Source organism: Schistosoma haematobium, chromosome 4 (assembly GCF_000699445.3).
Source record: "Schistosoma haematobium chromosome 4, whole genome shotgun sequence".
Taxonomy (NCBI): Eukaryota; Metazoa; Platyhelminthes; class Trematoda; order Strigeidida; family Schistosomatidae; genus Schistosoma; species Schistosoma haematobium.
In genome coordinates this window covers 12,401,553-12,526,212 of record NC_067199.1, presented here as the reverse complement: position 1 = coordinate 12,526,212, position 124,660 = coordinate 12,401,553, and the positions used below count along the sequence as shown (strand labels likewise).

Sequence of the window (124,660 nt, the reverse complement as noted above, 5' to 3'; positions counted from 1 at the left end):
ATGTTATGCACCCACCAATGATAGCGACGACGACATTAAAGATCAGTTCTACGAGCGGCTGCAGTCAATCATTGAGAAATGCCCAAGGAAGGACCTAACTATTCTGATGGGAGATCTAAATGCCAAAGTCGGAATAGACAACACTGGATATAAAGATATTATGGGACGACATGGACTCGGAGAAAGAAACGAAAATGGAGAAAGATTTGCAAATCTATGTGCATTCAACAAATTGGTCATAGGAGGCACAATATTTCCACACAAGCATATACACAAGGCTACATGGATCTCACCGGACCACACTACAGAGAACCAAATAGATCATATTTGCATCAACAAAAATTCCGAAGGACAATGGAAGATGTGAGAACCAGGAGAGGTGCTGACGTAGCTTCAGATCACCACCTAATTGTAGCCAATTTAAAACTGAAGCTAAAAAGAACTGGACAAGTGGACAAACAGCAATAAAAAGGTTCAATACAGCCTTCCTTCGAGATACTGACAAACTCAATGAATTCAAGATAGCTCTCAACAACAGGTTCCAAGCCTTACAAGATCTACTGAAAGAAGAAGAAACTACTATGGAGGACAACTGGAAAGGCATCAAGGAAGCATTAACTTCAACGTGTCAAGAGGTTCTCGGTCTAAAGAAATACCATCATAAGGAATGGATCTCTACAGAAACACTGGACAAGATCAAAGAAAGGAAGAACAAGAAGGCAGCGATAAACAACAGCCGAACACGAGCAGAGAAAGTCCAAGCACAAGCTGAATACATAGAAGCAAACAAGCAAGTGAAGAGGAGCATTAGAGCCGACAAGAAGAAATACGTGGAAGAACTAGCAACGACGGCAGAAAAAGCTGCTAGAGAAGGAAATATGAAACAGCTTTACGATACAACGAAGAAACTATCAGGGAAATACAGTAAACCAGAGAGGCCGGTCAAAAACAAAGAAGGCAAGCCAATCACCGAAATTCAACAACAGCGTAACAGATGAGTAGAATACTTCGAAGAGCTCCTGAATAGGCCGGCTCCAATGAATCCACCGAACATCGAAGCAGCACACATAGATCTTCCTATAGATGTCAATCCACCAACTACGGAAGAAATTAGAATGGCCGTCAGACAAATCAAGAACGGGAAAGCAGCAGGACCCGACAACATACCAGCTGAAGCACTGAAATCAGACATCGAAGCAACCACAAGCATGCTTTATCTTCTATTCAAAAAGATTTGGGAGGAGGAACAAGTGCCGATGGACTGGAAAGAAGGACACCTCGTCAAGATTCCAAAGAAAGGAGATCTGAGCAAATGTGAAAACTACAGAGGCATTACACTACTGTCAATACCAGGGAAAGTCTTCAACAGAGTGTTGCTGAACCGGATGAAGGATGCAGTAGACGCCCAACTTCGAGGTCAACAAGCTGGATTCTGTAAGGATCGGTCGTGCACAGACCAAATTGCAACACTACGGATCATCGTCGAACAATCAGTTGAGTGGACCTCATCACTATACATCAACTTCATTGATTATGAAAAGGCATTCGATAGTGTAGATAGGAGGACATTATGGAAACTTCTTCGACACTACGGAGCTCCTGAGAAGATTGTCAATATTATCCGGAACTCATACGACGGACTACAGTGCAAAGTAGTGCATGGAGGACACCTGACAGATGCATTCCAAGTAAGGACCGGAGTCAGACAAGGCTGTTTACTCTCTCCCTTCCTCTTTCTTCTGGTGGTCGACTGGATTATGAAGACCTCAACATCTGAAGGAAAACACGGAATACAATGGACAGCTCAGAATCAATTAGACGATTTGGACTTCGCAGATGACCTAGCCCTCCTATCACGTACACACGAACAGATGCAGATGAAGACAGCCAGTGTAGCAGCAGTCTCTGCATCAGTAGGCCTCAGCATACACAAAGAGAAAACTAAGGTCCTCAAATTCAAAGCGGAAAACAGCAATCCAATCACACTTGATGGTGAAACTCTGGAAGATGTACAGTCCTTCACATACCTGGGAAGCATCATCGATGAACAAGGAGGTTCAGATGCAGACGTAAAGGCGAGGATCGGCAAAGCAAGGGTCGCATTCCGACAATTGAAGAACATATGGAACTCAAAACAACTTTCAATCAATATCAAAGTGAGAATCTTCAATACGAACGTCAAGGCAGTTCTACTGTATGGAGCTGAAACTTGGAGAACTACAACAACCACAATCAAGAAAGTACAAGTATTTATAAATAACTGTCTACGCAAGATACTCAACATCCATTGGCCGGATACCATCAGCAATAGCCTTCTGTGGGAGAGAACAAACCAACTTCCAGCTGAAGAAGAAATTAGGAAAAGACGATGGAAATGGATAGGACATACATTACGCAAATCGTCAAACTGCATCACGAGGCAAGCCCTAACTTGTAATCCTGAAGGGAAGCGAAAAAGAGGAAGGCCAAAGAACACATTGCGTCGGATAATAGAAGCAGATATGAAAACGATGAATTACAACTGGACGGAGCTAGAAAGGATTGCCCAGGACAGGGTTGGATGGAGAATGCTGGTGAGCGGCCTATGCTCCTTCATGAGGAGTTACAGGCGTAGTTAATTAAGTAAGTACGTAAGATTAAGACTAGTTTGTTTTAACGATTTAACCCATTGGTTGTTTGGGTAGAAATTTACTTCAATATGGCTCCTAAAAGGCCGAGTATCCTTTAGCATATTTTTTCCCAAACCAACAAGAAGCGTGCTCCAACACATTTTGCTCAAAATCATTTTCAATTACTTCTTACTAGTAACAAATTCTAACGCTAGATAATGATGGAAATTAACAGTAACAAGATTTATATTATTGAAGTGTTCAACAAACTTATTTAATTTTTTCTACTCTCAAATTCTTTTACACGTTCTACTTTAAAAAATATTTAACTGAAACTAACCTTTCAGCCGAAAATTAACATTACTTAGTAGAAGTAAAAACCATTTCCTCTCTAAATCACAAAAAACATGCAATCCACCGTGACCGGTGGAGCTAATCCGTGTAGAGTGTGAGGTAGTTACCCACCGAAGACAGTGGAAGATGATCGTCAAGAATCGTGATTTGGTTGGAGTTAGAAATTAACACTGTTGGATGTCGGCTCTGTGGTTTAGAGTTTGAGCATTCGCGTGTGAGACCGAAGGTTTTGGGTTCCAGTCCCATATGCGGGATCGTGGGTGTGCACTGTTGAGGAGTCTCATGTTAAGACGAAAAGGCCGTTCATTGCTTCAAGGTCTTCATTGGTGGTCTTACATCGATCGATTCATGATCTTAATAATCATTTGAAACTTGAATTTGATAATAATTAATCAACCTGTGACAAATATACATACAGAATGCTAACCAAACACATATTAATAATGGTTTCTTTCAGATCTGATTTTAAAAATCGGAAATACAATGATAACTTACTAATAATGCACAATTAGAAATAAATTTTAATCAAAAACAATCCAGGAAATCTATTCATTGGCATTATCAACTTGAAAATTAACCAGTTTTCACTAATTATTGGTCTCCTGGAGTGTAAAGTAATATTTTTACGTATTAATATATATAGTATACCGAAAAGCTGACCATAGTTACACAAACTAAGTAATTGAAACATACATCACAGTTTACATTAAAATAACGGCATTCATTGTAAATATTAGTAAGTGAAATCAAATTCAACCCAAAAATCTTTGAACTGTGATTTTATCTTTTTTACGATTTCATTCTGTATGTATCTAAAGTTGTATGTAGGTTTATTTTACATGATAGATATAAGGGACAGTTAAAGAAAAAAACTGGTTACAGTGACTCTGAAAATATCATACTGACTGAAGTAGAAAAACTTTAGTGTTGGCTTACCACCTAATGTCTCAATGATAAGGTCATTGTATTACATGAAAGAAAATCTATATATTCGAGAATTGAACTCAGGACCTTTAGTCTTGCGCGTGAACGCTTATGTTTAGACCACTGAGTCGGTATTCAGATCTTCAATGGTGGCCGAAATTAGTTTGGTTCATGATTTCAATAAAATTCAACAATCTCCACAACCCCTTACTGACGATCATCATGTGCTCACTAATGACTAGCTTCAGTAGGAACTCTCTGAAGTACTAGTGAGAAACTGTAACTAATGGAGCTAATCCATGTCGGAAGTGAGGATGTTACCCTCTGAAGACAACAGAAAATACTAGCGCAACGTCGCGGACTGATTCATTTCCGCTTGTAGGGTTGTGGATGTGCACTGTTGAAAAGTCCCATACTAGGATGAAATAGTCGTCCAGCGCTTTTGAAATAAATCCGTTTATGATATCAACGAAATGTATTGCATGTTTAACTTGTCTCCACATGCTTTACAATACAATGAATATCTTCGTTGCTACGTTTGTATCCATTGTGAATCAAATGTTCATTCTTATATTTCAGGATATCGTAACTTTTCTAAGTACTTGTTATTCTACGGAAAGAAAATTCAAAGATGACAGATTGTTTAACCAATGGTCGTATATCTATCATACCAGGACTAAGATGAGCAAAGTGAAGTAAACAAAATAGCAAGTATCAATTTATTTTATACAATGTAAAATGAGTCACAAAACACGAGAATTTGGGATAATTATTAAACTGTAGGCAAACGTTAATACACACACAAACATTTACATGTGATACTGAAGACAAAAAAATAACGACAATTTCAAAGTGAATCATTCAATACGAAACACTGAGTTAAATGAACAGGCTAATTATGGTAGACATAAATTGGCCTATGAAGATTTAGTTCTGTAACAATAAAAATGAGAGAGACCAATTTAGTTTTGAACCAATTAATTGTAACAATAAATAACCATAACCCAAGTAATTGGATGCCAAAGTTTTGACAAAAATATTGAATTTCCAGGAGTAAATGGTACGTTTGAACTGACTGACTGACAAAAATCAGAAAATTTTGCTTTATTCTAGTTTTCAGAATAATGAAGTCTTGATAATCGTTTACATACAAAACAGGATGAAACGGACCTTCTGAATTCTGATGTTAACTAGTGTAAGATATCGTTTCTATATATATATTATTCATTTTGCTTCTATTATTCTGTTTCGTTGATAAGTAGAATGAAATTACTTTTGAACTCAAATATATATGATTCTAGAGGTTAAACATTCGTGCGTGAGACCGAAGGTTCTGAGTTCGCGTCCCATGTGCAGGATCGTGGGTGCGCACTGCTGAAAAGTCTCATGCTAGGATGAAACGGCCGTGCATTGCTTCTATATGTATTCATAATTCTTAATCAGGACTGAACCTAACCAATCTCTGTTAGGATATATGTTCCCTGAATAGATACCTCGATATTGTCTGTATTTTATAAGTTGATTTTGAGTAGTAAATATATAAGAAATTCAGAACTCATGTTTCGTCCTAATTTAAATTCGTTAGCTAGATTTACCTACATTTTGTTTCTTAAATTCTTCAAATAACATGATAGGTAACGTCTGAAATAATAATTACCATTTTAGGTCAATGGTCATTGAGTTAGAAATATTTCTACGGTCGATTTTCGTTCATGTTTTTACGTAATTGGCATAACTTTATTGAAAAGTCTGTTCTGTTATTGAAAAAATCAAGACGAATCATCGAATTATTACTATTTTTATTAGAATTTTATATTTCTTGAAAATATATGCAAAGAGTGATATATTTGGTAATTCCTAATTCCTTTATTTCGTTACAGTTACAATCCATGTTTTGTTTTATAATATTCGATGTCTTAGTGAGATCTATGGTTTTGAAGATGAAAATTATATTTTATTTTCGATTTATGTAATATCAATGTAAATTCATTTCGATTGTTGTACTAAATCAGAAAAAAAAACAAGACGACGGGACTATAATTTATGGACGAACCAATCAGGTCTAAGATAACAGGTCTCGGATTTTGGCACGAAATTCACTCATCCATTTGGCTAAATAGAGTTTTGGCATTATAGCTGATGTCAGTTCATGATGAAAACTCTAAATGTAATTCCTAACCCTTACCACCAAATGTCAATCATAGTTCTAATTCCTCACGCTGGTTTGTAGCCCTCATTTGGTCCTAGTTATTAGGTGAACACTCTCAAGGTCACTTTAGCGTCGCTCAAAGGTCGTCCATAAATTATAGTCTCACCGACAAGAAAAATCAGTTCTGTCCTATCTTAACCCCTATCTAAAATCTATATCCAGACCAAGTAATGTAAACCATTTTGGTTATCACGCTAATTAAATAAACAATTACTTGGTTAATTTTATTAGTATTTAGTATATTTGTGCCATTTAACTAATAATTTTTAAATTAGAGTATACAATATTTTATACATGACCTCAGAGATAGGCATTTTATATCAACTGATCGCGTGATAGTGACTCATATTACGTTGCAATTGGATTCGGTTAATTGATTTACTACGTTGCCACTAGTCTAATCGACTTGACATTACAATGTATTTTGTCTGACATTTGGTTGCTGAAGTCACTAGGTGATATGAGTTTGATGCTCAATAGTCCAAATACACCATCCTGATACGATTGCATGCAACGTAAATGTATATATTCTAGTTAATGTGTTCATTCATCCAAAGTGAGGGACCTACTTTGGTAAAAAATAATATACTTTCTCATGTAAGGTGGTAAAGGTGGTCTGGAGGAAGCCCTGGATCTAGGTTGGCACTCGTCAGCAAAGAGTAGTGGCAATCTCTTGGTAACTAACACTCCCTATATTGTTGGAACCCTCACAACTTAGAATCACTGAAGGATTAGGTAAATATTATCTTGATCACCACTCAGTGATTAATTAATTGTATACTTCAATGTTTATTTTAACTCAATTTAATCATTTATTATTTGATGAATAGCAAGAGAGTGCAATTAATAAACCGAAAAAAGTGTACACAAATCATGGGTATCTGTCCCTGTAATCTAGACGGGGGCCCGAGTACTAGGACCTTGACTAGATGCATAATTCAGATTCTCCAGTCGTGTACTTTATTTACAATCTCTCACCAATTGTTTAACCTTCAGACACTATTTGAACACAAGGATGTGATATGTATGGACCATTCAGTCTATCAATTACCCAGAATCCAGTGATATACATTTCCATTTTCAGTCAATTCACAAAATAACACAATTACTATCTAATTTTATCGGTGGTACCTACCTGACTGCCTACATAGTTGGAATTTTTCAGTCAAGACTTCTGTAGTAAAATTATGAACAGATGAAGAGAATCTAAAGATACGATAAATTCACATTATTCTGTTGTTATTCTTCATTTATTCAAATTCATAAGTAGCACTGATTACATGAAAAGATTAGGTTGTATCGATTTTAGTGAATATTCCACTGTAATCTTGACTTACACCAATGAATATTAAATAATCCCATTGAACTTGAAAATGTAAAAGTTAATTCATTAATAAAAATGGATCCTATATTTAATAACTGTCAAATTGATGTTAAGAATACCTGAGTAGTCTCAAATAACTTCTACGATTATAAACAATAATAAGCTTAGAAGCATTTTGATATTAAATTCTACTGCATTCAACAGATAAGGTCTTACTGTTTAATCAAATTAAAGATTCTTGTCAAACTATAACATATAACCTGTTTATAGTCATGCAACACAATAAACACGAATAAAAAGTAAGCCACTGAAATTATCTCAATTACACATGAATACGCTTAAGGCAAGCTTCAAATATAATCACCTTTGACCTAAATAACATGATAGTAGCATGCTTAAACTTGTTAATATTTCAATGTACCAACTTATTTTATTTATTCCTTTCATTATTTAAACTTTAAAAAAATGTTTATTTTTTCTATGAAGAAGTGATCTATACTATGATGAGAATAGTCAACAATCCAAGATCTTGAAGATTAAAATACTATGACTGTATCATGTTTCATGATCCACAATTTATTCAGTATTCAGTTTATCTGAAATTATCAAGTCAAATGCTGATAGTAATATTTGTAATTTATTGAATTGTTTAAAGTTGATCCAGAGAGTCAAAAGTTTCGTAAAACAACCTTAGATTACAGCAGTTTTCGTGAACTAAATAACCACTGAAACATCAGCGAACACTTGGGGAATTATTTTGCTTTCTCAATTTTAAAAATGCCTTGTTTTTTACTGTCATTCTTTAATTTTTTGATGATTATGCAAATTAAGTAATGAACCACAATTTGGGCGACACTATAATATACGAGATAATACTGATAGGACAACGAATACATTAGATTGGATAATAGACTGGGTACTTGATCAATAAGCTAGATAATTAAGTCACTATTATCAGATCACGAGGTAAAGACATACATAAAATCCTACCAACGTTAGTGAACCAGATAATTTGAGCCGGAACAATCGTTTATTAACACAGTGTGAAATCCACAGTAGAATACGGTAAAATCAGTCTTTCACATAAAACTAATCTATATGTTATAGAATGGGGTTGTCTACGCTTACAGTCCAGTCACGTTTTGTCTTACATCATAGATAGATAATGAATAGAAACCAGGCGAGCATCGAAATTTTGCATTGTTTATATTTCGATCTCCTCAAAAGAGTGCACCTACCACTTTGTAGGGAGTCGGACCAAAAACTTACATAGGTTACACTATAGTTTTAAATCACTTTTAAACTTCTTCCTATTCGTAATATAGTACATAGATAATCGAACTCTTTCCGTAATATCATTTTCATTTCAGACATAAGTATACTCTACTGGTCACGAATTTCCACTGAGAAAATCAATTAGAAGTTAACCTTTTCGTTTTCTTAATAGTATGATTAATTATTTAATGTAATGTTTGCATTTAACTTTAGTTCAGTGTAAAGATAGTCATAAGTCTAGGCTGATATTATTTGAAATAATTCAAAATGTGAATGAAATAGTTTTCCAACATTTCATGGTTTTTATTGATTCCATAGATGGACTTCAGTCAGTGATAAAAACAAATCAAAATTGAATGTATCATTAAAAAAATACCTAAATAAATAAATTTCATATCAATGTTTGTACTACTTACAAACCATATTCAGAATGAACTTTGCAATTTACGATTCATTGATCACTGTAAGGTGATCAATGTCATGTACGTCAGGTCCTTCCTAGTACAAATAGAATCCTATCGACCAGTCTAAGTGACTTGACATTGCGTGCACTATGTTGAGATAACATGGTGGTTGGAGGTAGTATTCACTATCTACTATTCACTACCTCCAACCACCATCTGAACTTTGCAATTAGATTTTTTTTTCGCCCTTAATTCCAATTCTATCTCTGCTTAAAAATACTTATGACTGATGATCATATCCAAACAATCCATTTAGGGTGCATATCGGTCAATTGTAGACCTGAACACTAACAATTGGAAGATTCAAACCTTTACAATTGGATTATTATTTATTTTCCTGTCTTAAGTGCTCTTGTATTTCATTATTGATTTATTTTCTTGAATCTACTTAAGAAATTCCGTTTTATTTTAGAACATGTAATGAGCTTTTTAGTAAATATCTGTTTTGTACATAGATTTAACAAATTGGGACAAATTGATGTATAATTTGTTTCAACATCAATGTTATTCATCACAAGGTCAAGAGAAATGTTTGGGCAAACAGATGAAAAACTTTCTTCTTTTTATAGAATAAACTGAGTTTGACCTTAAATTGTTCTCCTTTTTTTTGAGACGACTTTCTTTGAATACCGTTGAAATTTATCAAGACTGATATTGATTATTCGAATTATTGATTTCTGATTACGAAAGTTATTTGTGCTGATACAATTGTGTGCTCAGTTAAAAATGAGTCATTCTCGTAATTGATTCAGAAAAAAAAGAACCTTTAAAAATTATCTGGTAGGCTTTTTTGTTTTACAATACTGCGCAATACAAGTTTACATTTCGAAGTATGTATAAATTTTCCTTATTGTCTTTGCAGCGTAATGATATGTTTCAAGAAAGATAAATTCATTTAACATCATATATTAATGTAAAGAGATTGTGGCAATCGTTTAGCTCCATAAACGACATCACAACTGATTTTAGTTAGACATTCATTGAAAACTAGAAGGCACAAAATAGTTATCTCGTCCTAGTATGAGAATCCTCAGAAGTCCACATCTACTATCTCACTTCAGATCGAGCTCAGGTTATAAGATGAATTGTGTAATATGTCAAATTTATTAAAGTTAGAAATGTAAATTGATACCAACTCAGCATTTCTAATGGTTAACGGCTTTCTGAAGATACTGGGTTTGATCCCCACTGGAATCGTGGATATTCACTTTTAAATAGGGCTATACTAAAATGAAAGAGCCGTTTAATGCTTCCAGGTTTTAAGTGGCTATTGACACAAACCATGTAGCACCATGTATTCTAGTTAACATTTTGTGTAGGTTGTGTAACTCGGATGAAAGTCACTTGAATATCAGTTAGTTCAACCATAACTTTATGATTGTGACAGACTTAAATCTTCAAAGATGAACATGTATCGTTAGACTTTATCAATAAGTCTTTTTTAACTAATCTCTAATTATTTGGATTATGAGGCTTCAACTTGTTTGCATCTAATGTAAAATGGATTTTTGTTAGAATTTAAGAGTGAAGACATAATATTACTTACATATCGACCTATTTGTTTCAAGCGATTTTTCATTTTCAGTTCGGGGATTTGTGGAAATTGTAGCATTTTAACAGTTGAATTCACAGGTCGATCGAAGCTAGACAACCATTGGAAACCTGATAACACAAGACAGCCGTCTCGTCCTAGTATGGGACTCTTCAGTAGTGCGCATCCACCATCCTTTACACAGAACTCGAACCCAGGACTTTCAGTTTCACGAGTGAACACTTAATTTCTAGACCACTGAGCTGGCATCCAACGCTGTTAACGTTCAACTTCAGTCGACCCATGATCTTGCGCAAGTTGGACATTAACATTAATGGTTCAGAGGTTAAGCGTTCGCGCGCGAGACAGAGGGTTCAAGGCTCGAGTTCTGTGTGTGGGATCGTCGATATGCACTGCTGAGGAATCCCATACTAAGACGAGACGGACGTTCAGTCCTTCTAGATTACAAATCCAACTTGTTGTTTAAATGAAATATTAATTATTTAGACGTTCGTTCACTAATGTCTAGTTGAAAAATATACAGGTTAGGTAGACAGACAGTCATATGATTATGTAACTTTTGGATAAATTTTATTCTTCTTCCTTTCGAACAGAATGGGGATTGATAGAAAACACACAGCCATCTTCAACAGTATATCAAATCAAATTTCTCATGCCTGGTTCTCAGCGAATCAACTTATGAATGTAAAATATAGATTACTTTTAAGTAATCTAAATACTATTAAAATATTAGAGATTAGGATTTCAGTGAATAGTTGACTGACTAAAAAGTAACAAAAATGTGTCTTCCCATCTTGAAGAGCTTGTTCAATTAAATCCAATGCAATATCACATGGTAATTCGTAAGTTGAAAATAATGTATTCTGTAGTGGCTGTCACTATGTCAACCCACGTAGGTTATTTTGGCTTCTGGACAGGTCAATTTATTTATTCTACTCAAGCTACATTTTGACCTTGTCACTTATTCGCTTATTAAACCTGACTGTTTTTTTTTATATGATTGTATGTTTGTTAATCGCTTACCCTATTTATCATGTCTATAACTTATTTTTGTTTGTCTGTAAATATCGATTCACTTTTGATTAAATGGAGTTGGTTCAAATGCTTTCTCCGATCTGTTTCGCTTACCTCTCTCCTTTTAGCTTCCTTCTCATCGCTTCCTTGACTGTCTGTCCCGATCAACAATTGTATGGAGTATACGTATTCGAGATCCATTCTCCTACTAAACTTATTTAGTTCTGTTATTCACTAACGCGATTTAAGTCAATAATAATATACGAGGATTGGCGGTATGTATATTTCGATGACAATCATAATACGATCTAAATGGAGTCAGAAATTGGGTCACTAAAATTGCACTATACCATTCAATCCTTGAGAAGTAAGTCCTTCGGGACATTGACGACGTTAAATTTTAGGTTTAGGGGAAATTATAAAATATACAGTTGTGTTTTAGAGTATGTTATATTGTGGATATTAAACACAACTGTTTCCAAAAAGATGATTTGCTATATTGAGTCTGTCAAGTGAGAGTGAAGAGTCAGTAAGTTATTCAAAACAGTTATATTACTTAGTGTTCCAGCTGTGACGAATGATAGCTTATTAGTTTTTGGTATATTATCGTCGGGGTTTACTTCCATCGTTTATTTTAAATCCTACAAAACTATATGAGCTTCAATGAATTTGTTGTAGAAGATAAGGCAACCTATGAAGATACGTATATTTTAAAACTTATTCACCCATGTTATGAGATTCGATTGGTTGTTGGCTACTCAAAGCTTAAGCAGTAAGAAGTTACTTGAATCTTCTTTTATCAGAAATGTATGTTTTCTGATTAATAACAGTCTTCAGTTTGTCACATAATTATTCTTTTTAGAGAAGATGGCTCTATTTTGATGACTACTTCTATCGGTATCTTAACTACTACTTATGCATATCTTGTAGCCTAGGAAGTATCTTACACATGACGAACATTAATTCTTTTCGGAAAAAGAGAATCTGAAGGTTATTAGGACTATCACTGGGTATTTTTAACTGAGTGGTAGGATTGAAACTGCATCAGATAATAAGTCGATATAACAAATAAGAACAATAAATGCAAAAGACAAAACAAAGGTTTACAATAAATTCTGTGTGTAGCCATTATCAAACTACAATGATTCATTTCCACATCAAGCTTGTGAATCTTATCATCTCAGTTCTGATTTATCAAAAAGAGATTGACAATTATCATATTACTTCTGATTCACAAAAAAGATGGATACCAGACCTGATGTTTATTGATAATCAAAATTTAACACGAAGAGAAAGGACAGAATTCAATAATCAACTGAAGTAAGCAGTTTTGTGGTCAGAAGTGAACAATCAACAAAGTAAGCAGAAACAGAACAAGACTAGAATGAGCTGAAGCCTGATAAGATCACTCAGAAGCTATACATTCAAAACTCAAATAGTTAAATAACTGACTTGAAGAAGTTCCATTCTATATCCTATTCTAAAAAAACATTATCATCAGAGAGAGTGAATATGAGGATAGTATTAGAATTTACATAGGCGCTCAAGGAACCACATAGTAAGAGCCACTGTGACCTCAGAGCACATATTCATGTTGCACGTTACATTCGTCGCTTGAGGAGAACTAACTCTGAGAGACCTTAGATTCGTGCAGAAGAAAATGTACGATTAAGATGTTATTCAGTCAGGGGATACAAGTAGAATAACAGGGTGATTAGGAGGCTATTCACTGCGTATCACAGGGAGGGAAATAAGGTACTAAATCATTCACGGATGTGTTTACAGTATAGAAAATAAAACCTTTAAGGTACGGAGATAAAAAGGATACGAAATTTATGTGTATTTAGTTTTTAAAATGTCAAGTATCAGATACAAAAAGTTTTTTGATAATGTGCATTTTGGGAGCTCAAAGAGAGATTATAACTACTTCAAAGGCTAGAAGTTTATGATGAGGCTAATGGAGGCAAATACAAAAAAACATTGTAATGTTAAGAAACAGAACAGTACATTAAGATCATACACTTAAGAATACAATATAATGTTTTGATTTGGTTGACAAGAATTAAGCCTGATTGTCAGGTCTTAATCCCACTACCTAAGAAACCCCTACTGTTCAAATCAATTTTGCTTGAAATAACTTTCAATCACGTCTCTTTTGTGTTTAATATTTTGTACGTAATGTGTCATTTTGCTAGATGGGAATAATTCAGCTTGTCCTTTGAAAGGATTGATGTTGTGACTAAGAGGCAATTGTATACATCTCAAATGAAGTCAAGATATAAATCAAAACACATCTACGTAAAAATTTGCAAAATTCTTATACTATAACTTGATCATAGGTAGTGAAACTCATTCTCATTAATACTAGATAACTAAACTATGAGATGTGCAAGTTTGCAGACTTTTAAGTACCAAATGCCTGGTCATCAGAGTATGACAGACAACTTCATGATATAAGTTTATTAAAAAAGTGATTATGTACGTGATGGAAATTGAAAAGGACACTTACAAACTTTAGTAACTGTTTAGTATAATTTAAAATATCTTATGAACTGATAAGTTATAAGGATAGCCAATCTTGTTTAGTGTTCAGTAAGTATGATGTCTATCATTTTTGAGAAAATTTCTATCCATTTGATGTGTCAGAACTAGATATAAAAGTGTAATATTAACTGGGGATTTCATTTCAATAATTTAAAGCTATTTACAATGTATTCTATGAACACGACATTGTAATGGAACCCACCTGGCGAGATTAAAAGAAGCAAATAAGACTAAAGTTACAGCTTGAAATCAAATCCCCTTGTGCTCAGAATTCATTCACTAAATGAATAGAAGAAAATGCTAGATATTGCATACATAGTGCATACCTCCTGCAGATTATCATCTTTTACACCATAATTGGTCAGTATCTACTAGAGTATATGGATAATAAGCAAATTGCTTCGATATTGCTATTTATTCAGAACTTATAGCGCAGTTGGATTTTGGTTATCATTGGAAGCCAATAGACGCGTTTTGTCCTATTTGGGACCTCCATCTCAGCAATGTTCACACTGAGATTTTAACTCAATAACTATCATTACAAATACGGACGCATTATATACTAAGCTAGTAGATCCAAACGGTCACTAATTTGTTTAACGACTGTGCATTTGTTTATGAGGATTTGTATTTTCTCATTGTTGATACTGATGAATTATACTGTGAAAATCCGCTCTAGAATCCAGATACATCTAGTTGACTAGTCCCACATGAAGTGAAGAGAATTTCCTGACATCCACTGATAACTATAATCAGACTTTATAAAAACTTGCGCCATCTGTTTAAATGATTATTTTATACATTTACTCTCAGTTAACCAAGAATAGAACTGGTAAACTAAAGTATAATGACACTGAAGAATGACTTAGCTGCCGGTTTAAATTATTCTTACCTTAGATACCCTATTCTGGTATTTATAAACATAAAAGTTATATTCTAAACGAAAATTACATGTTCATTAGTAGATTAGATTTATTTGAGATTACTGTATCCCCACACGGTGACTATTGTGTTCAGTAGTAGCTTATTACAGTAAGTGGTTGATATATTTGGGCAAAGTCAAAAGGAAATTTCACTAACATATTAAACAATTTAGAAATTAGGTAAAAATGTTTGAAATATACCTGATTGTTATAACTTGTGAACCTGTGTGCCCTGTTTATTGGATAACGCAACGATACCGCCAATCAGAGAGCAGGGAACTATCGACCGAACCAGTGACGCATAAAACACGTGCGAGCAGTCTAGAGTTCTAATTGGTCCTGTTTCCAGCCAGTTAAGTCCAGAACACCAATCTCAGCCTCTGCAATATGAATCATTTATTTCAAACATACGGGGTTTATATACCAATCAACCGACCACAACGTACCATAAAATAGAAAATAACATTTGTATAATATTTAGCCAAAAGTGGCTGTGAATGAGGGAGGTAGTGGTTAACAGACAGTGAACAATTCAAGAATGGTAAATCGTTTAATAATAGTTCATAGGTCAAAATAAAACTCATAATAACAGGGACATGGATATGAACAGTTTAGTTACATAACAATTACACGATAAAAATATACTCACAGTATTGGTCCATAAATGGATCCCAAAAATTACCATTCATTATTCTTATCGGGATATAACACCTATTTTATCGATTTAGATTTATGACTTGATTTCATGATCACGTGATTAAAAATAAATGTGAACGAAATAAAGGATGAAGTTGTATACATTTTAATCCATTTAGAGACTGGGTACTTGATCAAAAATTACGTATTTTGTAGATGATTTGTTACAGTTTTAAAGCACAAACTGATCATAGCAAAACTACAAATACTGTACGACCGTTTCATCCCTAGCCATGAATATATAGGACCCTGGCTCAGTGGTCTAGAGCGTAAGGATTCGCGTTGAAGACTGAAAGTCCTGGGTTCAGTTCCGACGTGCAGGGTCGGGGACGTAAATTGCTGGGTAGTCCCATACTAGGACGAAACGGCCATCCAGTGCCCCTTGGTTTTCACTTATGATCTGGCTAAGATCAGTTCATGATTTAATACTGTGACAATTTTAAAAGCGCCACAAATCTCACGTATTAACGATTTATTAGTCTTTAATGCTTACTTGACTCGCCACATTGTAACTGAAGTTTTATGCGTAAGAATAACTAAACTTTTATTTAGCTAATTAGTAATAACCATTTTAAAGTGAGTAATTATCATGAACTGATGTCACTTGGGACACCATTGAAAATTATGGAACATGGGTGATCTGTAGTACCTTGCTCTTAGATTAGTAAGCTGAACTTTACTGGTTATAATTTTCCGACTTCAGTAAGCTTGTCAAATAGGTTAACTTTACGGAATCAACCTTCGTCATTGAGCTGTTGTAGTAGTGTGTTGTCAAAACTACAGTGAAATTAGTAATTTTTCTAAAAAAAACATAATTTTATATTTATCTAACAATCAATGTTATAAACACCTACTTTCTCCAGCTGTAGCTTTTCTAGCGTTACTGGCGGTCCCAAGCCAACACAAAGGAGGAGAGTTGGGTATGGTGTCAGCAACCCCATCCCTTAGAAGACAACCTTGCTAGAAAATTGCTAACCAGAAAAAACGATTCAAATTCTGACCTGGGAGTTGAATGATCTTCGTTTAGGAAAATTATGATGCTTTATGGTGAAAGCCTATATTTTTGGAAGTCACGAGGATGATGCTCCTTCTAACAAACAGAGAAACAATTAATATAAATACAAGGAATGTTCGGACAATGTGGAAGACTGGTAGGACCAAGTAAATAGCTATGGAAATTGAGAGAACCATTAGACCCAAACTGGACGGAAAAGAGATAAATTTGGGAGAGATACTGTTGTACTTTGGTCACAAATAAGAAGATTCTCCGCACACTCAGAGATCTGCTCTGATGCTGTCCAATAAAGCACGAAGATCACTAATATGACGGGAATTTCATGGGTCCAGAATCACCAAAGCGTCCTTCGAAACGAAGGAGGGAATCACAATGAATTTTATTGATATGACGAGAAGAAAAGTCAAGTGCTATACATCCACCAATGGTAGCAATAAAGATGATAAAGATCAGTTTTATGAGAGGCTGAAATAGATTGTAGAGAAGTGTCCAGGAAAGGACTTGACCATCTTGTTAGGAGGCCTAAGTGCCAAAGTTGGAATGGACAACATCGGGTATGAACATATCATGGGACGACATGGATTAGAAGAAAGAAACAAATGGAGAGAGATATGCAAATCTATGTGCACTCAACAAATTGATCATAAGTGTCACAATATTCCTACACAAACGCATACACGGAGCAACATGTTTCTCACCAGACCACACCACGGAGAATCAGATAGATCATATTCGCATGGGTAAAAAAATCGACAAGGTCAATGGAAGATGTGAGAACCAGGAGAAGAGCTGACATAGCTTCAGATCATCATCTGGTTGTGGCCAAAATGAAACTGAAGCTAAAGAAGCGCTGGAAAACTGGGCAGACAGCAGTACAAAGGTTTAATACAACCTTCCTTCGAAACACTGACAAATTCAACGAATTCAAGATAACTCTCAACAACAGGTTCTAAACCCTAAAAGATCTACTCTCAGAAGAAGAAACTTCTATAAAGGACAACTGAAACGGAGTCAAAGAAACATTGATTTCAACGTTTCAGGTGGTTTTGGGTTGCAAGAAGTATCATCATAAGGAATGGATCTCTATGGAGACCCTGGACAAGATTCAACAAAGGAAACACAAGAAGACAGTAATTAACAACAACCGAATAAGAGCTCCATTAGAAAACGACAAATGCATACGATAGATCACTTGAAATGATTTCATTTAGACTAATGTAACCTAAGATGAATGAGCAAGAACTTAATTAATTGCAATCAGAGTAATGCAACCAGACTGATTTTTTTCCAGCCGTCTATCATAGGCATATTTTAGGAAGGAATCTGTTAGTTTTATGATAATGTAAAATCTTGTTCAAACATTAAGTTAGTGACAAACTGAATAAAAATTTATGTAAATCTGACTGGTAGTCAGTGTAAATCACTTAAAAATTATGGTATCCAGATATTATTTTGATTTATTTTGGATGTTAGGTAAAACCTTACATATCGTCTTCGTGTTTTTTACTTGCGTCGTGTTTTCGGTAGGCAATACCGGTTTTCAGAGTATTCTACAGGGTAAAGTAAACTTTCATCTGTACCGGTTTCCATATTCTTATTTACATTATGAAAGTTACAGTAGTTTCCATTTCCAGGTAATTTAGTTACTGTTGAGGCTACAATATGAGCGAGTTTAGACCATTTCATCTAAAGTCTATAAATATAAATTATGGTCAATCCGGAGGTCTACATCTTGAGATACTGCTTTCACTGACACTTAATCACTTCATATTATAATGTCTCTATCAAAACAATTTTAACCAACAATTATGTTAACACGTGGATGGTGGTTGGTAAGCATGAGTCCTACCGGACCGAGTGAATTAAGAGAGGGTTTCATAAATTCATCAATAGATTTAACATTCTTACTCTGTTTAATTAAACTATTAGTTGCTTATGGGTTCTGTTAAAGATGACCAATGCTTCGAAGATACCTAATATTAATGAGTACTTATCTATGCATTTTCAAGGGGTATATACCACAGTCATAAAAAGTACAAGGTGATCTACTGAATAGTATTGTCATGTATAAAAGACGTGCTTCTTTGTTTGATTCTCTTGTGAGTGAACTGAAAGTATCTTTATTTGGATATCTATCCCGAACTGCAAACACCAGGAAAGATAAGCAAAATTAAGCTGTTGATCATCTGTTCTACTAACTAAATTAAACTCCTGAAGTGTCTCATAACAATTAAACTATAATCTTAAGTACTAGGTCACTGATTAGCCAACTTAAACTACACTTTTATATCTCTGTTATATTCATTAATATTGATTAGAATAATCAATCCATGTTAAACATTTTAACCATTTGTTTTTGGAAAGAAAAACATACTGTCCTGATATAAACGTTTTTTATTATGAAAATAGACAATCATTTACACAATTGCCAGTGAATTATTGTACAGTGTTTTCCAAGTAAATGGTACAATAAAAATTCTTCATGACTTGATGTATCATAATGATTTAGTGTTTACATATGTATATGACCAGACAGATAATTTTAAATCAATCCTAAATATATTTTTAAAAAAAAATTGAAATCGAAGCTGCTTTTAATGATACAAATATTGTTACTATGATTACTAACTTATTTACGCCTGTTACCTCTCATGGAAGAGCATAGGCCGCCAACCAGTATTCTTCATCCAACTCTGTCCTGAACAATCCTTTTCAGTTGCCATTCATTATTTTGATGTCTGCTTCCAATTCCCTACACAGTGTGTTCTTTTGCCTGACTATTTTCCGTTTCCCTTTAGGATTTCAAGTTAGCACTTGCATCGTGATGCAGTTTGATGATTTCTCTAATGTATGTCCTATCCACTTCCATCGTGTTTTCTTAATTTCCTCTTCATTTGGAAGTTGGTTTGCTTTCTCCCATAGTAGGCTGTTGCTAATGATATCCGATCGACGGACATTGAGTATCTTACGTAGACAATTATTTATAAATACTTGTAAACAATTAGTAATGTTTAAAATATTGTTACTGAATAACACCTAAAAGAGTATTTCACAGAAAAAAAACAAAGAAATATATGAATTATTCTGTAATTTCTTTGTTTCTTTGTGCAATTATGTATGTGTATAACTCTATTAAACAAAATTCACAATTAAAATGGGATAAATAGAATTTAATGGAAAAAGTATGTTGAAGAAAGAAAGATGAACACAAAATAGTATGTTCAATTAAAACAAGCGTTTCGCTACATAAGAATGATAATGATAACAATGATGATTCAGTGTTAAACAAATGTTTGAGTTATATCAATATTTGAATCAGTCGTTCATTGAGCGATCCATTACTTCCAGCAATTAAATAAATACAACCTTAATGAAATGTCCCCATTGGTTAAAAAAAATATGTGAACAAACTAACAGATGACTTTCAACATTTCAACTATTGATAGTCCCTTGTTTTAATTATGTAATAGATGAAAGTAAATGGCAGGGTGCGTAAATGATGCTAGCTGTTAAAACTTGATCAACTTATCAGTAATCAATGAAAGTTGGTTATAAATATTTAGACTTTAATCTCTCATTTTTTTCTCAGGACAAATTCAATTCTCAGTTGTTGTTTTTTTTAACATCCTTGAAAATAACAATTGAAAATTTACGATAGACTTTTTAGAAAAAGTCAATTATCTAGTTCAAGTGTAAAAATAAAGAAAACACACCGAATAAATAATAAGTCATAAAAAAATTGAATCAGAGCACATAAATTTAGGATTATATACAAAGATAGATAGTGGCTAGTAGTGGAATCCAGGATGAGCGTTTCGTTCTACCTGGGACTCGTCAGCTGGATATAACTGCATCCCGGAGTTGATGTTCACTCTGGGACTCGAACTCAATACCGTTCACTTCGAACGCCATCGCGTTATCCACCTAGCTACTGAGTTCTGATAACCATCTGCTTGTGAAATGGGGTGAAGTTTAAATATCAATGGGAAGATTCAAACAAACAATACCAAGAGAATTTAAACTTCACTCGATTGCACAAGAAAGTGGCTATCAGGTCTCAGTAGCTAGGTAGATAACACGATGGCGTTTAAAGTGAACTGTAAGTGACTCGAGTCCTGCAGTGAACATTAACTCTGGGATTCAGTTACATCCATCTGACGAGTCCCAAATAGAACGAAACGCGCCTCCTGGATTCCATTGCTAGCCACTATTGATTTTTGCATATAATGCTTGTGAATTAAGGTTGTATCGAAGCAATACGCATAGTATGCACATGGGCCATTAAGAAACTGATCAATTGCAGTCCTAAACATCAATGGAAACATTCAAACAAATAATACCAAGTGGATTTAGATTTAGGATTGTTTGTGTGGTTAAACTATTGATTTTAAAATAACTAATAGGGAATGTTAACATAAATAAGCTTAAATAGAGCAAGGACAACAAGGTTTGTAGAATAAAATGAATTCATCAATCGTTTTGACAGTTTCTCATCAGTAGTAAACAATCTAAAATTACAATTACTGATATAAATATAATTACTAACAAATGTTTAGCATAATTTAATTTGTGAAATTTAGATGAATTATCGTAACATCACCAAAAATCATACTAATCAGAAAAATAGAGATTGAAAGTCAAGATCGATGTGTATATATTGGGATGTAATAATTAAGAGGTTATGTAAAGGTAATGAAATTAATAGGTGATTGGGTAATCACACAACATGATAAAATATGCAAACATGTGAATATCAATCGGATTATGTAAGAGGTGAATATCAGAAGACTAAAGTATAATAAAATAACCGAAGGTTGGGAGGAGGGTTAACAAATGTTATTAAACAAATGTCCGATCACCATGACAAGGAAAGGCTTATCAAACTTTCTTTCTGTGTATATAAGTCATATCGAAAACGTTTGATAGTGATCGCCTATGCAAAACGGAGTAAGATTGGTGTTTTTTGTGTGTTGATTATTTTGAATGCATCCCTTACATTCATTTCATGTCCACTAACGAGATGTCTGGCGAATGCACTTGTAAAGACTTTACTCCCTCTCAATTGTAGGTTCTTAGGAATGTGTTCAGAAGACCTTGTAGAGGTCCTTCTCTCTATCTTTCCCTCACAAAGTAAAGTATGCTAAACATTTGTTAATAATTATATTTATATCAGTAATTGTAATTTTAGGTTGTATGGAGCTGATAAAAAACCGTGAAATAGACTGATAAATTCATTTTATTCTGTAAACCTTGTTGTTTTCGCTCTGTTTAAATTTATCGAGAGATCCGATTGTATGTAACTAACTTATGTGTTAAACACGAAGTTGTAAGATTACTAATCACAATAAATGTAGATAAAGAGGAAATTTTTTTTAACTAGTGTAGAGGTGTTATGGAGATTGTTAAACTGTCATTATGGGTTGACATTAATTAGTCAAACATTTAAAATTAGGAAGCATTGGATAGCTGTTTCATTTTAGCCAGAACTCCAACGGAGATCAAACCTAGGATCTTCACCTCGCAATGTGAACACCTAGCGTTTAGACCACTGAGTTGGCAACCAGAGGGTCACATTTAAGTGATATTTTAGATGGTGGTCTAGCTTCAATTGACTCATAAATTCAATTGTTGAATTACTACAATTTTCACGAAACCCCTCTAAACATACATATCTATCAACATAGATTATCGAAATGAAACAACTCGTAACACCGATCACTAAGTCCCATTGAAATTATGATAAGAAAATTTCAAAAATAATATTGTCTAGACAGATATACAAAAATTGCCACATCGTTACATAAGTTCTCATTATGAATGATGGTTTTCTTATTTGTTTTCTGTTAAAATAATGTAGTGTCTGAATAAACAGGTTTTTATTATAAGGATTGCATCGATTAGTTGTTCAATGACGACTGTTTTGTTTTTAAGTACACTTCACTGATGATGAAAGTCAGTAATAATTAAAAGGAAGTGTTTTTTCAGTCATTAGGATATAAATTTTATATTATACAAATTGAAGGTTTTGGAATGTGATTATTTAAAGGCTGTTCTAACGCCAATCGATGATTAAGTGAAGAATTAATCAAAATCTAGAAAATTCTGTGTTAGAGATTCAAACTTATTACACAATCTTTAACAATGGCACACTTACAACTATGTATGAGGTTGGAATTCAGAATGTTATAGTTTTTAGCAGAGAAATAAAATGTTTTAAATAATAATTCATTATAATCAGAAAGGGGTTTTCGTGGATATTATAGTAATTTAATAGTTGCGATGATGAGTCAATTGAAGCTAGACCACCATGGAAAACCTGGAAGCAATAAACGGCCGTTTCGTCTTAGAATGAAACTCCTCAACAGTGAGCACCCACGATCTCACCCCGCGGTATTCGAACCGAAGACCTATAGGTTCACAAAACCCTCTTCTGACAATAATCATCATGTGCTTACTGGTGACTGACCTCAAGAGGTGTTTCCTGGAATTCTAGCGGAAAGCCGTGACCAGTGGATTTCAATCGGGTTTGTTGTGAGATAGTAACTCACTGAAGACAATGGTAGACGGTGGTGCGATTTTGTGAATTGGTTGAAGTTAGACATTAACACCGTTGGATGCCGGTTAAGCGTTCGTGCGCGAGACCGATGGGTCCTAGGTTCAAATCCGGCGGGGCATGATCGTGGATGAGCACTGTTGAGGAGTCCCACAATAGGATGAAACGGCCGTCCAGTGCCTCCAGGTTTTTATGGTGGTCTAGCTTCAATTGACTCAAGAAATCAACTGCTAAATATCCTTAATAAATTGTTCGACAATTTGTACAAAAAAATCGTTCAAAATAAGTTGTTTTGGTGGGAGTGAATTCATAATTTATTTCCATTTAACATTGAATATACCATTATTCCTCACTTTACGTAACTGATTTGTTTACTTTTTGAATCCACTTCTTGAAATAGGCTTATTTTGTTATGTTGAACATTCTGTTAACTGTACATATTGCTGATATAAGCTAATTCTATTGAAAATCTTATTTACATAAGAAAAAAATATATTCTCCCTAAGTATCATGGTAATATTTTATACACAGAGAAAGCATGACTCACAATTTAGTAAGACATTATTTTCTCAAGCAAAGTTGACAGTAACTCATGTAAGAGATCAGATCAATCTTTCTCGTAAATTATAAATTGGTGATTGTCATATTTTCTAATGTGCTATAGTTTATTCCGAAATAAGAATGGTATTTTTCTTAATATCGCGAATACATCACTTGGTTACTTACTCCTGTTATCCAGCGTAGAGAAGCATAGACCGCCCATCGACATTCTCCATCCAACTCTGTCCTGGACGATCCTTCCCAATTGTTTCCGGTTGCTATTCATTATTTTGATGTCTGCTTCCAATTCCCTAAACAGTGTGTTCTTTTGCCTGACTATTTTCCGTTTCCCTTTAGGATTTCAAGTTAGCACTTGCATCGTGATGCAGTTTGATGATTTCTCTAATGTATGTCCTATCCACTTCCATCGTGTTTTCTTAATTTCCTCTTCATTTGGAAGTTGGTTTGCTTTCTCCCATAGTAGGCTGTTGCTAATGATATCCGATCGACGGACATTGAGTATCTTACGTAGACAATTGTTTGTAAATGCTTGTACCTTTTTGATGATGGTTGCAGTAATTTTCGTAGTTTCAGCTCCATACGGTCGAAATGTCATGATGTTCGTATTGAAGATTCTGACCTTGGTGTTGGTTGACAGTATGAATTTATTCGTGATATTAGGGCTACAAAATAGAAAGCTGTCTACTAAATAACATTTTCAATTACTTTATTTAAATGAGTAAGTAAGGAAGTTTTCATGTGAAATCATTTGCTTTTTCTGATTACTGTTTGTAAATTCATGCATTATTTTTATGTCTCAAAATATTCTAAACGATGCGTATTGTATAAGTTTCCAGTTGATCAAGCTTGCATTGATTTGATGTATGATTTACTTAACGACATAAAACTGATATTATTTCGGTTAGAATATCATTCCAAATTATGCACATTCATGCGCAATGATATTTATTTTATTTTTGTCTGATTCATGATTCATAAATCTTTTAAAATAACGTTTTGATTGGGAAGCATTCATCTTAATATAAGAGAGAGGGAGAGAGAATTATTTGAGAAGTGACTGCTTTTCAAATATCTCATTTTTGGAATTATATAATCTTTTGGGACGGCTCCCAGAAAGTACGACACAGCCTCCAGAGGATCTAAAGGAGCCTAAGAGATTCAATCCAATCACAGCGTGATGGAATTTTCTAGAATATCGACATGGTATGCCATATTTGAACAATTGTTCAAATTAGATGAAGATGAACAAATGTGCTATTCCTTATAAGAAAAAAGGTGAACACGGAGTTGTTACAGAGCTTAAAATAGGCTATAGAATGCGACTTAAACCATCCAAATGATTATTAATTGTGAAGTCAAGTCGATTATCACAAGAATCAAGGATATTAGTTTAAAAAAATTGATACTAACGAACGTAGTAGAATATGTTAAACAAATCACTTTTGTTAAGTTAACCGAGGTAAGAAACCGGAAATACAAATCGTAGTTACAGTATCCTAAGTGATCACTTATTCATTGACCAATGTTATACTGTCTAGTCATTAATGTAGTCATTTCTTTTCTGATGTCTTATACCGGTTACTTATATTTCTTTCTAACCTTTCAAAAATAATTGTCAGAAAAACTGTCAGACTGAAATTTAATTGGAAATATTACATGTATAATATAAAATAAATATTTATTCGAAAAGTTCTTAAATGACATTTATATGAAATCTGTCTAGTTTTGGTCAGATCCTGAAACTTTATATCTCTAGTGTGACAATAGCCTAAATTAGTCAACAAAATCTGACCTTTTTGTTTAAAGCATAATTTTAAGATTGCGTAATATTAACGTTGTTACGTAATTGGAACTAGTTTTATGGAAGCCTTGAAATTTCATACTTCCCAGAACTTATAAAAAATGAAAAAAACGGATGATTTCCAGGTGGTTCAAACCCTCATAATCAAATACCACATTCAGAGAAGTTACGAATTTCTCTATACAGTCTGAAACTGTTGTACTGTAGAAGTAAAACGCCTACAACAGTTAATTAATGAGCTGATAACTATTTTTTGGTCTATTCCTTAACGATAACTGAATACCATCGATCAAGTCATGATGAAACTGCTAATTGATGCAACTACTTGGTATGAAAATTGTATACTGATATAAAAATTTATTTCATAAATTCATTATAAAACCCAACTACGTCCATGTTTCGGTGTCACATAAAGTTCTATCCACTAATAGCTTAACTCCACCTGGAGCCCCTCTGGGGCTACTGCCGGTCCCAACCCCGGATAAGGGAGGAGGGCTGGGCACGGGGTTAGCAACCCCATCCCATAGAAAACTAACTCGCTAGAAAACACTAACGAGAAAAAATAATTCAATAAAAATCGCCAACCACTAATAACTTATCAATAAATTCATTTGTACAGTTCAGTCATTTAAGGTTAAGATGAAGTTAAAATGTTTACTTCAAAATTATCGGAAACTTCAGCTTCGTTCTGATGAAATGTCTGAATGGTATTTTAGTTTTATGGGGTATTTATGAATAAAGTTTTCAGGTCAAACTATTTGGGAATGATTGAGAACTTTTTAAATTATTCATACTTCATAGATTGTTGACTAAGTACTTCTTAATTAATGATCAAAGCGAGAAATGGAGGTAGTTTCTTGAGCTCTGTTACTATGATACCATGGCCTAGACTATAAGCTGACTTGGCTAAAATATTAATAATCAGGGAAATTCAAAGCAAATATGTTATTTTTAACGTTTGAGAATGTATTGTGTATAGTCTACAAAAGATCGTGGTTAGTCATAAACGGAATAACTTAATACCAGTATTTTCGATTGAGACGCATATCCTAATCCGATGGAAAACATCAATTTCCAGAAGGGTTCAAATCCATCATGCTGATATATGATGACAACCATGAAACTCAGGTTAAGTAGGACTTCTGTAGATCAAACCTCACTAGTCAATATCTGAAGGTAATCGATGGTCGAACCAAAATTAATCTAATTGAATAATAGAATTATTTATTAATGTTGTTATTTTCGGTAGAAAACTATACATATGAATCAAAGCTCGTGAATCCAGCTATGAAAATACTACGATCTCCACGAATCTCCATACTGATGGCCTTATTTTATCTTTTTACTTTAACTTTCAAAATCGATGAAAATTTTTTTGCCATCGAGTGTAATAAACATACACATCAAATTATCAGATAAATTTCAATCTGAGCCCTGTTAGTAGATGGAGACTACTTGGTTGGGGTACACATAGTGATCATGATTATCAGTCGGAAACGATGGTTGAAAATAATCAGAACCGTTCATAGGGTTACATATGACTCATTCCTTATTTGTCTTTAGATCTTAAGTTCCAGTATCCCTGTATGTCTACCTTTTCATTCAGTCTTCTCGAATCACACTCTAAGTGTTTGGTCTTTTCATTATTGGTAATTTAATTATTGTTCGTTTTGATCTCTTGTTGAAATGGTATAGAAACTTCAGCTAATGAGTATTTGTTCCAAGCTCTACTTTGATCGTGACTAACTGAGTGAAAGAAATCAATACTTGCTCACTTGCTGAGTAAATTTGACCATTCAACCATACGTCTACAAATGTTTAAATATAAATAGCTAACAAATCCTACATGAAATTATTAATATGTCTGTCATAAATAAACTTTATTTATCGGATAAATAACTATATACACTGATTAAATTTTCAATGAAGAGTTTTTTAATTAGATAACTAACCCATCAACTCATTACAGCTTTTTTCCTTATTAGTATTTAGAATATAAAGTTGGAAGAATGTTTTTCATGTATAAGAAAGGCTTCATCTCCCAAAAATATGCAAATCATTGAATTAATCTAATAAAGTAAATCAACGTTCATCCATCTTCAAGTATATATACATTGCCTGCAATATGAATTAATATGCGTCGAACAATAATCGATAGTATACCATCTCTTGATTAGTTTGTTGATTAGAACCAATTAGTCAGATTTGTTGACCGACTAGTTATCAATGGATATTGAGAGTTGATTTTAGAATAATGAATTTAGTTACCGTTGTAGTGAATATTTAGCACGAAATTACAGAGTTACTTGCTAACATAGAAAAACCAAACTAGAATACTTAATTTGCAAAATGTTCAATAATCGTCTCGAACTTCATTGTTCTTGCATTTCTATACTAATTGCTCTCTATTCGCACTCTTCCTTTCTTGATCTTCCCCATCTTCTGCTGGCAGACATTACATTCCTGATTCGCGTCATATACTACTTATATCAATATAAGCAGCACGCACCACACCGTTTTCCAAAGTGATATTCTAAACTGAAACATGATACAAAATATATAGTTTTGTAGAATAAATAATTTGAGGTTAGAAGTGGAATTATTGATATGGGTGGGGACCACTTGATTTAGGACTTGTCAGCTGATTATACCATGACTGATCATAATCCATCTCTTCGGTAAGATTTTACTCTTTGTAATGCAAGTCTTTATTTATATGAATAGCATTCGGGACAGAAAATTTATTGCATCAAGGAATTCTCATGGTACACTTACCCCAGCAAAGACTGGTTAAAATCCAGTCAAAGATATCAACACCGGGATAATTTAAATCTTCTCTAATAACAAAATATTAAGCATACAGCGTTATTTACTGTCTTTTTTAAATTTTTTGTGTTTAATGAGAAATTAAACTTGAAATACTAGTTCTGTACTTATCAGGATTTCCAGCAAGATTATATGGATTAATTTCAACTCTCGAATAAGGTACTAGTTTGTGTACAAGACTTGAGGATGAACTTTTTGAGTGTTAGAGTTTATAGATGTAATCTGTTTACTAAAAACCAAGTCGGCAGAGCGAATATCAAACTGACAGTTGAAAATTGACTGTCTTGCAGTTGAGCTACCGTTCTAGACATCAAGTTTACTACTTACCCATAAATTTTGACAAATTTAAATTAACATCTTTGAATGAAAATGTTAAAATCATTATAATGCATCATATTTCTTTTAAAATTCTCCAAAAAATAAGATAGTTAACAATTTATTGATCATTCAGTAATGACCAATATTATATTTTTCTAGTATTTTAGTACTGATCGATTTCTAACTATCATTTTGCAATGTGGCCACTAGTTCGTGTGACTCTTTGTCGAATGCACCGTGTTGAGATGTTTGATGTTTGGAGGTTGTCGAGAGGGAACTATGACACATGAGTTTGTGTAAGTCAGTACTCGTCAACGAAGTATACCTGCAATCTTGAAGGGATTGATTTTTCATATGCGATTCGAATCCTCGTCACCCAACTTCACAATCTGAGACTTTATCACACAACTGTTCAGTTCATTTTGCTGATGCGTTCCAACTAGAGTGAAGCTTTGGTAAAGTAGGGTTTTCTCCCAACTTGTCCCGAATACTACTTCCAAATGAAGATGTATTATATAATTAACAGTAAAGAACAAAATGAATAAATCCATTGTTCGTACAATTTGAACGAAACAATATTGATATCAGTTCTACCATTGTTTGTGTCAAAACAATGGAATAACTTCATTGACTCATAACTTTACTGATAACTACTCCTAAATCATTATTTTGGGCAACATGAAACTGAAAACATAAAAGAAAGAAAAACAAAGGATCATTAGTTTTAATTTTGTTATTTACTGGTTAAAATATGCAAACACACCTATTATTATCCCGTATAATTTATTGTATTCAAACATACTAAAAGAAATGTAAGGCCAAGTTTACAAAAAAAAACATCAGTGGAAACTTAAATGAACAATTTGACATAAATAAGTATTCGAGTTTATTTGAAGAAATCATGATACTTAGAAATTATAAATGAGCAATTTCAGGGATATGTATTAGTTCCCTAAAGAATCTCAAATCAGTTCGATGAGCGAAAAATTGAAACTATTTAAAATTCAACCTCTGGGTTTATTGAAATATAATTTCCATACATTATGTAACCTTACATTTTCCTATGATTTGGTTTGCAACTACTTATTTTCTATTGATTGATCACTGGGTGGCGATCAATGTCATGCGTGTCTAGTCCTTATTAGTGCAGATAGAATGCTATCGATCATATTGAAATGTGGCCTTTAGTCTAGGTGACTCGACACTGCGGGCACTATATATTGAGATTAGATGGTGGTTGGAGGCAGTCGACAGGAAACCCTGGACCCGGGTTTTGTGCTACTTTGCACTCGTCAGCAAGGTGTATCTGTAATCTTGAGGGAACTGGTGCTCCCTGGCGGATACGATCTCGTGTCACCCAGCCTCAACCACCATCTAACTACTCATTCTCCAGTTTTGTAATGATTATTAAATGTAAAGATCTTAGCTAGTATCTCAATAGGTTTTACCAATTTCTTAATTCGTTCTGTTTAAGATAAAAGCTACCCATCATAACATTTTGAATTTTGCACAAAAATCCTAAATCCACTATCTTCAACCTGATTGGTTTGTTAATAAAGTGTATGTTTACAAAAAGATGATACATCAGTTCAGTTTCTGGTATGTTTTTAAACTTTTCGGCCAGGAATTATAAAGGGAATGACTGTAAAACTATGTAATAAACTACTTTTTTTCATTGAAAAAAAAAGACTAGATTAATTGCATTCACTGCGTCTCGTTAATTATTGTAATACGATCTTAATATATTAATTTTAAGTAAAAACTATGATTAGATAAACATAGATTTTTCGTTCATGTCTCCAAATATGCATGGATTTGATGCCTACTTTAAGTAATATACATCCCCTGTTGTTTAGAAATAAACTTACATTTATCGAGATTCATCAAAATGAAAAATTGTCAATTGTATAAAAATTTAGGAAGATTTAGTGAAGTATAACCAAAACTGACAGCATTTTTAATGATGTAAACAAACGTCTATGCATACAAAGAAATAAAAATGCATGTGTATTTTCTGAAATATAAAAGATGTATTATATATATATGCTATAGATTTTTCCATAAAACCTTTCAGTAAAAGTGATTATTTGCCTCATGATTGGTCAATAAATAACTTTGCGGTGAGAAGCCGTAACCACCGGAGCTAATCCATGTCAGGAGTGGGGCAGCTGCCCATTCAAGACGGTGGAAGACTATTACGGAATGTCGTGGATTGATTGAATTTAGACATCAACACTATCGGATGCCGGCTCAGTGACCTATATATAGTTCAGGCGTTCGCGCGCAGGGCTTAAGGTCCTGGGTTCGATTCCTGCATGTGGGTTCATAGAGGCTCACTGATGGATGGTCCTGTACAAAATGAAACGGCTGTCTAGCGCTTCCAAGTTCTAAACGGTAGTCTAAGTTAGATCAGTTCATGATTTCAATAAAGGTCAGTGATTTACATATCCCTATTCTGGGAACAAATTTTCAGACAATACTTGTTTAGATTATGATGTGTAAGGAGTTGTTTAATTAATGTCATGGTTACCACAGTGATTATGTTTATGACAGTAAAAACATTCACTAGCTCTACGTAAACTAAAATGAAAGGAAACAATAGTTACTTCACAGAATGGTGAATGTTCTATACTCCTAAAAAACGTTGTAAGCCTATATTATATCAGTAATTTTTCGAATTTAACCTTTTACTAATTATATTGATGGTATGATCAGTAGGTCGTTAAATGTGTTTCACATAATTCCATTTTCTGTATGTTGATTGAATGTAATACATTACTTAAAGTGATAAAGCGATTTGGTTTTGTTTACAACTTATACAGGTGTATCGTTTCAAAGAATTACATTTATTGACCATGTACACGATAAGACAATACTTTGTAGACTAGACATAACAGCGTAATTATCCCTAGTTCACAGTCAATTATTTTTTATCATAGCATTAGACAACTTCAACGACATCCTTATTTCATTGATCAGTTAGTCTGATATGTTACATACATAATGTTCAGACAATTTTATACAAAGAAACTAGTAGTTTAAATTCATTTCGTTTTGTTTGTTTGTATCTTCTCTTTGATGTTTAAGACTTTAATTGATCAGTCTCTCATTGACATATGTGAATCCTGCGAGCATTGCCTAGATATTACATTAATTAACAAGCATTATATGCAAAGATGGATCGTGGCTAGCAGTGAAATCCAGGACGTGTGTTTCGTTCTATTTGAGACTCGTCAGTTGTGTCAAGGCTGATGAAGATATTCCAACACTTCTTTTGTCTAAGTAAACGTCAAATATCCCAGTGTATCAGAGGATGGCCATACTTTTTCTTATCTAGGACTGTTCAGGGTAAAAATGTCTGAGTTTTTCGGTTGTATAGCCTCCGGAAATGAGTCCTTGCCCCCTCTACTGATATGCTTGAGTCAGTTTTCCAGTTTTCAACCGGGGCCGAAGAGTCGATCTCCTTTATATCTTCCTTCCATATGTTGGGACGGGCCAGTGCAACTACTTGACAGACCACATCAGCCATGGACTTGAAAAAAGTGACTGCATGACCACTGTGCCACTGACTCGAGAGCTGGTATGGTCAAGGTGCTTTTTGTGTACAGGATAACCACACCAACCCTACCGTTTAGTTTGTCAGCCCTAAAAAGTGAGAAATCAAGCAACTCACTTACACTTCTGACGTTATCCATGTTTCTGAAACGGCGATAACATCAGGGTTTTCTGTGTCCACTACGTTTTTGAGCCCACTATTTTATTTGGTAGGCTGCGAGCATTTGCATAGCATACCTTTTATTCTAGGAAAAATTTTCCAATGCCACTCAGAGTGGTTTAGGGGTCCTTTTGCTCCGAGCAATGTAAAAACCGCTAAGTCTAAGGTATATTTTACCGTTTCGGAGGCGCTCACTTATTTCTACTTCTGTTGATCTTCGCTTAATACGAACGACCAGAATGAAATCCTCACGGACATACGTTCCGGGTCCAGTCAGTTTGCATGAATTTTCCAGAATTAAATTTCTTTCTTGAGCAGGAGCAAAATTAACTTTTAAGAAATTTACTTGAAGAGGAAAAATACCACTGTTCCTTTTGAATAGCGTACCACAATTGTAATATGGATATGCTGAATCGTTGGACAGAACAAACTACGGATAAATGCATAGCATTTTAAGTTGTGAATAATGGGATGAACTTTCAATAGAAAAGAACATCAATAAACTGAGATGTAGGATGATTTAGAAAAAAACTTTCAAATAGTATGAAACAAGAGTTCTGGTTTTCATTGTGCTACAAGCTAGTGACTCTTAGATACTGACTGATCATCTGTAGCAAACTGGTTGATGAAATTAAGTTCACTAATAGTATACTTAGTTGACAGTATATTCAAACAACTTTAGAAACATGTAAAAAGAGCTGAAATACAGAAGGAGAAAGCAAAACAAAGCAAACAAATTGTATGTAAATATGTTGAACAAACAGGTCTTCCATTTTTTAAAGGATTCGTATTTAATTGTCCTAAATAAGCTTCTAAATAGTTGCATTAAATGATATGAACAGAGTAGTTAAGATCTGTATCAAATACTTTTAAAAAACGTTTTGCGGTGGTCGTCAACACGAATCGGTATCAATTAGTGTAGAATGGGAAAAGTGGAGCAGGGAATTTTTAACCCACTTGTTTTGGACTATCTAGCAAAGTACGCCCGTGAATTCTTCTAGGGCTTGGAGCCTAGATACTCAAGTTCTATTGTAGGGACGTTGCGTTTAAACTACTGAGTTTGAACAAAGTAGTCCACAGTGTCCATTCTAGTCAATTTATGATGTGCCAAGGATATCATCCATTGTTGTTAGTGATAACTGTCTTACTCTCGACACGGTTGAGGTTTATAGTTTACGTGTTCGCACTAGAAACTTCAGAAATTACCTAATAAAAATCTGACAGCCATAGATATACAAATAAGTGATTAAACATTCGGTGAAAATTTAGGAGGAAAACTAAATTACATGTCATAGTCTGCTGTCACCTATTCTTATGGTTTAGGAAAAATTCAGATGAGACTACTTGCTGTCTTTTTTTCCTATGTAAACATCTCATATATTAACACAGTCTGATTTAATTACAAATGGTTATTTAGAATGATTAATAATTTTGTTTGAATTACCGCGAAATTCAGACAAACATTTTCAAATCCTAATGACCATAATTCTCCTAAAATAAAGAAGGATTTAGTAATCAGTATCGTTCTTTTTTATGTACCACTGAATAAAACAGATAACTGGAAACTATTCAGATCAGAAAGTCTTGTGGGATTATTGAGCGACAACGTGGTAAACAATTTCAGTGAAAACGTAATCAATGCTTCTCCATTTAATCAGGTCTCAGTTTAGTCAACAATTTAACGAATCACCCTATTTTCAAAGCGACAAAAAACTGAAAATGATTTTTTTCTGCAAAATGAAGCTAACATCACAACTAGAATTTCTCTTAAGCTTTATAAACGTACTACGAGTTCTAGAATAGCCAAGTGTTTGATGACTTTATGATCTAGGAAGTACTCTTTAAACTGTCTTTTCATTAGATGAGGGGATATTCAATGGACCTATATTATATATGGTAAATGTCTGAGACGTTTTTACTTCTAGGTATGCTAAAGCAAAATCCATTCGTAAAATTTAGACTGAATCATACAGTAACCGAGTTTTAAGACAAATTACTCAAGTGTCAGCCAACTAAATCGCAATTTGTTCAAATTTGTTTAATTGAAATTAATGAAGTGAAATCATTGGAAATCAAAGAGTATAAAAAAACATGTTTTTATCCTAGTTTGTAACTTCTTAGCACTGTTTAATTGCAACTAATATGAGATCGATTTCAAAACCTTCTGTTCTCGAAATGAATACGCTACCTTCAGATCACTGAGTCAAAAGTCAGATGGTTACAATTCCAATTTCTATAAAGTCAACTATAGTACAATGTAATCATTTGGAAATTGGCTCTCAACACGGTTGATTCTGTAGGATATGACTGACAAACCACTAATTAATAATCCATCTTCTCACTTGTTCTCTAGTTGATGTTAATTCATGTTGTCACATAATATTATTATTATTATTTGTTAATCAAGTAGGAAAGAAATACATTCAATTGTTACCAGTAATTATCAGTCTGTCATTTAGCCCATATTGATTATTTTTCTAAACTGGGCTGACGAGTTGATTGTAATTATTCATTAAACTAATATAGACTGAAGAGAAATAAATTTGGTTTTTTTGTTAAATGTACAGTGAGGTTGTGATGATTATCTTCTTATTAATTATATATTTATATGGATCAGTAAAACGAAACGGTATAAAATAAGTATCATTTAAATGACTAAATAGTAGTAGTAGCAGCAGCAGTAGTAGTCACTTATTAGAGGAATGGAATACAGCTATTCTGATCTCAACAGATCAGAAAATGGATTATATTTCCAAACTCTTTATATCAAGTTATTTTGTTATGAAGACCATCTACCAATGAAGTTGATGACTTTTAACTTAAGGCATACAAGGAACTGGATTTTCTGAGTGAAATTTTCTAAAAACAAAATAACACTAGTTGAATGTGGAGACCTATATTTTCAAACATTACTCCAGAGGTCTACATATACCTACTTTACATCATTTATTCAGTCTTTGCTATAACATTTCAAAACAAATCAAAGATATTAATGATGTCTCAAAATTCATTCATATTAACTTAAAGTGAAGTCCAGGATGGCTACCTTGTATCACTGACTACAATTTTTCCCATCTCTAAAAGATAAGTCCACTCATCATTGTTTAAAAAAGACAAATGGAGTCTGGAGGTTTGTACAGCTAGGTATCCTAGAATAAATCATCAAATTAATCCATTTTCATATATGTAAATATAATAAACGCTTATTCAAATGGGTTACAATGAACAGCTCAGAACCAATTAGACGATTTGGACTTCGCCGATGACCTAGCCCTCCTATCCCATACACATCAACAAATAAGATGAAGACAACTCATATAACAGCAGTCACTGCATCAGTAGGCCTCAACATACACAAGGGGAAAACCAAAGTTCTCAAATACAACACGGAGAACACCAACCCAATCGCTCTTGATGGCGAAACTCTGGAGGATGTAGAATCCTTCACGTACCTGGGAAGCATCATCGATGAACAAGGAGGCTCAGATGCAGACGTAAAGGTGAGGATTGGCAAAGCAAGGGCCACATTCCCTCAATTGAAGAACATATGGAACTCAAAACAACTTTCAACCAATATCAAAGTGAGAATCTTCAATAGGAACGTCAAGGCATTCTACTGTACGGAGCTGAAACTTGAAGAATACTACAACCACCATCAAGAAGGTACAAGTATTTATGAGTAGTTGTCTACGCAAGATACTCAACATACATTGGCCGGATACCATCAGTGGCAGCCAACTGTGGGAGAGAACAAATCAGCTTCCAGCTGAGAAGGAAATTAGGAAAAGACGATGGAAATGGATAGGACACACATAACACAAATCATCAAACTGCATCACGAGACAAGCCCTAACTCGGAATCCTGAAGGGAAGCGGAAAAAAGGAAGGCCGAAGAACACATTACGTCGGGAAATAGAATCATATATGAAAAGGGTGAATAAAAACTGGAAAGAGCTGGAAACAATTGCCCAGGACAGGGCTGGATGGAGAATATTGGTGGGCGGCCTATGCTCCTTCACGAGGAGTGACAGGTGTAAGTAAGTAAGTAATTCGTTCACAAATTAATTATTTGATTATCAGTACATTATATAGTAATTAGCTCTTGCAGACCTATTGTTACACAGAATACTCTCTAAGCTCAATGATGAAAACATCACCTACAAAATGCTCATCTTAAGCTACAAATATTCGTCATCATCTCAATTATAGCTAAAAATGGAAATTATTTCAATCAAAGTATTGTTGTTTTCTTATTTATTTCATTTGGTTCATCATATTGTATGGGTTCTACTGGTCGCACATCCGACTACTCTTCTAGAACATTATCCAAGCATGAACACAACTCAGTTAGCACTTCTGCTGTTGATCAACTCTGATCATATAGTACCACCTGAATAGTCATTCAAGATTCTTTACAAAGTCACAAGAGCTGATGAAATGTAGTTTATGTTACATATAAATTCACGGCTAAATCTTTAGAAATTCATTAATTTGAGCCTTGTCTTTCTGTTTAAATGATAAATGCTGAATACGTGATTTAGGTATGGTCTTTGATATAATTTAAGTTTTACTAGCGACTACTTACACTTATTCGCTTATTGTTCATTGACGTAACAACTCTCTTTTTTTACTAAAAACTGTGTAAAAACAAATATTTACAATTTACTGACCACTGAGTAGTGACCAGTGGCGTGTATGTCAAGTCCCTCTATCACCACTAAGAAGGACTTGACCTAAACGACGATGGTCAATGCTCAGTTATCGATCAATCGTAAATTCATCTCAGCTCCACAGGAGGTCAGTCTGAGCCGGAATAGCCTAGTGGTAACTTCTTTGACTATGAAGCTGGGTGACAAGGAATTGGACTCATCAGGGGGAATCAGTCCCTTCAAGATTTCAGATGCACAATGCTGACGAGTGCTAAACAGCACGAAACCTATATCTATGGTTTCGTGTCGGTTACCTTCAACCATTGCCTTACATTAGACAATAAGTATAAATACTATTGCAAGGCTTTAGTAAATAACGTTACTGAATAGGAAATCTCCCTAAGTTGTCGTTATTATGTCGAATGATCTAGAGGTTTTAATTTGTCGGATGCTGAATATATTTAAAATTTCACTGGTTGAAATCATGAGACGAAACGGCCGTCCAGGTTTTCTATGGTGGTTTAGCTTCAATTGACTCATGATTTCAACCAGTGAAATTTCTAAAAATCTCCACAAAACCTATTCTGATAATAATATTCAAAATTCCCAATCTTCGTTTCTTATTGCCTGCACTCTTATGTTTCTATACTACTTGCCAATAATAAGTAGTTTGTAGTTCATGTAGATATTTACATGACTTAATTTGTATCACCTTTTTGGTACAATTTTGAACACATGTGTATGGTTATTTGCAAAAATCCCTCCAGCGTATAAGTTTGCTATAAGAAATTCTCTTTTTTACTCATGATTATAAAGTTGTTATTTTGATCCTCACTTACATATTTCGTTGAATTCCCGATCCTAGAAGAAACTGTTATTAGTTATTTTGATTACACTTATTTTGTTTTTCTAACGTTTCAACTACTTTTTGGTTTTTAGAGACTAGGTTAATTCTGTTTTTTCCTTTAATTCCATGCTTGATGGTTGCAATACTAGTTTTCCTTGTTTTGATTGCCATTTTTCGAACTTATTGTTTTCGATGTACCCGGAAAGGATAGAATAGCGTTCCCTTATTAACATGAACACATCTTTTTTGTGGCTGGCAACAGTTCTATGTCCCCTTACTAATTTGTCACCTTAATGAGTTGTAGATTAAACCGCTTAGTCTTAATAAATGGTTTTATGGGCTGCATAATCTTTAACCGTTATCCGTTTAGATAATTCTCTACAATCCAAATTTATAATTTTGTGATTAGAACCGCATCCACACAAACGATTGTGTTTTGAATTTACTTGTGGGAACGGACGAGTATCCAGTGTCTCAGCAGAGACCATTCAGAATGTAAACTGCAACAATTCAAAGTAAAATTATGTGTAAAGCGAGTGGTATTCATTTGCTTTAACAAACCACTTTGAATATTTTAGTTAGTTCTTCTACCTTTATTTATCCTATCTCTTTCCCAATTTGTTTACTAACCACTTTCGGAAATGTAAATTATCTTGGTCGATTTGCCTTCTATTGAGAAACGCGACTTCTAATATAATTTTTCCACATATTGCATGTCATAGTTTAGTTTTGGATTATAATTTGTAGCCCTTACCTAAATTAGACTCATATTCACTTCTCTTTGTGATTTTGTTGCTTCAGTATCTATCATTGATCAGTGGACATTAACCTATTCAATGAATATAACCATGGCCAATGACAGCAAACATGAACTGACTAAAGCACGCTATGAGACTGGCGCATATGGGAAATGCTTTTTCTTATACTTCTTACATCGCAATTATCTTTGTACCTAACTAAAGCATATATTTGTTAAGATTCTTCTAATCCTGTATTGACTCTAAAGAAACACAATTGCCGACCATATCGTAGCGTGATTCGGGAAAGGTCTTTTTTCGCGTGATGTTCAACTGTTGATATCCGACCATCCACGTGTTGGAAGATATTGTCGCATCTTTCGATGTCTCTTATTAGTCGAGTTGAGCGCAAAAATTTGGAAAGTCAGATAAAATAGTTCTTTCTGTCCAGTTGAATCTTTACCATATACATCCTACTCCCCTTGTTAGCTTTGGTCTACTCAGTCAGAAGTGGAAAACGATGTTTTAATCACATTAGTATGCCTTAATAAAATTTTTGGTAGAAGAGGTGCATGATAACTAAAACTTTATGTTTATTGTGGTTATAAACGCTTTGTTTTGAAACTTAGAAAGTTATGATTTTTGGCAAATCATGATGCACTGACTGAACGAATGAAGATAAAAATGTATAACATTTATTTAATAGTTGGATTCTTATAATATTTGAAAGTATTTGAATTATCGCATGAACTAGGAATCCCAGAATTAACGCAATTAAATCAAAAAGTACGACACAAGCACGAACAAATGTATTGTATTTAAAATTCGAAATCAAGCATACAACAAGTACAATTGAATCATTAATTCATTCAAACACCACAATTCATCAGTCTTTTAAGAAGAAACTTGACATATTCTTAAGGACTAAGGATAGCATCTTACTATCACCTACCAATTTTTTGTTCTTTTATCGGTAATACAACTAGGTTCCTGCCTGGAGGTATTGGTGATGCAGTGGCATTGGGCCTTAATCACACAATCCTCAAAGCTGGACGGGAGACACTTAGGAAAATAGATGTTCAACATTTAACACGGAGAAAAACCCAACGATGGAGAAGGCGGGAAGAATGAATTGAATTTATTCGAGTTGATCGGATGGCATGTTTCGGCTTTGCAGGCGTGGTCCTTGCTGAATGTTACCTTATATCTTTTATTCATATTAAATATACTGTTCTATCTCTCTCCTAAGCCTGTTCTCCATGATGTATTGGTAATTGTTATGATGCAAGGGTTGGTGTAGACGATGACGCAACTTCCACGTAAGATCATATAGATTAGGCAGTTATATCATGACAAACCTACAATTTTAGGATGAGGTGTATTATTAGAGCAGTACTAATATCATAGTAGACTATAATTCTACAGTGATCTGTTGCTACTAGACACGGAAGCCCGTTAAGCGGAAGCGTCTTCTATTCCGTCCATAACCATTTTGAACCATTTTTTACGAGTTGATTTAAGCCAGACCACCCTGGAAAACCTGAAGTAACTAGACAGCCGTTTTGGTCTATTATGAGACTCCTCAGCAGTGCGTGCCCAGTATCTCGCACGCGGGATTCGAACCCTGCACTGCTACTACATTTCCCACAAACCCTCATCCTGATAATAACATTTGTTAACAACTTAAGTGACTTAAAGTATTAATAATCTCAAGGAAATGAAATTCGTCATACCTATTAGTTTGATGATGTCACTGATATTCAGTGTTTGACAACGCTTCTACCAGTAACACCTAATGTATTTCGTTCCCACCCAGAGAAATCAAAAGACAGAGTCGAGGAGATCGGAAAAGTATATTTGGCGATTACCAATATATCGGAATTCTCTGACCTAATCTGGCTAGCGATTGCGGTTGATGTTGAGCACGGCGTTACCACACGTGATCTGGTGCGGATGCATGACCGAGCGCCTTCAGCTAGATGAGTCCACTAAAACATATGGTCAGCATCCAATGTCGAAAACTCAGAGCTATTTATTTTGGGGATTTATTTACCGCTACAGATCACTCCCCCCCTTGGTGGGGCAGTGACGACCCTAAGACGTGGCCAGCCAGAAGTTTAAACCCAACGAGTTTGTCGTTGGTAAACACTCTTCTGATAGCTTACCAAGTGTAGCAGCGTCCGGTCGTCTTCCCTTACTATATGGGACCGAGGTACAACATAGTAACAAAAGAAAAAGTTACAACGAAAATTTCGACTTCTCGTAAACGTCATCGTTCTTTTCCAGCCGTCCTGGAAAAGAAAAAAGAAAGTGTAAGTGCATGTCGAAATACACTCGTATGTGCGTAAAAACAATGTCGGCGAAAAAAAGTGGAAAATAAACTCGAGCACACGTAATAGCATTTTGAAAAATAATTTTTCGTTTTTTTTAAAAATATAAATATATAGGCATATTAAAATTGTTTTTTTTAAAATATTATATATCGTAAAAAGAAAAATCGAGATAATATAAAATGTCGAGTAGTGCCTTACGTGCAGTAGTCATTTAAATGTTCTGGAAATCTTACTCTCCTTCCAGAACGCGTCGTCTTAAGTTTATTTTCAGACACATTCGGAGTATCATCGCTAGTGTTGGTTGTCGGTTGAGGAATTATGAGTGTAGGAGTCGTGTTGTGCGATTGTACCGAAGGAAAATCGACGTAGATAGGATTTCCTTCTAAATACGCTGCTTTTAAGCGATCGGTGCTGATGCTATCGTTTGTTCCGTTCTTATCGACTGTATAGTACTTTGATTCACGTTGAAGAACTTTGAAGGGTCCTTCGTATGCTGATTCCTAGCTAACTTAGTTCAGTTTGGATGGATTTAGAAATTTCCATATCATATGGTATAAGCAGAATGTCCTTTTAGAATGCTTTCATGTGTATGTGTGTGCCTGTCTGTGAAAATCTCTTCAAGTATCTATTAATTATAACAGTAGCATGTAGTGTGGGGTCGGGTCGAGATTGACTATGAACACCACTACAAAGGAACGCGTGCTGGGATATCCATAAAACCCCCCGGAAGCCAAATATCAGAAGGCAGTTAATGGACCAAATCGAGATATATTCGCTGGCGATCTCGTGGTATCGAAAGAATACTGAGATCGTGCCGGGATACAAGATTGGTTACAGAGCGTAACCGAATTCGCGCGAGGCCACAATCAAAGTGAGTATAATGAATGTTTTTAGCACAGTTAAACAAAAACACATTCAAACAGTCACTGGTACAGTTGGTTATAATAATAATTGTTTTCATTAAACCAATCGCGTTCTCGTGATGAATGTAAGTCATTACAAGCACTTTCCATTACTCTGAAAAGCAAGATTATTAATTTTGGCACATACATTTGCATATTACGTTTATCTGTTGATAACAGATAAGCTATTTTCACTTATTTTATTAGCGAGTTTGATTTCCTTAATGTATCATCCAGTTTGTAAGGATTTTACGGACCGTAATGATTATGTATCTTTTGAAATCTGAATGTGGGGGCTGTGACAATACTCCTTTGGGTTCGGAATGATACTGCTTAAATTGACAGCTTGGATTACCGTTTACCGCTAGGTAAACAATCATAGACTTTGTGATGTCTTCTTCTCTTAACAAGTAACTAGTTTGTATTCTTCTTGCGCATAAATACCAAATATATTTTCGACTTGATAAAATAACTTCTTTAAATAACTATGTAAGTTGTATAACCTAGTAACACTATTTATTTAAGTATATCTGCATCATATTTATAATCTTTATGATTAAAACCGTGTCCAATCCAAACATTAGGTTTTGCATTTGTCTGTAGGAAGGAAAAAGTATCTGACGTTTCACTGGAGTTCATATCAAATACGAACAATTACTCTGTACTCTCTGGATCCTATCTTAGCACAGGAGAACTGTGTGTACATATTATGGACACTAAATCTGATGTACTGAAAAATGAAGAATACAATAATTATTATCAGCTAAACCAGAAGACGTGCTCAGTTATGATAATTCAATAAATATAGGAGCATATATGTCGCCGAGTTCAAAAATATTGATTGTAAGGAAAGAGAAAAACTCACAGTTTTGTTTCCAGAGTATTCCATAATGCACTATTTAGTTGAAAAAGATGATTGGATAACGTGGGGTTTACAGATCGGCTATCCGAAAGAGGTAAATGTAGTACTTGTGCAAAATAATGATTAGTTTGTATATGATTGACCATGATTAAGGATTTCAGGTAAAATATAGTCATTTACGCCCATCTAGTTCTATCCGCCTTAAATTGCAATATTTGAGGAATTCTTAGTTAGTACATGAATTCGAATACTCCCCATTATCATACTGGCGGTGCCATGGAGTATTGCTTTGAGTGCCCGTGACTATACGATTCAGCACAACAGTGCCAAACACATTCAACATGCAGGCTACATATCTCAACAAACGTTACAAGATAAACCTGTTAATACTGAAGACTGTTTATTGGTTCAATTTCTACCTGTGAGACATCTAGATCCCATTAGAGAAACGCGTCGATACTTTGGGTGTATACTCGGTGCCGTAAAAAAAGCAGGACTGTCAATCTGAAATGTAGATTTTCGGTCTATTTTTCAGAGTCGGATAATTTATCCACTACTCCTGATAGTATTTTGTGTTTAAATGATCGAGTTTTTATTCCTCCTTCATTAAGTAAATCTGTCCTTGAAAATCTTCACAGTGGACATCTGGGAGTTGAGAATCTGAAATCAATCTCAGTAACGATATTTTGAATGGGCTTTCTCTGCTAAACAGGAATCTGCTTTATGACGAATGAGACGACAACCGTAGCACTTTTTATTCTTGAACGAGCATAATTTTACAAAATGTTATTTATTGTAAATCGTTAGCATTCTCGAATTACTCTTCCAGCATTGGTGGGGTTGTAGTGACGCAATTGGTTTAATGGAAACAATTATTGTAGCGACCGAACAACCAATATTCGGTTGGAACGACGGACTGACGAACGCAAAATTTATTCGATTAGACCAGACCGCGTTCCTCTGTATAGCTCACAACGCGTTTTTGAGATACTCGTATTATATTATATTAAAACACAAACTCTGTGCTCAATATAAACGGTTCTAATCAAGAAAACAGAACAAATTACATCAAAAATACAAAATACCTCAAACGGTATTGCCTTTGCTGTACAGTCAGAAGTTTCTCTAACGCGAAATAGCACGCTAAACAATGAAAGAGACAGTTAATACTAAAGAGTTTGACACTTGAGAATCAATACAAATACTCCCAACAAGATGGGATCGAATATCTATCTGCAGGGATCGCAGCTATTCTCCCAAGCAAACAGTCAGAAGGTTAGCAGTCACAAACTGAACCACGCCGTGACCTTGAGCTTGGTCAAACACGACCTTACTGTCAATGGTCCGGCAACATGCAATAGAAAATTAGGTAACAAAAGATAAGTCTTTAATCAAAATCACATAATAGAGACCCAAACGAGGGAGACTGAAGAACAAAAGATATGGTTCAACGAGATCGGAACAAGGGTTAGAATACACAAAAGGGAGAAGGAGCAAATAAATGAAAATACTGTTCAACAAAGAAGCTGCAGAGGGACTTACATCGTTCTCTTTCCGTTACAATTATTTTATAACCAATTGTACCAGTGACTGTTTTACTGTACTTGTTTGTTTGACTGTACTAAAGACATTCTTCCTTCCGTTGATTGTGACCTTGCACTCACGTTAGCTCAGTGATTCCGCTTGTACTCCTTTGGCACGATCTCGGTATTCTTTAGATACCACGAGATCGCTAAAAAATATCTCGCTACAACCTTTAATCGCCTTCTGATACCTGGTATGCAACCTTGTAGTGGTGATCATAATCAACCAGGACTCGACACCACGCTACAAGATAATCATCGGGTGGGAATCTAAATATTTGAACGCTGGTAGCGAATGTTGGATAACAAGGACTATTTCCACAAAATTTTAAACAATATTTAGATAATTAAAAGATTTGGGCATTTGACGTGGAGTATGTCTTCAAACCGACGAAACCAGAAATCAAATATGATGCCAGATTCAGGATCATAGTTCAACTCATAAACGGAATTCGCGATGCTTTCATATTTATCTGGTCGAGAGTTTGAGGTCGAATGAAATGAAATCTTCTGAATCAGTGCATCCAAAAGCTTCGTTTGATCTGCATCACTGAGCTTGCTAAATTTGTAGAATGGCTTTAAGATCGTACAAATATATAGACGTTTCATTTGCATCAGTCAAAATAACAAAATCTCCCGTAGCCACTTTTGTTACGTCCTTGATTTGTCTACCCAATAATATACAGAAGATAACTTGTCTCAATGTGGATTAATAGCTTGAAACGATAGGCTAACTGGTTTAATCTCGAGGCTAGAATGCGTGAATCTGGAGTGAAACTTACTGCCTTGTGTAGAAAGACGAGAACTACTTTACCACATGACTGGTTGACAAGCGAAAGCTAGAAAAAGAAGACGAGTAAAATGAAACACCACTCAATTTACTTTCGATTCCGGTCCAAATTAGTGAATAAGAAACATAAACAAACAAATAAACAACATGACCACAACGCACAAACAATTAGAAAAGTACAATTATGTCAAAAACTGGACACTAGGGTAGGAAAATAGCGTACCAAATGTTAAGTTTCAAATACAATGGCTTGGAACAGAAAAAGGTATGGTGGTGAATCATACATCAAAAGAAAGCTCATGGTTTGTGGAGTAAACTAGGAGCAAAAACAAGTATTATTGTTTTAAAAACTCTAAAGTAAGTGGAACAACGCTTCTGTTGTTTGTCATGGCTTCTTTGATTCTCTGTTCACACCTGGTCCCTACTTTATTACTGACCGATACTGTTCATCACTTTTCCGCATGCACAGTCACTATCTGGTTGGATGGTCTGGTGTACAGGCATCTGTTCACTGCTATCAGGAAACCTTGTTCTAATGGTCAGGCTGAACATTTTGTCAGGACGCTGAAAACTGCCGTTAATGCAATTCCTGCTTCAGCGTTCAATGAACTAGAGAGGAAAGTAGACAAGTTTCTGCTGCGCTAAAGAAAATCTAAACATTACATGACGAATGAGAACACATCAATGTTATTAAAGGGAAGGATTCTTCGTTCAAATATGAGGTAGAGTTTGCAGAAGTTATACATTATCGTGGACATAATCTTTGACCAGCCACGGGGATTGTGGAGAAGAATGTTGGTAAATCTATGCTTCGGATTCTAGATATCAATGATTTTAACACACACACAATTGACACGATGATCAGATACGATTCAAGGCATCAGTTTACTCGTTTCAAATTTCGGTTATTAATTCTAGTACTAATGAGTACATTCTAGATTATATGGAGTCTATATCTAATAAACAGACAGGCGCATGATAAACATAAGGAGATAAAGTAAAATGGATTACAGAAATTCGGATCCCAGTTAAGCTGTAGCGGTTGTGGAATTTGAAAAAACTAATGATTAATTTGTACTTGGTTGACTATTTATTACTCATTTCAAATACAAAAAAATCATTTATGCCCATCTAGTTCTATTCACCTTAAATTGTAGTATTTCGAGAATTCTTAGTTAGTTCATTAGTTCAAAAAACCCTAAAGTATTCATAGTAAATCTTAAATTATCGTCCAATCTTCGTCTAGATGTAATGCTTAACCAATACCCTTTATGTAGTAGTGTCCATTAGAACTACCAATATAATTATCAGTATCTGTTGTTCGTCTAACCACCTAGTTCAGGGAGTTATATGTCACTGAGGTTATATTTGGTAAGCAAATCAGTTGAAAATTAGATGTGTACGTTTAGATAATTTGTAATTTTGTTTCGTACTAGCCATCGTTAAATTCCAACGAAGTCGTACCCTTATCCTACCATAGGATGTGAGAAAGACATGGAAGAAGCTGGATAACCAAATTTTCTCTCAGCGTCACGTGCACAAATCTCGGAAAAATTTTGGTTTTACAGTTTCGAAACAACGTCTGGATTATTGAGTTAAACTTACTCTATATTTGCTTCAGAAATCCCAAGATATACACTAAAAGACTGACTCAAGAGAGATACTCTGCCGTCGATTATGGATTTTCGTCCGAAAGGTCTTTCAGGAGTTTTTTCTGAACATTGCTTTGAGATTAAGAATATGTGTACATTGCAGACAATACGGTTCAATAGTCACCGAAAAGTAAGAATGAAATTATTGTTTTTATTATATTTCTGATCAAAATAAATGCGAAAGTCGTTATTCTATGATACAATTATTTCTCGATGTCATTCTTGCACTTTACATTTTCTACTTGTTTTAATCCTCAAGCGAGGACTCAATTTTTTGTTACTTTTTAAAATATTTTTGGCAGTTCGCGCTTACATTGTGACAGGTTTGACACTTTATTCTTCCTATTACTTCCCCATTTTTTTCACGTTTATGGGTATAACAGTGGCTTTCACACAGATCTGTTAATTGTTCACAAACTCGATCATGGTCGTTCGCTATGTGATATAACATTATCGTATGAAAAAGAGCAATATCAATATCATGATTTGTAGATAACTCCACAAAAGAGAGGATTTTTATGCTTATAATGGTGTAATGGAAATAACAATGCATAATTTTTATATGAATTCGAAATTAGAACTATTTTACGGGAACCTTTAGAATATTCCATTCAAACTTCGGGTAAGTGATGTGCACATGCATACCAGAAATGGAAATTAAAGCAAGCACTAGTGAAGTAAAGAGAATATTTCCATAAAATAGGCCGAGGTAAATTAAAAACACTCTAACAAAGTCTTCTTTTTTCATGCCATGAGGGGATAGTGATAAATTGCCACTTTTTGCCTCAATGGGTTTGAAATGTTACTGGATTTGCGTCAAACTGTTTACCTCTTGACTAAATATACTCCAGATTTTTCGGTTTTTGCCTCTATTTACACAGAGGCTACGGAAAATTATATGCTCCAAGAATGAATGTCTACTGTGTTCGCCAACAAACGTTTAGACATTGTGGATTGTATTTAAAAAAATATATTTGGTTAAAAACATTTAAGGAAAAAACCCACAGTTTTCAAGAATAGTAATGACATACGGTCGCTTTTTTCACATCTTTCTAAATCTAAAGTTCCATGTAGTTTCAACGTAGCACATGTGAAAGAAAATACTAATGCATAGATAATCAACAGTTTATTAGAGAGTTATGGTTAAAATATAAAGAATTCTATGAGATACTCCCCGTCAGAACTCCTCTATTGCTTTTCAGAATCATAAAAGCCATCCTATTGATTCTTACATTAAATAAACACTAACACTTACGACCGTGTTAAGCTTCTATATTTTTTTTGCCAACAACTGATACCATTAAGTGAGACTTACGGCATTGATCATTGACATGAAACACTGCACCTATATAACAGCAGCCAAAGGTTATTATTTCAAACTATTTCTCACATTATCTTCCTTCTTTTAAGATGATTTAGAAGCTTATCTCTCATAGTGTAAACAATCTCGCGTTGCTATATCATACATATTCGCGAGGTCTTTTTTTTGTGAAAGCTGGTAATAAAAATCGGAATGTTGGTGGGTCTAATAACTAAGACTTGAAAAAGATACCTGTAATTCTTACGCTGCCGCGAAACCTGTACTTCTAAAATGCTTTTTTTGATTAAGTGTCAAGTAGTTTTCAGTGGCTGGCCACTTCAGGTTTCATAACATAAGCCGAAATTAGCATGTAGAAGTTTTAGGATTATCATTCATTAATTGGATCAGTATGGTCCTGTAAAGTGTGAAATGATAACCCGATGAATTAAGAAAACTCGCAAAATTGTCTCTGATACCCTATGCATCCGATGTTTGCAGTTTATCTCTAGATGCAAACTTGACGACGCAATATCATAATTCCCTGAATTATCACGCCCATCAGACTTAGACTCATACATGGTCTGCATAACGTTGACATTAAAGTTTCACATTGCCGATGACATATTTTGCCGGATAGCGCAAGGTATTGAAAATCTAAGGCATAGACATAAACGTTACTTACTTATCATCAATCTCATTACCAACAGACATTGATGACTGTGTTTCTACTTGTGTAGAACCTATTTATAAACATGTACATATACAACACGCCGATTTTGCAATGGCTGCAAATCTCCACTAGTATGATAGAATGTATGGCGAGAGGCGTATTTTTTATAGCAGTTTTTAGCACTGTTAACATTTGGATAGACCTAATATAAATGCCTGAAAATACGAGTATTCAAATACTTTGCTGAAGTTAAAATGTCGTTACAACTTCAGTTATCTCCTTTAAATTACCAGGTATCACATAAGTCGATGGCCTAGAACATAATATTTGACGTTCTATTAAGGTCATTTTCAACTTCCATATACTTCGGCAATAGTAAGCGTTGGTTAAAAATTAATAAAGATACTAAAGGCGTCTTGACAGTTGGTTTTACATTTTCTTGAAGAACTCATAATTGAAGATGTTCTTTATATTATGAACTCAGAAGATATTGCCGCCAGAACTCTTCAAGTACGCCCCTTAAAGACAATAATGAAGAGGAACAGCAAGGGCTTAGAAAAAAGAATAGGAGTGAAGATGCTCACGAGGCTACTAGTATGATTATCTAGAGGAAGAAAATCTTGTCATGTGAGTTGTACTGGAGCAACAAACCTTTGCTGAGCGTTTATAAAACAACTAGTTATTTACAATTTGTGTTAAGCGATTCTACAGAGACTTCTAGAAGCCCACAATAATTATTAATGGATTTCGCTTTCTAATTCAGTTGGATAAATTTGTCTTTTGAACAGACAGTAATTATCTTATTAGAGTTGGACAATACTAAGTTGTTAAGGGTTTGTTTTACTAGCTCCAAGTGCAAAATAATTTAAAAATGAGTTATTATTAGGTTTGTACATTATGATAAAGATTCACAAGTTTCGATGGGCTGAAATTCTGTCAGAAGGTTCACTAATTGATTACAAACATGCAGATAACATAGTAAAAAATCTGTCGAGAAAATGCAGTCTTCCGATTAACTTAAGGAACAATGGAAGCATGTTTGAGATGCATTTTTTTTAGCTCTGAATGCAAAATATTGCCTCAGTACTAGTCTGCGTCAACACTTAAACTAATTATAGGGAGCAAAGTGACTGAATGCTTGGACTACTTCACTCCTCTTAAAAGTCTAACCAGTTCTGGCGGATTTGTGTTCAACAAATAATCGTGGGAGTAATTTTGAGGCTAGGCATATGTTACTGGACAAAATTTGCAAATTGCTTGTTAAGGTTATCCATCTTCGTTTATTGTGGTGGTTAAGATGTATTTTGCATACTCCTGAACACCACCTAATTCAAGGGTAGAGAAGGTCAGACAAAGGCCAGGGGCTGCCAAAACAAAAAGTAGCATCAGTCCATGAAGCTTCTGATTGTTGATGTGAGTTATAACGGTAGGTGCAGACTATCTGGTTGGGATCTTTGCGATATTGGGGATCAGTGCCTCCAGACTTTGAGCTAAATTGGTGGGAATCAGTCACAATGACACAGATGCACTCATTCTTTATCTTCTCTTCTATCCTGAATTCCACTGTTCTCTGACACACTCTTTTTTACACTGTCCTTTCAGGCTGTCATCAGTACTTAGCCATTCTCGTTATCACTGCTGCCACATCATTTTTGTTTCTTTTGATATTCTTCTTGTCGGATTTATTTCTTTGTGCTGATTTTGTATAACAGCCCCAATCAGGCTAAATGAGTATAGTGATTGACTGAATGAAATTTAGTTGGTAGACGAAAGAAAGTGTAATATGGGTCAGAGGACAACCAGGTTTCTGATATGCATAACTTACTAAGTGCTTTTGTTTACAATTTTTTGAAGTCATCATAAGTGTCAGTTTATTATACACAAAGGTGATTCATGACTATCAAACAATCTGGAAGTTTTTCAAGTAGAGGGAAGAAATTGAACTTAATGCTAAATTACTATCAAAACTATATATGTTCATTGTTTACTTTTTTCACTGTTAAATCATGTCGGTTCATCTTAAATGTATCTTAGAGGAATCCACAATTTGTTAGCCATTTTCAAAAAGTAGCCTCTGGAGATTTGATAGTAAACCAGGACCAAAATATCAATAGTTTTTGCAAGCAGTTTTGATTGAAAGCACTGTGACGTCTTATTGATTGTTTATTATTTTGCTATAATAATATGTCTAAGTTTGAATGAAAATCAATTAAAGGCACCTGATAATTTATGTATATGGGTCGTTGAATGTTCCGTGTCTTACATTTTACATCTGTCTTCTTTTTCAGCAAAGACTGTGCACTGCAATTAAGCCAAACAAAAGACGTAAATCCCCACTTAATACTCAAGTGGTTTGCCAATGATCTGATGAATGACAATTTCAATTTAACAGAATCAACAGAGTTGCCTTCTCAGGTTAGTTCTAATATACGAGGTTTATGAATACATCTCAAAATATCCAGTGATATCTCTCAAAAGCTTAAAAAAATGCTTGAAAACGGTTTTTATCTCGTTATGCTGATGTAATACAACACCTTGGGCCAACGTTCATCATTCTCAGGTATTACGTTCATGATTGCAAACCAACTTGAGAATCTACGATGCTAAGTATTTATCACTGGTTATCGATGTCTACCTAGCTAGTTCGACAAAATATTGGGTTCCATTTGAATAACTTACTTACACCTGTCACTCCTCGTGAAGGAGCATAGGCCGCCCACCAATATTCTCCATCCAGCCCTGTCCTGGGCAATTGTTTCCAGCTCTTTCCAGTTTTTATTCACCCTTTTCATATATGATTCTATTTCCCGACGTAATGTGTTCTTCGGCCTTCCTTTTTCCGCTTCCCTTCAGGATTCCGAGTTAGGGCTTGTCTCGTGATGCAGTTTGATGATTTGCGTTATGTGTGTCCTATCCATTTCCATCGTCTTTTCCTAATTTCCTTCTCAGCTGGAAGCTGATTTGTTCTCTCCCACAGTTGGCTGCCACTGATGGTATCTGGCCAATGTATGTTGAGTATCTTGCGTAGACAACTACTCATAAATACTTGTACCTTCTTGATGGTGGTTGTAGTATTCTTCAAGTTTCAGCTCCGTACAGTAGAATGCCTTGACGTTCCTATTGAAGATTCTCACTTTGATATTGGTTGAAAGTTGTTTTGAGTTCCATATGTTCTTCAATTGAGGGAATGTGGCCCTTGCTTTGCCAATCCTCACCTTTACGTCTGCATCTGAGCCTCCTTGTTCATCGATGATGCTTCCCAGGTACGTGAAGGATTCTACATCCTCCAGAGTTTCGCCATCAAGAGCGATTGGGTTGGTGTTCTCCGTGTTGTATTTGAGAACTTTGGTTTTCCCCTTGTGTATGTTGAGGCCTACTGATGCAGTGACTGCTGTTACATGAGTTGTCTTCATCTTATTTGTTGATGTGTATGGGATAGGAGGGCTAGGTCATCGGCGAAGTCCAAATCGTCTAATTGGTTCTGAGCTGTTCATTGTAACCCATTTGAATAAGCGTTTATTATATTTACATATATGAAAATGGATTAATTTGATGATTTATTCTAGGATACCTAGCTGTACAAACCTCCAGACTCCATTTGTCTTTTTTAAACAATGATGAGTGGACTTATCTTTTAGAGATGGGAAAAATTGTAGTCAGTGATACAAGGTAGCCATCCTGGACTTCACTTTAAGTTAATATGAATGAATTTTGAGACATCATTAATATCTTTGATTTGTTTTGAAATGTTATAGCAAAGACTGAATAAATGATGTAAAGTAGGTATATGTAGACCTCTGGAGTAATGTTTGAAAATATAGGTCTCCACATTCAACTAGTGTTATTTTGTTTTTAGAAAATTTCACTCAGAAAATCCAGTTCCTTGTATGCCTTAAGTTAAAAGTCATCGACTTCATTGGTATATGGTGCGCCCATGTATAATTGCTCTGAGTCTTTCGTTCACACCATTAATACTTTAGTATGGCTCCTCAAAGCATGTGGTAACTTGATTTATGTAACTTTTAATTCCCTTAAGTGAACCAGGGCTAGAAATAACACAGAACACACGACATATATATATAGTCATTAAAAGTCATTTTAATATGTGAAACATCTTTTTAATATTTTCATCCTGCTTTTACTATATTTTATGTGTCATATCTTTACTAATTTTATTACTCTTCGTTCTTTAGTTTGATTACTATGACATTCTCTCTGAAAAAAACAGAAATTTGACCAGTTTGACATTAACTAAACCCGAAACAATGTAAGCGTATGCATTTATTTACATTTTGATTAACGATAATGTTATTTATAATGCTTATTTTCTTAAAGGTATATTGACAAAGTCACCTTATCAGGAACTTCACCAAAATTCTTGCAAACAATTTTTTACAACTAACTGTTTTGAAAGTAAAACTAAGATGAACCAATAAGACTGACAACAGTCCTGTAAGGTGGTTTCGGTGACGAATTTAAGTAAGAAAGCACTGAAACTCTTAGTATCTTGGACAACTACTCTGTTTATTTGAGAATTTCTCACTGGTAGATTCTTGTCGTCGAGTACACTTAAGACTACCTAAAGATACTTTACATTACTCAAGTTTCTAGCTTAATTCAAACAGTCGTATTCACAAAATTTCTTTCAATGTTATTAATGTTAAATTGCGGAAGAATAAGTATCTCTAAAAGTGATTGTTTTATGGAAGGTCATGGTATTTTGAACAATTCATTTATCAAAATGTATGTGTATATTTCTTATGGTAGTATTGTCAAATTTTAAAGAAGTTAATCCCTACGATTCAGACCAAAAAAAGTTAGCCAAACATACCTTAACGTATGTTACTTTGGTAACAAGGTATTATCTAATTTGTTTTTTATCAAATTGAATTTGTCTCTACAGGTTCATTTAGATATACACTAAGGGATAGACTCATTTCATACTGTTTTAACCTAAAAATATTATAGAGCAGTAAATCAGTCACTGGAGAGTTTCAACTTTAGGCACTAAATGGCACGTTCAAACCCCACCCACCTTCTTTGATTTGCATGATCAGACAGTTTTGCTACCCCCTATACTCGGAGTGTGGTTCAAAGCTAAAAAGACAAATCTGTACCTGGTAAATGAGTTATTCAGAAAAACTTTAAGAATGTGTGGAAGCCATATGTTTAAGCAGGAATAAGCATAGACTAATAAGTCACATTACTTATAGTTACCTTTACTTCACATGTTTATTTAAATATAATTGGATGCATGGAATTAGAAATGCTAATTTACAGCTATATTTACATTGATTTCAGAATATAAATGAGTTAGGCATCAAACAGAATTCACATTTGATTTATTCGTTTCAAAAAATATTAGGTTTGATTTTCATTCTATCTAGAATTTGTCGGGAAGATGCATCTTAAGCCTCTAAATAATATCATTGTTCTTATTTAGATTCGAGATTTTCTTTTAATGGTAAAGTTTTAGCCATTATTAGTATGTATTTTCAAAAGCCATATCTTCATCAATAATAAATATGGGATTAATGTAGTGCGTTTATCACTAATATCTTATAATGTTTATGATTTTGAAATAAGATTACAATAAATTCTAGATTAGTAACAGGTTGTTTTATAGGAAATAGGGATGTGAACGAGAACACAGGTGATGAGAATCGATTGTATACAGAATCTCTTGCTAAAATATGAGGACCATACACTGAATACTTCATTTGCAAATTTCCATCATTTGTCCTTCACTTCTGTATGGTTCTTTTAGTTCACAATTCTCTTATATTTTCCCTTCTACTCTCCTCAACTCGATCTTCTTAGCCTTCTGCTGCCAAGTTTTCCACTGTCAATTAGTGTTAAATACTACTTATGTCAACAGACATAGGTAACATATATCAAAATACTACTAATGAATTGCTACAGGGAAATTAAGTGGTGATGAATGATTGTATTGTATCGGTTTAAGGAGCTTCAGAAGTTCATATAATTGAAATTTTCTTCAGCTATTATCAAGAACTTAAGATTTATTGTCAAGCAGTGTAAATATCGAGCTTAGGTTTAATGTCATTTAAGTTTATAAAGTTCCTGTCCATAGAGGTCTTAATACGGTGTTTGTATGTATTATTGCCAACAATGTATTACGAATTTATTTTATTTTCGATTATTACCGGTAATTTTATTAAGAAAAGCTTCAAGTTAACAAAGCTATAATGCATATGTGATTTAGTCTTTCACTCCAATGTCTTGTAGTAACAATTTGATTGTTATTGATTATAAGGTTAGTCATTCTTGCTTTCTGGTTAGAAAACCCCCAAATTTAAACTTTACCAAGATTTGCAGATATTTTCTGATCAATTATTTTGCTGAATCATTTATGTGCATGAATGTAGCAATTATTGAAGCCCATATGTTCATTCGTGATTCGAACGTTCAATTCAACACAGTGTGTAATTTTATCTCTATGAGTGTATGTGTGATAAAATATTTATTGGACAATTGGCCTTATTTATATGTATCCATATGTTGTAAATCAGACATTTAACTATCAAATATACTGTCCTTTATTATGAAGTATTTATATTGTAATTCCGTGGTTAGAGAAGATAAAAAGGGTATTTTTATTCCTTTCAACTTCATTCTGTCTACTTGGTATTGTTCATTCAGTATTATTTATAATACGTTTGCGGAGAATTTGCACGATTTTGATGGCACTTTTTTTTTAACAAACTGTGATTGGTTGGAGGACCGTTGTAAATCATATGGGTCTTGTGTTTTGTTCGATTTCGCGTGAGGTCTTGGGTGCGGAATACTGATAAGTCCTAAAGTAGAACAAATAAAACCTCGAAAATTTCTCATTAGAATAACACGACAGCAAAAATATGATAACATCTATAGAGCATGATTCTAAGTATTCAATGGATTTAGTCGTTACTAGAGTAAAATCATAGTACCTACTTACTTTGCATCGAGAAAATTGACTAGTGACAACTGAAAACTTGATTGATGCACACTAATTTAGCTTTCTACTTAATCTTATCTCATGTTGTGCTGATCAGTAATGATCTAATTACATTGAGGTTAGGTTGTAGTAAAAGAAAATTAAAAATTTACAAGTTGGCTAAGTCAATGAAGTTAGAATTCCAAATAGGTACTGAAGGTTTGTTTTATGCTGAAAAAGTTTCTATACTAGTTGCTACACATCTTAAATTCTTGGGATGCTTTTAGACATTATGGGAAAATATAAGATTTTAAAAGAAACGCATAATTATAATATTACTGAAAAGGTGTGATAAATTAAAAGATGTTTTACTTAATGATTTGTAACCGAATTAAAAAAGAAAGTAGTTGTCGAAATGAAGATAATTTTGAGCATTGTTAGTTTGCAAATAAATACATGTTATGAGGATATGATAGAGAAAATTTTATGGTACATTCAACACATAAATTCTACATAAATCGTTACTAAATTGAAATTTCAGTTATAGGTCATGTTTTAATGTGATATTCATTTATTTAATCACTCAGAAGTCAATATATGATAAAAGGATATGAAACGGTGAGTTGTTTTGCTATCGACTTGTGGATTATCCGAAATCTACTTCATTATAAAGATCAAGAGGAACTTTTAAAATTATATTGTCAATTTGTGTTTAATAAGTATAAGCTGTGAAAGAAAAAACTAACAACTAATTTGGTTAAAGCATTATATTATACTTTTAGTCTAATATAAAATAGTTGCTATTCAGTAACAGTTTATATGAGCAGCTTAAACTGTTAGAACGGAAACATTGGACTCGTAAAAGTGACTGTTACAGGTATGAGATTTCACTGGGTATAGAGTGCAATAATCAATTTTTAGAAAAATTAGCACTTGTTTGCTGCAATACACATTTAACATCATTCAATTGGCTTAACAAACTTTAAAAAGGTATCATAAAACGCTATGTTGAAAATATATTTGGACTTATTATGTATATTTCTAAATGTAGTTTTACGTAGAATCTTACGAACTACGTGAAATATAGTACATTTCAATATATAAATGATGATATAGTTATCAATGTAAAAGGGTATAGAGTTTAATACTTTAAATAAAAATTTATTACCAATGAATTTTCTTCAAACTATATAGAGAAAAAAGCAAAAACATTTTGATTCACCTTTATTCTACTTCTATTTACATATTTAAATCAATACACCCATGTTTATTGTACCACAATAACCTTTTTAATCTTTCAGGTCAATTTTATGAAAGGAACATTTTATTAAAATTATTGATGAAATTTGGCATAAATTGATTCTTTATTCAAAACTGATTAAGATTTAAGTACCGGTTTTATGACGATAATTGTTAGAATGATGTTAATCATAGGTTTACACTTGTTAAGATTCTTCGAAGAGTACTTTAAGCGATTCAGATATCGAACATGGTCACATTGGTATACTTACCTAATTTTCTGTCAAAAATCAAATGATTAAGAATGATTATAGTTTCTCATGTCACTAACAATGAATCCTTCATTTTTGCTTACTATATTTTATCTTGTTCAATACTTTACTCAGTTTTTCCTTTCTCAAGTCTATCAAAAGAGAAAAATCTAAAACAGATGAACGTCAGGAACATTTAAGAATTATGACTCATGAGTTATGCAGTTAAATAAGTAAATTATAAAGTGACAATGTACAACAAATTATAAATCTTTACCATTCAACCATTAAAAATTTTTTAATATTATACCGAGTAATATATTTAATACTTCATAAAAATATAGGCTGAACGAAAATATTTCTTTCCGATTAGTTTTTTTCTATGGGTCTTTCATCAATATAAAGGTTGTACAAATAAGTATGAAACCGATACCAAAAAGATGATAGTGAGTCAACTTCATAATATGGTAAACAACTAGCAACACGTCTAGAATATTAAAGTTAGAATCATGGTATTTCGTAACTAGTTAATTATCACAACTAGTAAGGATAGGAATTAAACTTGGACAAGTATTTACATATGTATCTTTTGTATTGTCTGAGATTAATAATGAGTAATTAATAAAATAGATGCAATAAAGACTAGATAATAAGATTATTCAACAGATTAAGATTAAAACTAGAAGTCAAGAAGTTACTAAACCGAAGTCTGGAGAATCTGACAGAAAAAAATTGAAAAGTGTAAGAGTAGCTAAGTAGTAGGCTAGGGTGAATTCAGAGGCCGCGTAAGCTCTTTCTGTATACAGAGGATGGCTTTATTGGTATGTATTCTGACGGCTTCTGCTGTATTTAAGAGCCAGATTCCGGAACCATAAAGTAAGGTTGATTGAATCCCATAGATAACTTTAAAGGCTGATTTTTTCTGTGTGATAGCAGTATCAGTTAATGCTGAAAGATAGAGCTACCCATTATTTTATTTTGTCTGTTGGTCAGTCATGTGGAGCGATAGCTTGTATCATGGGTTAATCTTAGTATAAAAATCATTGAATATCAAAAAACACGGAACAGATGTAGGGCCACCTCAGAAATGCACTTTCGCGACCCCACCAGTGATCGAACCCTAGATCAACAGTTCTCGTGACGAGTGAATAACCGACAGACTACTGAGACAAAATCTACTAATTCATATGTCGATCTTCAGTTACTTCATAATATTACTCAATCACAATCCAATGAGGTCAGTAAATAACTGCTTAACACCTGACATGGTTAAACTCCATATATAATATCTGACTGGTTGAGTTGTGAGATCAATAATTCAAATAAAAATTTCCACTTAGAACTGCATGAAAATACCAGAAAACAATTATTTCATAAATAATTCTTGAAAATATATAAACTTGCTAGGGACATAATAGTTGAACTAAGTTTCATACATTTCTTTTAACATCCCTTCCCCTAATAACACAATGTAACAAATAGTTATTATACTGGAATATGAGTTAATGATCATTTCTTAGAATTATCCTTGTATTTCATCTTTTAAGGTGGTTTCTTATTATTTGTATGAATTATTTTAACATTTGAAATGTAATTAACATTTTGATTTCTATGGAAACATGATACTTTGGTAAAAAGACATACATAAATAGATGAACGCTTAATTTACAAATAGGCAAATATGAAACAACATTTGAAAAGAAAAAAGCCTATTGAAAATATTAAGCAAGAGAGTAACATATACGTGTTAAGTACAATACAAATACTTAAGCATATAAACCCTTCAACACTTAGCTATTTCGATAAATCTTCGCCAAAATTGTTTAGCCTTTGATACTCAAAAGATCGTAATCATGAATGAACAAGGAAGAGATTTTTAAAGTGATCTGATTACGAAGTGGTTCTTTATAAGTAAGGTGAACCAATTTGCTTGGGAGAACATAAAAATTCATGAATATAATGTACTTCATCAAGGCTATAAGTGGTATGATGAATCATCTACTGAAATTTAGTTATGGCTGTAGAATAATAATGAAACAAATAAAACAAATAACGTGTTGAATAATCATTGAATTAAATTTTATCAAGTGTTCATAGTTATTTACTATCACATTTTATAAACGGAATTACTGAAAATTTTGAATTGTGGTAAGGCATGTACAATTTTTCATTTTTTTTCAATCACAGTTACTTTTTATGAATTCCCAGTAAGTATTCGTTGATATGTCATGAAAACATTATTCTTCATCCATTGTAGTTACCTATTCGTATGCTGGTATAAGTTTATTATATTATCTATCCTGTATTTCATATAGTTCACTAATGATCATCATATCTAAGTGTGTTTAGGGCTTCATATGAAGAATAGCTCACTGAATCTTTCACTCTCCGAGAAGCTGATTAATCTACCAATAAATCAACTAAAGATGAGACAATAACAACTAAAGTTATGTTTTGTTTTTAAAGCTTGATTGAATTTAGCCAATTAAAAGACGCTAAATGATTATCGAATTTAATGATACTGAAGAACTATTTTAAGTGATAATCAGTGGGATGCAAACATTTTTTTCTAAGTGGAGTATAAAATCAATCATTTGTACAGCTAGTTAGATTTAAGACACAGCCTCTAATGTTTACAAAATACCTCAGAAAAAGTGTGCATTTTCAATTTAGGCCGTATTAATAAATGAAGAAATACACTACTTTTCTCAGTGCAGTCTCATTCATAATTCATTTAGATTATTATATTTATTTTGCATAGCGTGGATTTTAGAGAGTGTTCGCTTATCAGAAAAGAGTGATTTCAGTGCCGTAGTGGTGTTTGAGGTTACTAAGTAGTGACAAATGTCAATTTGTTTCAAGCCCTTGGTGTTTGACCATTTCTGTCGATAAAGTTATAATATGGTTACTGGTTTAAATGACTCAACCTTGAGTGCACTACGTTTTGATAACAGGTGGTCTATGGCGAAATCGCTAACGGAAAGCATATTGGACTTTGAAGGTGAGTGACGCTAGTGTCGGTTTCAAAGAGATTGCTGGCACACCTTACTGATGGGTGCTAAGCAGTATGAAATCAAGGAGGCGAAACTTTATACTGATTATGAATAAAATAGAATTCACATATCAACACCAAGACAAGTTCTAATTTACTGGATTCTGATTACTTGTAGTAGTAAATTTTATATATCCTAATAGGTTATGTATGCAAAAATTTAACTACGTTTTGGATTAGCAAAAAAAGCCCATAGGCATTTCACAATTTGGCAAGGTTTTTAATCTTTCAACTGATAACTGATATTTCTGGGTTTTATTGTCTAAGGTGTGATTTTTGGTGAATACACTGAAACGTACACTTTATCCTATCTGTGTGTTAATTTAAAATCAAAGCAACAGATGGAAGTACTTGATAGCTGGCATTTTTTGTATTATGTAGAAGTTCAACGGAAAACATCTTTAGACATTACTTCTCAACCGTAAACAAAACTATCAAATCTTAGAATTACAGATATTTTAAATGGCCTAGTAAATATTTCAATATGTAATCCGGTTTTATCGATTTTGACAGTTGTTATTGTCGGGAAGTTTTGGTGTGGTCAGGTCTTTTTTATTAAAGACCTTAAATATATGCTGCATACTAAGGTGTATAAGTCAGTTTTGGGCTGTAATTAAAGATTGTAGTTTTGTAAGTCATCATTTACTGTTTGCCATTATTTGCACATAGAAAATTAAAATTTATAGACAGAAGAAAATAATTCAGTTACACAGAGAGTGGCATAAATTTATATCAGTTTAAATTGTACATTTTCAGTGCTGCCTCTGAAAATTGACAAAAATAAATTATCAGGATCCAAAAAAGGAATGAAAGTGTTATTTCAGTAGTATAGACTAAAAGGTAAACGTCATAGTTACAAATGGACCACTGAATAGAGAAAGAGAGTTTAGATTGAAAGGATATATACCATATTAAATAACAAACAATCTTCAACTGGTAATTTACACTTTAATTGATTCTCATTAGGAAGGTTATGTTGTCATGATGTCAGTGACTTCTTGAAATAATTACCTATCATTAATCATTAGTATATAAAATCATGTATTCATTGACATAACACACTGGGATGAATACTAGTAAATTAAAGAACGAAATATAATTTATTATGAACCATCAGAAAATGAGATGAAACGTAGTTTAATGTGAAAACAGTTTTCTTCTCAATTTAATATTAGCTAGTGAACATATAGAACCCAGTTGGTATTCTACTTTAATTCTTGTTTGATTTTCACTGTTAATAAACAAATTTTTATTGTTGAAAACTAATCTGACTGAATCATATTCATTTAAAGTAAACACCAATAATAAATAATGAACTTTAATTCTTTTGTTATGGTGTATAGAAATTCTTTATTAGCCAAAAAAGTATTTTAACAAAAAAACAAAATAATTAATTATGTCAGAAATTTATTATTTTTTATTTGTTTTGAATATTGTTGGTAGTTGTGCACGTGGAAAAAAAGAGGGAGAAAACAAAATTACATTTTACAATTCCTGAATTAGACGAAGGCTTACTCCTGTTTTTTTGTTTTTTCAATACATATCATTCTGTGTTCATGTATAATGTGAAAAATACAATTGACTACTGGTTAATATATTATTTCATAAAAGGTGAATAGGTCATATTTATATAATTGTGGAACAAAATACACTTGTGAATCGTATCTGTCAGTATTTTCATTATGTTTATTGATTTTGTGTTGAATATGAATGATGATAATACGTGAATATTTGATATATATATATATATATTACGAGGAAATTCTGTAATATCAGTCTTGAGTGCTGTTAGAGGTGTGAGGGTGGTTATCACTTCCCGGTTGCCCACACCGTGGGAGGATTCTTCTGGAGGTACCTGGAGAGGAAATCGGATTAGAGGTGGTCTTAGTGACCTGAGAGCGTGACCGCAGTGCCCAAGGGACAACTGTTTGAGGTCGGTCACACACGACCTTTTTATGGGTAGTTTTTGTGTTAGCTCCGTAGTTGTTCAGACCTTACCGCCGGAGACGGATATCTGTGGGATAAGGCAAGGTGTGCATTTTTAGGCCCAACCTTTTCTAACCCCACCCCTTTTTGTGGGAAGGCGGCATCGCTGTCATGCTGGTTGTCTGAAGGAAACACTTTACTGCTGTCATACCTCTGTACAGTCAGCAGTACGACTTCGCCTTCGGACCTTGGGTTTGTTGCTTTTAGTCTTACCGCTCTTCAACCGACCTTTCTGACATGGTAGGACCTACAGAAACATATGTTCCAGCCAGTATAGCTCGGTTGCTTCATCACGATAGGCAAGCCCGACCACCACGTCAAGGTGGTAACAACGGTCGGGCATCATCATTGTACATTATCCATTACATTTTATTTAGCGAATTGTTCTCGTCAATGTTTTTTTTCCTTTTTCAGTGAATAGCTTTCTTATATTAATGCACCTGTGTAAAAAAGCTTGTGATACTGTTTGAGATATTGAAAAGGTGGATTGTTGTATTTTGTGTTATTCAATAAATAAAACATTGGTGATTTTGTAGGTTTAAATTTTATCTCTATCGAATTTTTAGGTTACTATAACTGGAAATTTCTAAATTGGATTTGAATAAGTAATTAGTGGTTTCTGTTTATTGTTGTTTCTTTAAACAAAGTCAGTTTTTTTTTACGAGAGCTACATTTATCTTACATTTATTTTATCAAACAGTAAATAATCAGTGAAAATAAAAATAAAATGATCGAATAATAAAGATCCAGTATGTAGAATATATACATTAAAATGTTATTTAGTAATTGATTGTAGAAAAATAAAAGTGAATACATTTTCAGTGATTATATACACTACTTATATGGGTTAGATGCCTTTTCTTTAAGCATATATTGAATGATTAAGTTAGCTTAGATAAATCTCTACACGTTAAATGAAACAATTTTACTGTGTATATCAAACTTATATGTGGAATGTTTTGGAAGTAAATGAAGAAAGTAAGCTATGCTGGTGTATGTACTTCTACATAAAAGAAAATGGTTGCTTAATGGTCTAGTGATATTAGCATAACACGTTTTTAAAAGTAAGATTCATTTTGTATTGGTTGTTTGAATCTTCTGATTGATGCTTAGGACTGCAACTGAACAGTCTCTTTTGGCATATGTGCATTCTGTGCAGATTGTCTCAATATATCCCAAGTCACAAGCATTATAAGCAGAGATAGGTGGTGGCTGGCATTAGAATCCAGGTCTCAGGATGTAGTTATATCCACTTGACGAGTTCCAAATAGGATGAAATCCTCATTCTAGATTCCACTGCTAGCCACCATCTATCTCTACTTATTCTGTTAGGTAGTTTTAGATTTTCGATGTTTTCTCAACAGAATGAGATTTTATTTTATCCAGTGTCTATCTTAAGATCTGCAGTGTATCAAATTTCGTCGTTAATTGCTATTATCCGGGAAACCTTGGCTGATGGATTCTGTTAAATCGTAAAATTACCTTGGGTTATATATATATATATATATATATATATATATATATATATATATATATATATATATATAACTTGTGAACATGTGACTGCACGACCCTTTATTTAGTAAGTGATAGGTTGAGCTCATGTCATTATAGTTTTTGATTATTTACTGTTGAGAGTTATGGTTTTTTTTAGGATACCTGAAAATTATTTAGCATAATATCTGAACACTTGAGATCTAAATTTTGTTTGTAGTTATTACAATCTAAGATCGGACTATTATTAAATATTCATAAACACAAATTCTCAAAGGTCTCACAATTTATTTAATGTATCACCATTTAGAGTTATCAAGCAAAGTGAATAAATACGGTCTAAATACAAAATCAATGTAAAAAATCCATAGAAGGGGGAAATTTGAGAGTTGGTATGGTTATTCACTGAATCTTCCCAACTCATAATAATGTCCTGTGTGTATAAGAGCCACGTTTGAAGTCAATTAGATAACAATGATGGAATACAATAGATGAATGTAACTGTCTCAGTTTTGTCTGACATAAAACCATGGTTAACAAATTGCAACAAAATGAAACTCCCTATCAAGTTTGTTTTATTTCTGCTTAACTATGATGAGAGCGATCCACTACCTCGTTGGGTAAGTTGACTGTTACTATATATTCAATAAAGATAAGATCACTTATCTTTTTCCTTAACAAGCAACATTAGTCTAAAAAAATAACAAATAAGAATTGGAATACGTAGGAGTACATTAGATCACGCGCTGACACAGTTTAACGATAAGTACCGATTATTCGCAATCAATAAATGTCTATTTATTAAATCTATATGAATATAACGTAAATCAATTAATTGATAATGGTAATATACTTAAATTTACATGAATTGTTTGAGGAGAGCAATTATCCGCTTATTTATAAATTTTTCAGTACAATGAATAATTCATTTTCATCTTATCGATATTATCCACCGGTAGAGTTTACACCGACAACTCCACCAACAACTTTAGCTAAATGTAAAAATTCTAGTGAACAGTCTAACGATCAGAGAGTACAGAATGATTCCCAATTTAACTATTATACTAGAGATTTAAGAACTGATTTAAATACTGAATGTACGTCGAGCACATGTGAACCATTGAATACTATATGTACTGAAACGCAATTCATACAAAATACACCTAACAATACATCACAACAAACAAGTAATACAGTTATGAAGAAGAATTTACAAAACAATAATACTATTAGTGATATTGATACTCCAATATTTCATGGAAGACAACATAGTATGCCCATATTTATGCCATCTTATACAACATTTGATGATAATACACCAAATAAAATAGACAACGAAATATCAACAGACACAGAGAATTCACATGGATCTAAAGAAATTAATCGACTTACATTAATTGATAAATCATCTAGACCGGTTGCAACTAGTATGATGAGTAATCCTACAATTGATACAGGGACAGGTATAAAAAAAGCAAGTACAACAACATCAAATCCAAATTCGTTAAACTTGGTTATCGATATTCATTTACATGGTGTTGGTTTATCTGATAATCGTATGACACAAAGTTGTATACAAGAGAAAGATTATGATCGATCAGCAGATGATAAGCTACTGAGTAAAACAAACTATAGTAAATGTTCAATGGATGAGCTTTTAACAAATATGGATTTTTGTACACTAAGATGTAAACCGCATAGAGCTATTTCATTAATTGATCAACAAAATTCATCTTCACAATCCTCTTCATATGAATTAAATACTGGTGAAAGTCGATTAAGCCAAAGATTGAATAAGTTGTAAGTTGGAAAGAAACTAGCTATATATGCATGAAGTAGCCTGAAAGAATGCTTACCCCCCCCTTTGCGTTGCATGAGGTAGTTTTTTGCATTCGAATGCGATATGATAATTTACATTCTTGTTTTAATTAAAAAACTTTGTACAATGTCAGTCAGGGCTGTGTTACAAATTTGAAGAATGTTTCTACCAGAAGTAAGTTTAAATAAACAATCAACATTTAGTTCCAAATAAATGATGTTTCTTTATGCTTTATAAACCAGAAATCAAATAGTCCTGATGAATTAAGCTAAATCAGGCTTGTATAGACCAGTCAAATGATAACATCCAAACTAAACAACTATCCTGTGACTCCTCGTTCTCAACATATGTCTAACTAAGATCATTTCTTTATGGAAACCATAGGACAAAATTCAATAAATCGTTTGTTAAAAGCAACTCATGCACTTTTAACTTATTTTCTCCACCCGGAGCATGTGGTCTAATTATTATTCAACAGTATTTCTAGTAGGCACAATCTTTTTCAGCTTTAAAGGATATAGATAAACAAGGTTGAAATTACGGTTTTTGCAAATTTATGGCAAATTACTTTTCTTCACTGATTTATGGAGCTATGATGACCATAATATTTAACTTGATATTTGAATATGAGTCGATCAAAGCTTTAGTTTAGATAAATAATCCGTCTAATCTGGAAATATTCCCACAATTTTCAGTGATCCATCCATTCAAAATAAAAACACTTTTAATGTGTCAGTGTTAATATGTAGTTTTTATTGTAATATCTAGCACTTAAATGACCAGTCTATAGTTATCAAATTAATAAAGATCCAGTTTTAATGTATAGGAGTGTGTTTTAATCACTGCTAAGCTGTGACAATTTCATAGCGGTGGTAAACCAGAATGAAAAGGTACGAAAATGTGGAGAATCGAATTTGGCGATAAACAAAACCGATCAATTGTTGTTATTTATGCAAGTTTCCGTCCATGAGTTTTAAACATTTGAACGAATGCATTTTAAAGTTTGCAGCACTTTTAAGAACCAGATCAACAATCGATAATTTTAAAACTGTTAACCATTCATGCTTTAGTCACGTTTAAATATTTCATAATATAGGTTTTTATTGGTCAGTATTACAAGTTTCTGTAAGAGTTTATTTGACTTTCCATCGTTTAGGTAGAATCTCACAGCCAGATAAGTAGCATAGAAAATTAAAATTCTTTCAGATAAAATACGGCTTTAACGAACTGTTAATATAATTTTACGTTCCGTCACATGAGAATTGGTGATATAGAAAAAAATTATTGGGAAGCATTGTAGCTACTTATATTCTATTTGAATTGAATATCTTATTTCAGACAAATATAACTTTAGTTTGTTGAAATGATTCAGACAATTTTTATTTGAGTTTTTACATGTATTTCGAAATGTCAGACCTCTTACTGTTTTAGAAAATGTCAGTATTATACCAGTAATGTATATGTATTCAAGTTAAAACCTTTTATTTGTTTTTTTTTTTGTTTTTTGAACACAAAATATTTTCAACTAAGATATTAAGTTAATTCGATTTTTGTGTCTTGTCATGAATTATTGTTTCTTCATTTTCGTTTGGTCTATTAAGAAATAAGAAAAGAGAAATATGAATTTTAAGCATCTTGTACAAAACTGTAGTTGTAGCATGCATGCATGCCCCGTATATTCATATATCGCATATTTTGTGAATTACAGACTTTCTTAATTAAATATACTACTGTAAAATTGAAATCTTAATGAATTAATTAGACATTTGATTTGTTTTAATTGGATACTTTAACATCTAGGTTTAAATTTAGATAAATAATCAAAACTTATGTAAACAACAGCTTTGTGTTTACTTACAGATTTATTAAAATTTTTATTTTACAATAAATATACAATATGCACATGTATTTGTAATAAAAACAAGTCAAAAACATTCATTCATTAATGTGTAAATTATTTTGTTCAACCTTCAATTAAGTTATTTTCAAAGAAAAAAAAGTACAGTACGAAAGTGAATTTTATAAATTAACACTGAAAAATAGTTTGAACGAGAATGTAAACTATTTTTGATAGAGTTTTGTTCTTTGAGCTCGATGGTTTGGTCGTGGAGCTTTCGTCGTTCTTCTGAATGACATCATCATCACATACTTCAGGTAGAAGTGAAGTGTTCGATGATGTCGTTCAGAAGAACGATGAAAGCTTCACGACCAAAACATCTAGCTCAGAGAAAAAAACACCAAAATCATCCACCTGAGCTACAAATCTCCACAATCTCAAAGTGTAAACTATCTTGTTTTTTCTACAATAATATGCCTTATCGATATTTTCAGTGAATAAAACTTTAAAACTGAATTGCTTGATGTAAATACATTTAACTTCTCCTATAATCTAAGTATCTGCCATCATTATATATTAAACTATTTCAACTGTACAAAGTATAGATTTTTCAGGGAAATTTTAATAATATAATGGTGAGTAATTGAAGCATAATACATTACAGAAAATTAGTTTTACGGTACTCAATGATAACCTTTTTGCTTAAGCAGTTATTTGGCTGTCAAAAAATACATTTCAAAAATAAATTGTCATATGTTAATATTTAGATAAATAATGAGTAATTTGAAGACTGCATGGTTTTATTGAAATGAGACGACTTAGCACTAACATTATCTTTATACATACATACTAATGTAATTTAGAAATTGCCTGCATTTTGCTACTATTTAGACCATGGAATAAACACAATGATTATGCAAATAGAATAAATTCGGCTGATACAAAATCGGATAATGCAAACGAAAACAAAATGAAATGTTCAATTGATACAAACGGTTGGGAACCACACATACATAACCATAATTATAATATTAAATCAGACGACATTAAATCACGTATAAGAAATCAACATCATCAGTTGTATAATCACCATCAGGAGCATTGTAGAGGATATGATTGGTCGATATATACGGATCAAACGAATGGAATATGTGTTGATGATTTACGTATTCGTCGAACACCAATGCCTGTTCACAGACAGTTGGTAAACAATTCACAAGGTTAGTTCTATACTTTGCTTGATGAAAAATGTAATTAATAACAGCAGAGTTCTCAGTTAACTTATATTTATTTATAAGAGTAACAATTATATCCCTGTTCGAAGACTATGGAGAAGTTTTTGATTATTCAAATCCTAAATACGTTCTAATTATGACTGAAAATATTCACTAAATGTCTAATTTAACATGATTTCGTCATTAGAGCAAGCGATGTTTAATTATTCATTAAGAAACGTTTTTATTCATTACTATGCATCAGTCCTGGATGTTTGAAAGAAATTAATAGGAAATTTGTATTTAAGAAAACTTAATAGTTTAAGATAAAATTGCCAGAGATTATAATTATGTTGATAAAAACAACTCAAACCAGGAGGTACTGCATAACCGTTTTAATCCTAGTATTGTAGTTATTAGTTGTCCCTGCCCACAATGTCATCCTAAATCAAGATCTTTCATTGCGTATGATACTACTAAGTCATCTATACAATGTTCTGTGGTTCATATTCTTCTGATTTCAGTCATTTTCTAATAAAAGGTTATTGTCATCCAGTTTTATCGGAGAGTAACCACCTTTCTCTCAACTAATCGGATTTAAAACTTAAGTGTTTACCACAGCAATGTTGTTGGTGGATGAAGCACCTATTTGATGTTAATAAGTTTCCAATAGTCCTTCATTTGATGTCAGTTTGCTAACAGGTTATACAAAAATCTATATGGTTCTCCTCAGAAATAGCGTAATTGCTTTTCATTACAGGTGAGTCGTCTGTACTTAGTCTGAGGGTTTTCTTCAATTTATTAGCTGGTTAAAACTCAAAGGTTAACTCTCAAAATACTTGCCTATTGAACTATTGATATTCGTTCACCCCTTAAAATCATTCAATCAGATATACAACTGAACACTTTTAAGATAAAAACACATATTTGATGGTTTGAAATATTTTCACATCAGTTTTAAATAGGTACGAAAAACAAAATAAAACACCCATCATTAATGGGAAAGAATAAATGGGTTTTTTTAATTGAATCGACACGTAACTATTATTTACTATTTATCCTGATTCAATAGTTGAAAAACACAATAATCTGATTATAAACAAATGGAGTTTGAAGTAGAAAAATTCTCAGACATGTTCAATTCGTCTATTTAGTTATTTTCCTCTTTATGAAATGCTATACACAATATGTCACTGTTAGATTACACAATTTTTAACGATCATTAGTAATTTATTTGATTGTGATTAAAGATAACCAATAAATTTCACTTTGCAGTTTATGAAAGTTTTTTTTTTTAAATTTTACTGAAAAAATTCGAATAATTATTTTATCATCAGAAAGGGTTTTGTAGAGATTTTGATAATTTCAATAGTTGAAATCATGAGCCAATTGAAGCTAGACCACCATGGAAAACCTGAAACCACTAGACGGCCGTTCCGTCCTAGTATGGGACTCCTCAGTAGTGCTCACCCACGATCCCGCCCTCCGTGTGATTCGAAACCAGGACCTATCAGTCTCACGCACAAGCGCTTAACCATTAGACCACTAGGCCGGCTGGAATCCAACAGTGTTAATGTCTAACTTCAGCCAATCTACGAAATTACGCCACCGTCCATGATTGTCTTTAGCGAGCTGATATCTCACAACAGACTTGGTTGATACCTGATAGGTCCTGTGTTCGAATCTCGCAAGGAGGGATCGCGAGTGCGCACTACTGAGGAGTCACACTTTAGGACAAAATGACCATCCAGTGATTCCAGGTTTTCCATGGCGATCTAGCTTCAATTGACTCATGATTTCAACTAGTGAAATTATTTTTTAAAAGAAGAAATATAATGTAAATTTAAACTCATTATAAAAGTAAATAATTAATTAATCTAAAGTTTAATTATAAAGGTACTTTTATTCTTTTAATTTTAATTTATATGATAATCATATTTCAGTTAACTTTTAGTATACTTTTACAGTAAATCAATAAAAAGAAATAATGTTGATGATAAGGCTTTTAATTTTTCAATTGAAATCAAGATATTCAGTACAATTAATTTAAAGTATTTTATGTGATTAATTTGTACAATTTAATGAAATAAATTACTTTGATAAAACCAATTATCTTAATAGTTTCTTCATGCTAGTTTCTATGATATCTTAATATTGTCTATTAATGATGACTAATGTAATATGATATCTAGATATTGTTATGATCATTTACTGAAGAATATAACAGCTGTTAGTTAATTTTACTTGGTTAAATGTGTTGATATTTGTTTAGGCTTTATTTTTTACTTCATTCTTTACATGAAAGATAATTGTTTTTACTGTTTACAAGTACTAAGAAATGGTTTACTAGGCAGGACACTATCTGATTACTAAATATTTTATTAGTATATATTATTACTCACTATTATATTTGTACAAAAAAGAAATAATTGCACTAATTTTCTACACGGATCATCAGATTATTGATAATTATAGTAATGTAAAACTATTTCGATATCATGCCTCGTTATAAAAATCGGTTGGTTATTTTATTTACCTACCGACTGAAACTCATTTTCCATTAGAAAGCAAAAGTGACGTAGGATGAAGACCAGTCATTTAAGATAATTCACTTATACTATTTAACAAAGATTTTAAGCTTTTATCTTCTATTTACTAATTAACTTTTACAGGTAATAACTCGAAGTTATCTACTGTCAGTCGATATCCTACAATGCCGAATATAAATAATTCATCGAAAAACGTTGATTATATTGAGTCGAATTCAGGAACATTTTCACAGTCAGTTGATATTCCATTATTGATTCGATTACTTCAATCATCTGATCCAGATGTTGTATCAAATGCAGCTGCTTACTTACAACATTTAGTTTATCGTAATCCAAGTTTAAAAGAGAAAACACGGCAAGTATAATGGTCTTTTTCTTATACTCAGCGGGTGAAAATGTCTTTTTTATTTTGTGGTTATAATTACTTATTTGCTGGCTGATAAAATACTGCTTTAGTTGAATCATTAATCGACTAATTTAAGTTATTCAGATAGTTTTTAGTCTTCTAAAACATTTTTGAAGGTGCTTTCCATTCCTCACTGGTGTCAGATAATAAAGTTTTATTTATTTCACTTCTTTAAAATGAAGCACAATTCTCAACAATTGTCACCGATTCTGTTGAATACACGGGTCACAGATTAGCACTAAAACTTCGAGTGCGTCATTTTGTCTTGTGAGTTGAAAACTACTTATTTGGTGCTGGAAAAATCTATCGATTGGTCCTTTTAGAAGAGTCTTAGACTACTCTGAAATGGGAATTGTTCATTTCCTAGTTTTTAAAACGTTCTCTATATTCCTTTAAGATACACCAAATTCCCAAAGATATCTGTTATGACTGTAAGTTAATCGATATATAGAGAAGCGACTTATCAATAAGAGCCCTAGTAATATTCCTTTACCTCAGCATCTACTGTTTCGGCTATCGCTAGCTTTCTAAGCTTTGGTCAGTTTTATGCTCGGACTGGTAAGGTGAACCATGAGTTTGAGATAGAGTATAACCCTAACTTCGATTGGTTCATAACGTATGAACTTCTAGCTTGGCGTAAGCAGCAGTTCTGTAATACTATAGGTATTTCAAGCACTCATTAGCTTACATACATGAGTTATCAGACCATAACGCACCCTAAGTATGAAATCATGCTTAACATACAATTGCGCCGTAAGCGGCAGAGAACGGGACAAATGGTGAATAACTAATTAACAATATTGGTATCAAGATGTCGAGATTACTGAGTTTCGTTGAAATCATGAACTATTCAATGTCAGGCAACAATTAAACCTGAAAGCACTCAACGGCCGTTGTGTTTTATCATGGGACTCCTTAACAGTCTACATCCATGATCCCTCATCACGGAATCGAACCCAGGACCGAAGGTCCTTGACTAGAATATTGAGCCGACATTCCATAATATTAATGTCTAACTCCAGTTAATCTGCGATAATGCGCGACCATCTTAAATTGTCTTTTGTGGAAGGTCATCCACTATGCTAGGCCGTCCAGCCCTTTCAGGTTCTCAATAGTGGTCTAACATTGACCGGTCCATGATTTTAATGTAATTAACCACAAACAGGCATTTATAAATCGTCTAAATGTGGTTGCTAAGCTCAAAGAAAGTTCACAAAACGGGTAACGTAGAAAAAGAATGATCTATTTATCTAATAGTTATACAATAAAAATATAATTAATATGAATCCATGAAATAGTCTCAAGTTCTAATGTCGTCAATAATCTACTTTGTAGGAAAGTTTCGAAATGTTTTTAAAAACAAAAGTTTATTGAGATTTTGTGTAATTATGCATTTCTGTTTCACTTCAGACTGTCTGGTGGTATATCAGCTTTAGTTCAGTTACTCTATTCAGATCACACACGTATTTGCCTTAATGCAGTTGGAGTGTTACGTAATCTGACATGCGGGGATACCTTAGCCATAAAAGTAAGTTAACTATAGAAATATTGTTTTTATGAAGACTTTCTTTTTTACATTCAACTGCTAGCTATTTACCACGATTTCTCACTGCGAAAAATAAGTTTAAAATAAATCGTTTGTTACACCAATTCAAATTATACCTAAACATATGAAATGTGTATGATAAGTAGATAGACGATCGGTTGAGGAATGTCAGAGGTTTGACTAAAAAATAGCAAATGTTACGGTTAGCAAACTGTTTTTTCGTATTATAATGTGAATTAATTATTATCGTTTAAAAGATTATATTTTACAGAACATTTATTAAACGATTCTTCATTTGATCAATAGAATAATTTCTCAGCGCTTCAGATTTCTTTTGATTAAAGTGATCAATAGTCGGTTGTCTTTTATTTTTTTGTTTACATTACATGATTGCGTTTATTCACTAACTGTTTATCTTTGAGGAATTAAGCTTTACCATTTCAATAATATGCAATTTTATAATATGGTAATCAATCACATTTATCAGAGATCACCCTATTGAATTTTGAAATTCTTTTTGAAATGATCTATCTTTTCGCTTATCCTTTATCAAGATGAAAAACGGGTGGCGATAATTTGAAATCTGATAAATGTTTCCAACTTAAAAGATTACACCGAATTGTGTCAGTGAGGAGATTGTATCTAAAAAAACCCTTCTTGGTTAAAAAAATGTTTACTCGTTTCATATCACCAGATAACCAATAATGTTTGTAGTTAAATAATAGACAACTAATCAGGCTTCATATATTCAATATGTATCAATATGATAACAAGAAATGATCCTGTGCAACAAAATATTACGAATTATATACTGATGGAGTTTACTCCTAACTGGGTAAATTTTGTAGTCACAGTGATTTTCATGTTCAAGGTTTCTTGTTGACTTTTTTTGGCCACCTAACATTGAACATATTGTAGATATTTGTAGGTGAACCAACTATTGTTCGACAGAATGTTTGACGTTTTAAACAAGTTGTTGTTGGTGAAACTGGTGAACTGGGCATGCACATGCATATATATATACCTATTCATTGCTTTTTTTCCTATCGAGCCTGGATATTTATTTTAGTAAAAAAAACTATCTTCTAGCCAGATTTATTACCAAAGATTTTTAATTGAAATTGATTCATCAAGATTATTGGTTAGGAAACAAAGGCGAATAAAATTAAATAAAGAAATACGATTATTCGGTACTTAGGAAATATAAACACAATTTGAACAGAAAGTTACACTACTTGTTGGTGTTGACATTAACCCAGACAGTAGAAAATGTTTAATTTTGTCCTAAGAAATGAATAATATGTGATATTACCATTTACTGCTGTTTAACAATTAAACAGCCAAATAGTAATAGTAACAATAATAGTAATAATGGGAATATTTTAGGAAATATATCAGTTTATATCATTTTTGTATTATTTCACTGCACGATTATTTTCATCATTTCATCATATATTTTAACGATGGTTAGTGATAATTAATAAAACTATGATGTTACGTGTTTTTCTTTTCATAAATAAAAGGCTCAAGAAAATTATATGTATATTGTAGGAATTTAAGTAGTACTGAAGACCAGATAATTTCTGCATAAGGTTTCATGAAAGATATGACTAAATATGGAAATTCTTTTTAAACATTTGTGACTAAACTATGAATGAATGAGGTGAATTCGAGGTTTGGAGTGGCATAGAAGGTTACTTACACTACATAATTCAATGAGCTACTTAGTTGGGGGGTCTAAAGCACCTCTGAAATGAAGTGATATTAGTGGTTAAATGACAAAAGTTGCCACACTTTTTATAAAAATGAATAATACTGGGGAAAAATGGTGAGTGTGCTTCTTCAAGACTGGTTTTCTGAAATGATAAAAAGCTCGAATTTTAATTTCAGTATCTTTTGAATGAGAAACATTTATAGTCAGGAACTACGCAAAAGCATGAAGCAACAGCTGAGTGGTTTATTCCCTTCGGATGCTATTAAGCATACAAGTAATATCTGTTAAGAGTGAACTCACAAGTCTTCAACCCTTTATCAAGAAAGGTATTTAAAACCCACTTTCAAAAGGTATTCAATTATGGGGATGAAATAAAAGGAATCAATAAATTTGAAAATGAAAGTAAATGAAATTCGAACGTAAGTATTTAAAAATACAGTGTCGTTGATAAGGAGCAATAGAAATTTCAAATTTTAATTCGACACTGATTTTGTTTGGCTGTTACATAGGATTTCTAGGAGAAAACAATTATAGTCATATGTTGAGTAGTCTTTCTTCACGTATCACTCTCTTCACCTCTGTGCACTTTCATTCATACATACATAAATACATACTAATAGCCCCACTTAATGTACAATCTCTTTGTAACCACAGTCTTCACTGAGATATCCGCTATACCAGCTGATATACGGACAGAAATTGAATTACAGTCTTCAATTTCAGCACCATAAAGATCAAAAGCCTTACAAATAGATATTGCTTTGAGTGTCTGCCGATTTTGGTTAAACAACTATTAATGACCATGAAGTACCGGACAGCTGTTATACGGACCAATGAAAACTATGGAAATTCAATAGCCTTTACAAAGCCCCCGTTCTAATAATAAATTGTTCAATAGTGACTTACTCAAAGAGATAATTACGAGAGTCCTTGTGAAGGACGTGATTAGTAGACTTCAATCATATCGGGTATGATAAAGTTATCTGCCACAGGTACAATGTTGTTGAAACCATTGAATGACTGACGTCAGACAACGGTGGTCTAACATCAATCGGTTCTTGATCTCGATAAAGAAACACTCAGTATCTAGTATTTATATAAAGCATTTTCTATACGTATATGAGTTCAATGCAAGTATTTCTTTACGACAACCAATTTAATTAATTAGAATGAAGTTAGACATTAACACCGTTGGATGCCAGCCGGCCTAATGCTCTAATGGTTAAGCGCTCGCGCGAGAGACTATTAGGTCTTGGGTTTGAGGCTCACGGAGGGCGGGATCGTGGATGCGCACTAGTGAGGAGTCCCATACCAGGACGAAATGACCGTCCAGTGATTCCAGGTTTCGCATGATGATCTAGCTTCAATCGATTCATGATTTCAACTATTTAAACTACTAAAATCTCCACAAAACCCCTTCTGATAATGATTTAATTGAATAGGAATTATTTTTTGTAATTTAAATCATCGCTTACAACATTTATCTTATGCACAATTTGTTATTTTACATGATTATTTAATTAGTTTTAACGAATAACAATGTAAAATGAACTATTTTTTCTAAAGGATTAGAGAGATGGATTTTCCCTTTTGAAATTTGATTTTTTTCATAATAATTAATTAAATCACTAAATATAATTTGTAGTACTGAAAGTTCAGATAAAAAACGGGTGACTACACTAATCATTATATGTATATTTTCGGAAATGGAATGGACTTAAATATTAAAAATAAGTCAGAATTAATATCAGACTAGTTAGTCATTAAAAATACGCTTTTTTTAATGATATAGACTGAGTTTAAGATCTCTTTAATTCCGAACGATAAGCCACATGGATTATCTAAAAAATATTTTTAAAGGTATTGTATTCTCTGAGCTGAATGGTTTGGTCATGATGTTTACATTGTATTTCTATACAAGATTATCATACACTGCATAAGGAAGTGAGTTATTAGAACTTTTTCACAGTTAACTCACATCTTTTTCTGTTGACCTACAGTTCGATTGGTTGTTGTTCATATTTGTATACCGATTGTTGATATAGTTCTTCTGATTATTTTGTTAGAATATTATAGGCAATCAGTTACGTTCCAGGTCAACAGGATATATTGTTAGTTAATTGTGGAAAAATTCTAATACCTCACTTCTTTATGAAGTACGGGCTGATAACGTTATACAGGAAGGCAGTGAAAGCTCATGACTAAAGCATCCAAATCAAAGAACCCAATACTTAAGGATTATCTATCTGAGCTACTACCTCATTATTTAAACGTGTTACCTTACAAAGTCCTTCATTAGAAGTTTATTTACTTCATATCATTGAAGTAGATAATAGTTAATCTTAAGAAGATAAAATGACGAATTAACCCTACAACGTTTAGAAATAATGATAGACATTTATTTCTGTCCTGCTTTCAAAAACATGTTTATTTTAATAAGTAAAATGACAGTGGTTTATCGTTTCAAATTGATCGTTCTTAAAAGCTATATGCGTTGAAAATTGTTTTAATCATTAATTAATATAAGCGCTGTATAAGTAATAATTGAACAATATACGGTACAAAAGGGATACCGGTATCATAAAAAGTGGTTTATCTTGTTTTCTAAAATAACATCATTTGCAATGAATGGTTATAAATGGATCATAGTATGTTGTTGGTAATATCAAACATAGATTTTGTGCTTTGGTAATCTCGTTCACCGTTAGATGGAATGTAAGGACAGACAAAAACGAAAAATCCTTCAAAGACTAGTCAGAAACATAAACATTAGAAAGAACTGGTTTAATGCTTGTGGAATAGGCAAAAACGAGTCACTATTTGAATTAGACGTTGATGGTGTTGTTCAGAACGACAGTGAAATATTCACGAAAACATTTTTTAGCTTAGAGAACGCAGATTCTCCAAAATCATCCTATGAGGCAACAAATTTTCTCTCTCATTTTAAATTGGTATCAGTGTGTAAAATCTAGTGATCTACGTTTCTTAAATAAAGTCAATTAATAATAGTTTACTTATCATTCAATTACATTTGTGGATAAGCATCTAAACTCTTAACTAAACTGATACAACAGGTTACAACGTTCTATTGAAACCTTTCATTACACATAATGTTTCTATTTCACGTGTAAAGTTTCCATGTTAATACAAAATAGTTATTCATTACTTCTTAATTTGTGATGGTTTTTTCACTGATGGAAACAACTTTTTGAGATCGCATGATTGTATGTACCGACTGGTTTGATTTTATTCCACTTTAAAATGTAGAAGGAATTGGAACGAGTTGGTGGTATACGTGCATTAGCTTGGTTAATTGAAAACCGTCAAGTCTATGGATCAACCACAGATTCATTCAAAGATTTAAATTATGGAATGTCCACTAATTCAAGTCATTGTCACTTGAATGGCACTGAATACGATGATCTACATCAGGCTGTTAAGTCAATTTTAGAGAATGCCGCTTCTGTTCTATGTAATTTAGCATCAGTAAGTTGGTTAAAACGAAGTGTTTTACAAGAAGCATTAATTCCAAGTTTGTTGAATGTTATTATTGTGCCAGCAGCAACGGAAACATCCATTTATGCATCAAAAGATAACGGAGCTCAGTCAATTATTAATAGTATTCTGTTTCGTATTGTTACATCCCTGATACGGTGAGTATTCAGTTCTTTAGATTTAAACATGAATATATGCATAAAGTTTACTTTTCTCAATCACTTTATTTAAAATATGATAATCTTTAGTGATTGATTAGAAGTTTGTTTGATTTATGGGTTAAATTAAGCCAGTATAAATCTTTGTACATTTTTTAAAAATATCCCAATAATTTACACTGTTTTCGTTTTTTACCACATCTAATAGAAATATAAGCAGTTCTGAAGATGATGATGTCAGAGAAAAAATGCGTCAGTGCCCTCAACTTGCAACTAGTCTTTTCAGTATATTACGTTATGCAGTAGAACATCAATTATACGATAAGCGATCAATAGAACATTGTGTTTGCACGATTCGTAATTTATGCTATGGTTTGCAACAGAGACAACAGACACAACAATCTCAACCTCAACAATCACCATCTCAATCTTCTGTTACATCGTCAAGTCAAGACAGTAAATTTCAAGAGAAATCACGCAATGGTTCATTATTAAGAATTAAATCAACCAGTCTTGTAAGCGGTAAAAAGTCAAAGGGATTGACAGAAATCGAAAGTAAATAAAAAAAAGTTTGAGTACTTTGTTATGTTCATTATGGTCTCAAAATAAATGCTGAACATAAAATGTAATTTGTACGATAATTGTTTAGTAGGTAGCAACAGACGTCGAATAATTGTGAACTAAGTACAGTTTGATTTTCATTTAGTGTCCGGTTTCTAGGTTTTAGTTGTGTAACATTAAATGAAAAGATGAGTTTTCATTATTCGGTTGAGAAACATTGTCTCGTTAAAATTAGATTACTTTATAAATATACAAGCACAAGTATATGAATTTCCGCGAGTATTTATTTGTCCCACCTATTCAAGATCGGTGTATAGAACGACCTTGAAAATATTGTGCATCGTTGTGTTTGTTATTTCTCATAGCCCTTCTTTAAATATGTACTAGTCAAGCGAAATCATTATTTGGATACTTTTCGACATATATTCAGGAGTCCTAACTACCTTATACTTTGTATAAAGCCCGGTATTCTAAAAATTCAGAGAATTAAATTTTCTTAATCGTTTTTGGATTTACTGTTAAATTTAACTGTTTATCAGTGGCTGTCGGATGTAAAGTTTAATGTCGGACAATGAAAACCTTTGATGTTGTTCGTAGTAACGTAGTTGAAATGTAGGCTATGAATATGTTTATGTTAGTACTGAATTGAACTACCAACTAGATGAAGGTATTAATTACTTAAAAATTGGCGTCGATAATTGTAGAACTGACTAATATGATTCTTGTAGCATTATAATTTTATGTTAGAAGAAACAGTAACAGAATTGACGTCCAGTTTTGGCACCATAGGTTCATGAACTTCATTATTTTATCTATAATTCTTTGACATTTTTGTTGTTAACTCTCAATGATTCACTAATTTACGAAACGTTTAAGCGAAATACTTGAACTAGAGGTATTGTTCTGGATCTTTAGTGGTTGAAGTTATATCATTTCAAGTGAGTGAACACATTCATGAGATCTGTGTAAATAAATGATATTTACCAGAATGCAACGATTTGTTTGTTATACTCTGTATTTTTGATTTCCCTTTTTATATTCTGGTTTATGATTTCATCTTCATTATTTTCTAAACAAGATATCATAATTTTTCAGAGGAGTATGTATTTGTAATTTCGTTTGAAACAATATTGAAAATACCTAATAACTTAGTTTTATTTCGCGTAAAATTGAAATAACAAAGCAATCATAAACTGAAACATGTATAATCTTGTGTTTTATCTCTATCATCTTCAAGTACGTATAAATACGCTTCTACTTTTTCTAAAAAAACTACGCAGACAGTTGAATGTCCTGATTTTTTATATACAACAATGTGACAACTGCTAAAATACATCTTCACACCGATTGTTCATGTATAGTTGCTGTACAAATATATAGTCAATTTTAATTTCGTACATAAAAGTTTACTATTAATAAGTAGTATAAATAGCAAAGTTGTTTTTGTAAATGTCAATTTTTCGTTCATCCTAGTCCTCTTTTTGTTAATACTATTTAGTTGTGCATTGATCATGGATCCTTATGTTAAGATATTTTTGATATTTGTTAATGAATAATAATAATAATAATCATAATAAATGTCTTGAACCACTAATTAATTTAGCTGAGAAAACCTTTAACTTGATGCGTAATTTTATTATTGTGATCTCTACATTTTCTTAAATCGTTAAACTATCAGTGGATTTCATCTTTCACTACACGTTAATAGTATACAATGGAAACGTTTTACAATGCTTATTCTGTTATGCATTTATCTTTCATAAAAATGTCAGCTTGAATTTTTAAAAGAACGATTGTATGTTCTAGATATTTTGTGTTACAACACAATAAAATTTTTATTTATCAAGGTGATTAACTGGCACTTTTAGTGTTTATAATATTCTTTAAAGGATGAAGCTTGGCATTCACAATGTATATGTATATGCATATCTGTTTATTTATTATATTGATAGTACTGGTGCATATTTTTGTCGGATTGACTGCTTTAGTATATTTTGGCTGAAACAACATAAATTAATTCGAATAGGTTGAGGTGTATAGGGGAAATTCTATAATCTGAAAACCACAAATCGGTGTTTCGGTCACTGAACAGGATGATCTAAATGTAAAGCTTTTACAAAAGCCTCATTCTGAGGCTTGAAAATGGTAATTATCATGAACTAACTTCAGCCATTAGAAATCAATAATCACTAGGCTGCTCTTTCATCTAATTCTTAACTCTCTAGAATTTTATCTAACCAAAGTCATTACAGATAATTCTACATATTATATTTTGGATTCATTTTACTTTGCACAACTGATTGAAATAGTGAAATATTGTAATTTTAATTTCTTTATAGCGAACCCTGAATCATTAAATAAATCAACTAATCACTCGAAAACCGAAAATATCCCTTCACCATATGGAGATATAGATTCAGTAAGAACATTGATCTATTTAATACAATATAGTTCAAATCCGTATACGCTGGAAGCTGCTGCTGGTTCACTACAAAATTTAACTGCAGGGCATGGAAGTTCAAGTGAACAGATGCGAGAAATTGTATGTTGCTTTTCATCAAACGTTTTATAAATTAATCTGTTATTTTGTTTTGAGGAAGAATAATTTAACAAGAATATTTTTATCCCTGAGTGGAAATTAAAAATGTCGTTTGAGTTTAGAGATTGATGTTACGTGGTTAGATTTAGGCAGCAGAAAGTCCTATTTGATCTAGGTATTGTTCTAATTGTTATTTGTTGACAAGGCTTGCCTGAAACGTTCAAGGAAGAGACGGTGTCGGGTGCATTTGAATCGAGGTTACCAGTTCCACAGTCTGATACGTCGGTAGTGATATGCTCGGCCTAAGATTTCCTGTTCACTATCTCCAACCAAGTAACGTCACGTCACATAACGTGTTGCTGAGTCACACAGATAGGCGGCCACATTACAATTAGATCGAGAGATTTTTATAACTTCTAATGAATAAACAAACATGACTTAGGTCACTGCTTATTTAGAGACCAAGGCGTTTAAAGAAGTCATTCAGCACTGTGAAACAGGGAATAGAAGGTTGATTGTCTGACTGAATGTTTTGAGAATCTTTCCAGATTAATATTTTTTTCTATTCAGTATTCTAAAAGAAATCAAACACTCCGAGTGACAGAAAGTAAAGTGATTAGACCCCGTATGACGTCGAAGGTTGGCATTTCTGAAGAGTCACATATATTAGGTTGAAGCGAAAAGCTACCCTTGTATAGGATTAACCTACACGTCATTCTTTGGTCAGGTTGTTATAAATTGGAATTCTATTTCGTAGGATGTTGTAAATAAATAAATAAAATTTGCGGATGTTTTCAGCTGAAATTTTCAGACTTTCGTAAAATGCTATTCACCTTTGTTTGATATATTTTAGTAATCTTAAATAAAAAGTCAAAAAATATTTTCAACTAATTAATAAATTTTATGGGATTACTGTTGAAATGCCTTTGGAAATTTTTATTTTATTTCACTAATTTTGTTGAACTACTATAAGTAGCATAAATCAAACATACAAATTTTCATAATTGCTTCAGCACTTCAGAATTTGATTTTACAATTATTTGAACAATTTTTTCCTAAAAATATTCGTTTAATAAAATTTACGATTTGTGAGCAGTAAATTATCATAGCACGTACTATCAAAAGCTAGATTTTTCCTCATCAAAAACCTTCGTTTAGTATATATCAATGTTCTTATGTTTGTCAAGCTGGAAGTTCATCTGTAATCAACGGCAATCAATCGAAGTCTTAGTTTCGCTCAAATTTTCCCTGAATAGTGTAATTAATGTTTAAAGCTAACGAACTCATTAATAAAAAGGTATTCTTTTATGTGATTTTTATTCGCGGAGTCATAAAAGTCCCTTTGTAGTTACTGGAAACCTTAAAGAATGATTGGTTTCATCCAATGTAACATATACACTCTACTACTTAATAATAAATCCTGATTCAACCAAGATGTACCACCAAATTACCTTAAAAAAATGGACATCAAATATTGTGCAATATTGATGAGGTATTGAATTTACATTGACCTATTTGGTTGCGACATGTATTACACATGCCCAACCATTACCTTCTACGATGTCATATGCTCGCTAGGAGAAAGTTAGGTAATACAACAATGAAACTCGTCGTTAGTCTGCTAAGTCACTGACTATAAGACTAAGGGATAAAAGTTGGTATAGACTGCCTGGTTAGATCTCACGTAATTATCGTAGCCAATAGTTGCAAACATTGAGTTGGAATTTCTTTTCACTTCACTGTTGTGTGGCATTTGAAAAGATGCATATATATACCACATAGACTCTGTGCAAGACTGATTGATACTACAATAAGTTGACAGTATATATATATATATATGTATATATATATATCAACTTTCACAAAATCCTTAGTATATATTCAGTTTAAAAAGTTAGTAATTGAATTATCTTATTCGGTTTTTGGTTGCTTTCAAAACTATCGTCGAACAGAATCAATTGTTTTCTGTAATCATCTGATACAATTCCACCGACTTCCTTTAGACAATAAACCATTAGTCATTTATATCATTAAGTGTCTTTCTGAATGATAGAAAAATATTGTCAATGGTAATATTTTACTGTATTTTATGCCAAAATTTGTTACCAGTTTCAATAAATGTCAAAAACATTGTAATTTTCCAAGTGAAAATAGTTAATAAATACTACAGAGTCAAGGTTACAAATTATTCATTTGATTTTTTGAAATTGAAAAGTAATTATTTAGGTTGTGATGTTCATCACTTGGCTTACTCATTTATTACCTCTGATGAATTTAACCAGTTTCAATATTGAAAAGATTTTACTTGAATTTAACATAATGACAAAAAGTATTTTAACATTCATTGTTTTTTTTCTTAAAGAGACATCAATAAAATATAAGGATTTTATTTGACGTCTATGATTATCAAAGTGATAGTTGATTGATTGAAGGATTAGTGTAAAAGGTATGGCTTGTGACAAAAATTAGAAAAACTAGAGTAGGCATGATTCATAATGCTCTGATAACTGCACCAGTAATATATTGTCATCTACCAAGAAAATTGTTAACCAAATTAAAAGGATAAACTAAGCGGAAATATATATGTGATTTTGCTTAAAATTAGTACTAAAAAAGAAACAGTTAGAAAATAAAGAAAATTCTTACAATATTGCATCAATTCATATTCAATTTGGTGTTACGCTTATCATAGACATTTAATTGTTGGTTTAGTAAGGACTACAAACCTAGGTTATGAATTCATTATTATCAATAAACGTTTAACTGCATTGGAACTTTTACATTTTGTTGATTAATTATCAAGATATTTTATTGAGCTAACTGACTATGAGATAAAAGTTTGAATAGGTTGTTTGTAATGCTACTCATGATAACTATATAAATAAAGACAGTTAATCTCTTTTAATATTACAACTATATCTTGTGATGGTTGATTGTAACGGTGAACTCTGTATTCAAAGTAATCTATTGATTCACTTTTACTCATCTACAAAACTTATACTTGACTTTAATTATTCACTCGATTTAATTCTAATGATTGAAAGTGTTCTGGGATTATTGTGTTGATTTCAAACTATCGGAATTAGAGCATAAAACTGGGCATCGCCTACAACGAATCAAACAACGCAATATATATTTCATACAAGCATGATTTCATTTCTTCTGTTCTTTTTTTCTCCACTGTTAAACTTGCTTTTTTTTAAGAATATGTTTTGAGTATTTGAATAATTCCTACTACTTCTATTTTTCTTCATTTTTAAATCATATTTCTTGACTTAGCCAACCGAATTTTTCTCTTTCCCATTCATTGTATTCATCTTTCATGTATTTTATAGTAATAAACAAAATTTGAAAATCAACCAAAAGATAATTTCGTTTTATTTTCACAAACAAATAATGAAGCAGGATAAATGTAAATGCTTCCTTGAATTCTTCATTAGGTTTAAATAAAGTTGTTAAAATGTATCTGTACTCCTTGTTTGTGTATATGTAAGTTTATTCTGTCATGATCTGCATTTTTTTGTAATACGATGTTTGCAGATAAATTCATTTTTGTATTGGTCGTTTGAATCTTCCCATTGACGTTTAAGACTACGATTGACCAGTCTCTTATTGGCATTTGTGCATCCTGTACAGACTGCCTTGATATTTCCATAAGTCAACTTTGGGATACAGGTGCATCCATCTGACGAGTCAAAATAGAACGAAAAGGTAGTCCCAGATTCGACTGTAAACAACCATCCATCCTTGCTTAGGATGCCGTAGATGTTTTAATCGAAATCTCTGACTAAAAATTAAAACAAAATCATTTCGTATTTTTAAGAATAACAATGAAATTTATAATGTCTATCACTAGTTAACTGAAGGAAACAATCAAAGAAAAAGCAAACGTTATTTCTAAAGAGCTTAACTCACTTGTTTTTAATTAAGTGGTAATTTCTGCAATGAATTAGCAACTTCTGAAGACACAATGAACCGAAAAAGCTAGTACTGACTTGTTATCTCATCCCAGTTTAAAACGTTTTATCATTAGATATTCACAACCTATCATATTGAATTGAGGTTAGGACTAGATCTCGTCATGTTGTTTCGAAATGTCTGAATATTAAGACTGCAAAATAAAGGCGTGAAATGTGGGTCACTCAATGTTAACTCATAGGAATACATATATTTGATCCACTTGTAAGCCATAACAAATCACATGTCAGGAAACATGTACTACAAATCGACAAAGCTTATCAGCAATCAAATAAAAGAATTATATTTTGGCTTTCAGTGACAATATACTGTAATTGACTCTATACTTTGAAAGCATGCTTTAGGTACAGAGGTATTTGTGTATATTTAAAAACATTAACATATTTTCATTTAATATACCATTATAGGTTACATGTTCTTATCATCTGCTAAATTATAAATATAAATTAAGTGTATTATAAATTCTATTCTATTTGAAGTGATGATTATCAAACCAGTTCGAAATGAAGAAAAGAAAACAAACTCAGCATTAATAACATTAAATAAATTTCAATTTTAAAGAATATCATTAAATTTTTCGTGAAACTATTAACTTCATTTGCTTGTTTTGTTTTATTTTATGATTCAAATTTCTTGTTTTATTGTTTGACATGACAGAAATTCACGACATTTAACATTCATTGTGATTATGTCACTTTATAAATGTGATGATAATGATTTAATTTCCCTTAATTGATTACTCTGACCTTATTTTAGTAAGTGCTGGTTATTTTTTAGATTTAAGTAGAAACATAAGTATTAAATACGAGATAACAGAAATTACCCTTATTTAAAATTATTTTAACGGTATATATATATATATATATATATATATATATATATATATATATATAACCTAGTTTTACATGATTAGTTGATTATTTTCCGGTCACATTATTCTAATAATAATTTCAATAGAGTTATATCATAACTGACAATGAAATCTGCTGAACAAATTTTGTTATATTCACAACTCATCAGCTGAATATATCTGAATCCCATTGTTGATGTTCATGTTGAAACTCGAACCTGATATTTTTCTCTGGGGTTTCACTTTCAATTATTTGGTAGTAATGTGCTTATCACAAACCCTAAAACTTCTTGGATTTGATCCAACCTGTAAGTCAATATATATATATATCTAAGAATTCTAACACTACCAGAGTGAACAATCTATTTAGTACTGTCTATTTTTTTTTAATGATGAAGTGTGAACTACCATCAAAGTGCAATTTTCTTTATTTCAAAAATATTTCCTTTTATTTAAAAGGACAAAACAATTTCTTTATATTAACTAAGTTTTTAAAACAGAATTTAAAGGAAATAAACTGATGTTATTTCACGGATATTCTATCATTCGAATAAATAAATAGATAATTGTATGGAAAATAAGTAAGGTCAACAAATGGAAATTTTTTATGTTTTAGAAATAAAACAATAAATGAAATGAATCAGTATAAAAGACAAGAGTTTGAACATGTTAGATGATAGATGGAAGAAAATTTATGTAGTCATGTTAATATTATATGCAGGTCATTTAAAAGATTTAGGTTAAAGTAATTATCATAACAAAGACAATAATAATAATAATAATAATGTTCTTAAACAATATGAAAGCCTATGACAATAGAAGTAATAGAAAGTTACTAGGGAGCTTATACAAAATGTTATATTTCATCATCTTTATAAACGGCTGATGAGGGTTACTTATTAAATAAGGAGATTAGATCACATTCCCTTGGTATTTATAGGCTCACAAAGTTGTGAAGCCAGAATGTTCTATCTGTTGATTATTTTGAAAGCGTTCAACATGTCGATATGTTGTTCTATATTTTTGATAAACGTGACGTAACACGGCTGACATTGAAACGACTGTGGGATTTTTTCTTCTGACTAAACATTTTCTGAGTTCGACCATAAATATCCAAAGAATAGTGGTTAGTCTATGATTTATCGAAATATGTCTTTAAACATGTTCATGTACACACCTTTTTATTGTCCAAAATATATAAAGATATAGCATGCCGCGAAATTATCTCTGGCTACAACCACCTTAGAACCTTGTATTTGAACTTGTAATTCATGATAACTAGTGCATATTATTATTATAAAGGTAATCACTTAATAGATTATTGGCTTTTACATCCATGTTAAGACAGTAATAACTGATGTTATTATTTTTTAAATTATTAGTAATTAATTTATGTTATCATGTGTAGCCTATATATACGTATATATCATACAAGAGAGAAAATTATCATGCTTTGTATTTTCACACAAACTAGACACTAATCGGAGCAGTCAAGATAAATACCTTGGTGCAATTACATAAGGAATGCATTGATTTGCTGATAATTATCATTCAGGTAACAAATTTACCAAGTTATTTAACACTAACTCATTGTATATCAATTTCTTCATTATTTTTGGTAATTTTTAGATTCGTTTAAATCATGGACTTCCATTACTTGTAGAATTGTTAAATAATTCAATGCATAATGTTGTTGCAACTGCAGCTAATGCATTACGTAATTCTGCATTAGATCCAATTAGTTGTAGTCTACTTGGTAAATATGCATTAAATCGTATTATACAAGCATTAGATCAACATTCATGTGGAATTGCATTAAATCTACATTCTAATGAGTATAAAACACACTTAAACAAACTAAATACAATGAATAATAATCATAATAACAACAGTTATTATAACAATAATTCTGAATGGCAAATACCAATACAAACATCAAATGTAATGAATAAATCAGTATGTTTAACAAATCATGAATATACACAATTTGGCGAAGAGAATAAATCTAATATACAGAAACAATGTACAACTGCCCTATTAAGTTTATGTTGTGTTATAATACATAAAAAATTGGAAAATGCCAGGTAAGATGATTTGAGAGTTCTACTGATTGAAAAATATTATCAATAATTTTATGATATTTACTAAATAACATAAACTACTGGGGAAATCACTAGGGATTTAATAATGCTCAACTATGGTACTGAATTATTTTTCTCAATAAATGTTACTTTATGTTAACTTGACATCTACTCAAATATTTGTATACTGGAGGCTATGGGTTACATGTATTATGTAAGTGGCAATCAATACCAAATTACTGCTTAAAACTTCAGTAGATAGAGTTTGTCTCAAACATATAACAAACTGATTGAAAGTTCGACGTCTGAAAAAAATTAGTAACATTATTTTATTTGTAAGGGATTATCATTTGTTTGTATTTTTCATGCAATGATATTAAAGAGTTCAACTAATCAGTTTTAGTTGGTATATGTGTATGTTGAGTATATTCCATATGTATTGTCATTTAATCATAATTTCTTATTAGGCTCGGATAAAGACTAGCAGTAAAATCCAACGAGGGCGTTTCATTTTATATGGAACTCATCAGTTGGATGTTTCTTGGGATAAGTTCATGAAGTTGCTGACCGTTTGACTGAACCATATAGATAGATGCAGATTACCTGGTTAGGGTCAGGACGATTATCGTAATCAATGGTTAAGGGCCTTGGACGATATGGTTCAAAATCATTCAAAATGGTTCAGGTGTATTCAGTTTTCGTCTTCCCCCAGATCCTCAGTCCTGAAATATACTTATCCTGTTTTTTCCTAATTCTATGTCTGATCCTTTCTACTACTTATGATACTATTACTACTTCCACACTCTGGGATTTGTCTTGATAATTTTATCTTGCTATGCTAATGTGGTATGGTAACCCGAACCATTGCACATTGGCACTAGATTCTAATTTGCATATAACTAACTGACTGATTGACTGACTAACGTAACTTGGTTATAAAACAATTAAAGCTGACATTATCTTTTGGATAACATGGTGATAAGTAGCGGACCTACAATTAAATGATTTTAACTTGTTAGTAATCGTGAAAATCTGGTTTAATAAGTATTCCATTTCAGAGACACTAAAAAAACTATTATCAAAGCAAATATCCAATTTATCATTGTCTCTGAATTATCCACTCTGATTCACATGATTATCGCATAGTTTTACAATTAATTCATAAATTTTATTATCCAGCAATATCAACAAATTTCAACATTGCTATCTTTCTATTTGTTAAGAGTTCCACTTAATAGACCTAATATTATTATTTAGTAAAAAAAAGAGTTTGAAGTTACTCTAAAATTAATCACCAGTTAATTATATAAATGAACCTTTGTTAACTGAAGGAAAGAGAGAGAGGGAGAAAAGACATATATAATATAACCACAAACACTGTTTTTGATATTAGAACTGAATAATTACCGAAATATGCGTAGTTTGTTTATTTTTTTTAATTTTACTGTGAAATTCTGTAATTGATAAGGAAGAGAAAATTGATTGTTTCATTAAAAAGACTATTTTGTTTCCGACAGTCGCTATTGTATTCTTGTTTACTTTTCAATTACAACCCTTTACACTCAACAAAAAAATTGTTGTGAACAATTATATGTATTTATGCCACTTTCTAATTATTTCATTTACTTTATTCAACTTCTTACAGACGTTTTGTTACACTAGGAGGAGTTGAGAAATGTCAAGAATTATTAAAAATTTGCCTTAATAATGGACATTTAATAAGATTTAATTGTACTGAACAATTAGTCAATGAAGATAAAACTACTCAAACTGTTATTAAACTTATACGTCAACTATTGTTTATGTTATGGGAATTTTCTGAATTGCGTCCAATTTATAAATTGGTAAGTTTCAAATTATTTTTGATATTTTAATAAATTGTGATAATATTTGTATAGGTTTGTTTTTGGCTTTTTATTGATGTTGAAGATTGCAACTATTCAGTCTCTTTTGGTACATGTTCATTCCGAGAAGATCATCTTGATATTTTCATTTAGTCACAAGTTATTACGAAAGCTAGATTGTGGCTGATCGTGGAATCCATACCAAATCTCATCATTTCCTCACGTTTTTTAAACAAATAATAGCTACCGACAGATGGTTGACTTGAAAAAACATTCATAAACTTAAGTTAGAAAATGGGTTGAGTGAGATATACAAAAGATGAGAGACACCAAATAACGAATATTACATTGAGTCGATGGAGTCAGACAATGTTATTGAAACGCAGTGTTTTTGAAAACAGAATGTAGATTATTTAATTGGAATCTAAATTTCTTCGATAATCTAGAGGATTTTTGAGTAAAATCGTTTCTGTGGAATGTTTACTACTCAGCAGATTAAAAAGAATGGCTAGTCATTACTTTTTTTGTTTTTAATTTCAATAATATTCTTTTATTTGTATTTACTCAATTTCTATTTACCCATTTAGCTATGTTAAATATACGTCCACCAAACAGATATAGTATATAACTAAATGAAATAGTTTATGGAGAGTCAAATTACTCAAAGTTCATCCTTATCATTGACTGTTATTTTAGTCAGAAGATTAATGGAAAGTAGAAGGAACAGTGAACACTTCAGTCTTATTCTGGATATTTCAGTAAATTCCACAACTAATCACCTCATTATTTTATTAATAGCCGTTCGATTTGAAGATAGTTTCAATCACATTATATGCCGAAAGTTCCAGTGGGTTTGCTTCCGATGACTATAAGTATCGATAGGAATATATGATAGACAGATATAAATTGTAGACATGCGAGTAGAGCTTGATAGGGGCTGGCAATAGAATTCTGAACATGCACCTCTTCAATTTTAGAATTCATCATCTGGATGTATCTGCACCAGTGATAATATTCACCATTAGACTCGAACCTGTTGCCCCTAGCTTCAAGCGCCCGGCTCATGATATTAAAACTTTAAAGCTCATGACAGCAAAATTATCATAGGACTCCGCTAAGGATTTGAATATGCCAAAAGGAACTGTTCAATTGCAGAGTTTAAGATCAATAACAATAAAATTCAAGCCCTTCAAAATGAAAAATGAATAATTTGATATTAACTTGGTTTATATTATACTTTTTACCTACAACTTGAAAATCCGGGATTTGATCCCATACTGGGGATGCATTTTATTGTAGAAGCCTAAACTGAGACAACATAGCTATGGAGTGTTTCTGGCATTTCTTACTATCCTACTTAATGTCAACATTCTTCAACAAATTAACATTTTTATCTTTTACAGTTCTAATTAACTATTTATCACAAAAATAAACTAGTTTTGTAAGTAAAGATGAATGGTGGCTGGTGGTGGAATCCAGAACGCGTCATCTGAATGTACCTGCATCTCAGAGCTGATGTTCACTGTGGGACTCGAACCCAGTGCTGCTTGATTCAAATGCCAACGCACTGTTCACTTAGCTACTGAGCCCTGATGCCCACTAGCTTGTGTAATAAAAGACTGAACAATTGCAGTCCTAAACATCAATATGAACATTCAAACAAACAATACAAAACTTCACCCCTTAGCGTGAAGCATTAGGTAGCTAATTTTGTATGGGACTCACTAGGAGTGTAAATCCATGAACCAAACAGCGACTGAACTCAAAATCTTTAGTCCTTTTGACGTGACGTTGACCTTTATACTAGTGATTTGGGATCCTTCTGTTTACGTTTATGACTTTAGTTAGATTGCGATATTGCACTGGCATCATCTATTATCATTGTTGATACCCATTCGACGTCTGAAACTCCTGGAGATCTAGTTAGTAACTATGGTCAATAGAGTTCAACGAAGCAGGCCGTGAAAACAAAGTAGTTTTAAGACTACTGTTATACACAACACAGTAATATTATTAATTATAATTGGTTAATAGTTACCAATGAGTAGCTAAGGATTTTGACTTCACTATCTTTATCGTATGTACTGTCATTGAAGATTGAAATAGAAATACGGCACCAGAAGCTATTGTGTGATTATAATTAAGAGTAGTATATCATTTGTTCACTGGAGACTGGAAAATATTTCGTGGGAAATAATGAATATCTATTAGGTTGTAGATTCCTGCTTGCATTTTATTTTGTTAATTAGAAACTGTATTAGATAAATCTTCTGAGCAGACCAAACCATGTTTATAGTGGTAAGTAACTGAAGTTGAAAGGATGCCTAAGTTTATCGCAAATATTGTGAAATTTAAACCTGTTGAACGATTGTAACGTGGCTAGTTAACTGAAAGTGATGAGTTAATTACTAATAACAACCTAGAATTTTATTTAACTTCAATTAATTTTCTGCCAAATATAAAACATCTGACCTTAAACGGATAAGCTTACTTATGGATAAATTGGTAGATATTTTCTATTTTAAAATTACGTTGAATCTATTCAGTGATATATATACATGACCTAGCTAGCGAAAACAGGTTAGTTTTATTTACTTTTATTGATATGTTTCATTATGAAATTAAAAAACGAAGAATTAACAATTATTTCAAGGTCAAATAGTAACTTATTAAAACTTTGGCAATCATATTAATTTCTCTTAGTAATAAAGATAGATGATTAACGTAGGAAAATATTTTTTCTTGGCTTAATATAAATATTGGAAATTTTATTTCTTTATGTTTTTTTGATGATACATGGTCAATGAATTTACTAACTGAAAATTTCAATTTTTGTCAGTGAAATGTAAAGTCCCTACATTAATTTATTCATAATGATAAAAATCAGTAGTGATATTCTAACAGTGATAGATTTTATGATCCATCAAAATGGTGCAGATATATTTACTCTTTTTATACTGTTGTGTGATGCAGTAATTTAAATCTATGTAATTTAATTATACACTAATATTAATATTACCGGTTTTCGTATAATATTTTGATTTAATGTGGTGAAACTTCAATTTTTTCGCGAATTATGTTTCATTTACTGTCCTGTTGACTGTTTACAGCATTACAGTATGTATGTCAATCTTAAATGACATTGAAAGTTGATCACGATTGAGCTAATTTTGTTTAATATTTAAAAAGATAGAAATTTGCGTATTGTAACAAATACGTTCGATTCTCACATGAAGGCTTGTGCTTATGAGTCCTAGTACTAATCACGATTGATCGATCACTGGGTGTCGATCAATGTCATGCGTGTCTAGTCCTTATTAGTGCAGATCGAATGCTATCGATCATGTTGCAGGAGGTCAGTCGCGGCTCGTATAGCTCAGTGGTAACGTCTCTGACTGTGAAGCTGGGTGACACGAGAACGGATCCACCAGGGAGCATCAGTTCCCTCAAGATTACAAGTACACCTTGCTGACGAGTGCCGAGTAGCACGAAACCTGGGTCCAGGGTTTCCTGTCGACTACCTTCAACCACCATGTAGTCCTATTACTAATCGGCCGTCCGGTACTTCTAGATTTTCAATAATGATTTAACTTAGATATGTTTGTTGGATTCAACCAATTTACATCATATGCTGACCTTTGTTAGATAACGATTAAGAACTACTATTCGATAGTTCCCCAGTCAAACTCATGTTCATATTTGTCTAGTTTAACCTAATAATATTTTGTAGTAAGATAGTGTCAAAACGTACAAATAGTTATCTTGTAGACTCTAGTAGACATTATTCATAAAAATTTCCTTAATTAGATCATATAGTTGAAAAAAGCTTTTACGCTATAGCAGCGTGAAAATCTCTGGTGTCTGAATCTCTTTTACAACAAATTAATTTTTATTTTAACGTTCAGTTACTTTGACTAAGGTACAATCAATTGAATCGGCTAAAACTTTAGATAATATTCAGCGATTTATTAACATTAGCTTTTGGTATCTAGTTTATACTACTTAGGTGTCCGAAACAAAACATGGCACCAGTACATACAGTTAACGAATGTTGATCTAAGCTATACTGGTAAATGAAGAGTATTTGGATGAAGTTTGTGCGATAACTGTGATCAGTTGTTACAGATTTTGAATGTCATGGCTCAAAATCGTTCACAATGATAAAGATTCGTTCACTTTTTACTTATCTTTCATTCTATCTCTAATTCTACTATTCCTTCATATATACCTTTCCACTCTGTCTTCAAACTATATTTTCCTTGTTTATTGTTTCATATTGTCATGACTGCTATATTATTTGAATTTCTTCTACGATTCACCTTATTAATTTCATCATATTGAACAGTTTAATCCATCATATATGTATAGGTTTCCACATTGATGATTAGCTATAATAGTTGACAGTTAAATTAATTATTTTTCGTATTACTCAATTGATATATGGTAAGAGTTATATTAAGTTTACTTTCATTTTCATTTTATAAAAAATTTTCTACTGGAGAAATTTCACATCAGTTATTACTTCGTAATACATTCTGTTCATGGTTTATAGTTTTCTTTTTTGTGTCTTATTTGAATACTGCATAGTTTCCATGATTATTAATACAAATATTTTCTCATTTCTTTTTTTTATAAAATTCCACTTTTTTTTCTTTTTACTAACGGAAACTAAAAAATTATCCACGATTTATAGAATGAAAATAATATTGTCAAATATGTAATCGCTTCATTGGATTTACCATTTGTAATTTTTTTCATTTTTTTTTGTGTATATATGTGTGCATGTGTGTGTGTGTGACTCACGGATACAAAATTTATTGTCATTAAAAGAATTTATTTTTTCTTTCTCCATTTCACTTATTAAGAAGGCAATTGATTTGACACATGAAAAAATAAGTATATGAACGCTTCAATTATGGTCATTGAGTTTCATTATTTGAATTTATTCAATATTTCAATGGATAAATCAACTGGCGCATTAATTTATTTTTTCCAAAAATATTATACCCAATATAATATTAGAATTAAATAATAATATTCCAGTATAGGTTAGATTATTTTTGTCTCCTTTCATTTGTCAGTTTTACAATGATTTATTATAGATAATTCGTTTAATTGTGTATAATATTAGATTGAATTTATGATAAATTATAAGTCAAGAATTCTGTTATAATACAACTTCATTTTTAGGCAGGTAGAAAGTTGAAATTTGCTAATTCTCATGATTTTTTTCAATGAATTATTACTTTATATTGTTTAAATGATAAATAATAAACTCAGTTTTAATAATATTATTATATTTATATAATTAATAATGTTTCACTGTATGGATTTTTGTGTTTATACCAAGTTTTCTAATCGTTTTGTGTTTACATATAGAATGCTATATTTTCTTTGGATTCATCTTTATTCATTCATTCATTCATTCATTCATTCAACTGTGGTCTTATTCTGTGAATCTTGAAGACTAATAATCATGTATCATGATCTGAAGGTAAAAACTAATTTAATTGATCTGTAAGTAGTGATTAATACGTGTTATAACTTGTGGCCTATGTGCCCTGTTAATGTATAACGTAACGATACCACGAATTAGAGAGCAGTGAATTATCGACCTGACCAATGACGCGTAAAACACGTGTGAGCAGTCTAGAGTCTTGATTGGTCCTGCTTTCCGCCTAGCCCAACCAGTTAAGTCCAGAACACTAATCTCAGCCTCTGCAATATCAATCATTTATTTCAAACATACGGGGTTTATATACCAAACAAACAGGCCACATCGTACCATAAAATAGGAAACAACATTTGTACAAGATTTGACCAAATGTGGCTATGAATGTGGGAGGTAGTGATTAATAGACAGGCTATAATTCAAGAATGGTAAATTGTATAATAACAGTTCATAGGTCAAAATAAAGCTTATCATAAGAGGGACACGAATATGAATAGTTTAGTTATTTAACAATTATACGATAAAAATATACGCATATTATTGGTCCATAAATGAATCCGAAAAATTACCACTCATTATTCTTATCGGGACATAACAATACCATATTTATCTCGTCCATATTGTTAGTCGAATTCTGTCCATCTAGTTGCATTGTGACCATTAGTTTGAGTGACCGGACATCATTTACGCTATGTTTTTAACGTTAAGCAATCAGAGTTGGTCGGGTGGAAACTGAAGACATAGGTTCTGTGTTAGTTCAAATCCTACCAGAATCATTAATTATCTCAGGGTTGCAGATACATTTTACTAAATGAAACCCAAGTTTAGGGTTTTTAACCATTTGTCTTCAACTACTTTATGCCCAAGTTATAAGTTGTTCAGTGGTATCTGGTTTTTAATTAAATCTGTAGTTCCAGTGAGTGCCACTCATACATCAGTATAAAATTCATACTGCTAACAGATATTTTGACACTTGTATTTATCTAGCCTAACGTTGGTCTATACAGAATTACAATAACTACGAACCGTTTTACATCTGTAACGGTTGATTTATATATTATTTATTTAAGTGGTTCTCGGTTAAATTTTCTTATTTCAACCACCAAAGATATATTCAGTTGTTTTTAACAAAAATATAAAACTTGTATGTTGTTTATATATGGCATTAGGCTTTACATCCGAATATAAATTACAGTTTTTCTATATCACTCCATGATGACTAAAAATTAGTTGCTGTATGTTTGTTTTAACGAATAGATTGTTTCTAAGATTTCTGAATGTAATAATACTATTTCCTTACTGTTTATCCCTCATTTTTGGTATTGATTCCGATTATTGTCTGTTTATTTTATTAGACAAGAAACCAATAATTCTAATGTATCATATTCAAATAGATTTTGTTTTAATTTACTTTTAAAGATATATTTTAAGTGAAATTTATTAGTCCAAATAACTATAGAATTGATGGATTGTGGGTAATAATGGAATTCCGGACACCACACTATCTTAACTGAAACTCGTCATTTAAATTTGCCTACAGTTCAGTATTGATGTACACACTGAGATTTGAACCCAGTACTTTTTGTCAACCCACCATTCACTGAATTACCTAGTTTGAACAGCCACCGACTTGCTCAACTTGTATGATATTTCTATCATTATGATTAAGGTTTTGAATTATCCGGTTGGTGATATTCTGAACTGAATTTTGATCAATCTTTCGTTGAAATATGTGCATCGTGTGTGGATTACCTCAGTATACGTATTTCTGTGAGTTTGGTTCGGTGAAAAGAGAGTGATAAAACATTTCATTCCTTTTATTTATTACTAAGAAACGATCATCTAATACAGTGTTTGCTTATGCTCTCACCTTTTTTCACTCAATATCTAGTTCAAACATTTTTTATGAATTAATGTTCTGAATCGATAGATTTAATGCTACGAATGTTTGCATTGATTGAAATCTGTTTATTCATGAGTAAAAATTATTGAATGGATGTGTATTATTGTAATTGTTTTTCCATTATTTAGTTTTTTTGGATAAATTCGAATACGGTCACTGAACAATATGTAGAAATATTTCCAAATAAAACAGTATAACAACTAATAAATAGATAGTAAATATATATAACTTCTCTTTAAATGACCAGTAGCGTAGTCATTGACTAATTCATACTCACTCCTGATGCATGTCGAACAGTATTTTTATATTTTGTTGAGCAAATTGTTATCTATTCTTCTAGAACAAAAGTGTTTATTTCTGTTTTTCTAAACGAATTTAATATTTACTGTACCAAGTCACTAACGTCTACTTTACATGTTTAGTACTACTCCTTGATTATATAAAAAAGTGGATTGGGAGCATTCAACTTTTACAACAAACCATCAAACTGAAATGCTTTTAACTTAATATTTTCAAGCTAATTATTGTTTGTTAAATAAATCTACTGTCGATAATTAAGGTACAAGTAGTTGAAATCTCGTGAAATCAGTGGATTTTCAAGGAGTTTCAGAGATGCATTGCTGGTGGAAGACACCAGGCAGTAAACGAAACTTGTTATTTGCTATGAAATATTCAGTAACGCAATATATATATATATATATATATATTCAATTAACTGTTAAACTTGTTTAAAACCTACGAAATAAAGCACTTCTTTATGGTGTAATGTACTTTACAAAATATCGTATTCGAAATTTTTGTTTTCTAAAAATACGCGATATAATGGTAATATGATCATACAAAATCAGTGAAAATGAAACTATGAAATATTATAGTAGACTGTTACGTCACAGTTATTTAAATATAAAAACTCCGAATAAATACTAGAATAACTAAGGGCGCACGCACATTTTCACATTAAGTCGACTAATTTTAGCTGTCACGTAATCAATCAACTTCAATGATGACCAGTAGTGAAGTAAAAAATATCGGATATTATTTTTTTTTTTAAAACGCAGCTGTTTATGATTCCTAAGGTAAGTTGTACTGCAGGCGTAAATCCTGTGAGGGTTGTGAATAATACTACATTATTAAAGAATAACAATTATAGCTCATCAATTATTCCATATAAATATAATGGTTGATGTGTAGATCCCTGATGAAATACTCTGTCAATGTATATGTTAGCAGACAAAGAAACACAACTTCTCTTCTGTTTGTTGGAGAAATTACGACAAAAAATGTCAAACCTGATTTATTTTCTTATGTGGTCTTCCCTTACCGAATTCTTATTTTAAGTATATCAAAACAATTTCTTCACTAATATATTTCCATTCACTTGATTCTCTTAACTTATATAAGCTCTTTAAATCCTGTTCAATTATTACGTAACCTATCTTATCAGTTTTTTAAATCCAGGAGTCTCGTGTAAACCCATCGTTATCTCTAAAATTATCACATAGTTTATCATATCTGTCTCTGAACCTCACTCAATTATAACATCACCCGCCCCTTATGTTTTCGGACTCTAATACCAAACAACCTTTGACCTTTTTTGCATATATATATATAGTTATTATTGATAATCTTTGTCATTGCAATGCTTTTCACTCATCTATGCTAATTGTTTAACACTAAATCATTGCTTACTTACTTACTTACGCCTGTTAATTCTCGTGAAGGGACATAGGCCGCTCATCAGCATTCTCCATCCAACCCTGTCCTGGGCGATCCTTTCCAGCTCCTTCCAGTTGTTATTCATCCTTTCCATATCTGCTTTTATTTCCCGACGTAATATGTTCTTTGGCCTCCCTCTTTCCGCCTTCCTTCAGGATTCCAAGTTAGGGCTTGTCTCGTGATGCAGTTTGACGATTTGCGTAGTGTATGCCCTATCCATTTCCATCGTCTTTTCCTAATTTCCTCCTCAGCTGGAAGTTGGTTTGTTCTCTCCCACAAAAGGCTGTTGCTGACGGTATCCTACCAATGGATGTTGAGTATCTTGCGAAGACAGCTAATTATAAATACTTATACTAAATCGCTAAAAAAAACGCTTGCCAGAAAAAATAATTCAAACCATTTTAACACTACATCATACCTCAATGTAAACTTTAATATATATTTGGTTGGGGGCAGCTGATTAGAAATGACAAAATATAATGAATTCATATTATTATCATTCAAATTCATAAAAAGAACTAATTGTATAAAAAATATACTCAATTATATTTCTATGACATACAGTTTGTACATTGATTAACACATGCAATTAATAATGCTACAATTCATTTTTTGTTCTCTTCAAACTGCAGAATGTAAATAGATATTATAATGATGTGTATCATTTCTTTTTTCAGTAACTCATCCATTTAGATTGAAAAAAAAGACAAAATATACAATGACAGGAATAATTCCTCTTTTTGTATTTGTTACTATAATAGTAATAAGCTTTTTTTGAAAGAAATATTTATCATTGCTCTATAGTGCTCATGCAAGAAGATTCCCATTAAAATTCCATATGAATTTTATGATATTTCACTTAAAGGAAGGTTTTCAAGTGTTTCTTTTCATGATTTTAACTCTCAATGGATATCAATGAATATAAACTCTATTAAATAGATGATCATGTTATTTAAATACTAAGAACAAAAAACCTAACCGACTTGTATGTGAAGAAAAAGAAAACAGTTAAAAAATAAGTAGCTTATAGTTTTGAAAAGAGATTGGCAAAAAATGTTTTTTTTGTGTGGAGATTGTAGTAATTTCAGTGGTTAAAATCATGAGTCAGTTGAAGCTAGACCACCATGGAAAACCTGGAATCACTGGACGGCCGTTTCGTCCCAGTATGGGACTCCTCAGCAGTGCGAACCCACGGACTCGCCCCCTGCGAGATTCGAACCCAGAACCTACTGGTTTCGCACGCGAGCACTTAACCATTAGACCACTGAGCCGGTATCCAATGGTGTTAGTGTCTAACTTCAACCAATCCACGAAGTTGCTCCACCGAATCTCGCAGGGGGCGAGTCCGTGGATGTGCACTGTTGAGTGATCACACAATAGGAAGAAACGGCCGTCCAGTGCTTCTAGGTTTTCCATGGTGGTCTAGCTTCAACTGACTCATGATCTTAACCATTGAAATGTTTTTTGTTGTTGTCGTCGTGGTAAAAACGATGATATTTTACACACGATTAGTTATAAATATATCGTTTATTTCGTGAAAAAAAGTTAGATTAATCCAGATTCGGACGATCTAGTTAGTAATGAAAGTAATAAACAACTTAGAAACAAAACAAATTTGTCATGAATTAAATTATTTGGTAAAATGAAATGTTACATTAAATATTTAATCAGTTTTGTAGTTATTATGAAAGATAACATGGTTACTAACTTATTAACAATAATATAATACATTGAGCTTAATTCTAATTTCTCTGTTATTACTTTGTTACTATAGTTTAAATGAGTACAACTTTATTAGATATTTTTCTTTTAAATAGAAGCTAACCATTAATAAAATGTTGGATGTTTAAGTGATTAAAACTAAGGTTAAGTTATAATGGGAAGATTAACACTTGGATACATTTACATTCATTACATGAAATGTGTATTTTTCATACTACTGATTGTCACTATCCAAAATGTAACATGTTAGTGTTTGTAATGCTAAATGTTTCCAAATCCATGTTGATAATCATTCCATTATTTTTTTTATAAAGATTATGTATTTATCAAAGCATCCTGGCTCAATTAAAAAGAAATTAGTTATTAATTATTTTAAAACTAAAATATCGGGATTTTCTCATTTATCACTTACATGAAATACTCTTTTAGTAATTTTAAATATTCATACTTTTTAATGCTCAATAATAAAACACGTTAAGTAATATGTTAACAAAATATCTATACGGTATTTATATATATATATATATATATATATATATATATATATATATATATGAAACAAAACTGTGAAACTTACTCTTCATTGAACATTTTAGTCAATTTATGAATGAATATATCAATATATGACTAACAACAAATTTGTTGATTTGACTAAAAAGGTATAAACATTTTAGATGATGGAAAAGATTTATAGATCATGTGAATGATTTTGGTGGAGTTTGACTGTTTGAATTGGATGGTCTGGTTGCGGACAAGCTGTGGTTCACATGTGGTGAAAGTTAAATATTCCACGTCTATCTGAAGCTTGTGCTTATAATGTTCTTTAGAAGAATGATGAAAGCTCCACGACAAAAAAATATCCTGCTCAGGGAATGAAACTTTACCAAGAACAGTTCAGAATTGTACAAGATATCCATCTATTTTGTGTTTTACTTTTAGTCAGCATATGATAGAGTTAAGACATTAGTGAGTTCTTCGTTTGACAACCGGTCTGGTTAAATTTTTTGGGTATTTGATTGATAATGGGGAAATTGTTTAATGGAAAACATCTGAGAAACCATCAAACTCTAGACGAACTATTTAATCTAGACAGGATTAAAAAAACAAATTGAGGTTTGTCAAAATAAAAGATACACCAGTATGAAAAGAAATTAGAGACCAATTTTTGTAATCATGTAGAACAATGTTTAAAAAACTAAATTCGTCAATTATAAACACGGTATTATAGTACACTGATTCAAGTTAATCCACTTAAATAATTCAGAATTAGAAAGGACTATAATATAGAACATGACACATTCAGGAATTTTAGCTTTGAAAACCAAGTAAACATAGGATAAACCTATGAAGCTCCTGTCGAGTTTGGCTTTTTTTATCATCAAGCTATGACTGAGTGTACTTCGTGAACACATAGTCATCAGTTATATGTTATTATGCGTAAACAAATACACGTTAAAATCAAAATAACTGTCGACTAGTTGGCTTTATCAAGTGAACAATTAAAAATGTTTTTTTTTTAACATACTCGATATTTTGTAAACTATTAATTTGTTTATAAATCATTAATTATAGCTTATTTTTATGATGAGTCACTTGTTTATTGTATTTCCCTAAATAGGCTGGATGGAATGAAACAGATTTCTGTATTCATAAACGCAATCGTTTAGCAAGTTTAATAAGACGACGATCAAAAAAAGCAGAACTACCACGTAAACGAATGAATTCCGATTTCAGACAGTATACAAATGGTACCGTTAGTGATTCTGAAGAATGTAAACGTCAAACATTTGCCTATTCAAATAGAACTAAAAATAATGAATTTATTTTTGATGATTTTAAAAATAATTGTGAAGATTTGAGTGAATCAGTATACAGTTTACATGGTGGTCAACTAACATCATCTTATTATATTCCAGCCCAAACAATTGTTCATGAATCATATAATCCGGATGAATTAAATTCTTATCGTCAAGATAGAACACATGCAGTTTATATTGCAGAAGGAGATATAAATGCCATGTCCAAAGATAATCACAATAATGTTTTTGAAATGATTAATTTGTAAAAAATTTTTTTTGTAAATTCTATATCTTTCATAATCGTAATGTGAATAACTAATTAGATTTTACGTCAGTTTTTTTGTTGTTGTTGACGAATAAATCTTTTTTTTGTTTTTACAGTCATAACTAATCTAATCAATATTTCCGTACCATTTCGTTAAATAAGAATATATATATTTGTAAAATAAAAGTTTAAATGCATAAGTTGGTGTAAAATGTTCAAGGAACCTAGAGTTGTCTAACTGCTTACATACTTACGCCTGTTACTCCTCATGAAGGAGTATAGTCCGCTCACCAGCATTCTCCATACAACCCTGTCCTGGGCAAAGAGTTTTCTAATAATATGTCATTGTTGAAAATTATACCAATTTGAGTGTGGACCTATAATGTAGTCCAAGAATTACCGTTCAAGTGTACTTTATTTGTCAGTTAGCGTTAATCATCCTATTAAGTTTTATATCACTATTTAATAAGAACATTAGTACTGGTTAGTGCACAACTGCACTTATCTGTTTACTCTGTATTATTTGAAGAAACGTGAGCACTAAACTTCAATGTTTTATATTACCTATCAATTATTCATATTGACTAATTTCATATTATTAATCAATTTCATTTAATTTTCTACAATTTACACATACTTATTCACAAAGATCTCAAATTTTGTTACGATGTGATGTAATTTCTGCCAAATTTCTTTGGAAAAACTAACAGAATTAAATACAGTTTGTTGTGTATAATTTAATGTCATTTTGAACACTTTCAAGAATTTAAAATGCTATTACTTCACTTATGGTTTATCGTTTCAAGTATATGTAAGTACGTTTATAATCCAACAAATCTATCCTTTTTTTCCCAATAATTAAAAAAAAATACAATGAATTTTATTAAAAAAAGTTTGTATTTAATCCATATAAATGGTCAGCAAAAAGTTCGTTCAATTTAAAGGAAAAAACTTTTATTGCTAGTTAAAACCCAGGAAAAATTGTAGGTTGGAGCAAATAGACCATTAAATTTTACACTCATTGGTCTTAGAGATTAGTGTTTCAACTATGTGACATAAAAGGCTTTGACTCAATTTCCTAGCGGCTTTTATTGTAAACTAGGATGAAACAGTTTTTCGGATTTTTTGAGTTTTCAGCTTATGTAATTTCATCAAATTTATGTATAATTTCAAGAATGAGATGGTTACCCACCTGCTTCACTGGCTGATGGTTAAGCAGTATCTCGAATTGACTGATGTTAATAATGTGCACCGTTGGATATCAACCGATCTAAATACCAAGCACTCACCATTGAAAATGAGGACTCCGGGTTTAACTATCTGCTGGTTTTATGAATTCATCTTGATGGGCTATCCTAAACTAAGATGAAATAGTTTCTTAGTGCTGTCTGGTAACCAATGACTTTATAACTAGGATCAGTATGTAATGCAAACTGGAAAATTTGAAAATTTACACAAACCCTTGATGTCAATATCGCATATAACTTATTGATAAAGCACAGATCATTTTTCGGAACGGTGAGTACATGTTTCTCTTACTTTGATGAAGCTATCTAGGGACTAAATACTTTAGTTTCTCATAGAATTTTATTGTATTTGGATAATTTCTTAATGAAACCCATAAATAGCTGATGATCCGAAGTTCAGAAGTACAAGTTTGTTAGATTTTAAATGAACGAATCAAATTACCATGTGCTATCGAAAGACTAAATATATTATTCAACCACAAAATAACAAATAGAATCTACTACTAACCTATATTTGCTCAGAATAGGCGACTTAAGTCTCAAAACGTCAGAAATTCTGATTTCAGGGATATCACAAATATATCATTATTTAATAAGTTATGTTGATCTTTAACTTATTTATTTAAATATGTTGAGAGTAATGCAGTAGATAAGGATTATGCCAAATGGTAAATTGATCAAACTTGGATTACATCTGGTTTTCCGCCAGTCCAATACAGCCTAGGTTCACTTCTGTGTAAAATTTGTTTCTGAAGTTCTTTTGAACGATTATTTAATACTTCTATTAAATGGTTTCTAATAAAAATCACCTCTAACTGTATTTTAATTATTTCACTGGAGAAGGTTGAATAAATTTTCTTGGCGACATGTTAGAAATATTCAAATTCCAGTTGCTGACATTATTCCAAATATATTTTTACAGTCATAACTGGGCTAAGAGACAGTAAATGTCAGTTGGTGAAAATGGTTTTCATTTGGATTAGATGTCAAATGAAAAAAGAAAAGATTGTTAAATACGATAGAGATTCAGAAGTAAACAATGATCTCATACTGAACTATAAATATCTGAATGCAGAATATTCATTGCAATAAATTCAAATTAGATTCTAGAGTTGTAAATATAAGTTACTTAATAAAGTGATTAGTTAAAACAAATAATATATCACTTTAAAACATTTGGAAATGAATTCAGGATTGTCAGTAAAGTACGTTTGTTAGCTGACGTTGCTTAGTGTTAAAGCAACCAATATGCCATTTGTAATCGAGTCAGTATGTGAGTCGACTGAAATCGTAAGATTAATTATCTGAATATTTATAAATGTTAACGTGAGAAATATGGTAATATAAGTACTAAGAAGATCAAATGTTTCGCCAAGGATTATAGAGTGTACGGAATTATTTCAGTCAAAAGATAGAAAAAAGGAATGAGTGGTGAATGCGTTCTTTACGCTTATACAAAATTAACAGCAATTAAACTTGATTTAAATCATAAAGCTATATATAGAAAATGTTTAAATTAATCGAACTGGATAGTTGTGAGTTTTAGATGCATGTTAAATTATTGGCAAAGAGAAGAGCAACGGTTGAATATGCTTCTTCTGACAACCTATCTTCAGCTTACCGATTATAGTTCCTATTACATCTATCGTATGAAACATCGAGTCTGGCATCTGTTGGAAGATTTCTATTAACACCGTACGCTAATGTAAATGACTGATTTGTGCTCGCCGTGTGGACTGTTTAAATTAAATAGGCTAAAAGTAAACACATGCTTAATCACGTTGGTATATGTCGATGAGCAGCAATATGTAAATTTCTTCGACGTGCTTTTGAAAGACGAAAACTTGTTGATTTCGAAACCGGATAAAGTTTCAGGAGTGATCCTTTTCTATAAAGTAATTAGACCGACAAAATTCATATCGTCTTCAATGATCAGTGAAAATTTCCGAAACTAAGTGACCTGAAAGAATCCAGTATTATGACAGACGGTGATCGTATTTGACATATAAAGAGACTAAAAAATCAGCTGATTTCCCCAGGCTTAAACATAACAATAAAAACGATATAATTTGTCAAAATGTACATAAACCAAGTATTCCATTAAAAAATCCTCATCATTCAAAATTCCGTCACATAGTACATTAATGAAGAGGTTAGTTATCGTTCTGAAACTCGTTTAAAAATTGATTCTAAAAGGAGAGTATTAAAGGTAAATGCGAATTTGTTGAAAATCATAAATGATTTAAGCAAAAGCAAATTGTAGTATCCTTAGATGCAATATTGTTGTTCATAAACTTTCTCTTCACCAAGAAAATCGATTATTTATTTGAGCTGTTTACTGAAAAGGAAATCAAATGAAAGGCAGAATATTATGTTTTCAGTGTTTTACCAAAACGAAATACAAACTGACTAAAAAAGAACCTGTGCCGGAAGAACAAAATACATACATATTTAGTTTTACACGTCTGAACTAAATGTATATAATGGTTCCGGCTTTTTTGCTGACTGACTTTTCCCAACAACAGATTATAACTGTTTATTCAGTTTCGCCAAATGTATGAACTCTCTACACAGTTGAAAATATTATAAGTGTGGGATGAGCTTTTAAAGTTGGCAAAGTATGTCACTGTAACAGACAAAATTCATTGCTTAATAAAATGTCCAATATCTGTTTATAAGTTTACTTTTAGTTAAGTTTGCTGAACGTATGTATTATAAATCAGTTTTATTATTGTATATCCTTCAATTAACCTTGATGTTTGTTGCTCTATATACATATTGTGTTTCGATGAATCATGAAACACACTGTGGATAGGACACACAGTGAGGAAAGCACTCAAATGCATCACAAGGCAAGCCCTCACGAGGAACCCTCAAGAGCAACGGAGAAGAGGAAGACCAAACACTACATTACGTGGACGAATGGAGACACACATGAGAAGAATGAACAACCATTAAATAGAACTAGAAAGGAAGGCCCAGAACAGAGAGGGTTGACGAATTCTGGTTGGCGGCCTATGCTCTACTGGGAGTAACAGGCGTAAGTAAGTAAGTAACCCATTGTTTTCCACTCTTTTTAGATCATATCAGATACTTATAATCTAATAGTTAGAAAATGGACCCAAAATGAGATCAAACCCTGAACGTTCAAGTCTTACAGTGATCCAGGTACTTTTGAACCATTCAGTGGATAACAGATCCTCAACATGCCCAATCTTAATCTAGTTATATATCTGTGGCACGGTCAGTTGTTTGATGATGTTTGATTTTAATTCTTCAAATACGTTTGGTCTGTCAAATTTATATGCATCAAAGTTTATATACATATATATAATGTTCTATCATTTCTATTAAATTCATCAATGAACAATATTTAACCGGACACTATATCGTGTAACTTATTATTTTAAAGTTTGTAACCATGTATAACACCTTCTTGCTAACATTTTCATAATCAAAAAGTTGACAGTTATTAATGAAAGTGAATCTTTTTTCTTCACCCAAATGTCAGCTGATTGTTAAAAATAGTTACATGAATGAAGAATTTTCTTTAGTAAACTTGTTAATATTGCAAACCTTCATAGGTGCGAGAAAAATAAGTAAACCCGAGATCTAATTTATGGACGAACCAATCAGATATATAGGATAATGAGCCTTGGATTTTAGCGCGAAATTCACTCATACATTTGGTGAAATAGAGTTTTGACATTATAGCTGATGTCAATTCTTGATGAACACCTTAAATCTAATTCCTAACCCTAACCACCAATTGTAAATCATAATTGTAATTACTCATACTGTTTTATAACTCTTTATATAGTCCTAGTTAGTAGGTAGACCTTATCAAGGTCACTTTAGTGTCTCTCAAAGCTTGTCCATAAATTATAGTCTCACCTTAAAACTCTATCGGATCACTTTATTTTTTAAATAATTATAAAATTTTAATTTCTGAATAAATAGAAAATTGAATTTCTAATGTTTCGTGACTTTGTGTAAGTATCTTCGTTAAAGAATAAATCATCTGATTAAACAAACATAAATTTAAATAGTACAGTAGAACAAATCATAATGTTCAGTACAATACGAAATGTTTACCGTTGAACTTCATATCGTTGACATTAAAAATGGTTCTGTATGGATCATATGCTGGTGTATTTGTGTATATCTGAGTAAATACGGATAATATAGTATTCTTTTTGTGACAGAATAGAGAAAATGTTTCTTGTGAATAAGTTGAAATCGGAACAGGGTAAGTGTGTGTTGGTTTGAAAAAAAAACATATGAGAAGTGAAATAGATAGTTTGACTATTCTTTCTGTTGAATATATAGTATGGTACAAGCTGAAAACATTTATTTTACTTTTTTCAGGCAGTTGTTTCAGTAATGGTCATATAAACGGTATGAATGAAGGAAAAGAAATCCTTTACTGTTACACAGATTTATATTCATGCACTAGGATGTTTAATATAATTAATCCCTCTAATAAATTTCGATAATGCGATGATGTGTCCCTGAGCAATGCATTTTCAATCATATATGGTTACACGCATACATGTCAAGGTATTTGCAAGTACAAACTAATAAGATTCAGTTAAACAAAGCATCTAATAAGTGTAAAGTAATGATCAGAAATAAAGAATAGAAAAATAATAGAATTTGTAGAGTGAAACAATTTTTTATGCATTCCAGATTATGTAATCTACTTCACTGTTGTCATCTATTAGTAAATTACCTAAATAATTTTAATATATTTCGTATGTGTTTATAAAAAACACTACATATTAAAGTTCATTTTAAATCTAATTGCATTTAAATGCCAAGATAGAACTATATTCAGTTATATTTTATTAAAAGAAGAGGAAGTGTTAGATAAAACCGTTTAAGGAAAAATGAAGTATCAGCATAAGGTTACGGAGATTGTTGAATTTTTATTGAGATCATGAAGTCATTTAATTTGGACCACCATTGACAACCTGGAAGCACTTGATGACCGTTTTGTCCTAGTATGGGACTCACTAGCATTGCGAATCAACGACCCCAGGACTCTCAGTCACACATGTGAACGTTTAACATTTAGACAACTGAATCGGGATCCAACGGTATAAATGACTAACTTCAAACAGCTCCACAATATTGTGCGACCATCTTAAATTGTCTTCGATGGGTAACTCCCTCATACTCAACACTGTTGAACACCACTGGTCAAGGCTTCTCACTAGAAATCCGAAAATCCCCTCTTGAAGCTAGTCACTAGTGAGCACATGATTGAAAATACTGACAACATTACACCTTGATCGATAGAATTCGATCAGCAATGGAGATTTCGTGAAATCTGACATTGGTCATTATAAATTGATCCGTCAACCGTAAATATTTTAGCCTTACATGAGGTCAGTTGCAGCTTAAATATCTCAGTAGGAATATCTTAAAATGCGAAACTTGGTAACGCGGATTTGAATTCATCAGAAGGCATAGATTCCCTCAATATTACATATAAGCACTACTGACGAGTATCGAATTGTAACAAACCTAGGTGCAGTGTTTCGTGTAGTTTGCCTCCAACCACCTAATATGCAGAATTATATTTTTGTTAAACAACAATCGTTTGTGTTTATAAGCAACATACTGTCTTTTCATTTTCGCTATTTAACGTTTGATGCTCCGAAATTTTCATCTAACCGGCCATAAGACGAAAAGTTCTCCAACCAACTGACATAGTTTTATTTAAACTAATAACGTTTTTGTGTAATTATAGGAAGCATAGTAAAGGTAAGTTGACATCCTTTTTAATATAACTGTTTCTTTATTTCTCTGAGAAAAGGATTCTTTTGTTAGGAGAAAGTGTATGAAATTTATTGAATGACAGATTTGAATTAGATGATTTTCTTTAATTAATGGTCCTTTCAACTAATCATTGATCACATCGATATATTCTTTTTGTCTAACAATAAATTAAGCGACGGATTCGAGATATTAAACATTGAATGATAAATAAGAAGGCAGCAAGTTGCTTATAACTACAAGCGGTTGTTGTTTAACAAAAATGCAATTCTGTATGGTTGGAGGCAGACTACATGAAACAATGAACCTAAATTTCTTAAGATCTGGTACTCATTAACAGTACGTACGCATAATATTGAGGGGACGGATGCTCCCTGTTAGATCGAAATATTCTTATCTTCAAATCTTTCTTCATTAACTAAAAATTATATAATTCATCATGCGTTACTTTTTGTATTAAAATAAAAAATCATCAATTATAAATATATTCTCACAACTGCACTCTATAGTTAATGTGATACTACTAAAATAGAGTTAAAATTATACAAAGTAATGAACTGCTACATAATTATACAATATTCGTAAGGGGTTTTAAGGACATTATAGTAATCTTGATTGTTGAGATCATGGGTCAATTGAAGCTAGACCACCATGAAAAACCTGAAAACACTGGACTGTCGTTTCGTTTTATTGTGGGACTCTCTAGCAGTGCGCATCAACGATCTCACCATGCGAGATTCGAACCTAGGACCTATCAGTCTTGCGCGCGAACGCTTGACTATTAAACCACTGAGCTGGTGTTAATGTCTGTCTTCAACTAATCCACAAAATTGACCGACAAATCAACTATTGTCTTCAGTGAGTTACTATCTTTCAACAGACCCAGTTGAACTCCACTGGTCACTGTTTCTCACTAGAACTCCAGAAAATACCTCTTGAAGCCAGTCACTAGTGATCATGGTGGTTCATGAATTCAACTATAAAATTACTAAAATCTCCACAAAACCTCTTCTGATGATAATCACCGTATGCTCATCAGTGACTGGTTTCAAGAGGTATATCCTGGAGTTCTTTTGAGAAACAGTGACCAGTGGAGTTCAACCAAGTCTGTTGTGAGATAATAACTCACTGAACACAATGGCGGATGTTTCAAATAATTTCATGTATCAGTTGAAGTTAGACATTAAGACCGTTGGATACCGGCTCAGTGGTTTAGTAGTCAAGCGTTTGCTTGCGAGACCGTTAGGTCATGGATTCGAATCTCGCGAGGTGGGATCATGAATCCATACTGTTGAGGAGTTATACAATATTCATTTGTATATTACTTTCATTGAATAAATTCATGCATTAGACATTGTTTATATACAAATACCTAATATTATCAGTTATTATCAAATAAGCCAATATTTACAAATTCGATTTATATATTTATTAATTACGATAAATCTATTTGTGATCATATGAGAATGATGAATCTATTAGAGGTTAATGAATAAGTAAATAATAAAATAAACAGATAATTGAATTTGTTACGGAACAATAAGTTAGTTTTAAAAAAATATAAATTTCTATATAAGCAAATAGGGATATTTAATGAATATTATGGTTGGTAACGTAATCGATCATGTATGATCATCTAATTATTGTTAGATATATAGATCATTGGATAAATAACAAATTAGGTGATATGATGAGTATTTATGGATAAAACAATGAGAATATAAGATATAAGTAAAGGGGAATGCAGTAACGATAATAATAACAATAGAATAATAATAATATTAATTAAGGCCAAGGTAGCGATAACGATAAGACGTACCTCTTCGTATTCAACTCTTAGAAAATACCCGAAGCTGTGACCATTCATGAGCTCAAACCAGAACTATACGTACAAAATAACAAATTGTTTATATGAAGATAAAGAGAAGAAGAATAATGTAATAATCTAGAATCTGAGAATTACATAGTTAAAATATGTATAATTAGTATTATATAAAATAAACGCAAAAAAAGCTGAATTAATACTAGCATAAAGTAGAAATTAGATGATCGTGTTTCCATTCAAGATAATATTGACTTTTATGGTTTATATCGCTGATCATTGAAAATTACGATACATCGGATAGATATTTTATTCCTTCAAGGGACTCCTAATCAAGGCATATACATGAATCAGTTAGGATGAAACTTAATATCTTCTAAACTTTTAATGAGCGCTTCAATCCTGAACAAGTGATTTGGCATTGAATTACATCATCATCTTTCATTGCCTGATGTAGATGATTGTCACATAGTCAAAAAAGCTAAGCTCCAATAGTCAAGTATTTTTGTTAGAACTCTTGGAGTTGTACGTAGAAATTAGTCACAAGTGATCATTATTAGTAGAGAAAGTTGTTGTTTTTTTCGAATGTAAAAAATTGTATGTTTGTTATTCTCATATCCATATTTACTAAAAGTTTAATCCCAAATATGAACAATGAGTTAATTCAAATCCTTTATAATAACTATGATTAGTAAGTAGACTATTTATGTTTCATATAAAGAGATTCATACAATGTTAGTAAACCATAAAAAAATTTGTGGTTACATTTATCATGATGCCAAGAGAAATCAGGTTTACATAGTAAACTAAAAAACAATGTTTAGGAAATTGATAAATCTTGTTACACGGACAGATGGTTGACAAGCCACAGCATTATTATTATTATTATTATTATTATTATTATTAGTAGTAGTAGTAGTAGTAGAAGTGGTAGTATCATTATCATTATTTTTATCATAAATCTGGACATGTTTTGTTTATGGACGTAGGTTTTCTTTTGAATATACTACAAGTCATCCATACAGATTCAATTTTCTACCAAGAACAAAGTGAAATTAGATAACGATAAACAACAGGAAAACTTTCTTCTTTGGATTCCCGGTTGTTGTTGTTGTTTTTTATATTCACAGAAAACATTTTACCTAAGTTGAAATAGAGATATTGAGATAGACTCTGTCTAGAAATATTTATGGGTATATGAGTTAGAAGAAACATTTTACAAATCCATGAGTTGAAAGGCAAGATTTTAAGAATTTCTAATTTCCATTTCGATTGTGAAGAATAAAAGGCTAGATGATCAATATTAATCATTATTGCTCACAATACTGTGATTATTCGATCTCACTTTAAATAGGTTAATCAGTGTTGATACTAATTACTCCGACAGAGAATTCCAGTAATCCATAACAAATTGCAAAAAACATAACTTTATACATAAACGATTGAATCTGGGTTTCGTAACTCATCGGAAATAGGCTATCAAAAGATCTGTCCAACCTAGAAATAAATAAGTTAAATTACCATCAAGTCACCTTAATGTTGGGTAACATTTTAAACTATGTTAAGATAAAGGGAGTGAGTTAAAATATTGTAATGAGGCTTCATACGGCAGATCAGAAAGATATAACACCATTGGAGTCCACACACATTGAATTCATTTCAATATATCAAATTCATAATTGAAACAAAGGATCGCCGCTTAAATTCCCTACTTCAAACGAGGTTTCACGTATATTGGGTGTAACATTATGAACTTATCTATGTTCAATTTCTGAAATCCTTGATAAACTGTTCACGAGATCCGTAGTCATTCTTAAATAACCCCCTTTCAAGATATGCATGATTCTTAGTTGTCACTTACTATGACTCGAATAACCTTTATTATCTTAAAAAAAGTAAGAATTAGGATTGATGCAGAACAACATAAATTCATTTTAATTCGTCAGGTTCTCATCAATTCCTTACAACTTATGTAATACTAAAACAATCGAAATCATCATAGAAATTGACATGCTTAAAAATACGACGGTAATTAGAGATGAATATGTATATCAGAATCAATAAAGTTAATAAAGAGACTGAAATCAAATGTATGGTTGAGTTGAAATCCGTTGATGAAAATGAAAATGTTGAATTCCGGAATAATGAAAATAATGTAATCAAACACATGAAGATATGAAATAAGGTGGGATGTTATAAAATAGGTATAACTTTATCAGGATAAAGAGAGATTGATTACTGTTTCATGTGAAATATATAATTGTGATTTTAAAATGTCATGGATTATAATCAGTTGCTAAGTATCAAGGGAATTAAAATGAACTCATTTTATTGCGCACCATTCGTTGATTATATTTCGTTCAAGAACTACATTTAACCTTTGGGTAAAAGGTTAAATCGTATACTTGGATTATCTTTCTACTAATCTGGCAACAATACGAACAAAACGAATCGGCTGATAATTATTCAACAAATGACAATTCGACTAATTATGATATTCTGTCGATCTTTTGCAGGTTTTGATTATTTCAGTGATATTTCCAACAACAGTTCCTGTAGTTTGGAAAGTTTATCATTCAAGGTTCCTGTAGGTAAAGAAATGATATCGATGGGATTACTAGACTGATATGGATTGAGTCGTTGAATATGTTGTTGTACATTTCCCACTTCGATAAATACAGGATCTGTTGCTAATGTCTGTATTTTCATTACAACAGGGAACATAAGTTTACGAATATGTTTTAATAAAAACTAAGCATTTTTAACATCTTTACTCTAAAGTTATTATATATTCATTCGGTTAAGGAAAATTGGGGGGAACGGCTGAGTGCATCACATACGCCGTTCTTCCCTTAATGTGCCATAACATCCTGGGAATCATCCAACACTTCAATCCCATAACATGATCTTTGAAAAAATAAAAACAAAATAAGTTAACTAACAGAGAAATATCTTAGATTCATTTACATACGTCCCTTATTTCCATAGAATATATATCACGCACTACTGATGATGTTGGAGTTTAGTTGTATAATCGATCATCTGAAACTGTAACACTAACACACTGAAGTACAAAATTTATAACATGAAAACATCAATGATTCTGGATCATTTAATACATAAGTGAGTAAAAACAAACACGGATTTTATTGGTCATTGAACAATCAGTGAAAATATAACATAATTATTCAAACTATTCGCCTGATACTCAACACCATTGTTACACTTCATTGAAAGTAAGCATCCTTGACTAACACGTCACCACATTCAAACTACGTCAATTGAAGTTTAAAATGATGGATATTTGTAATTGCATATTCTTAAAATATTTAACTGATCCAGCGAGTATGAGTGAATTATATATAAAATATTGTCATGTATATTCAACAGAAATCATTGGTCGCTAACATCACTCAGTATTGAAATGAACTACAAGTGAAATATTTCACACACAGGAAAACTTCATTTATACTTTACTTACAAAATATGAAATCACATATCTCTAACTAACCATACTGATATCTCATGACATTAAGAATTGGAGATTTCATTTTGCAAAATTTTGTTACTACAGTATTCCTTCACCTTAGGGAATAAAGATTTTCACTCAATTTTCAAGATTTAGTCGCCACATATTACTAGTACAACCATAACACACATTCATACATCGTCTCCATTGTAAAAACAATTCATTGTCCCAAATCACATATAACGCATTACAACATATTTTACTGATTTATACAATTACACACATGTCTACCAAGCTAAGCATATGGTTATGTTGTAGGATAGAACTGAAATGATTCCATTAATTATAATTTTTTCTTCTACAATGAATAAAAGATGACACAGTGATAAAAAGGAAAGTACATAGGAGACATGGAACAATAATGACAATAATTATGATTATCTAATTCATGGATTCGTTTTCATAAATTATTCAGTATATAAATAAATGGGCTGAAGAAAACTGGATCACATCAATGATAACCATTATTATCAATAGTTGTTAGTGAACAAATTAATTCACTTGAATATAAACTATCGTATTTGAGAGATAAAACGAGAAAAACATAAATAAAATGTCGTGGAATACAAAGATTCCATGAAGGTGGGAATGGTCATGTTTATTGATTAGGATCTCGTTGAAATAAACCAACTGAATGGGTTGTGAATGATTCTGATTAGATTGATGGTTTATTTCTGTAATTTTGCAGAAACAAACAAATAAACAAACAAAAGACTACTGTTTATCTAATTATATGTCTAATTCATATATTCAGATTATTCTTCCAAATTTGTCATTCAGAGGATTGCTAGAATCGGATGCACATTTGTAAAACAATCAAACATAATTGGTTCATACATCAACAGAACACTTTCTCAAGCTTCACTTAGTGTTAAGTAGTAGGTGTATGTAGAACTGAAGAGAAATGATTTGATGAATAAACGATTTATTTCACAACGTGCAACATTATGGATATTCATTGTTTCAGGCGGCAGTATTTCCATTAACCCAGGCGTAATATGTCCGAAACAATTGATTGACCATCGGTAATTTTGGTCCTTGGTGGTCCAGATTCAATGGACTCATCATCTCAACTATTAAAATTACTATAATATACACAATACCCCTTCTGACAAGATAAACGTTGAAGTCGATACGAAATAATCTGTTGAAATGCTATGCATGTAAATAAATAAATGATTGTTTTCAAGTAAAAACTGAAAGACTGTCAATTCTATTTGTGTTTACAAGTTAGATTTCGTTGTGGAATTATTTTAATTAAAACACGATTGAAGAAAACTACCTCATATATAGTCATTTCGATCTTCTGTGAAACTGTTTAGTAGTGTGAACCTACGATACCATCTGTGATTCTATGCCCACCATGGCTTGAAATATTTCCCTTCATCATGTCTATCCGTAATGGTGAATATATTCACATTAAGACTGCATTGAAAAATCATCACATTGTATCTTTTCTCAAATTAGTCGTGATTCACATTTATTGTTATATCATGTCATAGTTCAGTAATAACTATAAATGCACATTCAGGTGTAAAGGATGAATACTAAGGCTGCATTACTTACAATAGTTTATATCAGATGACTAAATTAAGCAACAAGCTGGATGAGTTTGTTTCATCATCGTGAAATTGGCAAGAATCCTGAGATGAAAATTATTTATTTCGTGATAATTTATCACACTTCCATGAATTATTTACACACACACACACAAAATATATAACAGACAGGAAATGAGTTTAATTACTAATGATAATAAGTTTGGACTTTTCACAATTCAATTGTATGTAGCTGTCATAACTGGAAGAAATTATTCCAAATGTCATAAATCGAACATTGCGTTCTTGATCATATCCACAAACCTATATTCAGCAATGCTAATATGATACCTATTGAAGATAGTGAATAAAGGAAAAAGGTTATAATATGAACATGAATGTGCATGACTAGTATAATAATACAGTTATCATATATTTTGTATTCCGGTACAGAGATCATTTAAGGAAATCGATATATGTTTTTTAGTATTTATTTCAACCCGTTCAGGAATAAGACGATTATCCACTAAAGGAATTTGGTTATAACTTTGTTATATCATAAGCGGTTGGTTTTAATAGAATATAATGACACTTTTCTATTTGTGTATATATATGATCAAAATATAACTTATATTATGAAAGTATATTGTTTATTCTCAGTTAAATATGTCAATATGTAACTATTTTAGCTCATTGAACGAATAATGAAAGTATATATATATATATATATATATATATATATATATCGATGATCCGCGACAAGGTAAAAACATATATACCAACTTTAGTTGCTAAGACGATTGTGAAATATGCACAGTAGGCCATTACCGCCTATCGATGTCAACCAAAATACTGTAGGTTAGTTATTCTACTTTGATTTTGAACTCCTCTCAACTAAACATGAAATCGAATACGACACACTAAGGTTTCAAGAAAAGCACAGTACTATTGAAGTATTTTAGTGTATGTTTACTATTTTTAAGAAAATCATAGATAGATAACATATTAGATGTTAACAAACAAACTCAAGTTCATGAAATATAAGCCGAATAGTTTGACGATTTAGTTTACTCATATAAGTTTAGCAGTAGAAAGACATCGATTCAAATGAAAAGATTTGTGAACTAATCAAAATGTTGGACGATCAAGTAAGAATGTTAGACATTCTCTTGTGTGATCGAAAGTTCCAAGTTCGAATTCAAGTTCCGCGCTCGAAATCGTGGATTCTCAATGCTAGTGAGTCTCATACATAGACGAAATGGTCATCTAGTTCTCTCAAGTTTTCACTGGTGGTCTAACATAGGTTAGTTCATGATTTCAATAATGAATAACTATTTGGAAAATTGCTAATAATCTCTGAAAATGATCCATATGATAAATCATATAAATCTTTGTTATTATCATAAAACATTCTATACCCATCGTTTTACCAGTTCAATGCGAACTGATCTGAATTATAGTACATATCTATATTCGATGTTTATGATGATACTTTTCTATGATCATAATCACATAAATTATTGAATAATGTTCCAGTGTATTAGATAATGTAAATTATTCAACAATTTGAGGCTTATATTGTTCTGAAACAAGCACTAAAACAATAGTTTAAAGTAGTTCCTAGATTTTACTAAATTTATTGATTTATTTTTGGTAAATAGCTTCAAAGTATGTTCTTGATGGAGTTTTGTTCTCTGAGCTGGATGGTTTAGTCGTGGAGCTTTCCGTATGTTCCCTATAAGCGGATTAAACTTTGTAAGATTAAACATACTAAATAAATACTGAAATATAATATGATGAATATATTTATGATTAAATTAGAATTATAGTATTGTTACATTTTATTTTTCACTTCACATTCTACCAATGTCGACTGTTAATAACATAATTCACTGATAAATAATAGATCACTATTGAATATTGGATAAACGATAAATGAGCTCTTGAATAAATAAATACCATAAGTCGAAAAGTTATACATAACTCATGAAGAACAAATTATTATCATTAATTTAAATGATACTGTGGTGAACGAGAACATACAAGTGAGGACAATCAAATTTAAATTCTCGGAGTTCTGGTGAGAACCCGTTGACCAGTGGAGCTAATCCGTGTCGGATAGAAACAGGTGTCTACCTCAGTAAAATGGAAGATGGTCGCCCAATCTCGTGGACTGGTTGAGGTTAGACATTGACACCATTGGATGTCGGCCGACTCAGTGGTCTAGTTGGTTAAGCGCCCGGCGCGAGACTGATAGGTCCTGGTTTCGAATCTCGCGGGGTGCGGGATCGTGGATGTGCGCTGCTGAGGAGTCCCATGCTAAGACGAAACACCCGTCCAGTGCTTCCAGACTTTCCATGGTGACCTAGCTTCAATTGACTCATGATTTCAATCAAGTGTATTTGAACACAAAATTACAGAATCTCTTAATAAAATCTGAGAACAATCCTGTAAATACTTTATTTAGCAAAATATCAATCAATCGTCTCAGACTCCATTGTTCCTTCGTTTTCACACTAATCATTTTTTTCTTCTCGTTCTATTTTCTTTGATTCTCTTGACCTTCTACCTCCAGACATTTCGCTTTCGATTGATGATACACACTACTTATATCTGTCAACATCTGTAGCACATACTACAATACAACTAATGTATTATAAAGAATTATTATTATTATTAGAATGTAAAAATTATGTTATTTTTTGGCATAAAATAAAAAAAATGTAGAGATATATCGTTTCCATTTTTAGAAAAAGAGAATTAATTTTTTTTAATTTTTTATTTCTGACAAAATATTTAAATGTATATTTTCATTTTAGGATGGAGGAGAAGATTTGTAGCTCAGGTGGATCATTTTGATGGGGTTTTGTTCTCTGAACTAGATGGTTTAGCTTGATTTTACTGAATAGTTTTATTGGTCACCATTTTGAATTGTTGTGTTCACTGATTCCATTGAGATCATGAACCAGTTGATGTTAGACCGTCGTTGGAAACCTGGAAGCACTGGACAGCCTTTTCGTCCTATTCTAGGACTCCATAGCAGTGCGTATCAACGATCCTACTCGCGGGATTTGAACCCAGCGCCCTCAGTCTCGCGCGCGAACGCCTAACCTACTGGACCACTGAGACGGGATCCAATGGTGTTAGTGTCTAACATCAACCAATACACTGTTGAGGAGTTCCACAATAGGACGAAACGGCCGCCCAATGTTTCCAGGTTTCCAACGGTGGTCTATCATCAATTACTTCGTGATCTCAATCAAAACTTAATAATCCCCACAATTCTATACTGATTATTTATTTCATTTGTTTTTTTGTTTTTTTTGTACTGTATCAATTTGTGGTAGAATAATGAAAAATTAATTAGATAACATTAATTGAAACAATCAATAATAACTTAGATGAAATTGTTAAAATAAAGTGAGAAATAGAGAGGTAAAGAGAAAGAGGGGGAGAGGGAGGGAGGTGAGAGAGAGGGAAAAACGAGAGAGTTGAGACAGTGGCAAAGAAAATAAGAGAAAAGAAGGAAATATGAAGGATGCATCTGACGAAATATCAAAAAAATGTTTTAGAGACAAAATTACTAAGGTATATCGTTATTCAAGTTCAAAAGTTTTTCTTCAATTTTGTTTGTTGGTTAAAATTTTCGTTCAAAAGTAAAGAAAATGATGATGATGATGATGAGAATAAAATGGGGAGAAAACGTTATCCATTGATTTATTGGTGTACAAAAACGTTTTTTTGGTCGAAAGCATTTTCTCTGATCAACATGAAATAAAATTGAACTTTATGTTTATTGTAAATTAACTGATAGTCGGTCAGTTATAATTAACGTTGAGTTTAACATAAATGCCACAATACATCTCTATGGCGAGATAAAATTAACAAAAAGAATTTCAAAATAACTTTAGCCCTATGGTAGTAATTATAATGAGTAATATTAAGTATTGAGAGTATAGTTCGAGAAGAGAGAATGAAAAGATATGTATAGAGGAATACGAGAACTAAAGTAAGGTAAATTATTAATGAGATTGCGTCATTGCGACCGAATTTGGATCATGTCACCCAAAATCTTCAACCATTGATCGACAAACATGGTTCAGACTAACAATCAGAGACGTTATAGATTGATGCCATATTCTGTTTGGGTTGCTTTTAATTTTCATCTAACCAACTTCTACACCAGAAAACAGCCAAATCAGTGATTAGTCTCATGTAACACAACTAACTATCTCAGTCAATGAAATTCACTTATCGGTAGACTGTGAAGAGCAAAGAAAGTTAAAAGACTGGGAAATTTGCAGTTTACGATGAAGTTAGTCATTTCGTTACGATTCAATTTCAACTTTGTTAAAGACAATACAATGGCTGGAACAAGAAGTACAATTGACACAATCACTTGAAAGTGACTTATTAAAGATCTAGTGTAAACATCATTGAGTAGTAGATAATTTCGGGAAACTTTTACAGCAAATATCCTTAGTATCATGAATTTATTGTTCTACGAGAGAGAAGGTTATCAGTCTGTTTTTCCAAGTACTGCAAAAAGGTAATAGTGGTTTTCATTATATCAGCTGGAGGATGACTGTAATTTAAGGAATTGCCCCAAATATTGTTATAACATCAGTATATGAATTGATTTTCGGAATTTTTAGTGTGACCGTAAGTGAAGTAGTAGTAAATTGATGAAGTTGGCTGAAAACTGACCTGTATCTTACGTTGACTGAAAATGAAAACGTTGGCCGTTGTACTTCAATCCACTGATTGTGTGGCATCGTGCTTTTGGTGAGAAGTGAATGTTCAGCATTGGCTGTTTTACTATTAACTGTTTACTTTTTTTAACATTCTTTGCAAAAAATATACTGCTTGACTTACCCTTTTTTTAAAGGGACTGATGACAACCATGTACTATATAAAATTTAAATCAACTGGCAAACTTTAAAAAATATCCTGTTAATAATGTAGTTTAGTTCTGGATTCTGATTCCACCAAGTCTTTCTGATTTGCAACTAAATGCGTTAATATGATTAAAGTTAGTTAAATGAATTTGTTTAACTACACATATAAAACGAGCTACATAAGTATTTTATAAGTGCACAATTCCGAAGTTATCAACACTCTTCCGTTGTCTAGAACGTCTCAGCAGTGAGCAATATCAATGTCACTTAGGATTGGCTTTACGACCTTCAGGTATGCTGGGGAGCCCCTAACACTTATAACACAGAGTCATTATCTAGTGGTCCATATTTACAAATTCCACTGATGACAGCATTATTACTTCCAACATGTCAAGAATCCATTGATCTCACTTGAAGAACAAGGACTCATTTCAAATGAAGTCCCCGATAAACAGTGATACTCAAACCGAGGTTAAACCTAAATATCTACGAATGAAACTTATCCTCACAAAGCTTATCGATAAAAAAGGTATTGTGTACTTAAAAAAGAGATGAAAATAGTTCAGCAGAAAACATCCCCTGTTCCAAATCGTTAACTAAATCTGTACAATCGTATATATAGTAGGTTAAAACACAAGTCTATAATGAAATGGAAAAATAGTGCATCATATAAAAGGTGGTCGAACATGTTATCAAGTACCAAAAACACTACGTGATATATTAAATTGAAAATGGATTACGGATAGAAGACAATATTTAGTGTGAAGAATATTAGGACGTTGTTAACATAAGATAGTATTATGTTATAAATTGATGGGAAATATCAAGTATAGAAAGGAAATTATGTAATGAGAAATTGTTAGAATGAAGATATTTTGTAGAAGAATGATTGCTGTTCATTTAATAAAAATGAAGAACAGAATAAGTAAATATTGTGATAATAGTTAATTTGTCATTATGAAGAATTGATAGTAGAAGAAAGAGGGTTAAGATCTCAGTAGAATGCGGAATCGAACATGCTGCCGTTGTACACAGATGTTAGGATGGAATCAGTGAACCACTAACGCCTCTGGTGTAACTATGTTCCTGATTTATAATCCCTTTTGAACCATTTTGTTTGACTTTATGGATGACTGTGAAAGAAGATTTTGGTGAGCTCAGATGACCAGTGTTTAGGAGAGGTTTAAGAGTCGAACTGTTGACTGACTTTAGTAGTCCTTTTGATAACCAAACACTGTTTTACTTAGAGATACGTATCGAGACAGCTCGCTTTTTGCGGCGCATATATCCTGCACCAAAAGAGCAAGTTAACTTATAGATGCACATAGATGTGAACAAAAACAGAAACTCTTCCTTCCTACATTCAAGAACGAACAGACGACTGGATGAGATAGTTTGTAGTTTAGCAGAATAAAACGTTTTTTTCTAAAGATTCCGAAAGATTAATTCACAGTATCTCTGCTATCATATCTTAATCAAGTTTAATATTCTTAGAGAGGATATTCTTTGGATGTTCTTTCATTTTGATGCTTTGGTTTAAGATTACTGTCAATGAATCTAGGTGGAAAGCCATTAATTGTTAAAAATAGTAACATAAGAAAAAAAGACAAAAAATATTAGTGTAGGTTTGGAATCATCTTATGTCACTGACTGGAAAAACAAATCTCCCTATTTAAATTTCATTTTATATGTTTGAATGGAAACGTTTAAGTTGATCAAAAGCATTCAAACAGCATTTTTTACTTTTGAAATCATCGGTTGAGGTGTTGTCTAAAGCAATAATACGAGAACACAATTAAGCTACTTAACATGACGAATGTAATAGTATCAAATACATTCATCTAAGTTACACAGTTTCACATCCCCCTTTTTTTCAGGATAGAAATTATTTGGATCATATCTTAATGTTACTGCAATCATTTATTTACGTGAACGTTTGCTTTTAGTTCAGATAACCGGTTGTTCATTATGTTGGGTTTTTTTCAAAACATACATACTGATTATCAAAAGTCACGCGACGTTTTATAAATCTATTGTGTTGATAAGTGATATTCGTAGCCAAAAGGATTGATGGAATGAATGAAGTATCATTTTTCTATCAAAATATATTCCTTATAAATTTACTCTCTCACATGAAAGATATTTGTGGAGAGAAAAGCTTTTGGATTTTTCCTGTAATATACCGTCACTTGCTTATGACGGACTGTAACGTTTATAAAATATTTGGTTTCCCATCATTTGAATTACTCCGACCATAATTAAAATGCTCTTCTCTTAAAAGATACTTAGGCCCGATATAAATCGTTTGTAGAAACCTTTATATGCGATATTGGATGTGGTGGATCCGATAACTACAACTACTTACTTACTAATGGCTGTTACCCCTCTTGGAGGAGCATAGGCCTCCGACCAGGATTCTCCTATCAACTCTATCCT

General features: G+C 32.3%; 1 protein-coding gene across 1 annotated transcript; it reads left to right on the top strand.

Annotated features, from left to right (window-relative positions):
• The first annotated feature begins 47,281 nt into the window (after positions 1 to 47,281).
• PKP4 (Plakophilin-4) lies at positions 47,282 to 104,301 on the top strand. Its single transcript, XM_051219313.1, has 13 exons — positions 47,282 to 47,355; positions 51,291 to 51,417; positions 53,196 to 53,269; positions 64,874 to 65,761; positions 68,509 to 68,837; positions 71,504 to 71,735; positions 73,197 to 73,314; positions 78,314 to 78,699; positions 78,908 to 79,254; positions 81,600 to 81,802; positions 88,257 to 88,711; positions 90,354 to 90,552; positions 102,964 to 104,301. Exons 2-13 carry the CDS (start codon positions 51,370 to 51,372, stop codon positions 103,408 to 103,410), a joined length of 3,726 nt encoding a protein of 1,241 aa, XP_051066215.1. The 5' UTR covers positions 47,282 to 47,355; positions 51,291 to 51,369; the 3' UTR covers positions 103,411 to 104,301.
• The last annotated feature ends 20,359 nt before the right edge of the window (positions 104,302 to 124,660 follow it).

What these genes read in the sequence shown, in the direction of transcription:
- PKP4 (XM_051219313.1), top strand. Translation starts at nt 51,370, where the DNA reads ATGAATGACAATTTCAATTTAACAGAATCAACAGAGTTGCCTTCTCAG. An exon ending in AGCCAAAGATTGAATAAGTT is followed by an intron (nt 65,762 to 68,508) that starts GTAAGTTGGAAA and finishes GCTACTATTTAG; the next exon opens with ACCATGGAATAAACACAATG. An exon ending in GTGAACAGATGCGAGAAATT is followed by an intron (nt 81,803 to 88,256) that starts GTATGTTGCTTT and finishes GGTAATTTTTAG; the next exon opens with ATTCGTTTAAATCATGGACT.